At 42.4% G+C, this 144,179-nt stretch overlaps 1 protein-coding gene across 1 annotated transcript; it reads left to right on the top strand.

The window, feature by feature from the left end:
• The first annotated feature begins 65,048 nt into the window (after window positions 1–65,048).
• LOC133000357 (cadherin-4-like) lies at window positions 65,049–141,879 on the top strand. Its single transcript, XM_061070273.1, has 15 exons — window positions 65,049–65,068; window positions 66,583–66,805; window positions 74,938–75,114; window positions 94,856–95,011; window positions 100,010–100,154; window positions 110,192–110,364; window positions 120,103–120,240; window positions 125,867–126,052; window positions 126,333–126,586; window positions 130,888–131,030; window positions 135,482–135,718; window positions 136,442–136,675; window positions 137,708–137,847; window positions 140,084–140,248; window positions 141,673–141,879. The coding sequence occupies exons 2-15, from the start codon at window positions 66,710–66,712 to the stop codon at window positions 141,877–141,879; spliced, it is 2,451 nt and encodes an 816-aa protein (XP_060926256.1). The 5' UTR covers window positions 65,049–65,068; window positions 66,583–66,709.
• Window positions 141,880–144,179: the final 2,300 nt, after the last annotated feature.

Below are 144,179 nucleotides of genomic sequence, written 5' to 3'. Positions count from 1 at the left end.
GATCCAATTTGGGATTGCAGTAAATGAAGCAAAGTATTCTCTCCTGTGTGTGTGTGTGTGTGTGTGTGTGTGAGAGAGAGAGAGAGAGGGGGCGTGGGCTCGTGTGTGTATCTAACTGTGGCAGGCTCAATTCAGTGTGTTACCCCTGTCATCCCCAATCAGTGGAATTGAAACACCTAATTGCCGAGCTCCCACTCGTTTGCCTTCTAAAACATTCCTTTGTTTGTCTAATCAGACTCTACCACACTCACCCTCAAACTCACACAGAGCTTGATACTGTGACACACCGGGTCCTCCTCGTGGATGCACACAAACATATCCCCGCACACGACTGCTCCACTCTCTGAGATGTACTCTGACTTCAGAGGCATGCATCTACTCTAGTGGGAGGTGGAGTAATTGATGGAGAGCATTTTGTTTTACAGCTGCTGTCGTCTGTAGATATGCTGACACATGCTTTAATTAATAAGGGGGCATTAGAGAGCCTCTCCACTCCGAGCCTCCGCTGCCTCCAAGCTTCCCTCAGTGTCCCTGGCAAGATTAGATACACCTCTCCATCCAAATACATTTTTTATATTTCGTTTTAAATGTGCACCTCCAACTCTTTTTCTCACTTTCTCGTTTTCTTGTGAAAAATGTTTTAAAGAAATAAACAAAAGTGACTTGAATTTGAACGCCTATTGATCCTCCTCATCTTCTCTACCTGTAAACCACCCAAACTGTAATGAACCATGAGAAGATTAGGCTAATTGGACCGTGGCAGGTGAAGAGATCAGCCTACCTCGATCCTCTCTAATGCACATCCTCTCCCATCTTGGCAGGACACACACACACACACACACACACACACACACACACACACACACACACACACACACACACACACATACACACACACACACACACACACACACACACACACACTGCTTGTCAAGCATAATAACCTGGCTGGTTTATAAGATGTCTCATTATACCTGCAATTGACTTGTTGGAGACATAACCGTTGATGCATTCAGGGGTGTTGTGTCCATTTTTGATAGAGTTGCCGACTGATTTATTTTCTCAAGGAAAGTGAATCGATGGAAATCTCATTAAGGTAGAAGGTAAAGGTCGCGGCATGCGTGTGAATGAACGCTCCGGTGGTTCTTAACACAGTGTCAGTTTTTAAATGTGCGTAGGTGACTTGTGCATAGAGCAATGATGCAAAGCAAACTTTAGTTTCCGGAGAGAGTTTTTTTTAAATATATTCACAGCAATAATGGCAGAATTATTCCTGGTATAGAAAAATATAAAATATGATTTCTATTTTCGGTAGAAACAATTCAGCTAACATAGGAGAAGGTTTATCAGCCAGATGTTTTCAGCTGTTGGTGGAGCACAGCAAGCTGGCAAACCTGTTCAGACTGTTTTCCTGTCTCATCTCCAGTGCATGCTGAGAGACACTCTTGTGACAATTAGAGCAGTATAGACAAAAACAAGTCAGACTGATTGCCCCGAAGCTACATTTGCCAAGAAACAATATTGCGTGTGCATCACGCACGTTTCTTAACCGTTCCATCAGCTGTCCGGATCCTGCAGGGCCGCTGCAACACGTGAGCAAATAGCAGGAGCTGCAACTTAAATGCGGCTGCTTCGCTTCAAGGCAAGACTGCTTTTCATTTTTTGAAGTGTGTGGCTATCTGTACTGTATTGATATTATGTCTTAGTTTTTTATTTCTGCTGGAAAATGTGCTCGGGTCTCTTGGGGAGTTCAGCGTGTTCTCAACTGTTAAAAGACCCCAGACCTCGATAAGTCCCAGTGAACTCGGTGACTGGCTGCCCGGGGGGACGGATATTTTCCCAGACTCAACCCATCCAGAGGAAGAGTTTTTTGGTCAGGAGCTGTTACTCATTTAATTCCCCTACCTCCTCGCCTCTACTCATTTCCTCTCCTCTTTGGTGTCTCTGTCAGCCTCCCGCTCCAGTGGCAAAGTGACAAGTGAACAATGATTCATATGTATCGAGGACAGAATGGAGTCTATTTCAAATGTCTTGCTAGCCCCACTGAAGTCACCCAGTGCCACCACACATCCCATTCCACATCGTACTCCTGCACACCCTCACACGTACACACGCGCAGACACACACTGCTGTGGGTTTAGTTGTGAATTGTATCTCAGTGGTGTGAAGCCGGCAGCGTATGAGGAGACAGTAGGGGGAGAGAGAGCTGTGATGTTTACACACCTCAGATAAATGACCGTGCTGTTTGCTTTAATAACCACGCTGAATGCAGAGACACATGTAATTGCTTTGATGTTGCACTGATGGCTACAAATAATGACACTCGCCCTGATTATGGAGTCAGTGAGGTGCTGGAGGCGCACACACGGGCCCGCGTGCACAGACCTCGGCGCCTGTGCACGCGGCAGGACGTGAGAATCCCCCCCCATCCCTCATCTCCTTTAGTTTTTGTCTGGGTCCCCACCCCAAGGGCTTGATTTAGATGAAATGTCACTTTTAATGGAAAACTTGATGGAAGCAAAACAACAACTTGGAATATTGCCTGTGTAAGTAGCAGGAATGGCGGCAAGTGCCAGGGCGATGTTAGTGGCAGGGGTTGTTTCTCCCTTGATTGTACTCTTTTGGAATTCATTGGTTGCCTGTGTGACATTACTGTTGTAGGAAATGTAGCCCTCAGGCAGGCAGGGCGGCCGACACATCGCTACTCTTTATAGATGAGTGTGCCGGGAGGAAACGCGTTTGCGGCCGGGGCCCTGCTGTGGACTGGATGTGGAGCCAGCTGAAGGGGGAGTGGACGGCGGTGCCACAGCGTCTCATCATATCTGCCCTTTCTTCTTTTGTTTTCATCTCACTAACTTCCAGTTCTAATTTTCTTTCATGTCATGAATTGCACGAGTTACACTGACACTAATAGGACACAAACCTCCCTGGCAAGGCGTCATTAGTTTTTGCTTGATTAGCTTCAGTATCTGAGCATTGCTTCTGAAACACTTCACTAAATGTCTCCCATGCGACCAGCTGCTCCTCTGCGTCAGACCAGTGGGCATTTCTTAATGTTATTGGTGCAGCAAATGATCACGGCATGCCACGGGCGACTCGGAGACCTCCCCTGGACCTAGTTTGAAGCAGTGCAGATATAAGCTTCAATATCATTTACGTAGCCTGCCGTGCAGTTTTGTGTTTCTATGGTAACTCTGGTTACACAGAATTCCCATTTGGCAGTGTAGTAATTAATTTATCTCCATTGATCTCTTGTATCCCTCAAGCCCTTCAGCTGGGTGGCCTGAAAGCTGAAAGCTGCATTGTTGATTGAATGTGCTTTCTATCTTCAGATGCAATCGCAAATCAGTCCCCGCGGGGGAACAGCTGGGAGAGGGCCAGATTATGCACTTTCATGCTGCAGCGGTAATGATTCATTTCATCATACAAGACACAAGTGACTGTAATTGCAGGTCTGGTAGTGGGCAGCAGCCTGTGCCCTGCTCCTGGTCACATAGCCTGTCGTGGCAGGGACTTAACTGCTGCAATAGGCGCTCAAGCCACAGCATTGATAACCAACTCCGGCTTATTCCCCATGATCTGCTCGTTTTGCATTTTTGACCTAACAGGGCGATATGCTTCATGTTCAGATTTTTATAATAACTTGTTCCTGCCAGCTCCCACTACTGTGACATTCACCCGGAGCAGGGCAAATAAGGATTGAGAATAAAATATGAAAAGAATAAATATATCGCCGAAAGGACCTTCATCTTTCTTGCCCCCTGCCTCTCCTCCTTCCTTACACCTTTTCACACTTCAACTTTTCATCTCCAGGTATCATGTTTTTCTACGTAGCTTTGACGAGTAGGAGGCCCCACCTGGCAAACAGATGAAAAATAATGATCTTATAGACCTCTTCACAACATGTCAGGGATGCAGAGTCCAGAGCAGAAAAAGAAGACGGAAAAATGTTTGCATAACAGCCGGAGCATTCGGCGTCGCAGAGGGAAAGATCTCAAGTCACGAAAACTGCTTTTTCACTTTTGGGTGGATAGAGATTTAACTCACAGTCATTTGGAAGTTAGTGCCTCTAATTCTTCTCTCGTTCCTCTCTTAACCCAGGGGTGCAGCTTTGAGAAATAAATAGCTATCAATGAAATGAAAATGAGAGAGAGGAGGAGTCACATCTGGAGAAGATAGATAGGGGCAGTAATAGCAGCAGACAACTCAACGGGAGGCAAAACAAGTGGAACTAAAAAGCAGCAGAAGTAAGGTGGAGATGGGAAAAAAAGTAATGATAGCTCACCTGATGTCAGCCTGTGTGACAGAAACGACTTGGAAGTTTGGATACCGGCATTGTCATGGAAACAGATTTTTGTGCCGCTGACAGGCAGAGGGATGGGGGGTTGGGGTCTTTGTGTTCTTCCAGTGGATGACAATGCCTGCCGATAAAGATGTCACCCTGAGAATAATAGGTGTTGTGTCGTCAATGGCCCCGAATGTTGACATTGCCCCTCGCCGTGGCCGTGTTGTCCTGCCCGGTCCACCGAGGATTCTACAGGCTGTGCTGGTGCATCTCTCTTTTATTGGAAATTGGAAGAGCGCTTCCCACAGGGCCTGTTTAAGGCAACGCACTGCAAGACCAAGAGATGTGACATGCTATGAACTGTGGCGAAAAGATACAGTTCTGCCTTTCATATTTGATGAGGAGTGTGGGATGCGGAACGAGCGAGTGGTGTGAAAGCGAAAAAGAAAGAAAAGCCTAGAGTCCTCTTCATCATGGATCCTGTTCCTTTTACCCACTAACTAATATACCCGTGGAGGAGGATAATAAACTCATTACTATTAGATCAGGATTAGGCGAAGGCTTGCTCTGTAATCCTTCTACCAACACTCACATCATGAATCTTCCAGAATATTCCGCTTCCTTGTTAATGATCATCAATGGCAGTAATGTCCTGCATCTTGGATCCCACTGTGCCCCGGCAGCCTCGCATGCATTCGTGCGCTGGAGGCTAAAGTCCTGTTTATCATGTCCGGGCTGCTGTGCATGGGGCCAGTGTTTTTAATTAAAAGTTGTCATATCTCTCTCTCTCCAACATTGGGAGGTGTGATCACTGCCTGTCACTTCGGCTCAACACAAACATGTTTATTTTTGGTCCCAGATTCATTTAATGGGCTTGTCAAAACTGATGGAAATTAGAGGAGGCAGAGGCGGCTGATAAGCCCCACTGTTATTAGATGGGCTGGAGCTGTTGTTTGTCTGCCTGGGTTTGTCCTGTGTTGATGCATAAATGCCCGTGCACGGCCAGGCAGCAGTCTAAAGAAAAAAACACCAACCTGCACAAATGCTAATTCATTCCAAGACCCAGAATCAGAGGATTCTAGTTTTCTCTCCTCAAATTTTAAGAATAAATAAAAGATTTGACACTTGGAGCTGCTGAAAAAGCCCCAAAGTATTAAGCAGTACCTCTACACTGAAGTCTGCTCACTGTTTTATTGAAATGTAGAACAGCCGAAGTAAATAGGCATGGGAACAGACAAACTCTGTTCTTATTCACAGGGGTGCTTTCTATCTTTGTTGTCCCTCCTGAACACACAAAAGTTGGATTTTTCCAACAAGTCCTCTTAGGGCCAGAATAACAGTGCACCACTGCTGCGTGGTGTGCATCAAATAAATATGTGTATCAAATAAAAAGTTAGGAGTTTTATATCTGTATCCAAGTCTATGGAAGCGTCACCTCACAGCTGCAAGAATACAGTATTTCCTCTAATGGCAAATATATTTATTCAGTTTCTGCAGTGGTATTGGAACAGATCACATTGTAGTTTATTGATGCTATACAAGACTCAAATGGGGAGATGATGGAATTTCACTGCTTTCCTCTCACCCATAATACAGCACAGTGATATCTGCTCCACAAAGGGTGCTTTTATTGAATAGCTCCTCTCACCAAGGTTATAAAGAAAGACCCATGACAGCACAACATGCATACGCAGTTATCTGCTTCCAAGGTGGCTTTAGTAGACGCTGTTTGTTGTCATCTGATGAAAAAGCGAGAACTGAACACGTGAAGTGGGGCCTAGTCGCTAGAGAGCAAAGCCTGAACAGAAGACTAGAACATGGAAGAAAAGGAGCGTTTGAGAACAAAAAATGGAAGAAGAAATGAGAGCTTAAATAACATGATGTGATTTGTGGTTGTCTGTGATCTGTCGGGCTCCGATTGGAGGATGGAACTCAGCATTAGAGATTGCGATTTGCTTGAAATCCAAACTGATACAAATTGTCGCTTCCCTAATATGATTAGTTCTGCATGGGTAGAAAGAGCCTAACAGGATTTGCAGGTCTGGTCATCGGCCTAATAGGCAACGCACATCATAAAAAAGACAAGCATGATATCTCTTAACTGGATTAAGGTTTGATTGTTTTGTTTAATTGATTTGGTTTTCCTTTTAAATACAGTCCCTGTTTAGGACATTAGCACCAAGGACTTGTAATGTCAGTGAGAGGTTGTGTTACTTCAGTGAAAGCCCCAGGGAGCCATGACTTACTGTCTGACACACTGACAAACTCTTAATGCTGATGTTTGTCTGTTTCTATGAGTAATGTCTTACTTCTTACTTCTTGTAGTTCAGCTACAAAAACATCACCTCAATTCAAATGATTTGGCTTCAGACATATCAGTACTGTGATGTTATGTTGTGTTTGACTTTGTCATGTTATGTCATGGTGCATCAAGTCGTTTTATTTTGTGTTGTTTTGTCTTAGGATATGTCATGTTTTGTCGTGCGATATTGCATGTTATATTATGTTGTGTTATGTAATGTTATGTGATTTTGTGTTACGTTACAGAAGGTTACGTCTCGTCATGAGTTGTTACCTTGCGTTGTGTTGCGATACGTTATGTTACTTAGTATTTTATTCTGTTATGTAATTTAATGTCATGTCCCGTTACATTACGTCATGTTGTGTTACTTTATGACACGTCAAGTTGTGTTACGTTATGTTATTTACTCTTATGTTATATTTTACTGTATTAGAGTAGTTTATATCATTTTGTCTTGTCACCAAAATGGTCACTGGCATCCAGCACTTGGTTTCTGGTACAAGGCGGCAGCACGTAGAGAGATATTAAGACTGAAATATTCCATCAACATCACCATGCTACATTTTATTGTACAGCAACTGTGAGCAAAAAAGTATAAATAATTCAGATGTGCTGGCATGATATACCAGAGATACAGCAAATCAAGGGCGACTCCTTACCTTTGAAGCAGTCGTGAAGTCCAATTGTCCGTCTGTTCTTTAACAATAATAGTAAGAAATGGGTCTGTGTGTGTGTGTGTGTGTGTGTGCACACCTTTGAGCCAAAGTCTGTGTTGATGCCTCATTTTTATGCTGCGGAGACACAGCAGACGCACAACTCGCAGCAGGACGCACACAAAGAAAGAACAAAGAGCAGGATTTACAGTTTCACAGGTGTCTTGTGGCTGACAAGATTGAGAAGGTACACTGTGATTTTCATAGTAAATATGTCCCAGTTATTGTTATTCAAACAAAAAACAACAACTTTTGAGCCATGCAGAAACTGAAGTAGCTTGTGTTTCAGTCCCATACTAAACTAGCATAATCTTTTCCATGCATCTTGGTCACAGTTATAATCTTTCTATATCATTTGGACGTGCAAAATGAATGAACATTTAAAAGCTTTGATGAACAGGTAGTCATGCGCACACACACACACACACACACACACACACACACACACACACACACACACACACACACACACACACACACACAAACACACACACACACACACGCGTCGGGTGGCAGAAAGTGCTAAAAAGCAATGCCCCTAAGTGCTACCTTAGCCCCTCACAAGAGGGGTTTCAAGTGTGTTCTCGGTCCACTTAGTGCACTTAGTGCTTTCACATAACTAAATGCTCAGTTTGACCTTCTCACCGTCTCAGTGCTCAGAACTTAGCTCATGCTTTTAGGTGACCCACTCGCCCAGGTTTGCTTGCCACCATTTCCCTTGAAGTACAACTAAAGACGGTGGAGCAAAACACAGAAACCTTTGCAGAGCCACTTCAAACTCATAGGTGCAAAAACACCAAACTGAAGCTATATTTCTGTTGGTTACATGTGTTGGTCCAGACTTTTTACGAGTTGTAAACTGCATGAATGAGTATCACCCAGTCCTGAAGAATCCTTTAAATTTTTAAATATTCAGGGTTTGGGAACAAAGGTAATAATACAAATATATTAGATGCCTTTAATCCATGTTTGTTGTTTAGCTTTACAATTTCAAAAATTCTGACCTACTTGAATTAATTCTGGATTTTCATTGCCAAAAAACTGTCTTTAGTTCCATAAATACATCACGGATATTAATGGTTTATTTATAGAACCATGACATTTATAAACCATTGACATTTAAGAAGCTTAGAGGGGTCAGCATGAAACAGTGTGGTTGATGTGATGGTGCACTTCAAAGCCTGGCCGGGTTTTCTCCAGAAAAAAGGCTTGAGGACAGATGATTTGTGCCTCCACTTGTCAAATGCTCTCATAGGTCCTTTCAGAGGACGTTTGTATGGACCAGTTGCTGCAATTCTCCCAGTTTGTCAAGTACATTTGACATCTCCAGGGAGCAAATCAGCACGCAGGGTCAGTTGGAGGGTTTTGTGGCCTTGGTCTGCTAAAAAGAGCCTCTAAATCAAAGCCGTAAGACGTGAAAAAGGGATGCTGAATTCCAGTTAAAAGACTTTGAACCTCTCCATACATCACCGAAACGCCACGTCCACTTAAAGACATATCTCCTTGCAGTAAGCAGTGTGTGCTTTGTTCTCTTGGATGGAGATCAAACACCCTCTGCAGTCATAAAGTGGGTTCCAGCACTCAGATTCTGACCTCACAAACTCACCTGTTCTTGCGTTTCAATGCAGTGCTTCCTGTTTTGGTAAAAAGCTGTTTTTACTTGGTAGCCACAGCTAAATAACCAGCAGCAGAACACGGTACAGGGAGTCTGAGGAAGGAGCGACTATGTGCCGGCATGCATCTCATCATGTCCTGCACAGCTCCTCCAGCAGGCATATAATAGACCCCATAACGGACCCAAGGGAGATTGTTAAAATAATGCAGCAGGTTAGCTAAGACGAGCAATGAAGTATATCCATGTGGGGATCATCAAATAGACACCAAAGGGATTGATGGCAGCCTTTAGTCGCCTCCTAATAGTCCCACGCTGGACAGATTTGACTGCGAGGATGAGTCCCAGGTGGATGGGAAATACTTCACAGTGCCCGTTAGCTGCTGCCTGTCAATAGAATCCAGTGGGTATATGACAGAGCTGAGGTGGGTTGGTTGCTTAGTGAGCTGAAGTGTCCTTTTTGTTGGCTTAATGTGGAAATGGGTTTGCAGGGAGGGGTTGTGAGAGGGTGATGAGCTGACACAGTGCCGAATGGTTCTGACAAAAACCAGAAGTATAGCCATATATGGAGGCATGGGCGGTGGAGCCTGACCATTCCCACCTGCACCTAAGACCTGCTCTCTAGCTGTCAATCACACAATATCAACACCCTAATGCGTGCCCTGCTTGATCGTCTATTTTACTATAAATGGAACCATACATTACAAAATAAACATCATGCTGTATTTTTGCAACCACTGGAGTCGCCCACTGCTGGTCATTCCAGAGAATACCGTTTCAGGGAAATTCGGCATTGGCTTCACTTTTTTTCGGCGTCGAAGTCTACGTACATTTTTATGTGCAGATTATGGGCACTTCACAAAAGTGGAGTGAGGAGATAGGAAGCTGTGAAGCCCCATTCTCTGAGCCCACTTCTCCTATCGCATCCTCTGTGGAAGGTCTTAACTAAGCACCTCCTGTCCTCTCCCGACCTATCCAACTCTGGATCTCTCCAGGCCCGCCGCCATCCTTCACTGGTCTTAATGGCAGACATTTATTTAATTCGAGTCACTGGGAAACAAGATTAGTTTGGATAGTGGAGGACATGATGGCAGAGTGTGGAGGCAGAGAAAAAGAGAGGGGAAAAAGACAGTGCAAAATGCGTGGGTGTCAATAGACCATCGTCCGCCACCTGCCTGCCTATAAACACCTGTTTATATTTAATGTCCGCATTATCCGACACTTGACATTCTGTCACTCGCACCATCATGGCTCAGCATTCCACCAAAACCCTCGACGTAGATGGCGTTGATGACGATGATGATAGCGATCATGACGATGATGATGACTGGCTGTTGATGCTGTCAGTTGGTAATGTGATCTCATCCACAAGACATGGATGATTGCTTCTTCAATGCCACATCTAACTCCATCATATTTGCAGAATCTCCGCCATGGGGATATTGCTCTACCCCAAAAAAGCAGTGTCAGGCTGTGCATGCGTGTGGGGGCTTGGAGTCAGCAGTGTGTTGGGTGTGTGTGTGTGTGTGTAAGAGAGAGAGATCCTTGCTTCACCCTGTGTGAGCTTGTGCAGTCTGTCGCCCTCCAGCTCTGACACAGTCCACAGAGAGGAAACGGCAACACGAGACCTCAGCTCAGACATAATGTATATTCAGCGTATCACTCTTCACATACACAGACATGCATAGACACAGGGTTGTTCTTACATTTACTGTAAATTGCCAGATAATTGCACACACACACACACACACACACACACACACACACACACACACAAACACGCACACACACATACACACACACACACGCAAAGGCGCACACTCAGCCGAATGCAAATCATTCGAGATAAAGCATTCACACTCTGCCTACAGAGATACAAGACGACTACAGAGGAGCACTTGGCTGCCTAAAGCCCCCAAAGCACATGTCAACTCCTCCCTCCATCCCACATCGGGGCTCTGCATTTTAACTAAACATCTGGCTGTGTCAGCACCAGTTCATCACAGCAGGGACCCCACACCCACCCCACCCCCCCTTTTTTGCCTCTTGTACGTTGGGAGGCTGCATTCAGAGACAGCGTGTGCCTTATGCACTGTGATTCATGGCGGTTTCTGGGTCTATGAGTGAGCTTTGTGCATGTATATTCATCTGGATTTAATCCTCAGACAGAAGCTGAAATTGCTTGTTTTGACTCGAGGAACATGTATGGATGTTGAGAATGAGTGGCTGCCAGTGTGCACACACACAAATGCGAAAAAGTTCACATGCTGAAAAGAAACTACCTACCGGGCTGCAACAATTAATCGGTCACTCCATACAGCGCATAAACATTAAGGTTGAGTCACCCCAGTAAATGTGTTTAGCCTCCAGGGAGGGTGCTTTAACGTTAGCAGAGGGAAGGTACAAATAGCTCAGTACAAGCCAGATCCATTTTATATTTAGGGTCTAGTAGCAAACAGCCTGCATTAAAGCAGACACACTGTAGAACAGGACTGATATGGCTATAGAGGTTATGAACAATGAAGCCCAAGACAATTACGACTGTGACTTTGATGGCTGGTGCACATGTGTTCTGCCGGTGGTCAGAATGAATAACAATTGGTGCTAAATCAACATTTCTCACTCTTTCTTTCTCTCTTCACTGTGATACTCCATTTCAGTGGCAGATATAGGATTTTTCTAAGTTAGGGTCTTTATGGAGCCACAATTTCAACAGAAGGGCCAATTATATGTTCAACGATCCCTGCACAATTTTCAAGTTAGTAAGGTGCACATTTAAGTCATTCCTTTACTTTTAGCTCTTTAACAAAGCCCCACTTCACTGAATATATTTAGAAACCTGTCCCACATCCCATTGCGTACTTAAAAAAACATTATCATATTTATTACTATTAAAAAATGTACGGAGAGAACAGAGTCACATCAGGTGCCAATCGGATTTCAGCGAGGGCAATTGTCCCCCCTGGATCCGCCCCTGCTCCACTGCCTGTCCCATTGTTTTAAGTTAAAAGTTCACTGCAGAGTGGGAAGTCTGTGACCTCAGGACATTAGGGCATTGCAAATTTGATCTACCAAATTACCATATTAATTATTGTCACTATAAACAAAATTTTGTAATTTAAAATTCTAATCAAAAGCACTTAAAAAATGCTTGATCTAACCCTGTGATTGAGAGGGTCGTCACGTCTGCCTCACCTTTTAGAGAGACTTGGATAAGCAGCTAAGTTTCCACTTCCTGTTCAAACACACAGTACTTTGTTGTAAACAAGGTAACCAGTGGATTTATTGATACCTCTATCTAACACACTGCAGCTTATTTGTCTAAACTCGTGCCCAGCTAGGGTAATTATTGGATCAACTCCTGACAGGCTCCCTGATGGAGAAGATTTTAATTGACATCTCATGAGGAAACTGCATTCAAATCAGAAACTTTCTCTACCAGACAATAGGGAGAAGATCTGTTTAGACAGTTGTACTGTGAGGAAACAGGAGGTGTGAGAAAGAGCTATATGTGAAGCAGAGTGAAATCTCACCCAGCTGCTTGTCAGTAACACGCGAAATCACAAAGTTCTGTTCAACTTCATCATCCTCAATATGTCCTTATTGTTTGGATTGCTGGGCACGTAATCAACACTTCACTCTGAAGAAAGGAAGCAGTGATTACGTGTGTTGTTAGGTGTGTGTAACAGCAGTCTCCTGAAGTGCACCATTACCTCTAATTTCAAGGGTGTACATGGCAACAGTTCAAGTAATACAGTCCCTTCTCAGTTACACTCCCTGAGAAGGGCTGCTGAGAGAGAGAGAGAGAGAGAGAGAAAGAGAGAGAGAGAGAGAGAGAGAGAGAGAGAGAGAGAGAGAGAGAGAGAGAGGAAGATAAAGGGAGAGTAAATTGGTCTTATTCCCAAGCACAGGCTCAAATTTTATAACATTAATAACAGTTTACGTTAATATTTTTTTTTTACCTTATTTGGTTAAATGGAAATCTACATTTTTCAAGATGTGCATTAAAGGCGTAACACTAACAAGCCCTTTTACTCCGACTGTATTAATGCAACATTAGTAATTACAGATCTCATGTTTACAGCAAAACCTGCTTCAAAGCATGTGATCCATACTAAACTTTACTAATCAGATATTTCCTTTGAAGTAGAAACATGTTGATCAAAGTGAATATTTATGACCAAAAGACCTACAAATGTGCAGTCAAACATTTTACTTTAACTAAACCTTTTTAGTCATCAGAACGAGTCACGAGAGGAAGTCATGTGTCCCCCAGTGTGCTGCCTGGTATCATTAATCGACCCAGATTCTGCAGCAAAACACACTCAGATATACAGGAGCACGCCTGCCAAATATCAGAGGAGTGAAAGACGCGCGGTCGCCAAAGAAGCTGTTTGAATCACAAACAATGGCCCTCCACAGACCCTGGGAGTCGGGGATGCCAGCTGAAACTCTTGACATGTTGTCGACACAACGTCCAAGAGGGGGGGGGGGGGTCATGACTCACAGCAGAACAGACGGGTGTTTGTGCATCGGATGCTCCACTGCTCACACCTTTTTAAACTGTGTTTTTCTTCACTCACAATCGATACTTCTCTTTTGCAAGTTGAGTTTTGACTTTTGGCAGCGGTAGAAAAAGTCCGACTTTTCTCTGCACTTTAATTTACATTCAGTCGGCCGTTTATTAAGTACACCTTACTTGATCTCATGGATCCCTGCAGTGGATCCCTGCTTCCTGAAAGGTATATCAGTTTTAGAGGGGTGTCGATTTGACTGCATGGTCATTTTGGAGGCTGCATGTCCTGGTGCTGTTGAACAGGGGATTCCGTTATTTTCTGAACACCATTTATATCAATGAAGGTAAGCTGAATAATATAATGCAATACACGGCTAACTACATCATCCAAAATTATCATCGTATTTTGGTGGAGATGATGGTGGTGAGAGCAGTCTAAGTGAAATAAAACAGTAAATTTACAGCCCATAAAACTGAGACAATGAGCTGAAAATGCTGAAATGCTTCATAAAGCTTTAAAACTGCCAGAAACTGCAGAGTCAGCTGATAATTCTGTCTGGGTTTGTCACTGCAAGCAAATCCCTGGACGTCACACGATTCCTAGTGGATATAAAATTATTGATGTGTGCAGCTGCAAATACAGAATGTATAGGTTTGTATCATTTTCTGCTTAGTAAAGGATCTTCCACCACTGTCCTCCTTCATACTTCATGAATCCCCATATTGATTTATAGGTAAGCTTTGATATGGCTCTTGGTATTATAGAGAAAAATATTACAAATGAAAGAATTGCAATTTCCTCAATCATAATCATACAGAGTTCCAGGTTGAATTACATGTCGGGAGCCAAACATAAAAAAAACACGCGTCAAGAATAGAGCCTCTTCTGGTGGTGAGCATGCATTGAGGCTTAAGGCCGATTTATACTTCTCCGTTTTTTATGACACGGACAGAAACGGACAGAGAAACGCCCTAAGCTGGGGGGGAAGCTAGCTAGCTCCGGGTAGCTTCAAGGCACATGTAGCCTCAAGCAGATTCAAGCTGTGGAATCAGCAACACAGTTCGGAAACAAGACCGGGGAACCGCTGCGCTAAGAAACGATAACATCAGCATTTTGACCCGCTGGGTGTCACTTTATTTAGTTCTGTTAGTTGCCCATGGTTCAGTGTGTGGGAGGCAAGCTAACAGAGGTAAATAAACACACGTGGACTTCTTCTTCCCAGAAATGGGGTAGGCTTCTCTGAGCTCGTCATCCGTAGCGCCACCTACTGTTTGGCGGTGAATTGTTTTCAGACGGATTGTCGTCGGAAAGGCATAAATCAAAAAGACTCTCTGGTCTCCGTGCGTCCCTCTCCGTGAAACGGATACGTAGAAGCATAAAGGAGCCTTTACATGTATACGATTGCTACCTCCACAGGGGTCCTGTTACCAAACACAATGAAACGCCTAGGTCATTGTGCTTTTATTCAGTCACGTTATTATAATAATTAATCAAAATAAACATACAGCGCTCCACAATAAGGCTTTTGTATTCGGCACTAATCAGACAACTCATTAGGCAGTAATGAGCCGACTCTGCCTGTTCTTGTCGTGTTTGGGGGAAGTTTGGCGCATGGGGAGAAGTGTGTGTGTGTGTTTCTGTGTGTGTGTGTGTGAGCACACAGATACACATTGGCACACATGCAGTCACACTTACACACTTGTAAACACACACACACACACACCAGCCGGCACTCCTGTAGTCCCACTGCAATTATGGCAGCATCTCACCCGGGAAGAAGCCCACTTACCCAGCATTCACTTTATGAATAATTGATTGTTTGTGCCAGCGTTATATTTGTAAATACACGTTTGCTCTCTGATTAATAGTTTTCCAGACATACTCATTTGTTTAATTTGATTAGATTGTTAAATGTATTATTCATTAGCTGAAAATGCTCTCCAGTTATTAGTCATTATATGGGCAACAGGAAGAGTTGGCGTGAGGACGCATCTGTATACAAGCAAACAAGCTCTCACATCAATCAACGCTCACTCACGTGGCAGGTGGCAGTTTGCGTGTGTCTATGTGTGATATCACACATTGCTTGTGTGTTGCAGATATTTTTCCTGCCTTTCACTATGTGTTTGGTCAAAACCTTTCTCTTTGAGAGGCGCGGCTGTGGCTCAGGAGGTAGAGAGAGTTTTCGTTTCCTCCAGCCTACAGGTGTGAATGGGATGTGTTTGTGTGTGTGTGTGTGTGTGATAGAGACAGTGATATTAAACACCCCTACAATATGTGATTTAAAGGTTGAATTAGAAATTGATGTATTGGATGTTGAGGAGAAAACAAAGGACATTGCGTTTCATAGGCTGGTCTGGGAGGATGCACTGGTGACTGGGTGCAGGGAGGGGTTCCATCTCAGGCTTCTGTCCACCTGAGGGTTGGATAAGGGTTGTCGGATGAAGAAAGGAGGATGACGGAATGAGGGAAATGGACGGACAATTGTGGGTATAGGGATGAGTGAAGAAGGATAAAAAGATAATGGTAGAGATGAGGAAGGGAGTATGCTATAAAACGAATGGCGTGTTAAAGAATCTGAGATAGATAGAAAGTTGACAGGAGATAAGAAAAGTTAATTTTATTATATATAAAAGTGCGTAAGAATTCTTTAGTTAATTAAATCCATATGCACAGGAATTGTGGCCGTTTTAATGTAGCGGCATCAGGCACATTTTCGATTGTCAGCCATGAGAAGAGTGAGGATTGCTGAGCGCAGAGAAAGGTTAGCAAACAGACAATGCAGATGTAATTCGGTGGTTTTTGAGAGCTTGAAATGTTCTCTTTATATTGCTGATGAAGGAAATAAGTAACTGTGACCTCCAGGATGAGTTTGTAATGCGTGGGAGTCTGCATCATCACTTGCTTTCACTTATTCTTTTCACAGCAGCGCAGAGCTTCATAAAAGAGGCAGGTCAAATGTGCTGGATGAAATTAAAAGACAACGAATAGTGTGGTCCACGCAAGAATGCCGGGCGTTTGTCTGAAAATGTAATTTATTCATTGGAGAGAGCAGAGACGAGACAAGCGGCTCAGGATTGTCACAGGGCACGTACCTGTTTCTGTGCTGCTGAGTTTTCTTTAATTTTAAAAAGAACATTGATAAAGTTAAAAGTATTTGGAGGCTTTATGTGGTATTGATCTATCGCAAAAAATGTTTAACTCCTGCCTATATTGTAAAATGTCATGAAAATTAATACTTTTGTAAATTATCTTCAATGCAACAACCAAATTTGCCTCATATCAGCTGAGCTGGCTGCAGTAATGGTAAATGGTTTGTATTTATATAGCACTTTTCTAGTCTTGATGACCACTCAAAGCGCTTTACAGTACAGTTTGCAATTCACCCATTCACACACACATTCACAGAGTGCATCTATGGACAGCACTTTACGTGATAATGGTGTTTTCCTACATTAGAATGGTATACAAACTATATCTGTTGTGTGCAGAGGTCGATGTCAGAGGATAAAAGCCACATTTCAGATCGTAAAAATGACACTGGGTATGCACAGTGGAAAATAAATATTACTGTACAATCCATATCACGTTTATTTTTATTTTTATGTATTTTATTCATACTGCCAGGACCGAGAGTCATTGTGTCAGTAAACAGGGATTCTAATCTATCTACTAACTCCTTAAATCTCTTATCAGTCTGTGTAAAACAAATCTTGAGAACGGTTCAGCTAATGATCAATCAACTGTAACCGCAATTAATTAGCTCTTGTTTCCTGTGACCTGTTGCTTCTGATGATGGTTTTAAAGTAAAACCGGCTGTGTGACATTAGAACAAAGCCTCTGCTCTTTTCGGGAGTAAATCTTCTCTTTCTTCTCTTTGTGGTAGTGTTAATGGAACTCCGGGTGTGCAGTTGATGGTATAACCTAATATTCCTTAATTTTGTGTTTGAAAATCTGAAAGTTATGTACAACAATAAATGATGTACCCTTTGTTATGATTGTGCATGCTAGAGTTTTTGTTTCTGCAAACAGAAATCCAGGGTCAGGGTTTGGTTTCAGCGAGAGGAGAACAACGACATATTTGAACAAGTCTATCCACAAGGTCAGAAGTGCAGGTGTCAGTGTACCATACCAGCCTCATCTCTGTTAACAGGTCTTTTTCCACAGCAGACATTTTGACTTGTCATTACCAATGGCTCTAAGCTATAATTCAGCAGAAAGCAAAATTAAATTCAGACATCAATGTCATTTACGCCCATGCTTCTCTTATCGTGACAAGTTAAAAAGCTTTCTGTGAAAAAAGCCTGTAAATGACAGTGAAGATGTGGATTTACTGAGGCCTCCAAACATTTGATTGTGCACCTACGCAGGTCTTTGGTGTTTATCTGCCTTCGTTGCCCTTTACTCAGGAATGTGTGGATGTAAGCGTGGTGGCTGAGTGTCTGTGATGATACAGTTAGATTTGTTGCATCTGTAAATTCAGAAAAACAGACAACTTTGTGTTCTCACAGTTGCGCTGTCAACAAATTGTATATCTGTGTCCAACTTCAAACAGGAAAGATGTCAAATGAGCATGGGTTGATCAAAAGACCTGTTTACTCTCTGAAGTCACTGTGTTTATACTTGATGTTCACATAGAGGCAACAAGAAAAATTTATTTTTGAGTATTGCCTTGTTTGTTAATAGGAGGCTGTCGCTAATTTGGCTGTTACAGCATGTAAAGTGCTACTGTTGAAAAACTTAAAACCTGTTGCGAAGAGGTTGTGGACAAAATCCCAGAATCTCAGTTGGGGGATCTCACTAACAAAACTGATGGACATGGTGCATCATCGTTGGCGCCTGTACAAGCATTTTTGATTGTGTATGTGTGTGTGTGTGTGTTTGAGTTTGCATGCAAGTGTGTTGCTGTGCTCCTCGGGAGTGCTAGCAGGCCAACCGAAGACAGAAGGAGAAGCAGCACAGCTCTGCACCATATGCCAAATATGAGCCCTTCTGCCAATTTGTGGGGGATACTGGCAAGTGCTAGCAAAGCTGAATTCTTGACAGAGGGAGATGAATAATTGAACATGTGCGGAGCGAAGTTCTGTTGGGATAGAGCGGGGTGCCTTTAGACATGGAGAGATTGAATGGAGACCGTCGGGCTGTCTACAAGCAAAACACTCATTTAGATAGTGATGTGTTTGCTTTTTTGTAAACAAGTCAAAAAGTTGCAGAGATTTTAAGTTGAACTTGAATGGATTTATGGTGAAAATAAACAAAAATCATTGGTATTCATGCATTTTGATCTCTAACTGCATAAAGTCTGACCAAAGGGGCCAAACGTTGTCATCGACCCTGCAAAGTGTGCATCACAACCAAAAAGAAAACAGAGATTAGTATACATGTTGAGAAATGAGGAATGCTGGGAGAGAAATCTGTGTAAATTAATACGTTTGGCGAAGACGTTTTTTTCAGACGGGGAATGCATTTTATATACACATTTTAATAATTTAGCAACAATCCAAATCCGTATGCAGTAAACGCAATAGTAGAAGAACGCTACAGGCTCTTAATCCTTCAGAATATTCAACTACACTGACCAGTCATCCAGCCCTGGCTCCTGACACATATCGTTCATTATTTAAAATGTTGACCTGGAAATATCTCACCAATATGTTTTTAATCCATATGTTTTAGGGAGGCATGTGCAGAAGAGGCACATTTTAAGTTGTACATTATATCAAGATTTCAACTATGCAGCAGAGACAGAAGCACATCTAATTACCACTGATGAGAAAAAGGACAATGCTGTTTAGTGCAGCTCCGTCAAATATATTTGGTTCAGGACTAAATAATATCAGAGACATTCAGGCATCAAATTCACAGGCCGCCTTGTGCGCGTAACTCTTAATGACAGCTTCCAAGTGTGGAAGAATTTCTTCCCTTCTTAGAGTATACATTTTTTATTGGATTTTTTATGTTGTCTTTGGCATTATAGGCTGTAGTGGTGGGAAATCTCTCCTAAAAAACCCAACACACTGTCATGATCCATGATCTGAATAGCAAGCTTTCTTCCCGATTGTAAAACGTGCTGTTGAGAGTATCCAGACTGGAACCAGCCTACGGACGTATTGATTTGCACCATTTAAGACACGATTTGAGGATATGATAAGTTAAGCACCCGCTGAGGGGGTAAACATCCGTAACAAGCAGTGTGTGTCTCCGGGTCTCAGGGTCAACAAGTCACTCAAGTCTTTGTTTGTCTGGAGGGAAAAATGTTCCAGCTCAGGTTCTCAAAAGTCTTCCTACCTGTTTGGAGGTGATGTGGCTTCATAAAGAATGACAGGTATCAGTAAATGGTTCTGCCTTAGATATTTCGATCTTCTAAACATCCTTCATCATTTCAAAGTGATGATGAATTGTAGGATAAGAGTATTGTCCCATTTGTGTCATATGTGACATGTTCCCATTACTTTGGTGTCAACATTGACACATTTTGTCATCAATAAAAACTTTGAATTCTCCAGCAAATCTAGGAAACATTATCTTACAACATTCAGTAGAATTATGCTTTTCAACTAGGTTAAGACTTTTATCATGCTGGCAAATGTTTGAGGCTGTGCTAAGGAACAAGAGCACTGAATACTACAATCAGCATCCTCACAATGACACAATGCTGACAAGCTTATGCCTACAAGGTAACATTACTGAAATGTCAATCCACGCAACAGTTGTAAGAATTGGAAAGGTCAGAAAGATTCATACTCCTGGGACCATGAATGTTAGCACACAATTTAAAGGCATTTGCAAACAACATTTCTTGAGATAGTATAGGTATAGTATAGTGCAGTGTGATTCAAAATTGGGGCAGTTGAAATCCTTTCATTGTATTTCACCGAGCATTTGTGAGGAAGCAAAGTTCAAGTTACTAATAAACAGCATTTATCCTAGTATACAGGCCTGGGCATAACAGGAAGCCTTAGCCTTTAGTTGTTCCCTTTGCTTTTCATATCTGCAATGCTTGAATGCAGGATAAATAAATAGGATTAATGAAACCCAAGCTTCAGACACCGTATTATCATAGTTGGTATGTTTGTAAGTTTTGTTAGCTGTAAGCTTTGTAGATTTAAAATAAACAGAGACAATGCTGTAGCAAATGCCGCCAACAATGATACACTTAAGTGTATGCAATGTGCATATGCAATATACCGCAATTCTCTTGTGTTTCAGTGAGTGAGCACAAGAGCAACATAGACATCACACAAAGCGTTTGGAGATAATGACGAATCCAACTGCTTGAGGCAATGACAAGAAGTATAAGAGAGAAAACAAACTGTATTGTGGTTAAATGGTGTAGCCTGAATAATAGACAGAGACAAATGCGAGCAACTACTTGGTTTTGACAGCACATTTTCTCCAATAACTGCCCTGCGTTCTTTGTATGTCCCTGTCTGGCTATTGGCTTTGACTTTCCATTAATCCTGAATAATTGATCTGTTTTATACTTTTGTTTTACGGCGACTTTAGTATTGCAATGCCACTTATACTAAAACCTATTATGTTCTAATCATTGTCTCCTCTCCTCTGTCCCCTTGCCCCCTGTCTCCCTCTCTCTTTCTCTCTCGCTGACAGACACCACCCTTTCCAGTGAACGGGGTAAGTACCGCTGCCGCACACTCTACCGTGATTTAGAGCCATCCATGCGTGTACTCTGTCAGCAAACAGCGGATTGGCCGTTTGTGTTGATGTGGAAGGAACCATTGTCCGATGCTAGTCTCTGTGGGGGAGCACCGAGCAATCACCAGAAAGCTTTTTTCCCCTCGTTCACATTGCATGTCATAGCAAATGTTGAAATGGAGAAAAACATCAAGCGCAGGCAATTATGAAAGCAGCATCCACAGACCCCTGTGGCCAATCAGAGTTTGAATTTAGCATATTTTGCATGCACCCGTTTTGCCTCGACCTACTTAGTCAATTTACCCCCTTTTGACTCCAATAGTGTACAGTGAGGAGCCGATAAGGAGTATCTATTACAGTCTGTCTCATTCCAGCTTTTGTAGGATGTGTTTCCATGTAGTCTAAGCAGACAGTGGATGGATTCGCCCACTGTGACAGCCCCTCTTTTCATTCTAGTTTCAAATTTCACCCCCCCATGTTGTGCTCTTATTAATGACTTCCTGCTCTTGGAGGAGCAGTTTAATCACTTCATCAAACAGGCTGAACGAGACTCCATTTGCAGCACTGCAGCACTTTGTCTATGTCCTTAGTTTGCATGTGTGCCTGTGTGTGTGTGTGTGTGTGTGTGTGTGTGTGTGTGTGTGTGTGTGTGTGTGCTCACTATGGCCAGACATCTGGTTTGCCCTGTAAGCAGCATGAAAGCACCTGTGTCAGCCACTCTGCCTCTATAGCACTACTTAATGTGCATATAGATGTACATTTTATCATCAGAGTTTCACTGTGGCTCTGAGACAAGAAGTGATCTTGCTGAAGTTGCTCTCTGCCCCGTGAAGGGTGATGGTTTGGGGCAAAATGTCGATATAATTGGCGTGGTTGTATCACAAGTCGTATACAAAACACCACATGCTGTGTGTCAAAGGGATGGCAGGGAAGAGAAGTGTAAAGTTGTGGTTGAGATGAAGCACTTGAGGTTTATGTAGCTGGTTAACCTCCATCTGCTGGTGGAGGAGATGGTGACACACAACACATGGAAGCTTGTGTGATCAATTTTTCATTGCCAAGCGAGCAACAGTATGGCACTCCCCCAGCCCCCAATCCAGTTAGGATTCAACAGAGAGTGGGAATTTACAGCAGGCAAAGATTTCTATTCATTCTGAGAGTTATCCTTGATGTTGACCTCATCTCTGCCCTTCCCTGCTCGGACATTAAAACACCTGCACAAGCTCTCTCCTCCACCACAAATTTCCTTTTCCTTACTACTCAGTCATTACACAATGTGAATTATATTCCTCAGCGAAAGGCGGAAGAGAAGAGGGTATGAATGGATTAAATGAGATGAGAAAGTGAGGCAAGCGAGAGCAAGGTCTGTGTGTCCTTGGTCCATTCAGGATGCGCTGCAAGCAGCCATCCATCCAGTAGACTGAATATAGACTCAGCAGAGCAAACATCATTCACTCCATTCTATCTGTTTTCCTATGCATGTGTTTTTTTTTTTGGAAAAGCATAAACATACAGTATATACCTGCAGTGCAAAACAGTACACGCTGCTCCCTCCCTGCATATTCCTGTGCTTAACCAGCTTCTCTCTGCCCCCCCCCAGCAGCAGGGTTGTGTTTGGAGTCTTCTGATAGGCCTCCTCAATGTGAAGTGACTGCTGGCGCATCCTCTCCCAGCTTAATTGGCTGTACCTGATGCAGGAGGGCAAGGTGTAATGGTGATAAGGGAAAATGCTGTGCTTGGCTGGTTTTAGTGCCCTTATCTATAATCTCTGGATTGATTATGGTGTTTCTGCCAGCCGTGCAAATTGTTTAACTCCATCACCTCCACTGGAAACCTCTGTCTTGTCTAAACTACCGTGACAACTGTAAACTGGATGGTGCATGTATCTGCTGGTTAGCCTAAATAATCCAATCTGCTACTGGTATCTGCTTTTTGTTTGTGCTGACAAAGGGCTTCTTGCTCTCTTACAGATTTGCATAAAGGCAGCAGGGTTTATATTAGAGACTGCACAGTTTAGCTGTTGTAGCATTCTTTATGTCTTTTTTATGGTCAACTTAACAAGCCTATCTACCCACAGTTACTTCCATGTCACTACCTAATTTTTCAAATCAGTATTCCTCTAAAAGAGAAAATATATCACAGGTTGAGTTCGATATGTAGGCGAATACACTCAATGGCTTTCTTAATGAGAATAAGATGACTCTCATATGTTAGCATGCTAACTGTATAGTTTAGCCAGCAGCCAGTGGATTTAATTCCCTTTTCTACAGGTCAAAAAAACCTCAGTAGCAGTAGCTAACATCTGGCTTTTGTCTCTATTGGGAATGAATGCTGAAACAATCAGCATTCAGTCTCGGTGCAAATGACGCCAGTGGACACGTGATTTATTCAGCTGCGACTCCGATCGCCAGTGATGGACACTGTGCAAATGTGAATATGCAAATTTTGACAGAAAGGTGAGCGATCGCTTTGTCTTCGGTGCATTTCTGACATTGAACATGACGATCCTGGAAAAAAGAGAAGGCCAAACTCCTCTTTGGGAGATAATTGCTTTTTTTAAAAACTTTGGTGAATGTTTTTTGAAAAAAATCTCTTTTACTTGTACTTTTATCAACTAGTGGTTTTGGATGACCTCCGCCCAAAGATATTTTGTTAAATTGGATTGTTTTTTTGTTTTATTGTGGGCAAAATAACTCAAAAACCACTGAAGACATTTCCATTTAAGGCGGTGAAAGAATGTTACAACGGCCAAGAAAGAAACCCTGATAAATTTAATTTTTCTATTCCTTTATTTTATATTGCAAGATTTTCTGACATTTTCACAAGCGAAAAAGGCGTGATCTTGATAAAAAAACAGAAGTCAAACATGTTTAAGGAATTTTTTTTTGGTGTGTTAAATTTGGTGCAGATTCAAATAAAAATGGGGGTCGAGCAGATTTGAAAATGGTTTCCGAAGGCGACTGTCGGGCCTGTATGAGCTCCACCGAGTGCCATTCATCTTCTATTTTAAATCCTTTGTACCTTCTATCTAAATCTTGCCAAAAAAGTAAATAAGCATTTGTCCCAGAATGCTGAGCTATTTATCAATACATAAACTCTGTACCGCTACACCAGATGCTTTGAGTCTGTCCCTCACACTGTTGGCACCCCCGACCCCCACCCCCACCCACTCCTCCCTTTCATTGGTTCTGAGTAGCGGTTGGGGCTGAGAGAGCAGCTAATGGGCTGCAAAATGTCTCCGAAGCTGGAGCTGCAACAGAAGCTGATGTTTTGAAAACCCCTCAGAAACAACACAATCTCAGACAGTGCAAAGAGAAGCAAAAGGGGGGGGGGGGGGGGGGGTGAGGTGGGGAATCCCTGGTTTCCTCTAACGTGTCAGTGAGGCCATTTCTGTCAGCCTAATTGTAGTAAAGCTTTCCTTGTGGCCTTGGTGAAATGGTGTAATTGCCAGCTTGTTGGGCTGCAATCTGTAGTGTTCCCTTTTGTCATGTAGCGAAAAAATCCTGAACGCAGCTCACTGGCGTCCTGGCATTTGCTGGTTCGATCTAAAGTCTGGCTGCAGAGCACTGTGCTTAGTTGGTGCAAATTCAAGGCTCAGGGATATTGACAGGGCAATGTGAAATATTACAGTCGGCAATTTTCTCTAGACAAGTTGATTTACCTGCATGAAACCTGAGATTAATAGCGTCCAGGGAAACAGGGGATGGAGTTTCACAGCAGCCCTAATAAAAGAGTGTTAATTCGAAGGGCATTCCTCTTAATAATCTTATCGTTATGTGTTTTATTTGCGATATTGTCAAAATGAAATGCCTTTCCCAATGTGTGGCTGTGTTGAATGCAATTCTTGATAATACGTGAGCATTTGTCTCTGCTCGGCTGCTTCTCTTCCCCCTCAGTACCAATTAAAGCTGTTTTTCTGCAGCAGATCTTGAGCTGATGAAGACAGCCACTAAGAGCTCTTGAAGTAAAGTCACACAGGACCTGTATGGCAGATGGTTTGAGCAAGAGTGTGTGCGAAGAGAGAAAGCAGCTCGAAGGGAACAAACAAGCATAAAAATGGCAGCCTGCCTCCAGCGAGACGCGCCTGTTTTCTACCCAATTTAAGACTTTCCATTTCCAAATTTTCAAACTTTTCCTCAAAAATGCTGTCAAACCTGCCGGAGACCAGGGGAAAACATAAGATCTCGTTCTGCGGAGAGTTTTTGCCCAACATCTTCCAAAAACTATCCAGACAAGTCAAATATTGCTCAGTGAATAAAAGGAAAAAGGGTTGGGAGCTGCTCTGTCTCACGGCTTTGACCAGCTCTCCCAGCTGAATGGAAACAAGCTTTACCGCAGCCTTTAGCTACAAAGGCTGAGGCAGCAGCGAGCTGAGGCACAGAGGACACTGCCTAATGGCTACAAGTCCAGCTTCTCCCAGTGGATTACATGTTTTTAAAAGATAAGGTTTGATGAGGCTTTTTATAGAGGAAAAAAGCCTCTTTTCATGATGCAGATGAGAGCAGACGGGAAACTCACTGGAACCAGGCTTTGTGCTGAGGCTCAAATGAGGAAGATCACATTCAATACAAGCTTTTCTTCTTGCTCACACCACTGCACTGTGTCTCACCTGGGTCTCAATTTTCTTTCAGCACTGCTTATTTCTTTCGTAGGAACACACGTCATCTGTGATGTCAAGCATGTGGGGATATTTCTGTTTTAATCTCAATACTGTGCCTTTATTATCTCAGCTATGGTTTATACTTGACCAATTAGTTTGCATCTGTACTGGGACTAATGAAGCCACATTTCCTGGGGTTAATTACACCAGCATTATGGGATATAATGAGGAACAGGAAATGGTAAAGTGCACTTTATTATCACTCTGTTTCATCATCACCTCCTGCTGGGTGAGGCTTTCTCCTCTCCAGTGCTCCCTACATCCCTTTATATAGCACTCCTCTCTCCTCTGCTCAGTACTTCCAGGCACATCCTCCCCTTCTCTCAGCGACGACGCTGGATAGTCGCATTAATGGCTTGCAAGGCAAAGCTGTTTTTGGGTGAATTTCCAAACAATTAAAGTGCAGAAACCATTATTAAGGCCAACTGCTACCGCCTGCAGTTCAGTTACAATGTTTCCTGAAAAAACCCAAGCAGATTTTAGACCCCCTTTCTCCCCTCAATGGTAGAGCTCTGGAACAGTGTCAATCTTTAAGATCAGGGTAGGAATTATAATGTTCTACAGAGCTGACATCCGCATGAGGCCCTCAAAGAGGCATGTTCGTGATTGGCACCCAGGTTTGCACAAAAAACATTAATTACCCTCATTAAAAAACACAAGTGTGATATTTCTCCACATTTCACCTCAGACACTCTCAAAGTCTCACAGAACATTCAAGTTTGCCTTAATATGAAGTATTCTGAGGCCATTTCTGTGGCTGGCTCTCAACTCTGCATTTGTTGCTTTTCTCTGTCAAATGGGTATTTCAGTGGGAACGATTTGCCTGTCAATCACATCTACCTCTCAGCGTTCCTTACCCGCACAGCTTACTCTGCTTCTGTGTGTCAAGTGTGTGTGTGTGTGTGTGTGTGTGTGTGTGTGTGTGTGTGTGTGTGTGTGTGTGTGTGTGTGTGTGTGTGTGTGTGTGTGTGTGTGTGTGTGTGTGCCCAATGAATGTGCCAATGACTGTGCTTGCTGCTAACCTGTTGTGTGCGTGTAGCTGGTTTCACACGTGTTCATGCATGCTCAGTATTTTATGTTATAAGTATTATCTGTCACTTCTATAAGATTACTGCTGGAGCTGACTTCATGTGGCGCATGTCAACCTTCCAACTGACAGAACCTGCTGAGTTCCTGACGTTTATTCTAGCTGCACTTCCCTCTGGGTTATCAAATTAGTTTAATCGACCATAACTTGACAAATTAATACCATTTAAGCTCCCTCTGACTCATTTCTACACAGCCGTATGGCATTTCTCCCCCATTTAGTTGCAAATTTGGTATTTAGAGCACATCTAGTCTCACTGGGCCCTTTTCCATTAACGACACAACACTGTTGTGTAATTATTGCTCATCTGCACTAGAAAGCAGATACCACTAGCTGCTGAGGAACTCACTAATGATAACGCTCCAGTACAGCCCAGACATTTCGATAACACAAGCATGTTAAAGTTTCAGTTTGCAAGGTTAAGTTACCTCTTGTGTTATATTGCAACCAGCACCGCCCACCTGACCCTCCCATTCTAAGTGTCTAGCTGTTTTCAGACAATAACTCTGGAGAATGGAAACGCTCTTTTGACATCTTTGTTGCTTTTTTTGCTGAGATATTTTATTTATTTATTTATTTTCCTTCAGTTTTGTATCTGTTCTGGTTTACACACTTCATCAATTATACTCTCGCTTGTGTCTTCCGGAGAATCTCCTGCAGGCATCTCACATGGGCTCATTGTCCAGAGGTTTTATTACTGGGCTAGCATGAAAAAACTTCTGACGCAGACATTTTCAGATTACCCAATGTTCAGTGCAGGTCTGAAAGCAGCTATAAAAATGTGAAAGGACCACTCTAGTGTTTAGATGTCCACTCTGGGCTACTGTAGAAACGTGTCGCTGCAACGTGATGGACTTTGTGTAAGAGGATCAGCTCCCTGTGTAGATAAACTGTAGATACACAAGGAGGCTGACTGTACCCTTTTGGTTCGCACTTATAATACAAGTTAGTCAGTAGTTTGTCAGACTTTTCGATCCAACTTACATATTTTTTATTTTCCAAATTCCCAAAACTTTTCACATTAGAAGTACTGTTTCTATCCAAATCCGATTTAGTCAGGGTTCTTATAATTAGTCTTGTTTTAAAAACTTAAAAGCCTCCGGCACAAGGTTGACTTCTCCCGATTTATTCAGATAACAAATAATATCCAGCACCAGTTTTGTGCGTTCCAGAGGAGTGAGTAACTAAAACACAATATTTTTTAGTTTCTAGTGATTATCCAATAAAAACATAATTGATAATTCATCCTACACACTTGACCATTAACATGAACAATTATTTTGTAAGGTTATCAACATTGCAATGAACTCTGTGGTTTTTCTTTTACACAATATTCTTAACTGTACCCAGACTTACAGAAAATTGCTAAAGTGCTAGAGGGACTTAATGTCTCTGAACATATCTCTTTAGAGTCCTTATTAATTGCTTAACCAATGTACATAAACTCCCATTTGTTAAAGTAGTAAGGTCACCGAAGAAGACTAGACGTTCCATTTTTAATCTTGAGGGCGTAGACACTGAAATAGCTCCAGGACTAAAAAGTAATGCAATGCAAAGTATTACCACTCATTTTCGCGAGACACGGGGAGAGCTGTAAAACACGCTGTTAAGTATTCTCCCTGGAAAAGAAAAATGAAACCTGTGTTTTCTGTGAAGTATGAAGAGGCGTATTTTTCTCACCTGTGACAAACTCTGCTTCCTAGTCACGCAACTGTCAGAATCACTTTGCTGCTACAATTTTATCCTTCATCATCCAAAAAAGCACATTCACCATCGAACTCTGAGTCAGGCAATGAGGACGGCATATGGCTGTTTAAATTTTATGAAAAGGAGTTTTAAACACAAAGCTCTGTTATTGTGAATCCTTTGAAATTCAATTTTATTTTTACTGAATCAGACTGTATGTTCGGGTGTTTGCACAGTACAGTGTTTTATTTTACCCATCAGCCATCTGTCTCTTCTACAGCTACTTCTGTATGTGGTTTCAAGCATGATTCAAAATGGCTTTGCAATGCTGTTTCATTCAGCTGTTGTTCTTATTCAATATGAAGTGTTGTTATGGTGGTGCTATACAAAAATGCTTATGGCCTGCTGTAGAGATGGAGATGTTGACCAGTTTGTCATGTGTCCAATCCAGAGTCCTGCACACATACAGTTTTGCAAAACCCACTCCTGCAAAGCTCCATACCTGATCAGAACCATTACCCGCAACCATCTCCAAGTCAAATCTGGACCCACCCATACCCATTGACATGTCGCGTGACCTGACCCGTCACACATTCTGCACACACACAGAGTCACTCTCATCATATGGGTTATGGGCTTCTTGTTCTGTATTGGTGGTTTTGTAGTTATGTTCTTGGTAAAGAAACTGTTAATCCTAGCTTATTTAGAAAATCAATTTATATATTGCTTTATCCACAAAAAAAATTGCCAGAATTTATATAAATATATTTTTACCCATCACACACCCATCAGTGTGAAAGTGATGGATAGGTTGAATTTTTTTAATCGATGAATTTCCACGTTGTTACTAAAATGGTGAACATTTTACTTTATAAACATAACCATGGTCGTTGTTGGCATGTCGATATTTAGCTCAAAGCTGCCTTAGAATAGTATTACTATAATCTGCTGTAGGTGTAATATTTGAGATTCAAACAAAGTGACCCTGTTGTTTCTCCATCCTCCATCATCGCATCCATGGCCTAACATATCAATACCTCAATTCATTCTGAATTGATAGAAGTGTTCTACACCCTGATATTTTAGGTCCAGAGGAAAGAAAGAAAGCGTACTGCTGCTTCAACCTTTCCAAACAGCACCTGTACAAACAGTTTTTTCTTCAGCCGACTCTTACAGCTCCATCACTCTCACTTTTACCTATACTCTGTAGATTAGCTCTGTGCAGCGCTGGTGGAAGAATGAGGCCAGCTCAAATCAAACATTAATCAGCTTCTGTTTTATAAGATAGAGGAAGCACCTGCACTCCCTGGGTCCCTCTCCTTCTTGCCCTTAGCTCGCCCTACCAACGAATGTTAATGTGACTCCCATTACTCATTTATGAGCTGCCCGCTTCAGACTGCCCAGAGCCTGGGGTCCAGGCCTCGACTGGCATGGGCCGGCACATTGGAGGTGGACGGCTGTGCCAGGGCGCTCAGCAGTGGCAGGTTCAGGTCTGTTTTAAAAGGAGCACGTGGTCTAGAGGGAAGCGCTGTTAAATGGATTTTCTGAAACAGGATGTTTTTGTAAAGGTAGGCAGTTTTGAATATGGTGTAATATGTACAGTAGGGGATGTATGGAGTGAGAAAAACAACACTGTCATCGAAACTGAGAGGATCACTCACTCACATAAGACCAAAGGCAAGCTGTCTTATTTTTATTCAGTGAATAGGCAGCGCGATATGATGTATTCACATTTGGACTGTGGTAATTGGACATAAATCTCGCTAAATTGCCTCCACGGTGAGACTAAGTACCTGGGTATGTGCAGACAGGCAGCTTTAAAGAGTTAGAGCTGAGTGGCTGTTCTCTGTATCCGGGACACAGAGTGCAGCAGGAGTCATTCTTATTCTTAGTAGTGACATCAATAAAGGAGCGAGCCTGCGCAAGGTGAAGCGCAATCTCTCCTGACAGTGTGTGTGTCTGTGAAGAGTTGCCATCAGTGTGGTGTAGAAATGAATGAATCAGGATGGGTGGGGACTCATGTGCCTGTGGCTGCTGCAGTATATGTGTGTGTAAAAAGAGCGGAGATAGAGTGAGGGAAGAGAATAAAGAGGAGGGAGAAGTGTGGCCGTTTTACTCCAAGCCGCTCTGAGCTCATGTGCAGCAGCGGCAGTGATGGTGATGCATGGTGTGAAGTGGCTGATGATCCCGGATCCCACAGATTGTCACGCAATCCTGTTTCCCACACGGCTTTGCTCTTTGCCTCACCTTTCTCCCTCGTGGCACAGCTGCTTCGATAGAAGTGTCCATGCAGCCGGGTGAGGCCTTCCCTGTTTCCATGCATGTTTAATGCCTGTACTAGAATTACCAGAAATGGCACTCTCCAGAACATGTCGACATTTTTCCTGCTACTTTTCAATGCGTCATACAAATGGCTTCGCTCTAGAACATTATGGGGAGAGCTGTGTTTTTACACACTGAATATTTTAAAAGATGATCAACCGACAGCGGCGGTGTCATTGTTTCACATGAGGAAAGAAAGCACAAATACAGTTTCATGTTTATTTTAAGAGAACTCGCCCAAGGAGGTTGTCTTCTCCTTCATCCAGCTCTTTCCTATGGAGCCTCATATATTTGTGGCCTTGGGGGGATTCCCAGCATGCAGCAGAATCAGAAAGTGTGTAGCCCGTGGCTATAAGGCAGAAACTTCTCCTAGAGTGTTACACAGGACAAATACACACATGTATACTTATCTCCTCTGGGAGTGCTAATCCCCAAGAGATGAAAGAAGACTCCCACTGGTCTCTGATCCCTGTGTCCTGCTGCGACGGATCATTTGGTGCCTGGCGGAGAGAGACAGGTCCAGTTGATGCTCCCACACATGGTGTCCTTGACCAAAGCACAGATGTGACTAAGGCCAAGCCCCCTGCTGATCCAGAAAGTTCCCTATTAGAAATCGATGTCCGTTTGACGCCCCTTCCATTCAAGCGCTCTTTGTGCTGTGTCTGCATCACCATGGAGAGATAAAAAAGAGGAGCAGAGAGATAGAGAGGGAGAGGGAGAGCTAGAGGGAGAGAAAGAGAGAGAGAGAGAGAGAGAGAGAGAGAGAGAGAGAGAGAGAGAGAATGTCTGTATGCATACTGACGGCTGCTTTACACTTCCCTGAATCGTGGTGTTTCCTCATGGGAAGCCAGGCGTTAACGCCAGATAAACTATCTCCCCTTCATTATAGGAAACAGAGAGTCCTCTGCTCAACCTTGATGCTTTGAAGTGGTGCAGAAGTTCACTCAGAGTCCACTGACCATGTCTGCTTGTACTGAATAGTGGATTAAGGCTGGGTACCGAAATCTGGTGCCAGTGAGGCACCGTTTCCTACATGGCAGGTACCAGCTGGACAAACTACCATACAGATCGCGATGCCTAATTTAGATGCCTGAGCTCGGTGCTGAAATAGTTGTCCTGTTTAAAGACACATAAAAACATCACCTCACATGTCTAGTATTCATTACACTGAACTTTGGAGGCAACACACTCTCTACACGGCTCCAGCAGTTAGTACTTACCTCAACCATGAGTTGACACCACAACAAAATGCCTAAAGCTAAATGGTTGACAGTATGGCTGTATGTCATGTAAATGGTCTGAGACACGGGGATGTGCAACAATTGTTTGAAAACAATTCAGTGTAATGGGAATAACCCGATAAACTTAATGAAGCATCTGGTGCTGCACAGTGAACATTTGAAAGCAGAGAGTTTCTCCCTGTTTGACTGGTTGGTCCATAGCCCCGGCAGTGGGGAGACAATTCAAAATTGTATTTGTATAGCCCATATTCAAAAATTCACAATTTTTCTCATAGGGCTTAGAATGGTGCGGCATCCTCTTCCCATAACCCTTAACAAGACTAAGAAAAAACCACCTCCAAAACAACTCATTACCGGGGGAAAGAAACATAGAAAACTCTGGGAGTCACATGTGAGGGATCCCTTTCCCAGGACAGAACTCCAATAGATGCCACAGTGATGAGAAAAGACATGTCTAACATAAATGAGGTGTATCAATGTCTACAGTATTTATATAAAAGAAAAAGTCAGATAGAGGTGAAGGGAAAAGTAATGGCTGTTTTATTGATAGAGGTGTTGCCAATAATAGTTGTATATTTTAGTATATGTTGTATTGTATATCTAAGCAATTGATGACGATAGGGAGCCGGATTATTTTGCTTTAAACCTGAAATAGTTATTTAGTGTTAAATTATTGTAGTTGGGTTTTATTTATTATGTGATTTTGTTGCAACTTTGTTCAGAGCTTGTACTGATCTATATTTGTATATTTAAGTTAATTATCCCTTTTGACAGTTCATATGTGTAATTATAACTTTTAATTAGCCTCAGTAAAAAAAAAAGGTTTTCCTTCCACTGACTGCTTTACATCTTTTATAAAAAGAAAAAAAAGTATTGATTCTGGAACCATTTAGGAACCAGAACCATTTTAAAAGTGCATGCGCTCATGCACCTGCATTGGGATGCACGTGTGTATTCATTTGTATCGCTGTTAAAGGCATGTACCTTCTGCTCTACAAGAACATCAACGTGGATGCTGAAACGAATACACCAGCATTAAATGTGGAGGAGGGATAAAGAACATGTCTTAGCAGAAAGCTTTTATCCCATTCACAAGGACAGACTCAGTCATACTAACACCCTGGTGCATCCATAAGGCCATGCCGAGAGCTTCTGCTGCTGCTGACTGATGTCGCTCTTTGTGTGAGTTCTCCTCAATGTCATGAATTTTAAAGAACAGATAATAAACCCCAAGGGCCCTTATTCAGCACAACAGCACTTAATAAGGAAATTGCCAACCTACGTCCTCCACCCTCACCCACAGATACAGTGCAGATGACTATCTTCAGTTCTGACTTCATTCTTAATTCTCTGCTTGACTGCTGGCCTAAATTTGAGCCTTGCTTCAGAGAAAGAAAATAAAAGAATCAGCAGTGAGGGATTGCTCAAGGTGTCTCTGCAGAGGTTTCTGTTCTCTTCCCTGAGTCCCACACTAAAGCCGGGCCGGTTTTATGAAGCCAGAGGTGCATAAAATCATATGGCACGGTATTTTATATGTGCGCTCTTTAAAGGAGCAAGCGTGGAATGTTGTCAGGAGTGTGTGTAGACTTTATGGATATGCGCTACCACTTTGCAAAACTGCAAATGCATGCCAAAAATGATGCCTCATTGTAATGCTGGTGTGCGTTTAAACACCCTTAGCCTAATGCCTGACACTTAACGAGGCATAACACATTAAATGTTAAGGTAAAACCGTAGTTACAGTGAAGGAACAAGAAGCTCTGCTCCCTCTGGTGTAGTCAACACGTTTTCAGACTCTTGAGTGTAGATCTGTGGGCAGTCTGCTGGATAGTTTCATGTCAGGTTCATATTACGGGCTCTTTTCTCTGCACAAGTAAAAGTTAACTGTGAGTAATAGTTCAACTTTGGGTTATATTCTCTTGTTCGCTTTCATGCCAAGAGTTCGATGAGAGGACTGAGGCCAATCTGCAGTGCAGTGAATCTGGAGCCAGAGGTTGGAGCGTCTTACAGCTAGCAGCTACCTTGAAAGCTCGTAGCCTAGTTTAAAACTTGTCTCTTGTTTAGCCGAGTGGGCTGGCTCCACCCGGGCATGTCCAGTTTCACTTTTGCAGAACACACTGCGCTGGGCTTGAACCTGTGCTGCTAAAACAGGTGGTCCCTGTAAAAGGACACCTTTGCGAGCTCATAAATAACAATGGTGAATGTTAGGGCCGCGTAGAACACATGGGGGTCACCTCCGCACAAGTAGGGCAGCGGTGTCCATGGAGGATTGGGGGCGCATCCTCCCTGCGTCTATCCAGAAGTGGCTTCATCAGCAGGTTTAGAGCAGGAAGCGTCTGGTTAATATTTAGGGCGAAGCGCAGCGAACATTAGTTTTCCCTCAGGCTCTCATTTCCCCCCCCCCCCCCTCTCTCTCTGGTGCCAGCTCCGCGACAGGTGTCTGTTCGGCTCGGGGTGTGATAAATGAAAGGCTGTTTGTCTAAAGCAGGAAATAAAATGCACCCTGCAGGGCAACAAATAAAAACAGGGCTCCCGAACATCTTGAACTGGATTAATCACACAATAAGAGTTGCCCTCCTGAGACCCAGTCTGTAGCCATTTATGAAAACAACTCCTCTATTAGTCACTCATTAACAACATGATTAAGAGCCACTATAACCTACTTCCAGGATGTGTGCAGTTTGTTTCACTTTCACTCCGGTGCACATTCATTAACACTTTGTACGAACGATGATGACAAAGTCTTTCTTTAAACAAACAAGTACCATCATGAGTTTTCTCAACTAATAAACTTTATTATGATGAATTTCTGTGTTGACACACTATGTAGCTCCACAGTTATTGTAGTCACATTAAAATGTCACTTAACCTCACTGCACGAGTGTGTGTGTGTGTGTGTGTGTGTGTGTGTGTGTGTGTGTGTGTGTGTGTGTGTGTGTGTGTGTGTGTGTGTGTGTGTGTGTGTGTGTGTGTGTGTGTGTGTGTGTTCTGGTTGTCATTACAGCAGGAGTTAATGATGCTGAGAGAGAGGGGCACCGCTCTAGGGGGGCTGGAGGGGCAGAAGACATGTACCTGCCTTCTCTTAAAACATTCATTAAGCAGCACAGTGTTCACATCACATCACATCACTGCCTGAGTCCAGGGAGTTCTACATTAGCTGCTTATTTATATTTCATTGCATGCACATGCAATGATTTGCCTTGTGGGGCTTTAAAAGCAGTTGCCTGTAGTCTAAAGAGATAAAATGAGCAAAGGGGGTTATACTGGTTCTGAGCTGGTGCAGCTTTAAAAAGTAACCAATATTTTATCTTGAAGCAGCTGCAGCTCCCGGGCTCTCACAGTTCCACCTGCCGCTGGAAGCAGGAGAACCAAACGGGAGCTGTCGTGACACCGTGTCAGCTCATCACATCGCCGTGAAAAACACCCCTGAGTGTTCCAATTGGACCCATGATATATTTATCCCTTTGCTGGAGAAGGGCTCTTGATGCTGAAGTTGATGACGTGTTATTAGCATTGTGCACTTTGAGTGCATAATTGCAGAAATTTCATGAAATGGAACGCTGGCTCTATAAAGAATAGTCCACTCTCGGCATGTTCTTTCTTATAAAAATTTTAAAACGACAATCATGAAAATATATTTTGGCAGCGCACTTTCACAGTACATGCATTACAGTGCAGTCAAACACACACACACAAACACGCACACACACACACACACGCACACACACACACACATACACTTAACAAATATACCTCCTTATCCTGTCCACCCCCACACAAATTCACCTGGTAGCACAGAGTGACCTCGTTCTGCCAAAACCCTTCAGTCATCCTCAGTGCTCACACACGCACACACACACACACACACACACACACACACACACACACACACACACACACACACACACACACACACACACACACACACACACGCACACGCACACGCACACACACACACACACCAGCCATGTTGAGCGCCAGCTCCCAGCGAGCCCCCCCCCCCCCCCCCAGCGGACCTGTTAAGTGATTAGCTCACCACTGCACACAGCCGCGTCCACAGTTCATGCACGAGAAAGCCCAGTTGGGATCACACAACCTATAGAGTCCTATAGCGCTCTAATGAGAGAGAGATTAGCCAGAGACGGCAGCAGCTGATGATCCCATCACTGAGAAGTTCAATTAGGGTCTTTTCAGTCACCCAGAGTTTGCTGAGAGCTCTGTCAGCCTGCAGGGACCCAGCAGGCACTGAGATATTTGCCTGACTGATAATGGTTCACTGAGCAGGTCACGTTTTTGAGATGAATTTATGATTATAACATGATGACTGAAATTGCATGATTCATTATTTTTTACCACTATACAGTGTTTTCCCACCGACCGCAGGGGAACTAAGGCAAGCGTAGGAGAGAGAGAGATGGGAAAGAGGAAAAGAAAGAAAAGAGAGAAAGGTAGATTTCAGCAGCTAACATTGAGTCAGATAGATTTTTATTGCCTGTTGATATTGACTCCGACCACCGGTGTATAGCCCATTTGGTTTAACTGCACAAGCATGTTTGTGCAAGCCTGGGCACATCAGGACAGGAGAGATGAAGACAGTGAAGTGGGGATCCATGTCTTTGAATTAAACCCAATAAAATGTCTGTGTACGTTTCCAACCTCATGAATTTGTCTCTGTGTTCCTGGTGTAGGCGGTGTGTGTGTGTGTGTGTGTGTGCATATACAACTCCCTGATGAAAAAATCAAAATCAAACGTAATATCCAAATAAACTCTACATATTACCATACCATACATTATTTAGAAACATATTATTTAATAAGGCATACATTATTTAATAGAGCATGCTATATTAAACCCAGCATCTATGGAAATTTGCATATACCATCTTAAACCTACTGCATGAGAGTTAGAGTCTGAAGTGGTTGATACTGCAGATACAGATTCAGGTGTTTACTAGTTGTTGGTTTCCAACCAGCTGCCTCTGTCTCCTACTCCAGGGACGCTGTTATTGTGAAGAGTGTGTATCACCCAATGATGATTATTTGCACTACAACCATGACAGTTTACATCTTTTAATGATAAACAACTTTGAGCTTTGACATATCTATTGCAGTGTTATAAAATCATAGGATGCATAGTTTCCATGGTGGCATTTACACTTGTAAATTATTAATTAATAGACCATGTATTTGCATGTAGGTTGTTGCAACTGATTCTCAGAGTTGTTAATGTGTTTCCTTTTCTAATCGAATCTATATTAATATTCAGTGCAGTGTCACTTCACTTTATACATTAAAGTGTTAATGTCTCATTCTTACCAAACCAAGCACAAGTTGATATTGTGGGATACATTTATGAGCCAGTTCATTTATTTAGTGTAAAAATAGTTGTACAGTATAATCTCTGTTTTAGATAATTACTATTATTATGTTATGATACAGAATCACGGTCTTTGTTTTTTATGCACGTGAGCTTTTAAGTTTATTTCAGCTCATTGTCAAATTTGATTTTTGTTTAAAAAAAGGAGATGGTAAATATATTTGTGTTGATATGAGAGGTCGAGGCAAGATTGGTGCTACTGGTAAGTGCCTGCATCACCCATCTCTTTTTAATCTTCAGTAATTTATCTGCCTGACCTACTAGTATAAAATCCGTAGAAATCCAGAAGTTGATGTGTGAATCCACATCGGGAATCCCCCCCATGGATTTTACCTCCTTTATCTCCCGGTGAAAAAGTTGTGTGATACATGTAGAAGACACCGATGAAGAGGTCATGACAGTTTGTGGTGATAAGACCTGACGACGGTGTTGAGGTGCTGAAAACAAAATCACGTGATCTGTGCAGCTGAGTTAATACGTCACTTCCTGTCTGTGTCCACCTCTCGCCTGAATAATGGGGAGGATTTGATGCTGTTGTGAACATGTCTGTGCAGAAAACCTCCCGCTGTGTTGTGCATGTGTGAAGAACAGACTCTGGGTAACCTGTGGCCAATTCTTTGGCTACAGGTTACACAGAGGTCATGTCAGAAAGCTGCTTAAGATTCGGAGAGTTTGACCTTTGACATGAATTTGACATGCTTTCTTATTTGTGTCGTGTTGAAGGTCCTGCCTGTCACACACCATCTTGTCATTTCCTGGTGGTTAAAAGGCAGTTGAGAAGGATGAGTTAAATTCACAAGGAGCAAAGTGAATATTTCATCTACGTGATGAAAGAATGAAACTTCTGAATTGCTCCACTGTTAAGAGAAACAAATACAAGAACCGATGATGATGGTGACATCGCTTCTTCTTCCTTCGAGCCTTTACAGATGCATGACATTTTCATTGTGATAGGACTCACACAACTAAAGCCCAATGCTCAAGGCAACAGCTTCTTATTGTTGTCTTGCCGTTTGAGCATTAAAGCAACAAAATATAACCCTTGTACAAAGATATCCGGCTTTGGTGTGTTAACAATTTCAGATTGTTTTTTTCTTTTGTGAGGCGCTCTTCCAAGCTCTCCGCTGTCTGTGCTCCTCTGAAACGATGTTCCATAATGTTTCCTTCAGTGTCTATGAGGCAGAATTCCCTCGAGGCACTCAGAGCCTGAGCTGCGTGGTTACACACAAAAGTCTTGCAGGAACGAATCAGCTGTTCATTTCAGAGGTTGAGAGGTTTATCAAACACTCAAAAACAGGTTAGTAGAAATCTCTCAAGTAAAATTCGATGAATGAAAATTGAGATTATGCAAGGAGTACAAAGTGTGTATTTATGCTAATAAAATAATGGCATTTTATCCAGCAGTACCTCGGTGCATTAGCAGCTTCTCAGAGAATTATTTAGGTCCTGATGTGAAAATGTAACTGTGAACGTGATAGGCCTCTGTATCTGGTTTTATCTGATCACAACTTCCCCAGTGTTCTTTCTAATTATCATGCTTCCCCCTCTGCTTTCTCTCTCCGCTGATTCTTTTTTTTTATCTCCCCCTCACATCTCTTTTATTAATCCTCTAAGTCTTTCTTTTTCCCCCTTCATTGTTACCTCCAAAATGCTGTGACTTTTAATGCTCAGGCTGCAACATTTTTTCTTGTGTTAATATCTGTGACCTATTAATTGACAGCTTTGTCTCAGGGGAGACCCACCTTAAATTTTACAAGATCGCTCTCTCAGCTTGTTGTCTCTCTCACACTCTCATCATGGTGTGGGTCTCTTTATTCCTCTCACACATCCGACTATATAAACCCATCAAATATATTTTCAGAAGGTTATATGGAAGATGAAACAATGGCAGGAAAGAAAAGAATGGAAAAACATTGTATTTTCATGATTTGTCATAAAAAAGACTTGTTTTTATTCTGCTGTTATTTCCTTCTCTGAGAAATGCATTGATTAACCATACCTAGAGACATATTATTGAAAGGCACATTCCTTTATCCCTTCACTAAAGGGGGTGGTATGGTCATACAATTACACTCACAATACAATTGCAAGACATTTATGATTAAACATTAACATAGACCAATGACAGACTTATTTCGTATTATGATATTGCTTCAGATTTAATTAAATGTTAAAACATTCAACATTAAAATGTTAAAATCATACACTCTCAAAGTCAAGAAAGACAACGCCTCCCCAGTTACACTCCTTTCACTCAGACACAAAACACTGTAAACTTGTTTTACACAGACTGTAATTTTTGTTAAGGTTTATTTTCTTCCAAGCCACTGTTTTGTTCCCCTCTTTTGTAAACTTTTGAGTTTACTGGTGGTTTGCATGCAGACCCATCACCAGTGATTGTTGTAAAACAAATGGCCGACCATTGCCAGCAATTTTGTATTTTTCCCTGGTGCTTCACATTCAACGTCACCAATGCACTGAAAACTGACTCACTCTTCTGTCTTGCCGAATTAGGGCGTTTGCCTGAACATCTTGTTTCCATCGCTGCCGATAGGAGCTGGAGCCGATAAAAACCTGTGTCTACTGCTGTGTCATTTGACCCAGGAGTGAATGCTGATTGTATCCAGTCGGGTAGTTTGCTAGTGGGAGTTTTTATTTTTTTTACACATTCAACCTCAGCTCCAGCTCTTCCAACACATCGTTACTTTGAAAATATTGAAAAAGTCACCCTACCAGTGGTTTATTGAACATCAGTGCTACAGTCCCAAGCATATTCAATATGGATGGGATTTTCAAAGATTGTATATAAATATGCTGCTCCCTTGCATATGTGAAGGACATTATAGCTCGCATAACAGGATTGCTTCGAGCATTATGAGAGAACTCTGAAAGCAAATCAATAACACAGTTTTAACGTGGTGTATCTCATTGGCACAGAGGCATGGTCTTAGATGTTGCAATTTGTGTGGGCGTGTCTGTGCGCAGAGTAGAGAGGAGCAGCGGTGGTGGCAAACATCACAAACATCACCGCAGATATATCTGGAGCACAGGAATCTTCACGTTTATTTGATGCACATTTATGCCACACATAGCGCACGATCAAACTCCACCGCTCAAAGCCTTTTACAAAAATAATAGATGAAATGCAATTCATGTAAAAGCATATTTTACCAGTTTATTTGTCATACAAGGGTGTGTGAAGAAATATTTATGGGTATTGTATTTGACTCTCCCCTCGTATTTAATTATCTACATCAACCTGTGAGTCCTTTGAATGTGCTTCAACCAAGTCGTCCTAAAGAAGTAACGATGCAAGTCTTTTCTTGAGAGCACAGGACAATGACTTACAACCAGGCACCATTGGAAAAAGTGTTTAAAGTGAGTTTCCTTCACAGGGTTGTGGGCTTAGCGTCTCAGATATCTAAAGTCAGCTGACTACATTGACCATGCTGAGGTAATAGTGGGTATCTAATGAGGACATCTTCCATATGCCTCTCTCTGGCGCTATTCCGGGCACAACCAACCGGGACGAGACCCCGGGGCAGACCCAGAACATGCTGTAGGGGTTTTACATCCCATCTGGTCTGGGAACTCCTCAGGTTCCCCAAGGAAGAGCCGGGGGTTGTGGCCGGGTGGAAGGATCTCTGCACCACTTTGCCTGGTTTGCTGCCACCATGTCCCACTCTCAGATAAGCTGCAGAAGATGGATGGTTGGACATTAGGTTGGAGCGACAGTTTTAAACTGCACTCAACTAAAAGCATTTTAACTTAATAATTGGGATTTAAGTTGAGGCTAGAAGTGGAAAATAAAAGTAGACCATATGACCATCATCCACTAATAGCTGTAGAAATAGTCAAAAGACCTTTGTTGAAAAGAAATTGGAATAAACGATCACACAGCTGTCACACAACACATTCAACAGCCAGACCTCGGATTAAAGTTGCATTAATCAATATTTAATCAATAAGGATATGTAGCTGTTTGCTTACATCCTCCATTTCCCCAAGTGGCCAAGTAAATCAATTAATCAAAAAATGTAAGCAAGCACTTGCATGTGACAATGAAAATCTGAATAAATAATTCGGATTTTGCAACAGTTTGTTAGGTTCCAGTTCTCTGTGTCATTTAAACATAGGCACCGGACAGTGACAGGGAAGCTCACCATAAAATCCGATTCTCTTATTCACATAAAACTGTTTCTTTAAAACATTTAAGAGAAATTAGACATGAGCAACTAGGGTTTTGGTTTAGTCTTAATCTGTGCGGTTTTCTAAGTAGACAGTTAGTACAAATCATCACATAGTTAAAATTCACTGAATTACACTGTTGCTATAGGATGATTTGTACATCCTGTACAGACTGTGGATGTATAAGATGACCTTATTGTTAAATCCTTGCCCTTCGTATTAGTGCTTATCAGTGCACCACTCGCCCACTTCACCGGAACAACAAGAAGAGAAAAGACTGCTGATAACCGCAGACAAGTTGAACATTACGTGCAGACAAACCATATTTGAAAGACATGCCATTTGGCTATATTCCTCCATGGGTTTATAGAGATGTCCTTGTGTATTCATATTCATATTCCTTTCTTTGCTTTTCATCATCTAGAGAAAAAGGCTTTGTGAGGAACATCATGGGCCACATCTTTCAGGCTCCGGTATTTTTGAAGCAAAAAATGTTATGGTATTCAAAGATGAACTGTGGGCAGCGGATGGCTCTTCTAATTTACATTTCTCTACCATGTGTTTACCTGCTATTTAACATGCACACTAGAGAGCTCTGCACTTGCTAAGCGTTTTGTTTGAGTACATTATTTTCCACTCACAGCAACCACTTGTAGCAGTACAGCACCAAAATACATATGGACATTACAGGGTTATAATGTGAGACACAATGTTTTGTGACAGTGTTTGTAACATTTGATCCAAAAGAAGTCCTGACTATTATTGGATACAAATCTGCTGTATTTAGGTATTTGGATCTCTGATGCCACTCAATGACGAAAGACTTTGCCACAGCTATCACTACTTAGCTCTTGAGTCTTGAGCATACACGTCATTTACTGTTGCATAGCAGTTAACCTTGATCACAGTATGTGAATAGTAAACAATGGTAACATGAAATGAATAAGAAATGGCTCCTCTGCTCTGAACAGTGGCAACAGTGAAGGAAACATCGTCTTCTGCTGAAAAGTGATTATCCAGTTTACATTCTGACAGTGGGAGAAGGAATGTCTGTCTGTTTCTCTTTATCTATCTTACCTCTGCCATTTTTAGCCTCGTCTAGACTTACCTTTATCTGCAACTATCGGCCGGATTCAATGATATTTGCTTCAGACATTCATCTTGTCCCTCAGGGAGTATTTTAACCATCATGGTGATACTTTTATTGTTCACCTTTAGCGCCATCATCAGGTCAAAGTTTCAACATGTTTAAGACCAAGCACAAGCGCAAGAAACCATCAGTCTTAAGGCACATTTATGCTGCCGTTACATATGAAAAGGCATCAGTTTCAAACTATGTAACCGTCACTGCCAACATACTTTCTTGCGTTCTTTATTTTGGCATGGTTGTTAAGCAGTGAATACACTAGAGGGCAGTGCAGAGGGGAGAGTTTCTGACAACATTGAACATGGCGTTAGCGGAGGAGATTGTACGTCTTCTTACCAAACAGACATTGCTCTGTTTCGTCCGTTTCGTTTGTATCCCTAAGATCTCAGAAGAACTTTACATACACGGACAATAGAATGCACAGAAGTCTTTTTCCGTGTACATAGCGAATGTTCAGCATTCAGCAGGATTATTTTAGCATGCCGGCAATAGATCAACACACTTCTCCACACAGCTGCTGGTATGGCTGTAGACTCATTGCTATGTTGCTACAACTTTTTGTGCTTCCGCGGCGTTGAATAATACAGTAACCCTCTCGTTGCTGTTGTTTTTGTCCAGACCTAATGATTAATCCCAAATGTGAGTCTTTGCAGAACCAGACATAATAATTTACACTGCGACCACAGACAGTCCAGAAATGGCTGGCTGTCTCTCTGTCTGGCCAAACTGCAGACGTCCACGCTTTTCTCAGTACAATGATGCATTTTTAATGAGCCTGTATCACCATTCAGTAGAGGAGCAGCAGAGAAAGTGCTAGAGCTGCTCAAGTCAATTTCAATATTCCTGGATCGCTCCCTGCCATGTCCTTATTATCTCCCTTTCCTTCAATTTATTTCTATCTGTGAAGAACAAAAAGACCAGTAAATGTGGGGGAAAGGAGAGGGGGAAATAATTCCTTCCTGCCTGTGCGTGCGTGGAGCAGAGAAGTTTGACAGGGCATGCCGACGGGAGGCAGAGAAAACTCACACGCCACGAAGAGTGTTCTTTTTTGTTTACAGCAGCCAAAGATGGACTCATTCCTCCCTTTGCTCTCTGCGTCAAGCTTAAGGCAGGAGAGGATGGAGAGTTTGAAGAGCTGACACAATGAGTCAGAGCGAGGTGAGAGTGAATATGAGGGTGAGGGAAGGGCCGTAAAGGTTCAGGCGTCGGCACTGACAGCTTTCTCCTGCAGTTTGACGGAGCTCTGTTGAGGACCCAGGGTCTCACTGCTGCTGCCGCTCCAGGGTCTCACTGATGTTGCCGCCGCAGTAAGCACCCGACCCTGACCTTTTCATGCCCACGGTACAAATATCCATCCTTGACACTGCGACTGCTTTTCCGCATCTTGCCCCGACATGTCCGTATCCACGTTTATGGGAGATAAAAGGAAGTTGAAAACAGGCTGTCGTGTGTTGACAGATGGCCCCCCGCTGTCAGTAAAACAGACCACGTCTCCCACGAGGCGGTAGCTTGGTGGAGCCATGGCGAGGATGGCCATTGCCATCTGTGCCAGTGCAACAGATGCTGCAGACAATACAGAGGCCACATGTGTCACACTGTGTTTCCTACACGCGGCTGACTGCGATGCCCCATGCAGGGTATTAGTTCGGGTGTGTCAGCGCGATGGAAATTGGCAGATTTTCTTTGTTTTCTTTTTGCTTCATCCTGCAAACCAACTCTGACATATTGAAGCAGTAAACCTCATTCTGTCTCACGCATCTCTCTTCCCTTCTGCCTGACTTTTGGGCCGTCTGTTACTCCATCATATCTGTGTCTTTATCTATTGCCATCTCTCCTCCGCTCCATTATACTGTCTTTCTCATTCTGCCACTCACCGACTGTAGTTGCGAGACAGCATGAAAAAAGATGAGCAAACGTATGGGCTGCCCCAAAATTCATTTCCGAGCCGAATGCTGTCGCGCCTTCTTCCCCATCTTTGCCTTCCCTCCACCTGCAATATTCCTCCTCTGCTGCTCCCACACAGGATTAGGCTTAAATAAGAAATGTATTGTTTCCTTCATTCACTCAAGTCAAAGAGTTATTGAGTTAATCTGTCTGGCTTCTGTCTGTCGGGGAGCAGCCGAGATTAGGGCCTCTGTTGACAGAGATGGAATCGCAGCTTTAAAAGATGGAATAAAAATGTCACAGTGTCTTTAATGACAGTCGGCTTGACATTTCCCAGTAAGCTTTTCTTAGGAACTACTCATTCAGGATATTAGTTTTTTTCCCCAGTACAATAGAAGGAAATGCCATGTCATTCCAATAATTCACCATGGGATGTCTATGAACGTTTCCCAAAATCATTATCTTTACAAATAGAGCTTATCTAGTTATTATCTTGAAGGTATCAAACATTTTAGGTATTAGTTATTGACAGCAACTCAAAACATTTGAGCAAACAACCTGTAATTATCAATCCGTTCATTTAAAGCAGATGTACTTGCAGACACAAGGACTTTCATCATTATGTGCTGTACTTAGGAAAACAAAACTTCTCTGCAGCCTAAAACTAACTAGATTGATTTTGTTGATGCATAACCAGAGGAAAATGCACACTTGCTTTCCATGACGACTGACAACCATACCAATTTTCCTGTGTGAGCAAGAATTTGCTTATCCAACCTTAACAGTAACCATGCCGACATAGCAATTGTGCCTAATGGATTTCACTGCATCATTATTGCTGAACACATAAATAGTTATGGGGTTAATGAATGCTTCATTATTTGCTCCTGAAAGACAGAAAGACCAAGTTCAGTTTTGCAAGTGCTGGCAGAACAGAGTCATGGCTGAAAGCATCGGGATTGCCTGTCCATGTATTTATGTGTCGCTATTACATTTCATTTAGCTGACGCTTTTATCCAAAGCGATTTACAATAAGTGCATTCAACCATGAGGATACAAGCCCAGAACAACAAGAATCAAGAAAGTACAATTTCTTCTCTCTTGAGAACATGCTGTCTTAGGAGTAATAAGTTAGTGTTGGCTGCTAAAACATCGAGGACTGTTTTCACTCACTTGACCTAAAAGAATTCTGGTTTCGCTCTCTCTCCAAACATGTTTTTTTGGCTTACGCACACTTCTTGGTGCTGTGACTTAATGCCTGTAACGCCTTATTTTGAAGGTCATGTATGAACAGTATTTAACAGATTTTGGTCACTGACCTCGCGTCTGTCACATTGTGGTGAAAGTTATATATGAGGAATATGGTTGGTCATCGAGAAAATCTTCTAAATTGAAACCCATTCCAAAGGACTCTTAAAAAAAATTGAAATTACTGTCTGTACTGCGCTAGGTTCAGTACCAGGACTCCACTCTCCCAAGCTACACTGACACTGGGGCTCTTTCTGGACTGGCCGATGCTACCCAAAGAGTTTGTTTTATTTTTCTCTGGGTAGAACTTTGGGAGGATAAATATTAGTTGGGAGCACACAAGTCTGGGTAGATCCGCCCATGCAAGGGAGGAGGCACAACTAACATGACTAAACACCTTTGCCTGCAAGGTATACAAATTAACGAGTATAAAGTATTTGACGTGTTGCACAAGCATCACACGCAAACTTTCCTACTTCCTTCTCATCAACACCCACCCTGCAGCTCTCTTAACTGTAAATACTTTCAGTGTTACTGTGTTGTTTGTTCAGCGGGTTTCGTTATTACAGTTACACGGCGTTGAATAAAAAAATGAATTATTGAATCATTTAATTTAATAACAGCAACTGCTTGAAATTAATTCCCAGGTTCCTTGAACCTAAGTCAGTTGTGACTATAAGGATGACTTGTGTAAAGTTATGTTAAAGTAAAAGTTTTTGTAAAATAAGCATGTGAAATATTTTGACCCCGCACTAAAGAATCGGAATCGTTAAGAATCGGAATTGATATGCAGATTCGGAATCAGACTCGGAATCGTTAAAAGTGAAACGATACCCAACCGTAATCAGCAGGGATTTCCATGGCTGACACAATCATTCACTTGGATTCTGGGTGAAACTAATTACAATTCGGTGGTCACAGCTCAAGATCACCATCACCTCACAAAACATATTTTTGGGCCATAAATCAAGAATTCAAGGAATAAATACTATATAAAATACACGCTTTAAAATTCTTTACTACATCTTACACAAATCTGTACAGACATGGATGACTGCCTTTGACAATTTGAGGCAAAGCAGTAATTAAATAGTTTTTCAGATGAAAGGTTTCTATGTGTGTTTGTAAAAGAATAAATGCTTCATGTTTGAATATTCAAATCGAATTCTCCTTTAATGCTGGCTTGCTGAGAGTTAGTGCAGAATACAATGTTTCCTTATCTATGTACACTGAATTTAAAGCTAGAGACAGCTTTCTGAGATGAAGTCCACCAACACTAATAATTTGCGTCATCCTCTTAACCACAATTAGAACCACATTCCTTGAGCCTTTTTCCAAAGTTGGCTGCTGAAGATGCTCCAGTCTGAACAGGATAAAGAACTGCTACTTTTTCACAGGTAGACGAAGGAGGTGTTGCTCCCAAGGCCTCCTAGGTCTCATGGCATTCTCACTGTCGGACAATTAATATTAATTTGCCTGAATATGAAAACAGCCAGAAGTGCTTGGTGAATAGTTGGCTGCTACTCTGCCAATCCCGCTCCACCTGTCTGGCTACAGATACATCAGCATTTCCTCTTCCTATTCTCTGGGCCTTTTTCTCGTGGGTTTGTGACACTGATCAGGGGGGTTGGAGCACTGCTGAGCTGAACAGTGCTGACAAAGCCAAAAGGCTCTGCACTTCAGGCTCCGGAGTGGCTGGATCGATGTAGCACCATCACCGTGGCCTGGGGGAACGGCTGCCACCATCCCTCATACTGCACTGGATGTCCTCATCTACCTCTCTGTCACCCCTCTGCCCGCGGCGCGGCACCAAATTTATGCACAGCAGACAGCCCGAGTCCAGGCATACGTTGTAGGTTAGCAAGCCACAGTGCATGGCATTAGCATTGCTGTTGGATAGCTTGGTTAGGCTCAGTGTCTGACGCTGTCATCGTTTGGAGAGCTTAACACCTACAACGCCTTGAAGCTGCCAAGACACTCAAATTCAGACGTAGATTTGGCATGAAAAGGAAACCCCAGCAATTAATGTGATATTTGAAGGCCTGGAGCTGTGATCACTGCACGGCTGACTCTGTTGAACACATTCCTTCACCACAAACTTTGTTTACATGGTGATATGTGGGTTTAAATATACTTTGCACACTTGCATCCATTGCTTGATATTTTCATACAAGCACACACATTGTGTTCTGTTTATAAAAAAGAATAGAGAAGTCTGCGTGAATGAGACAAGGCCAAACACCAGGCGAGTTCTTCCAGGTGGTGGGAACATCACTCCCTGCTAAGTGCTAAGAACATTATCATGCGATGAAAAACGACATATTTTAACACTGACATTTTATTTATCCTGGCACACACACATCCTGCAGCATTTACATATATATGTGATTTGTCAACATTTCCTCATATTTGCAGATGCTGTTAAACTGCTAATTTAATAATCCCGCTTTGGGAAACAGGCCCTTGGTGTGCATTTGTGTTGTGTTTTCAGTTCTGCTATTTCTGGCTGGGTCTTAGAAAGCTCCCAAAGCTTTTGCTCAAGTGAAAACAAATTTACGCCAATCTCTCCAGGGCCCCAGACTAGATTTTAGAAGCGGTTTGCCAGTCTGGCAACGAGCCCTCAGCTTTTGGGTGCCAAATAGACAGAATGGATGGTGTATTTTAATTGTTTGTATTTGGAGTGGGAGATAATGGTTCAGTGTAATTATAGCCTATATTAAAGTCATGAAAACTGACACCAAGAACGATTAGACATATTTGACTTAATACTAATTACTTTTTGCTTCTTTTGCTGTTGTTTGTGTTGCAGACAAATACAAAGATAGCTCATGGTTTCAAGCCCAAATATTCTGCAGCCTAACATTCAAAACTGGTGACAATCTGTTGACTTGAATTATCGCAGGAAACAAATTATGTTTCAGTCAGCGTAGCATTTGCATACTGCTGTAATTAACCCTCTGAACATTGACATGTGTGCTTACTGTGATCTCCTTTCTAGGAATATCTTCAAATTATAAATCTGTAAGTGTGTTATGAATGAGTTTTCACCAAATACTTAACAACACATAAAACATACTGATTCAAGCATTTTTAAACATAGAAAAAGATTTATCTTAACACTGCGTTATTGAGCTTTGTTCATTCTTCAGCTTTTGAGATTTAACAGGATCATGCAAATAACAATCTCCCATGGACAGACAAGGGAAATCCCCTGGCACTACCACTTGTTATCTCATTTTGCACCACACTAATTAATGCAACATAATCGTTATTTCTAGCTAATAATGTGATGAGGAGTTAGACAGACGCCTTAGCTTTCTGGCATGAAAATAATGAATGTTCTATAGCCATTAATGTTTTTTATTTAAGTTAGATTTAAACAGGATCAAAGATATAAAAAAAAGATGGGGGCTGCCCGTGGGACGTCAAAGTTAATCAAAAATGTGTCTGTAAAACAAAAGATTGGGGTATTTTTTTGACAAGATATCAGTTTGAAAGATTGCCTGAAAGGAAGAGGAGCATAAGCACTGAGCTCTTAGATGAAGATGTGGATGGTGCCAGGCCGCAAAGAATAACTTCAAAAGCGCTTTCTTCATGCAATAAACTGATAACAAAACACGCACAGACAAGTAAAGAATTACACAATCAGCCAAAAGAAAATATACAAAGAAAGAACCACAAAAACTAATTAAAAATCACATGTTATGAACTGGTGGGTGTTCAGTGAACGAGAGACATAAACACAGATCCAGCTAAACTGAAATGTGTGTGTGTGTGTGTTTGTGTGTGTGGCAGATGACAGCTGATCACACGAGTGGGCCCGAAGCATAGAGAGTCAGAAATGCCCTGTATAATAGCTTTCATAGTAACAAAGTTTACAATAATGATTATGATACAATATAGAAAATAATATTATACTCATTCCTCAAAACATGCCATATGAATGTGCAGCATGGAAGAGTTATCTTAGACTATTTGATCCCAATATATCAAAAAAGAATAATTTTAATTGTAATTTGTAATTGTATAGCAATGCTAATAGTTTAACACATTTTATCCTAAATTGATGATAAATGAAAACAACAAATACACAGTAATAATTAATCATAAATAGTCACCGCTTCAACAACTGCACTAATTACAGCAGTTAATAAAATGTGACACCAGGGGAAAGCTTAATTTTTGCGGGGGAGTCCCTTGATTAAAGCGACCAAATTAAAAAACCAAAGCAAAAACATATCCAACGTAGCTACAGTTATTCCGTGGCTCTGTAAGAAGATGATGAGAAAATGAAAAAGAAATGAAAAAGGAAGTAATATTGGAAATAGTGGAAAGAAAAAAGTAAACAATGTAATATAAAGGATGGTTTACGGGAGCAAAGCGGAGGAAAAGAAAGTGAGGAGATGGGAGGGGGGGGGGTGTGTCTTAATGTGTATGTTGGTTGTGTTTGTACGTTTTTATGCCAGATTAAAAATCTGTTGGTAAATGTGTCTGTGTGTGAAGTAGACTGGTAAAAAGAGGCATTCAATGAAATTAATCCACAAATTATTAATTCAGGGTATGGATGACTATTAAAGCCGATCATTTTAACATTGATATGTATTCGATCAATACATGTTTTCAGAGTGTTATATTGAATATGTTTTCTAAACGATGACCATATGAAAGGAGAGCATTCTACTGGATGTGATGTGTGGGTTTATGTTGGATTTGTCTCCCAGTGAGTAGAGTAGAGGAGATTTAGTGGGATATATGCTGTAATATGACCAGTTCTCTCTTATCTCTCTAACAAGCACTCATGGTGGAGCCATTCATCCTGCACCACGTTCATTTTCATCCCTGATCAATCAGCTGTCAACACGTCCCGCTGCAATCCCAAATGCACGGCAGCGCCAACATTCAACTTTGCCCTAAAAGACAACACGTAAACCGCTTCCATTACAGTATAAGCCAGCTGCTTAAGAAGGGACATTAAGTCCATTCCCATTATTTGTAGCAGTTACTCGTCACACCCGTTCTCGCCTGATAACCCAAACAGCCCGATTCCTTATAGATTAATGACTTGTCTCAAGCTAATGTATTTTTATCACAAGGTCATGAGTGATGTATTATCAGTTAATGAGAAATACAGAAATGTGTGGTGTGAGCGAGGGAGGGCAGGAGGTAAACACACACTGAGAGACACACTCATTTGACCTTTCAGAAGGGTTTTGTCTGGCCTGCGGTGAGTTGTCCTGCAGTGATAAGAATAATGGTTTCGGCAGCATCGGCCCGCAGAGACTGACCTCCCATTCCCTCCTGGTAGATAGTTGAGCAGAGAGGTCCAGCCGCTCCTATTGTGCCTCCTACATCTCCAGCAGACAATGAGGCTTAGTGCCGCCCACTTAAGGGAGAGGCATATGCTCGTATCAAGGACCACTGCAGATGTCTCTGATAACTGTCACTAGGGAGCTTGGATAGCAAATGCTAGGAGGCACACAGTGATGGAGGGACCATGACACTCTGTATTACATTATTTATAAATCATACAACATGGAAAATGTCTTTGGTGGCTGGAAATACTTAACAGCATGTTCATGGAGTGATGTATTGTACCATTCGGCTGATGGGCTTTTGAGGCGTGTTGGATTTCTCCATTGAGTGTTGTGCAAAAAAAGCACAGTAGGAGCCCGCTGATATTTTTCATTATTTCATTTCACTTGAGGTCTGAGCTTCACTTGAAGCAGCGAATGAATGTGAAAGGGTCCTTGTTGAAATATTCCTGTCCCTATCTCTGTGATCGCAGCGTTTACACAGTGTTAGGCAATGGAGGACATCAAACGTGCTAAAAAGGAAAAGTGTAAAAATGTTAGGTGCACATGTATTAGTCATGTTTTAATTGATTTTCTGGAACAGGCCAGGGCGGCTTCAAAGCAAATAGCTGTTGAAAGAAACTCAGATTTGTTTTTTTAAGCGAGGGCTGCACTCTCAAAAGCAGTTTTTGTACTTTCAAGTACCTGCACATAGACAAGCTCAAACTGGGATTTAAACTGTTATGTACTGTACAGTGATAATAAATAATAAATAAAGCACGTGAGGCACTGTTCTGACCTGGTGTTCACATCTGTCCTGAGGGATCTGATGACAAGTTCACAGCTCCTAGTTTATCTGTTCACACCTGGCATTAAAATGTGTCCTGAATATGCCTCTTGTTACCTTTTGTTATCTGATCTCGCTTCCCTGCCCTATATGCAAATAAACATGCATGCCATTTCTGTTTTAGAGAGAGAGAGAGAGAGAGAGAGAGAGAGAGAGAGAGAGAGAGAGAGAGAGAGAGAGAGAGAGAGAGAGAGAGAGAGAGAGAGAGGAGTCAAGCGGTTCTGAAAGAATCAATGAGTTGTGTGCAGTTCTGTAGTGTGATCAGAGACTTAGAACGAGTGTTGATATTGTGCCCACAAACAAATCAATGAATGTGTGCTGAGAAGCATAAAAATAGGTTTGATTCGTTGATAAACTGTAGAGGTCAGCTGAGTAGGCGGCTCTTCAAATGAAGAATGTGGCCCACCTCCGAATGTGATCTGACCGAACACATCTCAGGATTCATTCAGGACGGATGTTAATATCAGGTATGAACAGGGTCTTAAAGCTGCACTACTCTATTCTTTATATTGATTTACATTTTGTGTCATTCACCTCACTGTTTGGTTGCATGACCCAAGTCCTTACTATTGGGTTTCAGTCTTAATGCCCCCTCCAATCTCCCAAAAAAACACATCTGACAAAGTCACAGCACACCACCTTTTCAACACCAAACAACAGAGGGATAATAGTGACTAACTCGTGAACATAGTGGAACATTTAGCAGCTAAGACACTGGATATTTCCTAGGAGTTAAGACTAAAACGGATCTAAAAAAATAAGATTAGTAGCTCTACTTCAAACTGCAGTTGTTGCTTCATCTCTGCTGGATGTGTGCATTAGCAACACTTGCTTGTATTGTTGTTATGTAGGCCCAGCCCCCTACTCCAAGTGACCATAAATTATACAAGGATTACTAATTATTTCACATATGTGATTGTTTAGTCCTTTCTATTTTCATTTAATTCCTTTTAGCTTTGTCTTATGAAATCTGGTCGTACTTCCACCATTCCTCTAACTGTCTTTTTATTGGTTTGACACTAAATGTATAATGTTTTCTGCTACAGCCTGAAGCACAAATGCATCGATTGCTGTTTTACTGTCTTTAGCTGAAGAACCAATTACCTTCATAGTGACGGCATCAGCACCCGGCTCACAACAGTTTGTCCCTGCACTCCATGTACCCGTGCTCCTCAGAAGAATCTCATATACTCTCCAGCAACCAACCTAGAAACACTTTCTTGTGCTGCGTGATAATAATGTCACCAATTACTCCATAGTTTCAGATGGCAGGAATTTGACTTATCAATCACTTCAACACCACTCCCATTACATTTTCCCATCTCAGAGTTTCCCTCCTTTCATCAGGTGAGTGGTAAGGCAAAGATCACTCATTAAACAGGATGAAGATGCCCAAATAAAGAGTAAGCAAAAGGACGCAGTGAAGCAGGTGTGTGATGGAAGTCGGTGTAGCTGACCTCTGAGATGGCCTTGATCTCCTCCTAGAGAAAATATGGACCAGTGTTGTCCCTGGTCTCGCGGCCTGGAGACTAATGGCTGGCCGTGGCCTATCACTTGCCCCAGGGGGCTTTGGAGTAGAGACAGGATTAGAGGGAAATGGATGAGAGCAGCGGATAATGAAGGAGATCCGTCTTAAGTCTAATCATTGGCTTTAGAAGACATGATCTGGGCAGGAGAGCGGGAGAAGATAAGGGCTGCGTTTCTTGTTGTGATTACACCTTTTATCGGGATTGAAAGTCCAATATGTTTCCATTGTCAGAGGCTCAACGCGCTGTTTTATTCAGTCAAAGAAAACAAGCCGCTCATCGATTTACATAAATGTAATGAAAGTGTAGTTCCACTAGACTCGGATAAGACACCTCATTATTGATACAAAGTGATATCGTACAAATTCAGCATTGCGGTTCTGTCCGGCCTCTGTTGGCCTAAATTAATCTGTCAGGCATAACAGATATTTCTGTTCCTGTCTAAGTGTATATTTGTAATCCTAATTAGAGCAACTGTGGTGGAATCAAATCAAGATGCTGAACACAGCGGCTAAACAATCATCGGGGAAGGATGCAAACACTTTTATGCTAATGACGGAAGGAGCGGAGAAAAAGGATGGAGAGGAGAGAAAAATAGAGAGAGAAGAAAGGACTGCTGGTCAGCTCCGTCGGTGATGGAGAGTGACAGTCGAGAGAGAGAGAGAGAGAGATAAAATGAGACAACAGAAGAGGAGGAGGGGGAGAAAATTAAAAGCTGATTACCTTGTGAGTGAGTCTTTGGTGTCTCTGAGGAGCGCGGGGGGGAGGAAGCCTGTTTTTAGTTTTAAAGTATTTATTAAGGCCACTTCCCAGGGTAATCAAGCCAGGCTAAATATAACCGGCTACAGTCATAAACACTGGACACAGGCTGAAGACTGCCTCATGTACTGGAACTGGGCTCATTTAGTCACTCAGCCAAAATGTCTCTCCCATTATACTCAGGTTGTTTCTGCACCAGAACACTTACTGTAATAAAAAAAGTGTTATTTTAGACATTGAGAGATTAAATGGTCTCAAATTGTAATTTTGCTCATAAAATCTGAAGTTTTCTCTCCACATTGTGCGATATGCGATATATATGGAGCAATGGGATTCATCGCAGAAAAAATAAAAAAAACTTACTTGTGGAATAATGGGTTTTCATTACAGTCATTATACGGTTGAGTGAGCGTCACAGATATTTCCCAGAAGCCGCTTTTGTCCCTTGATCCTTGCCCCTAGTTTGCTCACATTCCCCTATTTGTCACTTGGCCCAGCTGAGGTCCCATCATCTCGCTTTCGGCTATGTGAAATTATTATATTGTACTGGGAGATAACAGACAGCGTGTAGCCTTGAGGCAGTCTCTCCGCTTCACCTCCTTAAAAAAGACATTGCTGTGATAAAGCGTGGCTTCTTCTCTGCTCGCGCTCAATCGAAGGGAAAGCCTTGAAGGCAAGGTCTGGTGAGTGGGAGCCAGATGAAGGAAATAAAAGAAAGAATCGGTTGATATGTTTGTTTACTTGCTGTGTCTCTAAAAGGAACATTTCTCATTACCGTTCAGAGAAGGGCCACCAGTTAAATCGGGGGGGGATTGGAGGTGTTGCTGACATGATGTGATTTTCTGCAGAGGACGGATATTGATTAGGAGCCAGATATCACTGACTCGGCGTTGTCTGGAATTAGTGGGTGGCTGCTGCTGGGGCGGTCAGCCAAAAGGCATGCAAGAAAAAGGAAAGAAAAACAGGGACAGTGTATATTCATTGAAGTTCACCACACAGCACACATGAAATGAATACATATTGAGTTGTAAATAACTAGTTGTAAATAACTCTTCCTTTAAAAGTTTTGGTCATTGTGCCACTGTAGATGAAACAGTGTGACATTTTCATATCAAAATTATAGTGACCATTTGTATCAGTATTATCATGGTACTGTGAACATTTATTTATAGTGTTTTCTATATTTTATTTTATGAAAATTAATCATTACTTTTATATTTAAAAAAACACAATATCAAATATTTAACTGTAATAATATGGGAAACAGGATTTTTTAACACTGAATACATCTCCTAATGTAGGTTTGAATTAACACAACCTGAAATAAGTAAACTGAATCTCCAAAGTTGTGCATATTGTTTTCTCAGAAGTCTTTGTATTTTTCTTGATGTTGAAGCAAATGTTTCTCAACCAGGATATTCAGGTACATACCAGAGACACATCATTTCAGTCATAGAACCAGCTTGCCCAGGTCACTCCTGATGTGACCTTAAAGTTACAGCCAGTGTGGCTAGGGTAGAAATATGTTTTTGTTACAGTATAAACCTGAAACTAAGAATCAGTGTGTATTTGTGACCTTGGAGGTGACAAAGTCCTTGTTTCTACATAGGGAGCAGTTCCTTATGAACGGAACCTTTCATAGTATACCTCTTTCAAACAAATTACCGTATTTGTGCTGAGGGACAGAGTGATTGTCCTCCAACCAGAAGTTTGGCTGTTCAATTCTCAGTCTAACCCATCTGCATGCCGAAGTGCCCTTGGGCAAGATACTGAACCCCTAAATGGCTCTTAGATGTTGAATGCACTAATTGTAAATTACTTTGGATAAAAGCGTCTTGACAAATTACATGTAATTTTTTTAAATGCAGGTAAACCCTCTAAAAAAGGGCCCCCTGGTCTGGAAATGGATCTGAATAGAATATATGGAGACAATCTTACCAAAGTAGAGTCAGTCAAGCATCTCGTAAAACAAAGTTACATATATCTTACACAGCTTTTTTAGAGGCCAACATTCTCTGATCACACACGAATAGTTTAAAATACATCATGTATTTGACACAGAGGCCCATTACTGTAGTTTCAGGTTGGTGCTCTGTGCCCCAACACCAGAGAGAGAGGATCTGTATCCAAAGATCATTGTGAGATACACATGGTAAAATGATAACTTCCACTTCCAACTAGTTTACCATTTCCAGGAGAAGAGTTGGCCTCTCAGACTTCCCCCCCGGTGCGTCATGAGAAACTCTCTCACCTCGCAGTCTTGCCACATTAGCGTGTTCACCTGGCTGTCTCCTTTCCTTCACAGCCAATTGGAGTCAGAGGCGATAAAAACCTGTGTCTCCTGTGGAGTCATTTGACCAGGAGGTGAATGTTGATTAAATCCATTCCCATTAGAGACAAAAAACAGATGTTTGTGGGTTTTTTTCACCAGTGGAAAAGGGTTTTAAGATCGCCATGTTTCTACAATTGCCAAAATGAGACAAACCCAGCTCAGGCTCTAGGGAGGGCCTTACATGCATTTTGTGTTACCTGAAGATGACTGTGTGTTAACCTACACACTTGGACTGTAAGGGGTGAGGCGAGGGGAGACAGTTGGTCGTTGTCTGCAACCTCACTGCAAGATGATGCTAAATTCTACACACTGGGCATTTAAAAAGAATTGATCCTGATAGCACGTATCGAGACCCACTTGTGCCCCCTAGCTGTGGTACTCTTAGGAGATAACAAATTCATAAACAAGAACCACAAACACACACACACACACACACACACATACACACACACACACACACACACAGGCACTCACAGTACACACGTCCACACAGAGGGGAGAAAAGCTCCTGGGCTGAATGGTGGTGTATTAATCACACTGACGCCTGGCACTGCGATCTGTGACCCAGTCTTTTAATTGCATCCGCTCTGCTTTGCTCCCTCTCTCCCTCTTTATCTTGCCTCTTTCCCCTTTCTCATTCCTCAAGCTTCCTCATGCCTGCGCCCATGAGAGCGGGCTAATGCAGAGATAAGAGCAAGGGGCCGGGGATGTGCAGAACCCGAGTGCTCCGCCAATAAGTGGCCCGGCCAAAACTCACAGGACAGCAAATGCAGCACATTAACACAGTGAGGATCAAGCTTTAAAGTGGAGCCGCGCTTCCTGTGCAATGGGGTTGAAGTGTGAGTGATGTGTTGTGCACAGACAAACAAATGTCTGCGGAGACATTTTTTATAAACTATTGAAATACCATGACAACCTTTGAACAGCCCACACAGCATCATGTATTCATCCGGTTTACAAACATCTGCAGTGTAAAGACTCTCTGCGTCCTGACAGGCTCTAACGCGGGAGCTCTTCCTCTGTACTCTACCTGCACAGGAAGGGCGGGGGGGTGAGAGAGGGAAAACAGAGGTGTGATGGCGGAGGGAGAACGGTGGCCACATGGTTTTGACAGAGCACTAACAATGTGACAAGTTTCCATTCAGCCCAGTAAGTGAAGCGGCCCCGGGTAACAAGCGTGTGGTGTAGAGAACGTGGAACATGAGCGCTGACACACACACGATGCAGGTTGACAGCACCTTGTCTTCCCACGCACACGCACACGCTGCTCGGAGGGCGCAGGGAGTCCATGACACCCATTCCCATTTATACATCAGCTGTAATAATTGTATATGCAAAGAGCTCGTGTCACACACTCCCACTCCAATGTCCCCATCCTCTCTCACGTTGTCTCTTTATCTCTCGTACTCGGGCTGCCTTGCATACATGAGCACACACAGCGACACACACGAACACACACAAACACACACACACACACACACACACACACACACACACACACACACACACACACTTGAGTCGCAGTGGTTTCCCTTTTTGTGGGGCCGAGCTGTCAGAGGAAACTGTGTGGGCTTTTGTTAAAACAGAGAACTGCAGAGGCAGAGAAATCATTTCCGACTGCGGCAAAAAAAAAAAAAAAAAACCTTTTTAGGAAAGTCACATTGTACCTGCAGTTTTTTAAAAACAGCAGCATGTAAATTGAATTAGTTATAAGCATTCCTGTGGGGGCACAGTGGGCTGGATTTCAGAGGACTTTCAAGGGTTTGGGATGTACTGCATGGGGGGGCCCCCAGGTTCGACTACAGATTCACAAGATGCTGCACTTCATAGTTATGATAAGTGAGGATGTCAGAAAATGGATTTTACATCCTCACTTGCCAGCCGCCCATTCCACTGTAGCTATACTTCACCACCTACTGTGTAAAGTGTAAACTTTTCCCATTTCTTTTGCCTCTCCTTAGTGAAAATATTATGAAAGCTCAAATGTCTCCTTGAAGCGATCTTGGTTTTTGCTAGAATGTCCCTGTCAGGTGAAGACTTTCCACTCTGAGTCTTTTTTCACATTAGTACTTACAGTAGAGTATTACACCCACTGGTTTGAATCCTTGTAAGTGTTTGGCATCCAATCTGAAAACTGTTTCTCTAGGTCTTAAAAACCTGGCATTATGGGGATGGAACTCTGGTGTTTTGTTTCATGTGGGATTTAATTCCCTTAGTTTGCAAATTATACTTCACTATCTCATTTCTCTGAGCTACTTCTGATGTAGTTTATCTGTGAAAAAAGATTCAGCCTATTGCAAGTGATATTGTTATCATTGTACTCAAAAACAAATGCTTGAGCTTCTCAGCATTTTAGCTTTCCTTCTTAATGGTTAAACCACTGCTGCAGTTTATAATAAAACACAATTTATCTGGGTGATAACCAGAACTTTAACGAATCCCACAATTCAAAGTCATATTATTATATGTCAGTGCTTCTTTAACTGGGCATCGTGGAAAAAAACAGAAAAATAATACAAATATCTCAAGACGAAAAAGAGGTGCCACTTGTAGAAGATGCAGACGAAGATGTCAGCTTGGAAAGAAGATGAGATTTAGGGCAGACGCCAGTGTTTAGTGCTGTATGCAAAGATGTGGTTTACCAGAGGAATTTACCTTTGTGTCCTGCCATGTTCTACCCAAGGAGTCACCCCAGGCCTGAATGTTCTGAACACTTTCCTGTGGCTGTGACCGTGTCTGACCTTGACAATCTCCTGCTGGGTTCCTCATGATCTCTGAAAACAGCTCAAGTTAAATATACATGACTTATGTTGGGTAAATGAACACAGAGCGAGCTGCTGGTGCTGGTGCTTTGACTTTATGAAGGCTGAGGAACATTGCTGCATACGCACATATCAGTCCAAAGTAAAGTCAGTCCCGGTCGTGTTGCTGCTGAGACATTTCACGGCTCTTCACAGCCTCTTACATATGTTCTGTATCTGAGCGGTGCATGTTTACTTGTCAGTGGGCTCCATGCTGCTGTCTGTCACATCCTCAGCCTGGCACAAATACTGTTATTTGCAAATTGTGTGGGTGGCGTTGATTTTTCTGTTGGCTTGAGGGAAGCAGGGGGGGGGGGGGGGGCGGGGAGGGGATGTTTATTTAGCACCGTGCCACAAGTGCGATGAATGGCACTAAAACAAAAGGAGCTCCCTACATGTGCTCAGTCTCATCTATTTACCAGCTCCACTAATTTTAAACCCACTGACACTTAACTTAAACTTTTCTTCACAACTGTGTCAGCTCTTTAGCTACGGATTGTTCGCGGTCTATATTTAGCTGCCGTAGCTTTATTTATAAACCCTCCAAATCACAGAAACCAAGCATTTTGCAACTCATTAAAAACAGAGCAGATCAGGAGGAGAAGCGATGAACACAAGATGAGAAAATGCAGAATAAAAGCATGAATCATAAAAGAGAGGTCTCAGTTAGAATAGTAAAAAACGGTTGTTACATGAAAGCACATCTAAATAAAAACATCAGCTAAATCATAGAATCACTTCTAGCTATAAAGTGTAACTGACGTGATCCTGACCTCTGTTGCGATCTCTTCTTTTTTTTGTCCTCTTGTCGCTATACTGTGCCATTTTCTCAGCTCACTTTTACAGCTTATCTGGCTTGGCCATCGGCTCAGACTGGCTGTCCTAGTTTGCATGGGGGACAAAGTGCCTCAGTCTGCAGGGATTAGGAGGAGGAGAAGGAGGAGGAGGATAGATGAGGACAGGTGCATGGGGAGGGTTAAACAGGGAGGAAATAAGGACAGAAAGAAACGGAGGAGCTGAAGCCGAGAGAAGCCGGTCAGGGAGACGGGGCGGTGACAGGAGGAGGAGAGGGGAGGTGTGCCCGGTCGACAGGTGAACACGGCATGGGCGGATGCAGCGGGATGAGGGAGGCCGGCTCCATGAGGCTGCACAAAGCAGACAGTTACAACCTGCCATCTGCATTATGCCCATGTAATATTTCCATACAAGAGCTGCTTTGGCTTCCTCCAGGGTATTGTTGTGGATCTACAAGCAGGATGAGACAAAAGGCAGAAGCGTGTCAGTGTATAAGTGTTTGTGTGTGTGCATCTGTGTGTGTGTGTGTGTGTGTGTGTGTGGAGGACTCGGTGGTCGGCGGTCACGGCTGCTTGCCTGCTCTGTTGTAGCCGTGTCGGTGCTGCACTGTAGCCTATCTGTTGGACAGCATGTTCTCTGCCGTATGAGTCCAGAGAAGAGCAGCCGAGCAGAATGACACCAGCCTCAGCAGTCTGCCAAGCACCGCTGTGGATGGCAGGACACACTCTGGCACACAGAGACACAACACACACACACACACACACACACACACACACACACACACACACACACACACACACACACACACACACACACACACAGGAGCATTCACACTCATATTCACTCAGATAATCTTATCAAGGAACACACATAGTCAGAGTCTCACACAAACGCACATTTTCGCATATCTAGACTACACAATAGAAGAACAGAATGCATATGCATTAAACATAGAAGCACACACACACACACCCTCATGTATACATGCCTTCAGAGGGCATAACATTGACTTAGATTAACCATAGTAATTCACCATGGTTACTACTTGCCCAAACACTCCCCCTAACGTTAACCTAACATTAAAACATGTCTTCACCTTAAAATACAATGATTTATATTATGGAGACCTGCTTTTGTCTCCATAATTTGAAAATAATTTTAAAACAGATTTGATGTCCCCAAAACATGAGTATTTCCTGGACCACAAACATGTGCGTGCACACACACATACACACACTGTGTGGTGGTTGAATATCCCTGATATTTTGCGCATCAAGGTAAAGCTTAGGGGCACACGCACACTTTCAGACATCCATATAGGAAGTAGGAAAAAGAAGGAAATTCACCTTTGATTCAGAAGGTTGTTCTCATTACCAGCAAGGCACAACATCTCATTATTTTTACACACATGTTAGCTTAAGGCTTCAAGGTCATGTAAACTTGAGCAGCGCAGCAGAAATATCAACCCAAGCTTGTTATTATCAATTAAGAAACACTTCTAAGATCAGACACCTGCTAATTTAAAAAAAGCTTTTATATCATCATGCCTGGAAAACTGCAGGTAACTCTCTTTTTATCTGCTTAAATTCCTCCTCAGCCACTCAACTGCAACTTATCCAGATCTCTGCAGCCAGATTATTAACTAAATCTAGGAGATTTACATCACCTCGGTTTTGGCTTCACTGCACTGGCACCCCATTCAATTAGATTCGATTTTAAAGTTGTAATAATCACCTTCGTGGCCATCCATACTCTTGCCCCAGAATATGATAAAAAGCTTTAGACTCTGTACAACCCAACCAGGCCCCTAAAATCAGCTGATCAAGATGTATTTAGCTGTCCCATCGACCTAACGGAGGTCCCTCTTCTCTGGAACAGCCTCGGCTCAGAGTGAGATCTGCAGACTCCACTCTCTGATGACTCACCTCTACTAGATGACCCACACTTAAGAATGTTTTTGTTTATTTGTTTATTTAGAAGGATCCCCATTAGCTCTACCCTAAGACAGAGCTACTTTTAGTGGGGTCCACATTTAAGATATACATACAGATATCAAACATTTGAAACATACATTACAATACCAATATCAAACATTTAAAACATACGTTAAATTACAAATATCAAGAGTTAAAATACATTAAAATAATGATCATACAATTTTATATTACAGATATCAAAAATTAACCTAGTGGTTATGCAATTTTACCTTTGTCATGATATAAAACACTGATTTATCCAATTCCATAGAATGTCTTATCTCTATTATTAGATATTGTCTATTTTTTATGTGTTTGACTTTTTATCGTTACGTTTTTTTGTCTTCATAAATCAAGATGTTACCTGTGATCAAATCATTTCTGTACTTAAATGAGCTTTTATATAAATACAGAATATATTCGCTTCATATTATATTATCTTTTCTAATTGCAGTGCACCTTACTATTTCCTTCTTTTTAACTCAGTTCTTGAAACACATTTAATATGTTTATTTATATTCATTTTTTGGCCAAAAATCTCTTATTTCATCCTTTTTTATTTATGACTTTATGTACTTGTGTATTTGTCCAAAATGCTTATTTTGTATATCTTATACGGAGGTTTCATAGGTTGCTGATTTGTACTCTCCTTTTACTTGGAAAGTTTGTTTTCAGTTAGAAACTTGTTGAAAGAAGCTAACTTTGACTAACAGTCTATGGAGAGGCCTAACCATAGCTTTGGTTATGACTTAAGGCTCAGTGGGTCTATTGGCTTTGAGGTGTTCAAATAAAAAATATGTTCAAAGCTTTTTTTTGACAAATAAGATATAGTTATAAAAGATGGCTGGTGAATGAAGCTGCCTGTAGATGTCTGTCAGCAGACTGAGATGTCCTTGTGTCAGTGTCAGACTTTATCATTGAATCTGAGCAGCTATAAATACCGTCTGTAATAAGATGTGCACCGACAAATGAATACAGACGCTATACCATGTGTCGGGTTGTGAAATTATTATATGTAGAACCCTGGCTTGCCCTCCGTCTGAAGAGCTGACCAGGAGGTTAAGTCCAGTGGCAGCATTGATTTGAAGCTGCGGTAAAATATGGATGTGATTTTCTTGATTATGACATAGTTGAAGGACTGTGGGTTTACTGACCTTCAGGGCCGTCAGCTCAGAAAATGCCCGAGAGCCTCGTCTTTGTTTATTCATTTCGAGATCAATTTTTCATACAAAGGGGAGCTGCAGTTTGCCAAGCGTAAGATGACAAAATAAATGACATGCAGTGCAGAACAATAACAGGAAATAAACTCAGATTAGTTATGAACGGTGTCACTGTTTCAATCTCTGTGATGCGACAGCAGTGAATAAACTCCACGACATTGTTTTACATTATCTCTCCTTGTCTTATAACTCTGGGTTTTTTAAGGAAGTTAAAATTGTTCCAATTAGTGTTAAGTCTTATAAATCAATTTTTTTTTGCATACCACAGTATCTGCTGCTTATCTGCCGCATTCGTTTATCCCACCATCTCCCTCTCCCAGACACACGCGCATCTCTTTCAGTATCTAGTCCCAGCGTCTCCTTCTCCTGCTTTCATCTCCGTTTAGCAGCGTGTCAGATGAGATCCCAGCACCTGATTTGAATGTGCTTTGTTAACAGGATTTTTAATGAATAGCAGAGCCCTTTATGAATACTTCAGCACTAAATATGTGTGTCAGGAATCGGGGTCAGGGTCCCAGACTCTTGTGGGTGCTATTGGTAAACGGAGAGCCGTCCTCTTACAAAGACTTTGCACAGCGGCGTGCAGACCACCTCAGTTCCCATGCCAACTGGCAGCTCCGCAGCACGCCAGGCAGCAGACAGTCCCACGGAGACCTCGCCGGTTTTTATAGCAGAATTACCATCAGACCTGCTTATTCTAAAATGTTTAGTGCGGTCATCCCTCCAAGCCCATTATGTGCCATTTTTGGTTTCACTGACGAAACACGTCCTCTTAAAGGCAGGGCCCATATTGTCATAGCTTTCACCTCTCTGCTTGCCAGACGTCTGATACTACTCTTATGGAAGGAGCAAACACCCCCCACATTCAGTAGATGGATTAGAGACATCATGTATTTCTTGAAACTGGAGAAAATCAGATATACTCTGAAAGGTTCCATACAGAGCTTTGAGAGAACCTGGACCCCCTTTTTGTCGTACTATGAGAGCATACAAAGCCCACTACAAGAGGAAGATTAGATGGCAACCCCCCCCCCCCCCTCCTTTTATTTTTTATTTCTTTTAAAATTATATTTACCTATTTACTGATTTATTCTGTTTAATTATTTTATTTTATTTTATTTTTTCGTCTCTTTAATTAATTTCCCTCTTTCTTTCTTTTCTTTTCTTTGTCTTGCAGCAGTGATGTATGCAATTGTATTGTATTGTATTATAATAATTTAATATGCCTATATACATATATATATATATACATTCTATGTACTTCTGCTGCATGGGGTAGGCTGGCCGGGGGTGGGTGGGTAGTATTGTGGGTAGGGGTATATCCATTAGATTTGTGTTTATAATTGTATAATTGTACTGTGTACCCAAAGAAAACCAATAAAAAAAAAATGTTAAACATAGAATTACCATCAGACCTAATAGATGTGAGGAAGACACTTTCCCAAACTGGTTGTACTTTGACCTCAGTCCTACACGTATGTGCACGCAGGCAGGAGCACGCACACGCATGCGCACACGCCCTGTTTCTCCAGCTGCGCCACAAGAGAGCTCTCTCTAAGTGACAACAATTAGCCTGCTCAGTTCAGGCTAATTGAAGTCATTTGCATAATACATGCCTGCCATCACAATTCATCTGTGGACAATTCAAGCAGGTCTGTGTCATGCTGTCTCAACCCTAATGTTAACCCCCCCCCCCTCCTCCTCCCCCACGCCTGGATAAATGATCCCCAAAGGAAGAACCATAATGTGGCACAAGGCTTATCACTCACATGAGGACGTCCTCCGCAGGGCTGCGGTTTATTTTTTTTTTTTGAAAATGAAAATATGGATTGCGTTTGCCAACACAGGCAGATGCGCACATTGTCAAAACTGTGTTTACCATCCATCCCATTACGCACGCAATTACTCAGAGGTTGAAAACAAGTGGCCTCATTTGTGCGACGCTAAGCTGCACTGGCTGAGGAGATCTAATTCTTTATTAGCCCGTTGTTTGGGACCGTCTCTTGACAGGATGGTGGGCCATGAATTAAATAGATGGCTTGATAAAAAGCTGGCTTTGCAGAATTTCGTCATGCTGGATTTTTGGGAGAGAATCATCATAAGAGGAGATCTGCTGCTTCTGTGTGTCTTTTTTTTTGGCATCAGCCAGAGTTTGTGAGATGAGATCAGAGCACATGTAGAGAGAGACAAGGGGTGGCGTGTTGTGATGTCATTGCATCATGCTTTGACTCATAAGATAATGATTCATTGAGTGTTGATCAAATTTGGCAAGGGGATGAAAGGATTTTCCAAACGATCGTGTCTGAGAGTCTGTTTTGTTTGGTGTAATGGTGCATTCATGTCAGCTGTCACTGGAGGATCTGCACTGATGCACTCAGAAGTCTCTCTCTCTCTCTCTCTCTCTCTCTCTCTCTCTCTCTCTCTCTCTCTCTCTCTCTCTCTCTCTATCTCTCTCTCTCGTCCAAACCCTTCAGTGTAAAGACATCAGACATCCCATGCCCCCTGTACCCAAACCGCCCTCCCACACTTTTAATACAGACACATGTGTGACTTCACTCTGGAATCAGGAATAGCAGTTTGTGTGTGTGTGTGCACGAGCAAACATGAGATTCCTCACACCCCTCTCTCTCTTTTGTCTCAGTCAACCAGAAATTTTCAAATGTCATTCAACACTGTGCTCCATGTGCTTGGCAGCAAAGCATGGAAGCGCCACTGGCCCAGTCAGCCTAACATGCTTTAGACCTTCTTTTCATGGTTTTGCCTGGAGAAGCCAAGGGAAATTCTGTTTTGACATCGCTATCCGTCTAGTTTGGGGGAAAGAATGATTTGAGAAAGAAGTAGCACCACCCACCCACCCACCCCCCCTCCTCCCTCGCATGTATCCTGGTTCAGGAACAGATAAGTAGTTTGTTTTGCCAAAGACGTCAAAGCGGGGAATCACAGCTGACAGACGAGGGGATGAGATATTTCGAGATACGTCTTGATGGATGCGGGTTAATCTTAAGCCTGCCAGATGTGTCAAGGATTTGCGAATACCTCATGGAGTAAATCTCACTGTGCTGCTCTCTGATTTTGTCCCCCCCCCCCTTGCCCTTTTTCTCTGCAGTGAGGTTCGAGGATTGCCAGCGCAGCAGAGAGGTGGGCTTTGTCAGCAGCGACCCCAACTTCAGTGTGAGACCTGACGGGGAGGTGTATGCAGAGCAGGAAGTGGCCAACCTGTCAGAGCCCGTCCAGTTCATGGTGACGGCCCGGGGGCTCCATGACCCACACATCTGGGAGACCACCGTTAAGCTGGCCTTGGCTGGACACCCCCATTCCCTACCACTTTCAAAGGTAATTAGACTTGATGTAACTCAATGAATACTGCTGTACATCACAGGGGTAAAGTGACGGAAGTTATTTATTCATGATCAAATAACTCAATTTTATTAAGTAGGTGTCTACCCTTAAAATGTCTGTTTTACCATCATTGGAAATTATCTTAACTCATCTGGCCTTTGTCTCAAAAAACATTCCAGTTAAAGGTGACAGCAGTATTTCGCTTTAATTATCCAGGCAGCAGCGACCCGCTATATTCTATAATTTGTCCTGCCATGATTTCACGATGAACCAAATTATTTGTGACACTTCTCATATAAACGTAATAGATCTCTAACCTGCCGTTTTGCTGGAATGCTGCATTGTATCGCAGTGTGCAGCGCCACCGCCTGCAGGCTCGAGCGGCCGTCCGTAAAGTTTTTATTGTCCAAACAGTCAGACTTCATAGTTTCAGCTGCAGTTTGTGAGTGAACCCGCAAGTGGCAGCGATGCAGTTCTCTCTCTCACAGGAGAACATAGCTAATTTTGGATCTGGTTCCTGATTGGCTAAGTACCGCATTTATAAAGCTCTGGCATCTTATTATTCTTCTTGCTCATTTTTTGTAAGCAAAGGACAAACTAGAAGACATTAAGGCAGCAGGCAGCTCATTTTTAGTGAGCGCTGATTGCTGGTTAAAATGACAAACACCAGCATAAAAGGCTTCTGTCAGCTGTAGCAAATTAGTATTTACTCCACAATGGCTAAAATAATGTTTTTTTGCTGTTGTCTGGTTAATGTGCTCTCTGCGTGGCTACTCAGCCACAGATCATCTTACTAATTGCATCGTGTCCAGATGCATATTATATCAATATTTAAAGATGATCAGCTTAATAATTCTGCATCAGGACGTCAGTGTTTGGATCAGTTAGTAATACGTAGGTAACACCTGTTACTTTAGTGTGTGATATACAACATTAACACAGTATCATCTGCTGTATCATCACATTATTTGTAGATTTAAATATTTAAAAACTTGGTGGCCAATTAAAAGTGTTTCTGCCTAATCAGCCAACAAATGATGATCACAGATCCTTGCTTTTGACTTTTTTCTACTTGTAAATGTTGAAAGTGAAAACTAATTATGTTTGATAAGAAATTATTCAAAGAGGATTTAGATTTGATGAGAAGAGTTTGAAACTGGATTTGGCTTCAGTACACAGCTATTAAAACCCATTTTTTTCCTTCTGATTAGACATGCTTCAATTTTTGGTGCGAAAAAAAGAGATCTTCATAAACAAATTAAATATGAAGTGGGTGAAATGTAATGAAGCAAAATCATCTGAACAGTAACACTGACTATTCTCAGAGTCCTTCCTTTCATATAACAGTAAGGACACTTTTCCCTGTGTCTCCCTGATGTACATACAGCACATGGACAGTAGTTACAGTCTGTCTTTACACCTGAGAGCGTCTCTCCCTGGAAATTGCTAAGACAAGTTACAAACGTTACATGTTTCCAAACAATCGACTCCATGTAAGCAGGTCTAAGGTCCAAGAAAATTTTAAAACACTGGGGTTGTTATGTGAAATCAGTATTTCTATAGTCTTTTGATATAGTTACGTTCAAACAACACATTTAAGTGCTAAGCATCACTATAAGATGCATTGTTTCTTTGCATGTTACGAGAGAGACATGAAATATATGACATATGAGACATAACATTGTTTCTCTACCAAGGCTCTATTAGCTAACAGGCTACAAAAGTACACAAGGTGAACAGTATATAACCACTGTTAGTGACTACACTACCAGGCTGCACTTTGTTGAGGGACAAACCCATTACCAGTTTTCCTGCACTACTTGTTGAACACCACTGGGCTTAATGTTCACTCACGTTTATAGTCATGACAAAAAAAACAGGACTTGTGTAGCTAAAGCAATTGCAGCGTAGGGATTGAAATTCTGCTCACTCCTCGCAGTGCAATAATGGAGACTGGGAAATAATTGACATTGATTGAGCTAATGTTCCACTCCGACGGAGTCTGCGAGGACCAGGTGATGTAGTTTGGGCGTATAATTATGTTCCTCCACATTGTGGAGAGAGAAAGATTCAATAATCGAACAAGAAATAAATGTGTTTTTTTCTAATCACATGGAAATTTGAAAACCAGCTTTAACACGTACAGTAGAGTATGCCATTTTTCAAGAACACTGTGTTCCTGTCATCTTTCTCTGCCCTCAGATAAATAGGTACGGCTGTAGAATTTACAGTTCCAGTCTCCTGAGTGGAAAATTGCTAATACTCCCTGAGGAGGAAATTATAATAAATACTTGTTTCATTAAGAGCAGAGTCATTAAGGATGTAATGATTGGAATTTATTGTAAAGACAACAGGAAAATGGAACATCTATTTAAAGGACCAAATAAAAACCACTTTGATTGTGATTGATTCAATTTATATATTGATTATATCTGGTGATTGGATCATATTGTACAGTCCACCATTGAAAGTATTAAAACTACATGAAATAAAGGATATTTTCTGTGACAGCCTCCACAGACTAATTAAATTACCAGTTTTGTCATTACTGACATCAACGAGGCATGACTGGGAGTGGGAAGGGTGACATTTATAAGTGATTATAGTTATATTGTAGACTTCTTATTTAGTTTATTTATAGTTTAACATGTTCTACTCTGCAGAGTTGAATTTAATCAAAATTCAAATAACAAGCCTCAACATTGAAGGAATAAAATGACTCCAAACAGAGCTGCAGATAGAGAAGTTCCGATAAACACTTCTCTTTTACGCGTCGCCATTTTACTTATGAAACTTTCCAGTGTGAAATACTGCCAAACTGCCAATACTTAACCTAGCTCTAGCCAACGGCAAAAATCATTTATTCTTTGACGATCTGAAAACAATACTTGCCAGTGGCAGAACAGCGAAACTGTACTTGGAGAGTTGAAGAATAAATTATTTCTTGTAAAAATTATTTGCCGTTTTATCTGGAAACTAAGAAACTTTAAAAACATCGGATCGGTAAAGACTCGTGCACTCATCGATGCCTGAACTGGCATTTTCAGATGCAGGTATCGAAACATCTCTTGTAGCAGAGTCTCTGTCCTGCTGTCAAACTCTCCTACAGACAAAGCTTTGTTGGTTCTGTTCCCGGCAGCCGCCCCTGTTTTACTCCTTCAGTGTGAATGTTTGTTGATCGATAAAACACATATATAACAACATATTTTCCCTCTAAAGCTTGAAGGTTATTTGTATAATTGCCCATACGTGTCACACGAGCACCAACATATTGGTCCAAAGCATAATGCTTCATTGGTCACAATTTAGGAGAGACAGCAAAGCAGCTAGTTAGCTTCCCTACAGTCTGCAGGTTGGTACTCTCTCTCCTCCTTTCCTGCTTAATGCTTCTGTCATGTAAATATATCGTATAACGGCTAGAACAAATGTCTAATAAGGTAAAATGGTAAAATTATGACTTAAATATAAAAGGTCACAGATAAACTTTATTAAACGTCTGCCCTACATGCAGTACATTTATTATATGATCCTGGACAGACTGGTAGGTAAAGGATTATAGCTGCAAGGCAGTAATTCTAGTTCGTCTTTGATATATAGTTTAACATAATAACCTGTTAATGTGCTGGTTAATCCAATGATGTTGCTTGATTCCTGGGAATTCAAATGAAAACAGTGTTATCAGTGAAGTGCAGTGTTTTTAAACAGTCTGGCCCATTTTCCTTCTCCAGTGCGATGAACGTAAACAGAGATGGGTCGTTGTTATCTAAGCTCATCTCTTTGTTCTGAAAGGCAGAAGTTATTTCAGAGAGGAGGTTATCATAATCGCATCACCTAGCCGCAACGTATCTCTGCGTAATCAGCAGGGCAACAGCAGCGGAGAATATAAACAGCAAAGGATTTCCCCTTCTTCCCAATGGCGATTAAAAGAATAGCAACTCATTTTACTCACTGGCTCTGTGCAGCGACGGATAATGTGAACAGAGAGACGCTGCACTGTAACACTTTCTGTGCTCGGCTCAAATCTGCTCGGATAAACTGTCAGCAACACAGTTTCTACTGCTTTGTTGTACAGCACCAGTGAGAGTGCACTGATTAGCTTTTAATAACTGGCTTACTTTCTCACATTTCTGCTTTAGTAGCAGAAATTAGCATACTTGGCATGTGCTCCGTGGACGGCCGGCTCATTTTACTATTTAATTTTCCAGGGTACGATACCGCATCAATTATAGTGTAAAGCATCTCTGGCCTGAGAGCCCTTTTCCGCTGTGTTTATGTACTCATGCTATCACGTCGCACACAGGTAGCGCCGCTCGTTGAGTGCTCTCCAACTTGTGCTGATTTCATGGTACATTGGTCTGCCTTCTCCACCACTGTAGGGCCATCAGTTACGCATCGGTGGATTTGGAGTCGACTTCTTGTCAGAGCGGATTTTAGTGTTCATTTGATTTTTAAAAATTTACATTGCTCTTACCAGACTGCCTCACCTGTTCAAGGTAGATTACAGCAAAGGCCAGTAGCAAGGTTGGAACTGGTACCCTTGGGTCTGATGGTTATTGAAAAGCCACACAGGCAGAATTTGAACGTTGCACTTTTGTTCTGTGCTTATCTTTGTGTTTATAGCGATATTATGTTGAAAATCCACAAAAGACAACTGCAGCAGCCAGACGGCAAATCCTTTTTAAATACAAAGTTAGATTAAAATGTTATATTCCTTCACTTTAGTGTTGAAAAAAGATCTCCTTAGAGAACATTCTTCTCACTGAAGAACGACTGGTGTCTTTTTTATCACAGACATCCTGCACAATAAAGACTGAGAAAAGTACCATTAGAAAAAACAAAATCAAATGATTTCAGAGCCCTGCAGAACGGAGACTTGGCAATGAGCACACGCTCTTATTGTATTGTTCTGCCTGTTTGTCCGAACGATAACCTCCAGATGTCAGCTCCAGGGCTCGCGGCGTCGCAGGCCTGAAGAATGCCCCAGCAATGCGCGGTTTGCTGGGGAGCGCCGCGCTGCCAGCTGGCCCCGGCTGCCTCTGGGTTCCAGGAGCCCCCGGCGCGTCAGGGCCACACTAACCGATTTCCTGTCATGTGCGCATGCACATACACACACACTGGGAATCGCACATGCACAGTCAAATACACCAGCACATATGTTCATGCATTATTTTGACACATTTGCATGCATGTGCACATGCTTGCATCAATGCCAGGGCACAGCATATGTGCACACAAGCATGCACCTCGCCTCCTGGTTGCCCATAGAAAGCAGGTTCCAGTTTCTCCTCCTTTCCTTTGTAATTCTCGTGTTGTCACAAAGCCAGCAGCCTGTCATCTGCCTCGCTGTTTGAAAAGTGACAGTCCGCATTGAGCCACTATGTCGATATCATCCACATGCAGACTTACAATGAAAGATGTCTCCCTTTCTTTGTCTGTCTCCGTGTCTCTCTCTGCCTGGCCGTGTCTCGGCTTGGTTTCTGTTTTGGCGACATTTCTAAAGGCATGTCGGGAACGAAAACAGCGAACGCTTCAACCTTGTTATCGTCAGACCTGATGGACGCCTTCTTCGGCAGGCTGATTGGTGTATTGAGACACTATTCGGCCATTGTGTTTTTCTGCCGATGGCCAGTAAGGCAGATAGAGACGTTATTATGGTAACAGCACAGCATAGATGAGGAAGACCGTGCTCATGGAGTCATACATGTTTTCTGTATTTGTAACTGTCAAACAGACAGTCCTGATGATCAGTCATCTGCCAGAGAGTGGCGTGTATCCCTTCATTCTTGTTTGTTTTAAAAGTAGCATCTGCCGGCACACCCACTCACACACAGAAACGTCAACAAACACACTCACACACACATATTCACAGACAGAGACTAATTCCACCTGCTGCCCACGGAGGAGACTGGCACGCTCCCCGTCTCCCTCATGCCAGTTGGTACCTGTGAGTGTTTTGGATGAGCGGAGCTGGAACAAACGTTATCTTATCTGGGAAACACATCTGGTCCCCTCGTTCCTCTCTCTGTCCTCTGACCATCCACTCCGGTCGCCCCACTCCCCCTCATCGTGCTCCTGCCAAGATAAACCAGCAGCGCTGCCTGTCCAGAGACCCGCACCCGGCTCGTGGTCCAATCCTCTGAGCTGTGAATGTGCAAAGGCTTAGAACAAAAGATAGAAACATATACACTGTGTTTGCTCAGGTGTGGCTTACCGTTTGCCTCTCTCACAGGCAAAGCAGGTGTATGTTGATAGGATGAACCGCCGGCCTGTGTTTGGCATGGCGACGTGTCCTTGGTGGCTCGTGTGCACGCCTGTGTGACTTTGCCTGTATGACGTCGTCCAGGTGGGATAAGCGGGAGGATTTCCTCTGAGCTTCAGGTGACAGCAGCACGCTGCCAGTGAATGTGTGTGTGTGTACGCTGGGTGCAGAGACCACAATAGGATTAGGTGGATTACAGCAATAGAACAATCTTACGCAGGAGAACACCGCAGAGGATTGGGGGGAAAACACATGTCTTTTAGACAACCTTCTAACCCTAATTTCACCTGTCAACATGAGTAAGAAGACAAACTTCTCTCTGCAGCTGCTGTTCATTCCTTCCAACAGAACAGTTACCCATAATACAATGCATCCCTATGATGTTCACAGGTACTTTACCATCAACACTAACAAGTGACACACATGCAAACAAATCAGGGACACATTCTGGACTGAGGAATAGTACAGTAGTCCAGAGAGTCCACATTTAAGTAAATGTAACCAGGGGCTGACTAGAGCAATAATTCAGGCCAGGAATGTTGAATCCTAGCTGTTCTAATAAACCACCATAATGCTAATTTTGTAAGCTAACCTTTTTTGTTGATGTTATGGGTTTCAGAGTCGTCGTTAATTCGGCCACTATGTTCATGATGGTAGAAGATTATTCAGATTACAGATTTTTTGGGACTCACCCACAAAAGTGTCACTACTTATCTCCAGATGTGGTGCAGTGATGAGTGAACCATCAAAAACTCATTAGGAATGAACCAATCACAGCACATATAAATGTAGCAAGTCGGACCGTAGACTCCATAGAGTGATAAGATGGATGACTTTTCCCCAAAGGTAAAGCCAGAGCATCTTGATTGCCCCCCTGGTGGCTGTCTTCAGTATAGGTTATAAATCCCACCTCCATCCATGTTAGCCGTTGGGACATGGACCACTCTAAAAAGTTTAAATACATGTCAAATACATTATTCTCAATAATGGTTTCTGTAATTGTAGATAGTTCTTATCACACTGTTGTTTGTCCAAATGCGCTTAATTATCGTTTTAATGAGTAATTTGATGCTATAACATGGCTGACAGTGATTGGTCGGGGTTATGTGACCTCACTGCTGTAGCTCCATCCCCATATCGCCACCATGCAGACTCCAAATGCTCAAGATGGCAGAGTTATGGATCGGGGGAGGAAGTGGAGACGCGTCGTCCATCTTTATAAAGAGTCTGTGGGATAAACCAAAAAAAAAGAGCACAGGATACAGAGTCAGCTCAAATATTCAAATGTGTTGAGAATGAGAATCTGAGGGTCGTCATTGGTCAAGGTTACATTTCCCTGTTGTCTCCCACTGCTTTCATCAATACCAGGTAATCTGATGATAGGCCTCTATCAGTGTCACCTTGTTTTTTTCTATTCAGTCTGGACCGAGAGGATGGAAAATCCGTTGTCTGCCTTAAAAATCTATTTAGAGATGCAGACACAACAAAACACCTCTGTGGACAGAACCCAGCCATGTAGCCTAGGGGAAGTCTCACTTTCTTAGACAGGAGCCAAGGGCAGGCTCACATAACTTGCCAAGGGCCTCATGAAATGTGATGCAGCAGCTTTCAGAAAAATGTTTATCTGTGCTTCCTTGTGTTTGCGTCTCTGTCACTCTCCCAAAATGGGTTTTACTGTCAGCATGCCACCCAGTATTTCAGTTTCATTTTGAGCCAAGAAAACGTGTCATTTTACAGCACTTTATAGATTCATCTTCCAGCCTGTCACGGCCAAATTGCATTCTTCAAATGATAAGATGCGCAAGTAATTCAATGCGAAATGTAGGATGAAATGATATATATACGTGTGTGCCTTTTTTCTTTTCAGGTTGGCATCGAAGAAATGTTGTCAAGAATGTGGGAATCCCAACCCAGAGTTATCAGGTTTTCTCGGAGACATCAGAGAGGCTCCTCTGGGCTGAGGCGACAGAAGAGAGACTGGGTCATCCCGCCTATCAACGTGCCTGAGAACTCCAGAGGCCCCTTCCCTCACATGCTTGTCAGAGTAAGTGACTGCTTATTGTTTGTCTTTCGATGCAAAGCAAAACTTTCACATAACTTGTGTTTGCAGAGAAAAAAAATTGAGATTCATAGAAAGACTAGGTAGGCCACCTCAGCTATTTGTTCTTTCCAAGTACTTAGTCGGACCAGGAGAGACCGAGGAATATACTGTAATACTGCTTACTTTCACCATGAGGCCAAGAGACTCAATATTCAGGTATTTGATATCAGGCACACTCGGCAGATGATAAGCTCTGCTCTTGTCTCCAATTTAAGTCATGATGCCCCGAGGTTTGCCTGCTGACCTCAGGGAACCACAGACAGGCAGCAGGTTGAAAAATAATTATTACTTAGAAAACACAGAATACACATTTCATGCTTGGCTTCAGAAGGATTACTTTGGATTTTTCCTCTTTCAGTGCTGTTTGTTTACTGGTTTATATACCTGCAAGACTCCATATATCTTTGTTGTTTACAGCTCATTGGCACTGTTGAGTGTTCATGACATCAGTACTGAGTCTAAACCAGCTTAAAAGGAATGTTATGAAAGCAGGTAATTTGATTGAGCTGGTATTCTGCAACAAAGAAAGAATATGTTACTTTGTCTAAGGAGTTTATGTTTTTTCTCTTTTCTTTGTCTGGCACTTAGATATTTTATTTAAACTTTGAAGAAGGGTGGGTCCTTCAGCATATTCATTAAGTTGACAGATATTTGATTTTTTTTTTCACTGTCTTTAACATTATGGGGACATTTTTTGACATCTGTGAGTTTCTCAAGTAATAATGCAGAAATTGCATGAAAAAATCTGACATGGTTCGGATCCGGATAATGATTCAGATTTATCGTATATGCAAAATGGTGATAAAGCAGAGAGTCTGAGAATGCACCCTCCAAGTCCCCTTATAGTTTAATATGAGTGTTTATTTACAAACAGCTGTCACTCATGAAGTGCAACTTTGAACAGAGATGAGAAGGAATTGAGATGGCTCACTCCCCATTATTTTCATTAAATACGTTTTTTGTATTCTAACTTAGGAAGTTATATGATGATTATGTTTCTGTTTTTTTCCCGGGGCTGATGGTGGAGGTAGCAAATGGGTGAGGCATCTTGCTTGTCTTCTCATTTCTGACGACAGTTGCACATGCGCAACATGGATTAAACATCACAATGGCTGCATCGTGGGCTTCGGGGGTCTGGGACTTTTACCAGGTGTCTGATCACTGTTTATGCTCTTGTAAGCATCAGATGTTTGGGTTCCATAATATCCCCAGACTCCCATTAAAATCATGCACTTTTGAGAGTTGTTGAGTGAAAGGAAAATTTATAAACTTTTGAAGTGCTACGACTTATTCTTAATTATTTCAGCCTTCTTGTAAATTTGTTTGTGTGTGTGTATCCCAGTGTGTTAGCACAGTAGTGTTGCAGACTGTTAAAACGCAGTGCATCTTGTATTTTCTTTTCTTTTTTAAAACACATTTCATCATTGCAAACAGGATGACGTTCATGTTTATTTGCATATAGAGCGTGGGGATTCTATCGTGATTGGTCTTTCTGATCAGGTTCACTGTGTGGGATTCCCAGGCGAGAGCCTGTCACAGCCCGGCAGTACAGAACATGTATGTAGCCACTTTGCAATTACAACCAGTAACTATCCAAAATACAGACAACCAAAAGAAAGTTTGACATGGAGGCATTATGCTCCCAGCTCTGTGCTGCTTCTCTGAACTCCCTCCGTCGCTGCCTCTTATCAGTCTCCCAGACAGACGTGCAGCTTTCTGCTGGCATTTCTCTCACACACACACACACACACACACACTCACACGCGCACGTATATACTCACACAAAGTCCCTTACGCCCATTTGTACAGCAAGGCTTATACTCTCGGATTACGGCAATCGCCTTTTACCAATGTGTTGGCGAGAGAACCGATTTTCCACCAAAGCATGGAAACACTCACCCCCCCCCACAAACACACAGCGGGTCTGTGGAGTGTCAGGGGAGCCACTAAATTGTGTTACGCTGCTGGAGGAATGGACCCCTTCTATCCCTTTTTTCACCAGTAAGATGTTAGATGGTCAGATTCAACCTCAGGGGCTTCCTTTGTGTGTGTGGTTAGGTTAGTGTGTGTGTGTGTGTGTGTGAATGTGGGACCATCTCCCAGCTTTTATACCGTATGCTATATCGTATTGGAGCACAGTATAGGTGTGTCACAGCCCTCAGCTATATCTGAAAGCAGTACACCATAGGGGATGTGAGTCTGTGAGTTCATCTGTCCCCAGCTCTCTCAGCTACACAACTCTCCATTCTGACAGGCAGCCGTGCAGAGGAGCAGTGGGGATTTCGTGCTTTATCTCGCAGGTCTCAGAAGAGGCCAAGAACAACCTTTAAAGCTGACACACTTGATTCCAGGACACAGCAGCTCTCTGGTGCTGTGCGGGAAACTCTTTGAGTCTTTGCTTTTGTTTCTATACTCCAGGCTTCACATGGGGGGGGGGGGGTTCAGCAGGTTTAAAAAGACCAATTAACCCCAAGAGCGTAATTACCACTTTGAAACCGTGAAATGATGCAAATGACACGCCCAGAGAGGTGTGTGATGGACCGCTGCTTGTTCTCTGCTGGACTCAGTGAGAGGCTAATGTACAGTGAGCCTGCTGCTGTGGGACGTTTGATTAATCCCAGTTATGCTGACAGAGCCTGTCACTCATACAGGATAAAAAGTCTTGCTGCAGATTTATCTGTATGAAATAGCCAGAGACTGTATGTAAAGATGGTCGCCCCCTGGTGGTGGGTGGCAGTATTGGTCATAAACCCTGCCTCGCTTATGTTAGTGGATGGGACACGGGCCAAACAAGATAGTCACGTTAAATGTAAAATACATGGGTGGTTATTATCGAATCTGTTGAAGGGTACATTTTTCTGGTAAGGTTAGTTTTTCATTAGTTATTAAAGGCTATAAAAACTGGGTGAAACATCATGATAGAAAACTGAGACTAAGTTATGATTAGTGGAGTATGTGTATCTGGGTAAAAACCATGACACCATGGCTCCATCCGCTGATCGCTACTATGCAGTCTCTGACTCAAAATGTGTAAAATGGTGGCATTCATATCCCGGATATTTTGGCTTCATTGGAAAGTGGGAGGAAGTGGAGGTACATCGTCCATTGTTCAATATATGGTAAAAATGTGTGTGGTATTTTGAATAATGAATGAATGTATTTATCAATTCCGGTATTTATTGTGACTTTATTGTATACATGATGCTGTTTGTTACATGTTCTGTTGGATTCTGACATTCACACCACCCTTGTCATCACAGACTTCTGGCTCAGATAGTAATATTCTTATACACCTACTGAAAGCTACTTTCTCTCTCTCTCTCTCTCTCTCTCTCTCTCTCTCTCTCTCTATCTCTCTCTCTCTCTCTCTCTCTCTCTCTCTCTCTCTCTCTCTCTCTCTCTCTCTCTCTCTCTCTCTCTCTCTCTCAAACCCACACATACAGACAAAGAAACCCATTGCGTGCAAGAGCTCCATTCCTCTGCTGGCCATTTTTACCTTGACATGTGCAATTCACTCTTGGAGAACCACAAGTAATGCAGCGTGATGGCATTGATTTACCTTTGTGCTCAAATGGAATATTCTTTTGCCGTCAAGTGATTTGACATGACAGATGTAAGTGCAGTGGAAATGGAGAGGTTAAAAAACAGCATGGACAATGGACACTGAGGTAGATGGCAATAGCGGCTCCTTTTGAGAAAGCAGCGAGGGCGGGAGATGGAAAAGGGAGAGACCAGGATGGACTGAAATTGAAAAAAAAAACGAAAAGAAAAAAAATACAGAGTCTTTGGAGAGCACTGTAAATCTAGAGGGTGAGGGAGGCCAACATTAGTTTCAGGCCATTTGTGGCACTCTCATCTCAACCGTCTCCTGCAGCACCTACACTCAGACCAATGAGGCAAAACTGATGGAAAGCAGTCCGAATATGGGAGAGAAAAGATTCTCCCTTCATTCAACCAGGCCTCAAAACACTGGCTCCCTCTTTGACCCGCAGTCAGGACAAGGAATGGAACAATAGGAGCTGGACATAACTAAGTGCATTGCAAATGGGTATTTTAATATGCAGCCAAGGGACAGACTAAAGAAACATATCTGCTTTCACTGTTTCTTTTTGGCGTGACTTTGTGCCCTTTTTCACGCAGCAAAAGGAAATGGTAATGATATCTCTGTCTGTAATGATGGTTTTATCACACATCCACATTCTTGAAGAAAAATGAAGGACTCAAGGTGAGTAGGTGATCTGGCTTATTAGCGTGCATCTCAGTGTGATTTGGTTCACCTCATTATTTTGGATAGGCCATTACTCACGGCTAGTATAATGCGATACAGTTTTGTGTTGAATGAGTCGCAGTCGGAGGATCTGCGGGCCCCTCATCTCGATGTTTTTATCAGAACCAGACAAAAGCAAACAAAGAAAAACAAATGGTTGAGTTCTCCACCACTCAGGTAAACTAGTGTAGATGAAAACTTTACTTTTACTTCAGAGAAACAAAGAATGTGGGTGGCGTTTTGTGGCTTTTCTAATTTCCTTTACTTACAGCTAAACTATATATAATGTAATATATGTAATATACACCATATATGTGTGTGTGTGTGTGTGACATTGTAATGACTGAAGTGCTATTTGCTACCTAAAATGAAAACACGCTGGTTTATTTACAACCTCATATTGCACAGTGTATTTCATTACAGGCCATAATGAGTTTGTGATTTGCTCTTTGGATCCGCTTGTTTTGCTGCAGTTTTATTGCATCCCAGTGCATTCAAATTCTTTGTGTCTAGTTTGTATGTGTGAATATGAACGTGTGCATGGGTACATAAAGCATAGAGCAGGACTTACACCGTAAGTATCCCAAGTATCCGTCTCTCAACAGGATTATTTAAAATTTAGTGGTGCATGATGCAAGACAGGACCTGTAACATTTTGAAGGGGATCCAGATAAATTGCCAGATCTAGGAATCTTATTTCTCTTTTTTAAACATGGTGTTTTACATTTCCTCCATGAAATAGTAACGTATGAAGAACAACAGCAAAATAAACCTTTATTTAACGCTCGTACAATCAACTTCTTCCCCAAATTGTATTATATCCAGGACCACCTGAATTATTCCTCTATTACTACTCTAAGCTGCAGTTGTAGCCTGGGGCTTTATTTAAGTTTATCTCTCTAACTTTAAGCAGTACACCAAAACAATGTGGTTTATGTACATTGCATGTTAAGACTGTAAGCAATCTCTAAACGGAGTAAAAGTGTCTGTCAGCTTATATCCTGACCAAGGGTGTCAGGATAAAGGGCAAAGTTGCAAAAAAAGCGAAACATTTGCTCCTTCATTCCAGAGCTAACTTGGTATTTGTGTGTTGTGTCGCATGTTAGCAGTGTGAAAATCTGAAAACAAAAGCATTTTGACTGCACACCAGTGAAGATGTGATGCTTATTAGGTTTAAAGTCGTGCTTCTGTTGCTGGGGCTGCTGTACAAAGCACTGCCCCCTAATCAATATGTTGTCCATTTAATTGATAGTTGAAGCAAACACAGAAACGTTATAGGTGATACAATGAGGTCAACGCTTTTATAGCTTCTCTACTGAACCACATCAAATGTCTTGAGCAATGTAATCCCCTCTTGTTATCGACAGCAGGTAAAGATTATCATTTAATCAGCCCCAGCCATTCCAGTACCTTGAAAATGAACCTAATAACTCTTAACAGTTCATATCAATAGAGCCATTAAGTATCAGTTCATTCTCATAATAACTCAATGCTCAGTCTAAATAGTCGTCATAATACTCAGCTCCATTCCTCAAATCTATGTGCAACATCTGTCTGTGATAGAAATTCAGTCTAGTCTATAGCTTCAAGGTGCAGACAGGGTTTGTTGAAGTCTCGTTGGGGTTTAAAGGTTTCTAGGTCACGCTGCGCTCCCTTTCATCCTGACACCACCCTTGGAGAGCGTCCTAGAATCCAGGAGTTTCTCGGTGCGGAATCATTAACAATAACAACAAGGTCTCCAGGAATAAAACTCTTTTTCTAATCTTGTTCCACATGTTTTACTTTTTCATGATGAGAATGTACAGTCTAACCCAGCTCCTCCTGGCAGAATAACTCTCCTGCCTCAGGTTCTTCTAGGTCATACCTATGAAGCAGTCCAGACAGTGCGCTTTTTGCAACAAAAATGTGTTATCGTAATTATTATTATCATTCTACCATCATTCTAATCATCATCAAGGCCTCTTCTAACACGCTTCTTTCAAAACCTTTCGTATGTCTTTGGTTTATTATTTTACTTCTGGAAATTGGTTAGGACATAAAGGTGATTTTAACAGTTAAGAGAAAGTCGTCACCTATTGTCATTTAAATCTAGAAAAAAGATGTAGTTGTTAACACAAATTGTTTAATTTAAGCTACTTTATTTGATAATAGCAAATGTTTAATTTCGTACAACAAATTTTTTTTTCAAAAAGGTGATGGAGAGTCCTGCATTCGATGTGAGTTCCTACTACATGACTGCCTTGTGATAGGGTCACACATCTACATGATCTTTCACCAGGAGAAGCCTCCGACTCCAAAATGTGTTAAGTCGCTGAAATACGCTTAATAAGAGACAATCCACTGATCCTCCTGCTCTTCTGTGTCATCCTGCTAAGGATGATGATAAAGAAACGCTTCAATGAACATTACTGTTGTTATAATGGCTCGGCTGCATTTTCTGTCTGAACCCGAACTGAGCCAGACCCGAAACCTGACTGGATTTCAGTCTTTTTCTTTCCAAACCCTGACCCCAGCCCAATGGATTTAACGTGAATATAAAGGCTCTGTGTCACTCTGTTCATGACACACCTGCTTATTGTTTGATCACAAATAAATACAGACATGTGCAGTGTAAAATTCAGGGGGCAACTCGCAACTAAATGTACCTTTACCCCTTTTGCCTACGCTTTCACTCCGTCCTACCCTCTAATTAGCTGGAGTTGTTGCCGAGTCTATGAGCCTCTTTATTTGTGTCTTTACGAGTTCACACAGGAATTGGCAACATCCGATTGAACGCTGATTGCTGGCTGTTGTCGACGACTGGCAAAACTTGTTGGCGACTGGCAAATCAGGATGAAAATCGTCTATAGTGTGAACTAGCTTAACACAAATTCTGCAGTATTTGGTGTAATATTCTGTATCAATGAGCCCTCAGCCTTTGCTGAGAGTGTGTGTGCAGGACATTAAAGACAACCTGTTCCTGCCTTTGTGAGAATTTTCTAAGAAACACAAATCTTCTGCAGCACAAAAGGAGTATTTCTGCGCACTGTGTTTTGGTTCCCGGTTCATATCTGTGGTGGTATGTTTGTGCAAGTCAGTGTTTTTATATGTCTTTGTGTATCTCTGCACATTTGTGTCTGTTTGCTACTCTACCATCCCCAGTTGGACAATTAGAAGGTGACAGTCCCATTAGAGCCGACCCAGTAGTACAAAGCCTGATCGCTGTTGTGAGTGACACAGGGCTCAGCCTCTTACTAAATAACTGTCAGTCCGCCCTCGTCCACACTGACCCCTCTGGCAGCCTCCGTCTGAGCCACTCAAACTCCCCTCTGGACTCTCATTGGCAGCCTTAGCAGCTCCCTGAGCCAAACTTGGTCCTTCTTTCAAGCCCCGGCTCAAACTGATTGGTTGAACCGCGCTTGCCTTAGGCATGCCAGGGGGGCTTTCAACTGGCCTCAGGGTGCAGCTGATTGGCCAGGCAGTCAGGGTCGCATGCCTCCTATGGGAGCGTGTGGCAGAAGCTTGGGTTGAGGGATGCAATTTGAGAATCGCAGAAGGTTGAGTGGAAATGTGCAAGAGCAGCAGAAAGCTCGGCACTGCCCCCTCCCTCCATCCATAACTCCATTCATATCTCTGTAAGTCTTTGGGTCTCGTTATTTCCCTTAAGTCAGCTTTCCTGCAGCCAACCATGTCTTCACAATAATTATCTGTAGATAGTAGACCTGTAGTATGGTTTACCTATTGTCCTTGTTGGGGAGAGGAGGAGAATGGAGCTATTTAACAAGCTGAATCTCCCCAGGGGTCTGGGGTCTGTTTGGGGGGGGGGGGGTAAGAACAAGAGCGTCAGCCTCTACTTCCTCCATCCCATTCCCCGGAATCAGGTAATGTGGCTCTCCCCTCTCTTTATAAGGGAGACAGAATGGCTGTATTGGCTCTATTCTTCTCCTGCACTGTGAATCAGGGGAATTAATGCCATTGTTAATGCAGAGAGACCGCTGGTACATTTCAACAGGATTCTCCACTCTCGCAGAGCTCGTCTAAATTGCCTGGCTAATGCCGTAATTGGGTTTGTGAGTCACTTCTTAACTTCCATTAATATTTGTTCTCCTGCTAATTGCCTCCTTTTTTTCAATCCTACATTTCATTCCTCTGTCTGGTTAATGGTCTGAGGTGGAGGCAATGACGTGCAAGTACACGTGCCAGCTTGAGAAAGCTTATAATCTATTTTTGAGCAGATACAAAATGTTAAAGCTGCAGGACCCTTTCCTCTCTCGTGAGTAATGATGAATGGCTTACAGGATGGAGATGGAGGATATTTGAGTGTAAGATAAAAATGTCAAAAAAGGTTTTTTGGTCCAAAATTTGAGAAGCAACCTCAGGATATCTGTGAGCCTTATGAGCTTAGGATAAAAGAAAACTCTCCTCCAAGACCAGACTTTATATCTACTTTTTAAAAGAGCCAAAAGCTTTCATCTGAAGCTTATTTATCGGATGCTGCCGGCATTCAGAATGCTTCCTGCTCTTCATTAAAAGACATACTGCTTGACAATGCCTCTGCTTTCTCAGATGTTTTCTTCCATGTGTCTTCCCTATTTTTCACACTCACCTTTAACTGGATTGTCTTTTTCTCTTATACATCATATTAAAACGGGTCCTCTAGAGGGAGAAAAAACATCAGCCCCAAAAAGGTTTCAGCTTTGTTTCTCTAAATTGTCAAGAAAAAAAAAAATCTTACTTTATTATCTCTAGATCCAAATCCACTTTGCAGAAACATTACCTCGGGAGGCCTCAGGAAATGAAAGGATTTAATTAAATTGACCGTGTTAGAAAGTGGAGGAGAACGGCTGAATAACAGTGTCTGAAGCAAAGCAGACAAACCTTCCTCAGGTGGGGACTATTGGACGTTAAATTGATGGTACGCTCAGTGTCTCCTTCCCACGACAGGAGAGAGTGCAGGAGAGGGAGAGATAGAAGGAGGTGGGCAAACTGATATGGCAGCACAAACACAGACAGAGAAACCCAAATGAAAAGTAGGGTGCATAAGGTAGAGGGGGAAAAAATATACTTCAGAGCTGCATGGAGCTTGGTTCATTCCCCATTTAGTTCCCGATCCATATTGGAGTAGCCTGCCTGCCGCAGACGCAGCTGTTCTTTATGAGTATCAGGGATAACAGCGTGCGACAGTGGCTGTCAGTGGCTCTCACTTGAGAGATATTAAACCTGAGCTCTCTGCAGCTTCTCTCTCACAAACCTCCTATGTGACTATTTTTAAAACCATCCGCACCATTCCCTTCTCATGATGTCGCTAAACTGACAGGTTTTACTGCTCTTTATCGCTACACTATCTCGTCGGAGGTTGTTATTATGCCTCTGCGCTGTTGTTCGTACATCCATTCCATTCATGTGAACATGATACATCAGGAACACCTGCTAGGAATTTCATTACAACCCACACAAACCTCCATTTAGAATAAAAGATGGACTGATTAGAAGTTCATCCGGAGGATGTCCGCACAGATGGGTTTGGACTTTCTCTTTCACACATGAACAATACAGCGTGGAGATTTTCCGCTCAGACACATTCACAACACAGAAATCTCTGCAGGTTTCAGGTGAGAGCTGGTGCAGCAAGCAGAGGCAGGATGTACGTATTAATTCCACTGCAGAGATCACATGTTTTCTGTTTATAACACATCGACACCGGCGTTAAGCTTTATCCCCAAAAACTCTCTTGACGTCTTCGTCTGCGTCGTTTTTCTCTCACCACTTTTTCATCCCTAGATATTTGTATTCCCTTTGTTTCTCTCATTCACGCCCACTCGCTCGAGGTGAATCCTGCCGAGGATCTCCTGCTGTCTTCTCACTCGGCTCACTCAGACATTCTTCTGAGTTTTTACCCGGGGGCTGGCCGACGAAACTCGTGAGCCTCTCACTCGAGAACTCGGGCCCTCCGGAGAATGTCAGGAGATTATCTGGAGTTCAGTGCATGTCTTTAAGCAGCTTAAGATTGGTGGGGGCATCAAACCAAATGGAGGTAATTCTAGATGTATTTTACAGGAAGGAAAGATTGAAGGTTGGCAAAAGAAACATATTTTCCCTAATTGGAAAAATGTCTCTCTTTTTCTTCCATCCTCTGCTTCCTATTTCCTCCTGTGTCATTTTGTCTGAGGTTTGTGTGGATGGCCTATCAGACTATTTGAATTCCTCTCCCTATCAAAAGTAGGGCACATCAGCTTTGAAGAGTGACAAGCGCACAGCAGGAGGGATCAAAGAAATGCAAAACTGAAATTTAAGAGGAAGTTAAAAAGCATGTAGTTTTGCCATTTCCCTCATGTTCAACAAAGAGAAAACAGATAGTGTGGAACAGCAGGGAAAGATGAGACGTTATCAAACTAAGCAATTTTCAAGGATGCATGTGTCGCTCTCAGATGCACAGATTCTTTTGATAATGCTGTTTAACATAGCAACTCCCCCATTCACAGTGACTTATGTTTAGCAGCCATTTCAGCATCCCCATGAGGTTTATTGTTAGATCGGAGTATTTTAACCCCAACAGCAATACTAAAGTCAAACCATTACATATAGTAGATTTAGTCTATTCCAGCATGATGGTGTCATTTTCTTTCTCTAAATCTAAAACGAAGTTGCCAGACCTGCTTTGAATCTGCTATGAAAATCTACAAAAAGCTGAGGCCGTGTTTGAAAAATAGTGAATAGCTTGCCAGCAATTCCCCAAGTCGACAAGCAGCAGCATAAAAATGATAGTAGTCTAATGCAGAGTAAAAATAGAGCACATGAGCTTGCAGCTGAAATGACTAGACCTTAAACCTTATTTTCAAAAAGTCAGAGAATTACTGATTGCTCGCCGCTTAAAGTGGTTCTACACGAAGAGACGGCCATCAGATGTGTAAAGAGAAACCTGAAACTAATCCTGACTCAGAACTGTTTCTCTCATTATTCAAATTTTGTAGAATGACGTTTTCAACACCACTTTTGTGTTATATGGGCTCAGAGTGGGAGACTGTCTCCCACTCCGGGAGAAAAACAGGCCTCTAAGTGTGTGAGGCATCCAGTCAGTAGGTAGTTTCTATTAAAGGCATCCAGATATTTGGCAGACGCTCTCTTAATTATGTTTGACAGCTATGACAGCTTAAGCGTGACTGAGAGGCTGCCAGAAGGGTTCAGTCATAGTCAGTCTTTGCCCTGAGTGGTTGGCATCCCTTCCTTCCCTTATTCATCTCAGTTTGCCTTTACTGCTTTTATCTACTGCATATTAACCATCCTTGAAACGTAGGAAATGATATCCCTTGCACCAGACTGCCATGTGTTGTTGTTTTTTTCCATATTTTGCATGTGACTTGGTTTTTTAATATATGCCTCGAATTTGACCAATCTCAAGGTACCAAAATGTATTAGCAGCACAGTATTTAAAGGCAATTTAAATGATTGTGTAGAGCAGAACAGAAAAAAGTGGCAGATTTTGTGGAGATTTGTGATAGCTGTGTTTTTAAGCATGAAGCATCAAGAATTTTAAATGCGAATAATGTATGAACATGACTTCTTACTTGTTGTCAAACAAAACACATTTGTTGATAAATTCAAAAACATCATGCATGAAATAGACCAATAATGAAAATATAGAATGGTGAATAATATTTTCTTGTTGATATATAAATACATTTTAACAAAATAAGGAAATAGTTAAGAGCTGAATAGTTTTGTCAGTATCAAGTTATTAAATTTTTTTAAATACCGAAGTAAGCCATGTTTTTTTCTTCACAAAATAATAAAACAATGCTAATCACAGTGAAGGCCTCTAATTAATTCCGTTCGCTCGTCACTGGAAGCACTGCAGGTTTATGTTGCCTCAGGTTGTTTTTTTAGTTCAGGAAACTTCCATTTGAGTAAAAGAACTTAACTTAAATACTTAAATAAAACATACCCAAGTGTAACAAATATAAAAGATTATTTTTACAAAAAATGTTCACACAAAGAACTAAAGGAGTCAGTTAAAATATACATCAATACATTACATTTGTAAAAGGGCGATGTGTGGTGATATTAATGTAGCATGATAACAATATGAAGGCTACCAGGTATTTCAAAGCACATATTTGTTTTCAGGTGAGAACAGCATCAACAACAACCTATAAATTCCAGTCTGGCACTTTGCAGCCTGTGTGTACAACTGATAATTCCAGATATATATTCTTTTTTCATACGGCACACCAAGCTATAACTAATACAATCCTAATACAACAGTCCTGCAATAAATCCTTCACCTTGTGAAGGTTATAATGATTAGTCTTTATTGGAGTTGTTCCAGAGAGTTGCTGATTCAACTGTTTGGTCATTCTGCAGGATGTAGTTTGTGGAGGTGTTGAGCTGCACTGCATTATAGTGAAGTGTTCCTGTTATCTAACCTGCTTTGATTGATATCCAAATGGGGTGGACAGAATAATAGAAACACTTTTCATGTATATATTCAGCTACATTTATCAAATAGCCTGTCACTTCTTATAATATTAACAGCAGAATAAAGCAGCAGGAAAGGCAGAGATATAAAAGCAACATTAATCTCCACAGCAGCTGCAGTTGACTAAATGCTGTTGCATAACACAGTTCTTGATGCACAACAATCAGTCATTGGTTGCACTCACCTCTCTGAACATCACTCTGTGAGGTCCAATCTGCTATAAATCCAACTTCTCTGCTCGTTCATCCTCTGCTCGTGTAAAATACACCCAGGCCACTCAGCCTCTCTGTCTCACTGTAGAGCTCACTCAGTTCTCAAACACTGAGCCAAGTGAACTCTGCAATCTCAACACTGATAGTCAAAAACAACAAAAAGTCGATGCACACCTCACTGATATCAGAAGAAGCCACAGGTGATGGGTCCACCTTTAATATTTTAGCAGATAGCCAGTACCCAGCATGCACCTGTTGGTCAGGCAACATGGTACTGACGCTCGCAATGTTTACCTGGTGTTGCATGAAACCAGTGATCAAGATAGATGCAACCTTATTTGTATGCCTTCATTTAACTGAACCTCTCTGTTGTTTTCTATTCTGTAACAAATGTTCTATTTTTTATTAAAATGAAACTTATTCTTTGCAAATTGGATTTAACTTGATTTTAAATATTAAAGAAAAAAATAGTCCAAAAAAATCTATTTTATGTGCAATGAACTTAAATTATTATGTTTGTGCTCCAAGGAATGTGTATTGTAATCATTACCTCTCATGAACTAATTATTTTTTTCTCAATAAGCTTAACGCAAACTGTAATATTATTGTTGATTTGGGTCAAAAGTCAGAGTCAGAGTATTTTCCCTGAAGCCTTTTCAAGTGGTTCCTATCGATCAGACTCTAAAGTTGATATGTAAAGACTTGACCTTTACATAGCAGGTTAAATGGACATGATTTAGTTGAACTGGCTGTATTTGTAGTAATGAATCTTCTTATTTCCAGACAGTAGGAGACTTATTCACCTGCACTTTACATCCATGTGTGATATTTTCATACATTGACATCCGGTCCCCTTGGGCTTTAGATCAATTTAAAGACGTGATCATCAGTGGTAAAGAATAAGGAGCATTGTCCTCTGATAGTGTAGGTGAGTGTTCACAGATTGCGTTGAATGAATAAGCGGGTCTGCTGAATGAACCCCTGGTTTACTGCTGTAGCCATAACCAGTGGGAGTTGTGTGATGTGTCTTCAAGGCAAAGAGAGGTGACAGAGCCCATAAAAAGTTATAAAATAAAGAGTGAGAGAGAGATCTGTCAAAGGCCAACACCATAGAGACAAGACAAGAGGCTATCAAAGAGTGTAGTACACAGAGTACTCATTTATTGTGTGACATTAGCCCATTGCAGACAGTAACCCTTAATGATCCCATGGGTGCCTGCAGCACATTGTCCTTTAATGACTTCCTGCTGGTTGAATGATTGTTGTTGGCTGGAAGCAGAACACAGCCGGGGAACCACAGCTTCGAACGTGATCGTTCTTTGCTTCTCTGAATGCTGTTTTGTTCATTTTTGCTCCAAAACAAGTCCAACATGTAAATGGATGAAAAGAGTCCTATCAAATAAGCGGCAGATTTTTCCCTGTTTATGTCGGCATCAAGCTATCAATGCAAATAGGGTGATCATAGAGGGTTGGATCAATTTAATGAGATGTGGACCGAGTAAAACTTCACAGTGCGCTAATTAGGCAGCCGGCTACTACGCTCAATAAATGGAAATGTATTCCTTTCCGTTCCGTTCCTTCTATCAGTTTTTGTGCCGTGCGTCACCCTGAGGAGTTTTAATAGAACGCTAATTCTTCATCTAATTTTCCCCCAACTCCCCATTGTTTTCTCTCCCCGCGTCTCCTTCCCTCCATCCTTCTCCATCTTTTCGTCTCACGCTGATAGCTTGTCCCACAGGATCCCAGCAGTTGTCAGTAATCAAGGAAATCATAGTCAAAGAGCTACAAATAGGTCACTTATCTGATGTCTGGTCGGATCTGACGAAGAGAGACAGCTAGTTAAGTCCTTTGCATCTGAGTCTCTCTGCTATTCTTGGTGTGATTTGTAGCCATTCTATCTGCCAGGAGATACTAAAGTGAGCGACAGAATGAAAGATGGCAATAGATAGAGAGAAAGAGAGGGAGAGAAAGGAGAGAGAGAGAGAAAAAAAGACCAAGCTTTCATCATAAGCATTCAATTCAAATGGCTCAATTGAGCAGTTGTCACTCATGGGATTCCCTGGACTCCCAGCAGCGTCTCTTCTTCATTTATTCAATTTATTGATATGAAGACTCTTCATTAAGAGACACTGGTGAATGTGACATCAGGTCTCAGGTGGCCTTGATGTGGAATTTTAAGCAGTTGTGGAAGCACAGACCGTATGACATGTAAAAGCTCCTTTGTCTCCTCTCGGGGCTATTACACCAACTCCACTTGGCTGGCTTTGAAGTTCCAGTTCAAGAGACAAATCTCACTCAACACACACACACACACTCAGACACGCAACCGCGCACATGTCCGGACGCTCCAGCAGAAACCCGTGGCAGGTGAAAATTTCATGTGTGTTTTTGCCGCATGACGGCCCTGTGAATTATTGAACTGAGCTGGTCCTTTTGATCCGCGCTTTGGTCTGCACATAGAGAATCTCTTACCTGTCAAACATTTCACCACACACACACACACACATGGTCACAGGCCAACTGTTATGCACTCAAGAAATCCTTAAATGCAGAAATAGCAGATGCAGGGTGGCGGAGCTTTTTTTATTTTTTTTTTTATTTTGCATGTCTCTGCAACTGGAGCAGATGGATCTCTTCATGGTGAGCCTCACTTCATTTCCTGTTGTTTTGAACAGTGAAGCCTAACAATGTTTGTCTCCTTCACCCAGGGCCGGCCCTGGCAATGTTGGCGCCCTAGGCGGGGTTTCAGAATGGCGCCCCCCCCAACATACACACGCAAATTGTCATGCATCCCCAAGAACTTTTGGACTGTATACAGATGCACACACAGGCAGACAAAATTGTAAGCTATAAAAAATAATAAAAATATATAATAAAAATATAAAAAGTCTGAACTCAGCTGTACTGACAGCATATCATGTCATGTCGACAAAAATAAACATTAATGATGAATTGGGGTGATTCTACCTCTATATTGTTCTTTCTTCTCCTCCCCTACTTTGCTGCGCTTTCTGAATCGTGCACCTGATAATTTAATCCTTTTTTGACTCATCTTCAACTCTTACCACAGTCTAACACGCCCCCCCACACACACACACAAGAGAGTATGTGCTTGTGTGTTTCTGTCTGTTTAGACACAACTGACAAATGTGTGGATTAAGCAGTGTTTGGCAAGTTACTGAAAATTAGTAATTAGTTACAGTTACTAGTCACTTCTTTTAAAAGTAATTGATTTACCCCACCATTTACTGTATATCAAAAGTAATTAGTTACTAGGGAAAGTAACTTTTAAGTTACCTTTATGTCTGCTTTTTAAATGTAATGAATATGAACAGTACTGGACAGTCAAACACAATACATATATTTTTTAGACCTATTTATTGTAATCAACAGCGCTTCTATCTCCGGTGCGTCCCCGGGTTTAGAAGATGATGTTGTGATGTGAATGTTTTGGTTTATATTGCATGTGTCACGTCATGATAAATCAGTCCCTTGTGCCGCCCTCTCGGCATTTTGCGCCCTAGGCAACCGCCTACTTCGCCTATGCCAGGAGCCGCCCCTGCCTTCACCGATAAGACAGAGGATTTCTCAGGCATACTCTTGTTACTGAAATGCATGATCCATCTGTTCTGCTCCACATTATCTATCTGTTATCCAAACAGATGATACCGATGATGAGGGTGAATGGTCAAATTATGTTATTATTTATAATATAACTTCATCCCCCTTTGATTGGCAGATGGTGGGCGCTGTGAATAATACATGCAATTAGTCGTGCAGTATCATTGTCATGCTACAGTGATTAGATGTATACCAAGTACAGCAGTGCATTGAAAGATTGGATTACACAATACTGTACATTACACCTTAGCCAGCAGGATCCACCGGATCTGGTGTGAAATATAAATTGCGGGTATGAACGCTCACAGTGGAGTGCTACAGCGTGGGTGTGAGGAGGCTGTGGTGTAAATTAAGAGGGAGGGTATCATGTTCAAACAGAGAGATGTTTTATGCAGAAGCCACGTCATTGCTGAACGGATGAAGTAATTTCATTTTCATGCATGATCTGCAGCCCCACAGACCAGGACAATTGCATAGGAAGGCAAGAGAAAGAAGAAAAAGACCTGTTCTGTTTTTTTCTCCATTTCACTGTGTGATCATTACCTCTGACTTGTAGCCATAGTGATGATGCGGTCCCAACTAAAAAAACAACAACACTCAACTCAGTGTCTTCCAGAAGCTGAAGGTGAAATCGGAGAAAAGACGAGGATATGAGGATACAAGACATGACATGAGGATATTTGGAACTGAAAGAGACAATAAACTGGTCCAGGATCCAAAAATCGTTTTTTTTAAACACTAGTGACAGCTTAAGCTTAATCAGCTGCAATTTTAATAATTTATCTCAAATTTTTCAAAAGAAAAACAGCCATTTAGTCATATCCTAAATATGTTTGTGTTAGGCAACTTAACATGAGCCCTAAAATACTGGGTTTAGTGACTCATTAAGTGCTACTATTTGAAAAAGATTCGTGTAATTTCAGTGATTAAATAAAAACACAGTAATCGCATCATAGTTAAAAATTTATACCAAAGCTGTATTGTACTGGACCAATCTTCAGTGTAGCCATGGGGTGATTTCTGGGGTTTGAAATGAGAAAACAGCAAAGTTCCGCCTCCCATAAATGATCCTCAGTTATCAGACCTATTCATTATGAAATAATTTGTAGTTTTACAACTTCACAATCCCGAAGAAGGAGCTGCAGCATTGTTTGATTAATAAGGCATCTCAGCCAAAATAGCTAAAGAAATAAAAAAGTCAAATTTTCTATACAATTCATTTTATTCGGTATCTTATTCAGATCCTGTTCTTAAGCTTAGGGGACATTATAATAATTGAATTCACCAGCAGTGGTGTGCTTTAATTAAACAGTCAAATTAAAATGAAAGTGCAATTTGTCTTGAAGTGTGTGTTCATGGTTTGTGAGTCACAAGCTCTTGCATTTCTGTCGATGATGAAAACAACACATTCAAATGAAAATTGGGATAGAAATATATAATCATTTCCTTTGGTGGACTGAAGGATCATATTTTGCTTAATTACTGTTTGTCTTTAAGACGACTATGTGATTTTACTCCCTTCCACTGATGTGTATTGTTTGAAAGAGGTAAACAGTGGTGGGATTTGACAAAATGCATTTACTTTATTACTGTATTCCAGTACAGTTTCACAAATCTGTACCTAAGCAACATTTATTTTCAGTTTGTTTCCCTTTTACTCCATTACATATATCAGCAAAAACTGTACCTCCTACTCCACTACATTTTTACAATGCATTGGGTTGCATGTTTATTTTGTTTTTATGTATTTTTCAAAAGTAATCAAAAGAGAGAGGGGAATTAATCCACTTGTCCAATCAGAGCGGACAGGTAACATTAGACCCCGCCTCTTTCAATGAGCGCAAAGTGCACCTGCAGCAGCATCACTGGTGTGTAGTAGTATAGTAGATTGTTGCATTGGGTACTAGGCTCACTCAGCAAGTACTTTCACTTGTAATACTTGAAGTAGATTCAAAAGCAAGTACTTACGACTAAGTATTCAAGCCACCTAAAGGGGAAATAATCAGAAATTTGGAGAAGAATGTCTGTAATAATATTACTTTATTCCAATTTTCTTCACAATTAGGAATTTGTTCTGGTTTTACTTGAGTACATTTTGATCTAGTTATTTGTACATTTGTTAGCTGTTTGAAGGTTCTGGCTATTCTAAGTTGAGGTACCCAGCTGCCAATCGTTGCTCCATGTTTACTGTAGAGACATGAGAGTGTAACAATCTCCTCACCCAACATGTCCCACAATCTCAAACCATGGCATTCAACACCTATACAGACACTTCAATTATTAATGAAATGAATATATGAGTAAAATCTACCTCCAAGCACCTATTTTATCCAGGTGATTTATTCGAAGCTTGGTGCAGAGGTGAGATTCTGTGTGTGTCTGCTTTATAATGGTAACACTCTCAGTCCCATCATCTGGGAAACAGTACGGTGTCACAGTCGATTCTTTGCAGCCCATTGAAAATCATTAACGCTGTCTCAAATACAACAGTTCTTTATCCTTTCGTGTTCTTTAAAGTCGGCAAGGTGCTGAGCTCAAGTGTTAATGATTTCACAGCTGTGGCAGAGGAGGCATTCAAATAGAAACGTGTAAAATATAACAGTCTTTCTTAGTTTCATTCATTGTGTGTGATATAAGTTGAAGGTGTAGCAGGAACATTTAGATATACAAGTCAAGTCAGACACTTTGTAGTTGAGAATCACATCAGTTTCACATCATCCAGACAGAGACTTTCATAGCTGCAATCATGTCTTTTCACACTTAGTCAAGGTCTGCTGAGAAACTGCCCTGAAAGTAAACCAAAAAACTCAACAGGTCAGATAAAATCCTCTGACAGTGGAATCTATTTGCCTCGCTGCACATTGTGCAATTTTCTATTTTCTTCCTCAGCCTTTGGGTTCAACGTGTCAAAGAAAGCTTACAATGGAAATGTTATCATCAACGTGTCTTTCAAAAATCCAATGTACTCTCTGTGCGTTCTCAAACTTTTTATTTCACACAATTCTTTTTGACAATTTATGTCCCTTCAACTGCTCCGAACAATTTGTGCCCTTTGTTGAAAACCTGTAAAACCGCGAGTGAAAACTTTCTTATCTTTTTCAACGTGTTTCTCTGTTTCTGTGTCTTCAGATCCGCTCCGATCAGGATAAAGATTCCGGCATCCGCTACAGCATCACAGGAGCAGGAGCCGATCAGCCCCCGAGTGGCATCTACAACATAGATCCCATCAGCGGCAACATGTTTGTCACACAACCCCTGGACAGAGAGGAGAGAGCCTCCTTCCATGTAAGCACGAAATCACTGTTTGTCTTGTTTCCTGTTTCCCTCCAGATCCATTTATGCTTATCCCTGATACCTGATGCTGTCCGTGGAAACACACTACAGCCAAATCCGATCTACTTATCTGGGGGTGGTTATCTGACTTCAGTCGGACACAAGAAATCTAGATTTGTGGAGTTACATGAAATGGATCTTCGATTGAAACCCGACAACGCCAGAAATCGGGTTTCAATCGGACACATGTAACCGCAGTCTTACTTCTCCGTTAGCCTCTACACGGCGCCAGTGTCTCGCCAGGCTCTGACTGATACCACAGCCAGACAGGAGTTAAGGAAAACCTTGAGAAAACACACGACGGCTTCGGCTGCCGTTTACAGTAGATGGAGATTTAACTGCACAGTTTAGCACAGGAGCGATAGAACAGAGACACAAAGAGAGAGAGAGAGCCAAGGTGGAGTGCAAGAAATCTGTTCCCTTTGTTCTTTCCGTCAGAGCTAATGAGCAGGTGCAGCTTCCTGTGTGTGTCTGTGTCTGTGTGTGTGTGTGCATTGAAAGCTGATTGATATATGATGTGTGTTTGTGTCCCTTCTTCCGTGTGTGTGCATGTCTCTCACTTTTCCTTTGTGTACTGCTGCACTGTTTTACTTTGCCACCCCCTGCACACATTGTAGAGTGCTCACCTTGTGCACTCTGCAGCTGTTGTGTTCAAAGGTGTAGGCTGACAGCTGTATGGTTAGCCTGCTTATGGCCCATTCCCCACCACACACACACACACACACACACACACACACACACACACACACACACACACACACACACACACATACAGGAAGCTTGGGAGTTGAGTTGAGGTCTGGCCCCTCTGGAGCCTTGGGTTAAACAGCCCTGTGGCAGCGTGAATTCAATATGCAGACCACATGAGACTCGTGTTAACGCCAGGCCATTGGTTAATATATACACATTATAGTTTTCAGTGTATATCAGCAGAGACACCTCCACTCGCACTGAGTGCTGGTGTCAACGCCCCGTGTGACTGTCAGCATGATAGATGGCTGCGCTGCTGATAGAGCTAATTCAGAAGTGTGCTCCTGTCTCGGAGGAAGGATAGAATAAAGGAAAGTGGATCTTCAGTGTCTGTCAGCGCACACTCTCAGGAGTCTGCACACATTCTAAACGCCACCATGTTTGCACACACACATACGCACACACAAAACCTACGTGCAGTGACTATAAAAAAACACCAAGCTCTGTATGATTGCCTCTCTTCCTTGGTTGGTCTTGTACTCTTCTGTGGGTTTGCATGTGTGTGTGTGTGTGTGTGTGTTGTATTTAGTGTCATATGAGCCTCTGGTTACCTCACTTGCTTCGTTCAGGCTCTGGACTCTGCTGTGAGTGTTTGTTACCGTACCTGCTCTTTACTCTCAACCAGCAAATTGGGATCAATAAAGCTGGTAGGATGTTGGTCCCTGGGAAAGGACAGCCGCTCGGTAAACAGTTCTTATTTGACACTGCCTGTAGTAAAAACAGCACGTTGGGTTGAGGGCACTTCAAGTGTAATGTGGCTAATGTTTAGGCTCCCGCGGACCCGTGTTGCTTGTGATGTGATGTATGATTTAGTGTGGGAGAATGTAGGCAGTGTTTGACCCAGGGGAAATTTAGTCCAGTGCTTACTTTCTTTCAACTTGACAAGAAGTTCCCATCCACTGCTGCGCTCTGGCAGGCCAAACTTTGCTTGTTAGTTTTTGGTTCTATTGAAAAGAGAGACGAGGCTGCTGTTTCTGTCAGACAAGCACCGGGGGGAAGTGATCTGCGAGGTGAGGAGAGTGGGTGTTAGCCTCAGCTTCTCTTTTGTCAGACGGAGTCAGCGGGGCACGTGGAGAATTGAGCAAGATGAGAGCGTCTGTGAAACATATTTTTATTTATTTTTTCGTCTATGTTTGCATAAATCCTTGAACCTCCGAGTTACTTGAGTGTTTGTATGTTTTACACTGATGCACTGATCACAAACACCTCGGACATTTGTGTTGAATTTCTTGCAAATGAACATTGTTAAAACTAAAATATAAAAAATTTGGAAATAGAGAATAATTATCACATTCCTTATTTCTCTTGGACTAAGAGATCGTTAGTTGGGGCCATCTGGTTCAGCAGGCATGTGAACTGAACAAATTTAGCCTGCGGACCTTAATTTGAAACTCTGCATCAAGAATGGAGTGCAAAGCCAACTCACTATGGTATTTAAGCAGCCTCTTGTTAACACCAAAGCAATAACAAATGTCATGGGTGGTTTCTTTTGCAGCGGGTATGCGGTATAAGTATCATTATAAGAGACTCGGGTACATTTATATGAACCATTGTGCTCATATTAATTAATGTAGCCTACACTGTCCCTTTTTAATATGTACAAGTTCAATAAAAGTAAAAGTCTACTAGAGCTTTAAATTATATCATGTTTTAAAGTAAAGTTTACAAACAGTTTGTTGTTTTACACTTGAATGGATATTTATTTTTAATCCGTTATGTATTTGAGGGAATATTGATATTGATTCACTTTTGTAATTGTACTTTTCTATTAGTAGGTTGCAGCAGTATTACAGACTCTAAGAATGACTCTCATAGTCTGTTCAAGTAAAAGAAGCAGTTTAATTCTTTTGCACCTAAAACTAAGCCGAGGTACCCAACCGTAATCCTTAGTTGATTATGTCCGTATGCTCACATTTGCTAATTGGCATTGAAGACAAATGATGGTAATGCTTTGTGATCATTTGTTCATAAACCAAAGGTTTGCACAATTCAAATTTTTGAGCTGGTAATGGGTCTTGTTAAAACGTCAGAAAATGATTAAAGCCATTAGAGTGTGTTATCTGGAGATGAAGTTTTTATTCAATAACATCCAGCAGCTGTTGACAACCTACAGAGAAAACTTTGACCTGCTGGTTGCGCTAAGCAAAAGGAAAATCTGAGCATCATAAGAGTGAATGGAATTAATATCCTAAAAACCTTGAATATCTTTATCAAGTTTTTAAAAGAAATCCTTCTAATTCTCTAGGTATATAGAAGGGTCGGCTGGTTGACATCCGCCTGTGCTATCACTAGAGTGGCTAAAAGATACTAAATATTACAGCAGTATTTCTGATAGGAAAGTACTGGAAAATACTTGATGAATCCATTAGAGGTGTTAAGTAACAGTAACAGTAATTTGAAAATCATCTCTACTTTTAGATTCAGTAGGTAGGTTTTTAGCAACAGCAGCAAGAGCCAGGCACATTATAGCAGTAGAGAGGGAACGATGTACAAAATGCTGCTCAGTATTTCCTCAGTTCTCCTCAAGGTTCTCCTGAAGGTTCCCCTGGAAGATGCCAGTTGAGGTGTATGTTGGTGAAAGACACCTAATGGGTCAAATAAAAACTCTATTCCTACTCAGTTGTTGGTCAAGCCTTAATAAACTAACCTGGCAGAATACCAATGCCTGCTCACACATATACATTTGACTGCAACGCACATACACTCTTCCAGGTCCTCAGGTCATATTTCCAATTCCTCCATGGAGCACACAAACACACACAAACACAGGAGTACAGAGACACACACACACACACACACATAGAAATATGATAAAGTATTCAGGCCCGTGCACATACAAATCCACAGATAGAAAGGACACACATGAATAAACACAGCTTGAAAAAAACTAAAATGCACATTCATATTTAACTCACACACACACACACACTCACATACACACACACACACTCACACCTCCGTGAACTGAAGCGGCCCCCCCCCCCTTAGCATGCAGCGCTCACAGCTGAGAAAACAGATTGGGCTCGTTTGTTGTGTATCCTCTCGATGTTTGTTTGCTGTGCTTCAGCCAATCGAAAACTAGCATCTTGAGGATCATTGAGTGGCTGAAGAGGGCTCTTTTGATTGGCTATGTGTGTGTCTGTCTGTATGTGTGTGTCTCCCAAGTGTGTGTGTGTGTCCGCTTGTGTCAGCGTCCATGTTAAACATGTGTTGGGATGCGCGTGTGAATGGTGGAGCGGGCGTGTGTTTGGGTATGTTGTGATACGTCCTTGACAGCTGACACAAAAGCCGACATGATTAGTTTGGTAGCGGCAGAGGCAGGTGCCGCCATTCAATCGTTCATGTCGCTCCACAATACATCACGACTCGCTGTAAATAGGCTGGCAGGCAGCAACTCCTTGACTGTGTTGTGGCAAAACATTTTGCCGCCAGCATGTGGGTTTTTTCGCCAGGACGAGAGCCCTTCTCCTTTTACCAAGCCAAGCTGTGATTGAATAACATTTCTGCAGAGGATATGATTTTCTAGGCAATTGAATGAGAGTAATGTAAGTCACGGTGAACAGTGCCGGTTTGGTTCCAGGCTATTACAAAGCTTTGCGTTATGTTAGATGTCATTAGTGGGGATTGGTGGGGAGTAGAGGGTGTGTAGCAGCAGCACTGGAGATTAAGACATCCCAGTGTAGATGATGATTGCTTTTGTCAGTCCTCCCTGTTCGAGCCCCCACACCCCCACACTGCCTCTTTGTATTTTCATCTCTCATTTACTTGCACAAGTCTCAGTCACACTCCTCCTCTCCTCTTCCCATCTCCTCTCGCCTGTTCCCCGTCCTGCTTTTTTTCCCCGAACTCAAAAAGAAGCCACAGCTTGAGCAGCGACACCTCTCGGATATTTTTTTAGGACTCTGGCTGTGCTAACAGTAAAATAGGTGTTGTTTGTGTCTCGAGCATTTCACTACTTTGCCCCTGTCTGTGTTATTGTGGTCCTCTGCCAGGATACCATCAGGATACTGGTGCCCTGCTGACAGACAAGAAATAGAAAATTGTGCCTTGTTCCAGTCCAGACCGGATCTCACACTTTTATATCAATCGAGCCAGCGGCCTGTTATCAGTCAAGCTACTACATTCATCAGTTCAAGCCAATATACGATATTCAACTCTAATGATCCCTTCCTTGTTTGTGCTTATTTTGTATGTTCACAGCTGCGAGCGCATGCAGTGGACATGAACGGGAACCAGGTGGAGAATCCAATCGATCTGTACATCTATGTGATCGACATGAACGACAACAGGCCTGAGTTTCACAACCAGGTGTACAATGGCTCTGTGGCTGAAGGCTCCAAACCAGGTATGAGTTTCTTCTAGATAAATAAATAAATGTTTATTTGGTCCTTCATCATGTGCCCCACAGCATGCGCCCAGACAGACAATCACGTGACAACAACGTCACACAGCATTGAACATTGCACATAACACGCTGTGAACGCTATATGATGCTGAATCGTGTATTATCACACACTGAGTTTCTCACTGAGCTTATTTATACGCAATACTGTCGGGGACAAATGTGTTCAGTATGTCACTCGACCACAATACAGGTAAAGTGTAGATCCTGACGTCCCTGTGTGGTTGGTTTTGATTTGTGTGAGGGCGGTTCCTATAATGTGAGACTTTAAAATCCCTGTTGCAGTGGAAGGAAAAATAATCTGTGATTTTGCTTACACAAACTCCCAAACTACATTTTACCCTTTTCAGCAGTTTATTCAAAAAGCAACTTCATCTTCCAGAACAACACTGTTTTGATATGTATTACATACATCTACAGCTTAAGAGTATTGATAATTCCAGATTCAATTCAGATGAGTCATAATTAAAGTTCATGATAACTATAACACCATTCTGACAAGTAAGAACTTGATGTAAGGTATCTTAAGTTGAGGTGAATTAATGATATATTTAACTAGATTTAAAGATTATAATATCCTATTATAATCCAACTGAATTGTTAATATCCATAATGAGAAACCACACACACGAAAGACAAAAATTAGTTTGAATCTTACTATATAATTAGAGATTACTGGATAGTGAAACTTGGTTAAGAAAAGTTAAAATGGCTTCCTTTCCTGAATGTGTCTGTGTGATGGGAGGTGTTTCTCTCACTCACAGGTGACAAGCTGCACTGAGCTGAGTTCATGTCTGTGTTTACATAAAACTTTGCAGTGCAACATCTTCCAGCAGGTTGTTTTCGGCGCTGGATTGGTTGGTTTACCACCTCAGAAGATATTGACACTGTGCCTGATATAATGACAGACCCGGACGATTATATCGATTAGTTGTTGCAGCCCTAATATAGACTTCTATTTGTTGACTTTTGTCATTAAGCTTTTAGACACAAAATGAACAGGATACTGTTCCTGTAAATTTAGTTTTTATGAAAGTAAAGGGAAAAAAACATCCTGGATTCTTGGACAGTATATGGACAAAATACAAAATGACTAAGCTTCAGTTGTTAAATAAAGTGTCCACCTTCGACCTCAGTCACCACAGTGGTAATTGTCTGTTAGCAGTTGTAGTGGAGCAGATGTCCATACTTATGTTATCATTTTAATATTTGTATAGTCCTGAAGAAGTACAACTATTACATATTTAACAAGAAAAAAAAACCAGACAGCGCAAAACAGAAATAGTTGTTGGGATTTACATGTAATCGTTTGTAAAATGCAAAAGATTTGCATTAGGATTCATTGTCATCTAATGCATCTGCACACAGGAGGATTTTCATATCCTCCTTGGTCGGTTCACTTTTATTGTCTATTGTTCCTTTCATATGACACGACTCCCTGATTTCAAATAGTAAATACCAAAATATTTACAATATTTACAATTCGAAATGCTCTAATTCTGTTGCTGCAGGAATAATATACAAGCTCAGAAGTTGTTTTGTGAACAGGAAGTGCAATCACCTTGTGTTATAGGGAAAAGATTTGAGCTCAAACTTAACGCTTTGTTCAGTTCTGATTATCTCAGTCATATTGAAAGTCTTAAAATACCTCTGTATCGGGTACAGGTAATCTGTGATGATTGTATAGTTTAGATTGTAGAACCTGGCAATTTAATGCCCAGAAAATTACCACGTATACTGGTAGCTTTTATACTATACGCTGTAGGGAATAATGAAAGCAATTATCCCTTTATGGATATATAACATGTTTTATGTTTAAACATTTCTAGACAAAAAGATGATTGTACTTTATAATCTCTTGTGTGAGGATCCTGTTTCCTGTTAATGTCCTTTTATATGGTGTGAGCTTGTGCGTCACCTTATTCGAATCTCAAATCAACCAACTTTTTCCATCACACATACAGTCTTACAGCTTATGGTCTCACTTCCAGTGGTTTTGAATAAATCTTGGGATTGAACAACGCAAACAACACCTCGAGGTGTGAATTTTCCGCGATTTGAAGTTTTTGGTTGGTTCAGACGAGGGCACGCTCATGAGATATTTGTGTTACTGTATCTTGGCTGGATGCATCATTATCAAATTCTAGCCAGAACGGAAAGATGTAGACCTTCCCTCTGAAATCGTGAAACAGAGTTGGTCAGTGCCAAGCGAGAGACAAGAGCAGAATATACAAGTAGCTCTCTTGTCTCAACTGGAAGAACTCTTGCTCTAACAATCAGACCCTGAGGACCCGTGTGTGTCTTCACAGTGTTCAGATACTGTTCGTCTGCAGTTTAATCTCAGGGGGATTTGTAAACAATATAGGAAAGCATGTTGTGCGTGCGTACGCGTGTGTATGGATCAGTGAGTATGTGTGTGTGTCTTTGTGTCTTTGTGCGTGCATGTGTGTGTGTGTGAGTACCGGTTACTCCTCAGTGGAGCACGGGTCTGCAGCATATACAGCTCTCCTAATTAGCGAGGGCAACCAGACATTCCCACTGCTACTTTCTTCCTTTTTTCACTCTGATACTCTCTGCTTAGTTTAAACTGGGAGCGTGCGACGACAAAAGTCTTTGAGTCGAATTTTTGTTTTGAACGGAATGCAATCTGTTCTACCAATTAAGAAGAAACATATTACAGCATGTACGGCATAATTGCTCTGCTCGTCATTAAAAAAATCACCGCCGAGCAGCATTTGTTTGTGGAGCGTCAGGTGTGGAGAGTTTGGTGTCAACAAGGCAAACTGTGTGTAAAGCTCAGTCACTGGTCTCTGAATTGATTCATTTTAATTAGGCAATATGCTACAAAGCCACGTTTGCCTAATTGCCTGTTTAGTTAGAGAAAGCACAAATGAGTGTGATTCATCTTCAGTTTGGGTTCAAGGAGACATTTTATACTTCTCTGGCCCATTTTATCCTTTAATATGTCCTCCGCCTCTTAAACCTTTGACGCGCTATTAATGAACCCACAGTTTTGCTGAAGTTGATTTTCATCCCCAGGTGAAGCGATTCCAACTCTGCACACAAACAAGAAACACAGCCAACTGTGAGACGTACGCTTGATGTAGCGGGCATTGATTTATATCCATTCTGACTGAAAAAACTCTGTTGTATACACCTCTGTTTAGACAGGATTAGAAAAACTAATGCAACCTCCAAAACATTCACATTTAGTACATGACTCATCTGAACCTAAGACCATATATAAAGATGGATGACACATCACTACAGGCTCCCACTATCCAGAAATGAAACTGCAGTATGTCAGTTATGAGTTTGCGCAGTAGATTTAGTCAGTCTCACCTGTCAATTATAACATTTCCCTTAGTTTGTATAATAAAATAACGAATTAAAACCAAACTTGCTGGAAACTTGTACACTTATATATATACATTGGTGTGATAAGATCTTCCCATAATGAACGAAACCATCTTTTAAAAACATTTAGTTCACATTTATTTAGACTTTTCATGTTGGTTCATCTTCCATCCATTAACATGAGGTTTATGATCCGAAATGCAGCCAGTCAAAAAAAACAAAAACAAGCAGCAGTAAAACTTTCCCGTTGTGTCCAACTGGAGCTCTGTTGCCAGACAACATCAATAAGGGCGGAATGAGCTTGTGATGCTGATCAAGGAAATCCTCTCTACGCAGCCCAAGAAGCCCGCCTCCTTCCTGGGACACATCAGTGTTTCCACCAACTTTTCTTTTAGCAGCAGCGGCGGGGGGGCCATTGTAGGGGAAACCCGGCACCGATCCTTCAAAGGTTTTGGGACACATTTAATGATCAGAATTTAAATGGACAAATACACCATCTAAAATAATTATCTTACATTATTATTGTGGATATTTCTTCAATAACTGATGTAATATGCGTTCATGGAAACTTCATATCACCACTGACATTTTCAGTGATTATTAAAAGGGCCGCGAGATCACAGCCGAGCTTCACGGATCCTCTGGTGTGCATCCTGCATTTGCATTTGGCTTAAATTATTCAGTGGCATAAAAAGATGACCATGGAAATCCCTCAGGTGGAACCTCAGGCGACAGACTTTTTCCGTCCTATCACAGCCTGGCAGGTGACATGGCAGAGATGCTGCTGGAATACCTCCGTTTTCCGTTTCGCCCTGCCCACAGGTCTGATCAGAGCTAGCACATCAAAAACTATTGATATCTACTTCTACAAGTAGTTATTTGCATGACTAGATACCACTGCTGTTTAGTGCAATTTCTTTAAAGGTCCCATTTTTTGAAAGTGGGATTGCCTCACTCTTTTTTGCTGCTTCTTTTGATTCTAAAGCAGCTCTGGGTGCCATATAAATAGTGTGAAAATGCCAAAATGTTAAATTCACAGAGAAGGGCACACATTCCATATTCAGAGACAGTGTTTTAAAACTAGCTGTCAGGACTTATGTGTCTTTGTGATGTCAGAACTCTACAGTCACAGCTTTAGGCCTCGACCTCTTCCTGACCCACTGTTCTGTCTTTCTCAAAGGTTTCTCCTGGAATCTGCTTTTTTACTCTATCTCTTTTGAGGACTGAGTGTTTTGCTCCACCTCTTCAACAATCTTTTCTACTTTTAATCCTTTTAACACTATACTTCTGCCGATCGTTTGATTCAATGTCTTGGTTTTTTTGGTAGTTTTATCAGTCGTGACAGTTGGACTGAAATCCAGGTATTATATGCTGCGTGGACTGAAAACCACCTGGAGTCGGAGATCTGAAAAAAGGATAAGTAGCTGTATCCATAGCTGCTGCCCTGGCTCATCATATTTCCACCATAAGTTCCCAGTACATGCCACCTCTGGTCAACGTTTCTTCCATGCACTTGCTGTAGCATTTCACTCTCGCCTGCAATCCCAGTCAATCCCATACACACTAGACACTGTCTGGCAGTGACAGAAAGGATGACTGCTCCTTCTCCTCCTCTTATTCCACTCGCCACAGTCCACTCTCTGCTGTCCCAGCTGCCCATCACCCACCTACTGGGTATCCCCAATGGTCACAGATTCCCTCTCCCCTGGCTGGAGGCAGAGGCATTGGGCTAACTCACTCCTACATTGTCCCTCGATGCCACAAGATGATCCAGACAAATCCATCAGGAGCATTTTAGTCCTAATTTGACTTTGTCTGCCGGGCTCATTTTCATGACCATCGCCAATGGCATTTACCATGCTACATTTGCAGGCTACACCTGTAATTGGCCTGGTCTTGCATCACTCAAAAAAACCTGTTATGATCAGCGCTCCAGGGAGAAGCATGAGCGAGGAGATGTAAAACTACACTGAGGTGTTCTTTTGCACTTAAAAGCACAAATATATATTTTCTCCTAATTATCAAACCTTCAAATAAAACAATGGAAATGTGTAAAATATAGAACCCTTAAATAAAAAGGTAAAACAATTCAGTGATTTGCTTGATACAATTTAAAGTATTTCCCTGTAACAGATTGGATGCATGGCATGCAGCCAACTCAGTGCTCACACTCCATTGTTTCAACAGTTAGCCGAAGGTATTTTTATCCACCAGCGTCTTAACAGAAAGATGAACTGTGATGTATGAAAAGTAGAAAAGTTCAATTCCAAGTTTTCACCCACACCAGTAAGAAAGATACTGAATAAACCTCTGAAAAAAGGCCTTTAATCTTTGGTGTGCTGCCTGAGCGTCTGAATAAACAGAAGCAGTTCAAATGTTTAATATTTGTTATATTTGAAAAGTGTGCACAAACCCTTGTATTTTTTTCTTAATTCCATGTAAAGGGGAGATATGTGTTTCAAGTTGCAGCAGTATCACATCATGTATCTACAGACCCAGATATCTGAGGTTTCTCTGAAGCATTTCGACACATCGTCACATCTTGCACTGTGGGGGAGCCATCAAAGACAGAGACCTACAGGGAACCAGTCTTATCATCGTCACCAGATGTTACGCAGGGCGAGATCGGATCAGACTGTCAGTCAGGATCCGTTTGAAACGGCCCCGGCTCAGACAAACCTGTGACTAATGGAATTTAATTTGCACTGGCAAGCAAACCTAACAGAACGGTACATGGCAAAGTGAGCAGGCTGATCACACTTACTTGTCGTTAATGAGGAGTAAATGAGATTGATCGTGAAAACTCGGAGGCTAATCCTGTGAAACCTGCTAAACCAGTGAGGTGCAATAAGTAATATGCGAGTTAGCTTAGGCTAATATGGAGTGCACACATTAAATAAAATAAAAAACACATGAAACACCACTGCCTTTACAAGCTCACTAAAATCATCTGAAAGTCTTCACGCCTGCAGATAAGAAATTTGTCGACATGGCGTGACTCCTTCAGAAAGCTCTCGTGTTCAGAGGCTGTCGTGTACTCAGAACATCTGCCTTGTGATGTTCAGTCCTTTCTCCCGCCCTCCCCCTCCTCCCCAACTCTGACAGCAAGTTGTTCCCTTTTATGGATCGTCTTTCTCCCAAAAAAAAAAGGCCATCTGAAATGAGAGAGTGAGATCAAAACCAGCAGCTGAGTGCCTTTTCTTACAGTCGATTTGCCCTCCCATGGGGGGGGGGGGAGGGCAGGGGTGCTGCGTGTTTTTTTCTATCTCCCTCTCACGGTACTCTCTCTCTCTCTCTCTCTCTCGAACAGTTTGCCATCAGTTGCGGAGAGATTTAAAAGCATCGCTCCATCCAGCCTTTTGATGGAGCGTTGACGTACGCATCAGAGTTAATACGTCACTTCCTGTCTCGTCCTGCTGCACCCGGATGCTCCACCTATCGCCTGAATAATGCGGAGGATCGGATGATGTTGTTAGCGCGTCTGTGTAGAGAACCTCCCGCTGCGTGAGAAAGGCAGTCTCTGGGTAAACTCCGTAGCTAATTCTCCGGATTTTTACCCGGAGGCCATGTCTGAAAACGGCTTATATAAGTCTTAGTGCCAATGCAGAAAACACGTCATGAACTGGTTTTATTGACACGTTTTGAACACAAAGAACAATACACAAAAAACTTATAACACACAAGAGGAAAGAGGAAAACTGAAAAGGAATGATATGTCTCCTTTAATGGGTTCTTCTAAGGCTCCATTCCTCCTCCTAGTTTATATGGTGCCAAGAAATAAACCAACAGACAAACAGACGCGGGTGAAAACTTAAAGCTTGACCTCTGTGGAAGTAATGAAAAGGAATGGTCAAATTCAGTGCAGCAGAGGCATAGATATCTCAACTATAATTCCATGTAATGGATCAGAAACATTGAATAATGCATTAACGATATTTGCAGCACAACCCTGATGACATGATCCTGACCAAGCATCAGAGCCACAGAAGACTCGATTCAGATGTTTGTTTCTGCTGGTTAAGTAGTTTCGTGTGAAATAGGTGAAATGCTGCTGTAAAAAACCAACAAATACAATATGCTAATGCAACTGCTTATCGATTTTGTACTGATACTATGACCCCGGATAGAAGCGAGTAGATACAGATCAGCAAGAATGTCCATCATGCAATAAGAGAGATCAAGTTTCCATGAAGGTTCCTGTGCGTTTGCCCTTTTTCTCTGCTCGGTAGTCATTCAATACCGGAATGCTTGTGAATGGTCTGAATGGTGCGACTGTGTCCTTGTGTCCTATGAGAGCTGTGATCTCCATTAGTAGGTCTCCTTCCCTTCCACCAAGATTCACCGGGCTTCCACCTTTTCTCTTTCAACCTCTCCTCTCTCGTGCTTAAAACCTCTCAACCCTTGATTCTCCTTCTCTCTCCCTGCTGTACTGTGGCCACTCTTTCCTTCAAACCAGGCAACCTCTATCTTCTCTCCACGGAGTTATTATCCTCTTATACCGTCCATCCCCTGCCCTCTCACCCCCAGACTTCCCCTTGCACCTTTGCCTTTAATGGATTTTAAAAACCGTCGCAGCTTTATTCTTATCTTAATCTTTTTCTCTGCTTTGCAATTTCCTCCGCTGCTTTCTATCTCTGCATCTGTGTTTCTCCCTGTTTCTGCTCAGTCCGTCATCTCCTACTTTCTTCCTCTTCTCTCTTATTGAGAGTCAGACGTTGACTCTGGTCGACTTATGTTTAGGTAGCGGCTAGTCCTCACCAGTGATCTGCGGTCATGAGAGTAAAATGGTCGACCACTGGAATTTTCAGCTCCAGCGATTTTTGCGGAAAAGCAATTAGGATTTGGAATTAGCTTTCAAATTAAAGAGGAATTAAACAGGCTCGGAGATTAACCGTTTCAGGCATGGCCATCCCTCTTTGAATCTAAAAGCGCATCATCATCATAGAACCGAATCCTCCTCATTGATATGAAAGGCCAACGTGTGACTCCCTATCACATCTCCTCCCTTTCCTGCGGGACTGGAGAGGTTGATTATAAATCGTGGCTGTCCTTGGTGGAGCTGCAGTACTTGTTTTTCTTCTGCCTGTCTTCTCCTGGACTCTCTTTCTGTTCTTCGCCGGACAAAGTGACAAATCCTGCTTTGAAACTTAATGAAGTTTGAAATAGAAATTCGAGGCTACAATTATCCTGTCCATGGAGGCTGTCACAGGAATGATAGTGCCATCTACACCCAATTATGGGAATGGAGACACCTGTAACTGCTGAGACCCACGGGGGACTGTCAGGCCTGCCATGGATCCAGCCGCTCTCCTGCTTCCACTATGCTTTCTTTTATTTACATTAATTGGCGATTAGAAAGGTGCTGAGGCAAAAACTTATTTCCGCTGTTCCCCAAAAGACGTCTTTTGTCGACCTTTTTTTATTGATGATACTGGTTTTGTTTCTCCTCAGCATGGTATCCACCCCCCACCATCGAGTGCTTATGCATTAGTTTGCTGAGACACTTTCCGGTGCCCACTCTCATGAAAACAGTGCTACATTTGAAAAAAATCCATCAGAAATGTTTTATTTTAATTAATTTAGAGAAGGCAATCTAACATGTAGGCGTTTTAATTAGCACTTTCTCCTTTTCAAGCATGTTTGTGCTTCAGCTGACTCTTCTCTCTGTCTTCCTCCTCCTGTGAGCTGACACTCCTTTTCTCCCAGCCCCGGTGGTGGCAGTCTGTAAATGGCTGCCTGATGGAAAGTGACATTTTCACAGAACACTGCGAGAGAGGCGAGGTGATCTCTCCTCTTTCCAGCACAAAGTGCTCCTAATTGCCTGATCGCATTTGTGAGCCTAGCTGACAAACTCGTGCAAATCAATAATTCTGCTCAGGGAAGATGTGGGGACACAGGCCCCTTGTCACCATGGCACATGCATACAGATGCACAGACGTATGTGTGAGTAAACGCTGGGGAACGCGTGCACTTTTTACCCACACACACACTCCTGCCACCTCACCACCTCTGCGCTGTCTGCCTTAAATGGCAGTGTTTATCTGTGATTCCAAGACAAATAGGGAGAGAGCATGGGAGCATTAAGGGCAGCCACAGTTCCGCTGAAGGCTGAAATAATGGATGGTGGAAATGGCAGACGACCCAGCGCTGCTCATTACTAAATGGACTCTGCAGAGATGGAAAACTTTGCCTTGGCTATACGGAGAGAACAAAACAGCACAAGTTAAAATTGGGGCTCATTTAACAGGTTTTGTTAGTGATTGTGTGCTGTGCTCTGAAAGAGCTCTCACTAAAAGTTGCTTCCGAAAGAACAGAGAATGTCACAGCAATTTGCTAAGTCTGAATGACTTCTTTCCTGTTTATAAATGGGGTTGTTCTCTTCTGAGTTTTCTTTCTTCTCTTTGATATTTGCCGCAAATTGATTAAAAGTAATGGGCTTCCAAGAAACCTTCTGTGCACTGAATGTATTTTCAAAATGTATGTGGGTAGAAGACCTTAAAAAGCACATTGTTGTAATTTAATAAAGGCTTGTTTTTCTTCTTTACCTTTTTCCAGCTTGACCTTTTCTGACCTTTGACCTTGCTTTTTCCGGTCTTCCCAGCTAACCAACTCTCTCTCCACAGGCTCGTCTGTGATGCAGGTGACAGCCACTGACGCGGACGACTCCACCACAGCGAACGGCATGGTCCGCTACCGAATCCTCTCTCAGTCACCCCACAGCCCCATCCCCAACATGTTCACCATCAACAGTGAGACCGGAGATATCGTGACAGTGGCAGCCGGCCTGGACAGAGAGGTTGGTGTCCACCCTCATGTGCTGTGTATCCCTGTTACTGCCATCGCATGGTTGGGTTTCTTCATTATATTGTGAGGTCTCAAATTGATTAAGCAATGTGCCTAATGGAAATATGTGTCCACGCAGCAATAACATAAAACCCGGGCTGATATTCAATGGTTTCGCACCACCTATTTAATTAGGCCGGAATAGTTTTAACAATTTTTGAAAGTATTTTTTCTAGTCTTCTACACTGGCATTGCAGATACTTTGCGGTTCCCCCCTGTTTCTGGTTTTTATTTAAGCTAAGACTAAATAACACTATTTTCCAAACTGCTCAGCTACACTTTGGCTCTTCCCATACTGACTGTGTACTTGACTTCCCTTCACTCTGGTAACTAGCTACCGACTCGCTCCCCCTTGTCCCATCCGCTCAAGAACAAAGTTGAAAACAACACAGCAGTTCCACTCAGTCATTTATTATTTCACAAAGCTGCTCTGCTGGGAGAATACCTTGCACCATATCCAGACACAGACACAAACACACACACACACACACACACACACACACACACACACACACACACACACACACACACACACACAGACACACACACACACACACACACACACACACAGACACACACAGTCAGGTAGAGCTTCACTTCCAGCTTTTGTCTCCTATGGTCAAAGAAATGTTGAATCAGTCAAATGCAAGTTAGTCGCAATACTGGTAAGCTATTGTAGCATTGTTTATAAATATTGTATCTTAAAGTTTTGCTATCATTTAACCCAGAAAATAATTTCAATCCAAAATTGTATTACAATCCCTGAAACCATGTGTCTTTCAACCGGAACTATCAGCATTTAAAATTAGATTTCACTGGCTATTATGTCATTTGTTTTGCACATGAATACATTGTATAAACTAGGGCTGGGCGATCATTATACCTCCTTTATAGCATTATATTGATATATATTGAAACTTTGTTACATTGCTTTTTGATGAAACTTTTATTGTGATCAAATATGTCCTGTTTTCTCATCGGGTAGCAAAACAAATGACAGGAAAATATCTAATGTTTTGGTCCCTACATGGAGCAGATCACATATAATGATCCACCACTGGTTTGTGTGTGGCCATTGCTTGCTGTGGTTGTTCCCCATCCCACACACCACCAACAGTACCTCAAACACACTGTCCCTGCTGCATCTTCTGTCTTATTCCACTAATGGTGGAGGTCATGCAGGGTATACGTCTGTTTATCCCAAACTGGGATCAGGTGACTGTTGGCATTAACCATGGCAGATTGTCCAGCCTGCAGCCTTTAACTGTCATACTGTGTACACACACACACACACACACACACACACACACACACACACACAGAGACACATACACGCCTTCCCTATGGTTCAAATTTTAAGAATATACAACTGGCGAAAATGGGGAAACGTTCAGACCCATGTGCTGTCATTATTTGGATCATTCTCATAACTTTGTAGGGTGATTTTATCAGCGACATAAGAGCACAGACGAAAGTGTGTCATTACGTTTATATTCTGGGAAGTCCCGCTGGTCCATCTCGGCGCTAGAGATCACTTTGGACATTAAAACAGGACTTCACTAACAGTAAGGCGAGCGTATTTGGAGAATGATTACAGTTATAATCTCAAGAACAGAAACAGGGTTTGAAAACAGAGGAAAACAATACATCAATGCTCGTTCCTGATCCAAATTTTATAGAGAGCTGGCATGGCATGATAGCCTGATACATTTGTGTGACAATATAAATGAGTTTAGTGAACGTGGGCCAGCTCTGTGTCCCTGTTTCCAGCTTGGCCCGGGCGGCGGCAGTAGCAAGTGATGTGAGTGAGAGAGAGCTCATTAATCTGGACACATCAAGCCCGGCTCGGTCCCACCTGCCTCTGATCCTCCCACTAAAACTGGGACACACCTGGGAGTTCACCCACCTGCTGTCAAGGTCGTCAGCTTAAACATAGAAACATGCTCAGACACATGGGCTCGTGTTCACACACACACTCCCGTGCAGCTATGGTTGTGGTGGTAGATGCAGTGAAGCTCACACGGTTTAATGTCTCATCTTACTGAAGAATGATAAACCTGATCCCAGAAGTCACAATAGCGTAAGACATGCATCTACACAAATATATGAATATGAATTGTCACTCTAGAGACAATGAATTTCCAATAAACACCTTTGTTGCACGCGCTGTATATTCTCTGTTTCCTCTCACTCTCTCTCACACCTCAACTCCACATGCACCATGCTGCTGTGTAACTTGAATATTCATGTGCTGATTAAGGGGGTGAAACAGGTTGTCTCGTGTTGAGGAGCCAGAGAGGTACATGGAGGTTAGCTCAGTGTCACTTCCCTTTGACACCAGTGAATACCAATGACCCGCCGCCACTGTACAGACGCGGCGGCCGTGTGGTTAAGGTGATGGACTGTTAATCAATTGTGCTATGCATGCATGGGTTCGAATTCCATCCTCGTCATATGGCTATAATCATGGGACTAACTGTGAGAGCAGGTTCTGCTTGGAAAGAACAGTGTCCTAAGCTGTGAAGCAGTCATTCTGATTGAGGTGTGTTCTTGTGCTCAGAAGTCAGAATGTGAGAAACATGGACGCTGTAAATAAAAAGTGTTGTATTCATGCAATTAAAGGTATAACAAAGTTCCACAGACTCTCTGAGTTGTTCCGACTTGAGATGGCGTTCATGTGAATTTTCCCGGTAAGGAATTATTAGTGATTGTTCGGACATCACTCAATTTTAATTTGTATAGCACCTTTCATTAAGGGGAAGACTCAATGTGAGATTATCGCACAATAATTCAAGATGGTCTCATGTTATCCCACAGCCCGAAAAGCTGGTCATATGTGTGTATAAGTATAACACGGCTACTTGTGTGTGGTTCTGGTGCTCAGCATTTAAGAGATATAGAGATGTACGGTAGTTATTGTAAATGGTCCGTATTTATATACCACTTTCGTCTTCAGGACCACTTAAAGCAATTTACAGCACCGTTTTGCCGTCCAGCCATTCATTCATTCAGTGCTTCTACGTGCAGCACTTTCTTTATGACACATCATTCATACACTGCCAGTGCTGCCGTCAGGGGCAATTTGAAGTTCATTCAGAATGGAGAGACGGGGATGACCCGCTGATCTTCTGGTGAGAAGACGACCCGCTCTACCTCTTGAGCCACAGTGAAGATACCATTCAAAATTACGATTGCAGGAAGTGAAGGTGAATGTTTATATTTTTGTTATGTTGATTTATAGATTCAACCAGTATCTTTTTGACTGATTGAGTTGTATTCAGTCCTCATCACACATTGTAGGAGAGGTATAAAGGATATGGACAGTGTAAGCAATCTTTGTGTTGGTGAAGATGTTTATATATGCCTCCCTATATTCGTATCAAATTGAGCTGCTCCCCAGAAATGATCAAAGAGAAATATGTTGTATTTTGTAGAAATAGATGAAACCAGCAGGCTTCCAACGGAGAAGTACAGTTGTAATGAAGAGCGACTGTGATGCAGCAGGTAGCATAGAGGGAGATGTCAGGGTGCCACAGCTGGCGCAGATGTTCCCCCCTGGTGCCCTCCCTCCATGGCACCAGCTCCACTGGCAGGCAGAGCTGTTGTCTTTCATTACCCCAGGCTGTCTAAATCTCCCATGAGCCCTGGGTTGGAACGCTCTGGTGTGGCATGGTGTGGTGTGGGCTGGCGCCTGGCTGTCCGTCGGACTGATGCCAGCTTAGCGTTGGACTGTCTCGCCCTCGATTAGGACATCGCCTGGACTCCCTGAAGGACACGAGAGCCCACAGCCTGGCTCTATTAAGTTCTCCAGAGCCTAACTGAGGATAGAGGCTGAGAGCAGGCATCGGAAATGGGCCTGGGGCTTTATTGTCTGTGAGACGGCGAGTTCACATAACTCGCCGCCTCACATCCGAGCTCCAGGAGCAAGACAACACATCCTTCAGAGGATTGTGAGCGTGTGGCTGAATGAAGCATGTGGCTGTATGTAGGTGGATGCCGACTGCTTGCAGCCAACATTCCGTCGAGAAAAAGTTCAACTCAATATCCACCTTGTTATGTGAACACAGCGAGTATTGAATTTGACCTTTTTATCTTCAGAAAATAGTGAATTATTTCACTTATGCCACTTTAGTTTATGCCACTTTCCACTTTCTCTTGTAGATGATTTTCTACCTTGGACTTAGGTCAAATATGTTCTTCTTTTCAGCAGCTCTTAGAAAAATACTCATTTACAGTTATTTCCTTGGATCAGCCGATAAGATGAAAGAATAATTTGTTCATAATATTGTGTCTACAGAATTCAGTCATCTCATGTCCTATTTAATTTGATTTAATAATTGCCGACTCTGGCACAGCCAAGAATAACTACAATTTAGAGACATCTCAGTGGCGATAGATTATAGCTAAATATAAACAAGCCACATAATAATCAAAAGTTGGATCTGATATGATGAAAGTTTATTTTGTTCATATTTTGCCAAATGGCTCAGGCAGTTACCCGACCGAGGCCCTTGAGAAGATTGGCCGAGCCCGACCTGCACTTGAGAGGCTTTCTGTTTTTGTATCCAGCCCGATGTTTTAATTCAGCAGGTAGAGAGCCCAGCCAATGTGACAGAGCCCAAATATTATTTCAAAATATTGTGTTAAGACAAGATTACCTTTGGTGAAATAATTTTACATCATGTGGCCAAATTCCCTCTCAGTGTAAGGCCTATTGAATGTTAAATCATGTGTCATTTCAGTGAAAGTTTATCTAAAAGCTAGAACAAACTTTCCCCCTCTTTTGATTAAATGTGAACATTCCTCTTGAACCACAAATAGCGTGTCCTTAAATAACCACAGCACAGAGATCTTAACATGGTATCAGATAGTACTGGTAAAGTGTCTGCTACAAAACCATTGGCAGCTTTATTTTATTCAGGATCTCTCCTATTTCCTCTCTTTCTGTTTCTACAGTTAAGCTTCTGACAGCTGGATAGCACTATGACTACTATTGATTAATTCAATCCAAATACTGCCCGTCTCATCTCTTTTTGCTTCCTCAGATTAGATGAGTTGGACTTCGCTGCTCCTTTGTTCCTCTCTTCAGCATGTTATCTGAGCGACTGTACAATATTGCTTGCACAGTGCTCTGCTGGCTGACATTTTTGTATAATGTCATTTGGATTGTTATTCTGTTTAAGTCCGAGAGACCTTTCTCCTCTTGTAGCTCTTTGAAGAGAGAGGTCACACCTGACATGATCTCCTGCTAAAGAAAGAACCTTTTGTTTTATCTGCTTTCGTCTGTTTGTGACATTCTGGAGCCAATAAGTCTGTCCATCCCTCTGCATTGTAATGCTCAGTTGAACAATTTACTGAATGCCTCACCCAGTCTGTGTGTTTTATTCTAGCAGCTTTATTATTATGTGACTCACAGCCTTCATTTATCCCATATAGGACTCTGAGCTGTTTGCGCAAATGTGGAGGCTTATATAACCAAGTGGATTCAGAGTTTATATCTCAGATTTACCTACGTAGTGAATATTTCTACAATGGGATTCAGACAAAAGCTTTCAGAGACCTGCGTGTTGCTTGCAATAAGTTTCTTGTGCTGTCTTCAAACTAGTCTGGAGCCGCTTGTGTCCTCAACCCAACATGGGAGACATCTGTGCGAGGGATGAAGAGAGGAATGGGTGATGAAGATGGAAATGAAACAAGCTTCTCTGCAATATTTTGGGACTAACTAGAAAAAGATGTACTGTATGACAGAACAGAAGTCCCACAGCGACCGGTGCTTTACTTGTAACTAGAAAGGCACTCAGTCGAACGCACAAGGTCGATCAACATGGTTCTTTAGCTCTTATGATAGAAACATAAACAAGGAAGTGGTCTTATAACCTTAATGATTTATATGTCATAACAATATGAAAAGAAAGTAAAACAAATCCTGCATCTTCTCCCAGACCCACATCTGCACTCAAATTGAAAGTGTTCTTCTCAGACTCAGTCCCCATCCCAGCACCAAGTTTAGTGGAAATATGTTCAGTAGATTCAACAAATAAATCAAAGACATTATCTCCACTGGTTATAGGTGGTAGTTGCAGTTTCCAGTCCTATTTGTGACCATATAACAGCTGGAGAAAGACTAGCCTCCCTATGAAAATGTTTTAATCCACCAGATCTGGATTTTCATTAGGATCCTCACCAGTATTTCATCAATACAAACCACTTAAATATGTCTGAATTTTCCTTCAAGATTTGTACAAAATTTCTGAGGAATCAACTGTCGAAATGCTTTATCTTGCAATTTTTAAGAAAGAGAAAAAAAACGGTCCATGATCTGGACCGCCCATGAAAATGTATGGGTTCTTCCCTCCACCAATGCCAATTATGCCCCCTTATTAAATCCCATTGGAATCTACTTGATCCAGAATTTAATTTTTATCTGCATTAACTTGCACCAGCTCATAAATATCAGTCTCTCAATAAAAAAATGTTTTAAACAAAAGAAAATGGGAAAACATTAACGGGGTCAGGGCTCACACCAAAATTGTATGGGTTCTTTCCTGACCCGTGCCACATCCGTCCACCAAGTTTCATGTTTATTCCATCCAGTAACGAGAACAAACAAACACATCAGACAAACAAACGGTGATGAAGACATAACATTCTAGGCGGAGGTGACTACATTTACTGAGCTAGAGAATCGAATGTGTAAATGAACTGGACTGAACTGAAATAAATTGAACTGATTCAAACTAAACTAAGATTTAATGAAATGAAATGGAATGGAGTCAAATCTAATCCAGTCAATGTATTGGAGGTGATCTCAGCTGAACTGAAACTGTTACAGGGGTCACTGACTCTGAGGGAGGGAGAGAGAGAGAGAGAGAGAGAGAGAGAGAGAGAGAGAGAGAGAGAGAGAGAGAGAGAGAGAGAGAGAGAGAGAGAGAGAGAGAGAGAGAGAGAGAGAGAGAGAGAGAGAGAGAGAGAGAGAGAGAGAGAGAGAGAGAGTGTCTCAGGGCATTTGAGACAGATTGTAAGTGACAAGCTAATGACTGTGACCAGTAGGAGCCCAGCAGCCGGAACACAATCCACAAACAATACAAATAAAGTGCAGAGGTAACTCTCTCTCTCTCTCTCTCTCTCTCTCTCTCTCTCTCTCTCTCTCTCTCTCTCTCTCCCTCTCTCTCTCTCTCCTGACCTCTCCCTCCTCACCTGGGTCTGTGAAAATGCACACCCAGCTTTATTAATTCACCACTGTACCTGTGTTGCCCAAAAAAAACTCTACTCCATTGTGTTGTCCGCTGTCTTCTTACCAACTGTTTTTCCTTTACTGTATTTTCGCTAATAAAGTCTCTCTGGAGCACGAGTCCATTTGCTTACAAACCCTGAACAGCCCGTGCTGCCTGCTGTTTGCCAAACATCAATAGGCTAAAGCTTTTTTCCCTGTTTTTTTTCTCCACGATGGTAAACTACCTCATTTGCACCGCTTGAAAAAAAGGAATGGCGTCTTTTGTTGGCGTAGCTCTGCGTGCAGGTGTTTCTGTGGCCTCCGATGGCTTCAGCTTCCGTGAGGCTCCAGGCCTGTGGGGGGGAGACTGGGCTGTCGGTGGTGGGACCAGAAGCTGTATTCGCTGCCAGCGCTGGGCTCTAATCTAACAGAGATTTTCTGTTTAGCACTTCCATAGGACTCATTAGAGAGCCCTTTACTGGCTTGTTCAAGCAGCTACTTTGGGACAGCGTAGTGTGTGTGTGTGTGTGTGTGTGTCTGTGTGTCTGTGTTTGGTGTGCCTGCTCATGCACATATACGCCCGGTGTGTATAAGTCTGAGTGTCCCACCTGTTCCCACTCGCTGGAGCAATAGCGGATGTGCATGTGAGCTAGAAAGGCCATAAACTCCCAACTGCCCTCACATGAGTGATACAACCTTGCAGGACAGGAGTCATCTGCCTTCTCCCCGGCTGTGTGAGAGCTCCACCTGCTGGCCATGCTACTGTCACTTCTCTACACCTGACCAAAGGAAAACAGCATCCATTAGCAACGTAGTCATCTGGTGCTATTTGTCCATTGATGTATGTGACCGAATGAGTGTGCAGAGAGACACATTCCTGGAAGGTTTTATTTACTGAAGCGCTCTTTGAGGAGAGATGGTATTGATATTTCATTACGAGTCTAATAAAGGGCAGCCAGTATTGAGTTTTCATTAATAGGATTGCCTCGGTGCAGATTAACTTGTCGACGCATTTCATGGCGACTTGGGGAGAAGCTAAATGACTCCAGATGCCTGTTTTAACTGGCTGCGGTGGTGTGACTGATCCAGCAATCAGCTGCATCCCTCACAAGTGGAAAAGAAATGTGAGATTTAAAGATAGACAGAGACTGGCGGAGAGATAGACGGATAGAGAGGAGACAGAGGTGTTAAGAGAAAGATAGCGAGAGATCAAAAGAAGCACAGAATGTGAGTTAACAAAGAGCACGCAACAAACCACGGGGGGGGAAGAAGGAAAACAGACAAAACTAGAAGAAATAAAAGCAAAAAAAAAAAAGCCGGTGCCTATCAGGAAGCAAAGACTGCCCCCTGTACCTCTGCGAGTCCCTTTGCTGGGTTTGCTCTTCTTCCTCCAGGCAGTCCCTGACACCTGCGCCACTGGCCACCAAGTTGCTCTGAAAGCGTGACCCAGTAGTGCAGTGAATTTGATGAAACTAGCCCAGCAGCAAACAAACATCAGGCTTTCGATGTTAAGGGATTTGGGATTTTAGGCAAAGCAGCCGGGGCCTGCGTGGCGAACGCTGGCCCGTCCTTGACGTCCACTCCGTCTTGCTCCCTCTCTTTTCTCTGGCACAATGGAGGCCTGAGCCAGATGGATTAATAGGAAGAGGAAAATACCACAAAGCAGAGAGGCTTATACTGTCAGGACGGACACACACACACACACACACACACACTCACTCACTCACACACACACACACTAACACACACACACTACTCCTCTCCAGGGATGGGACTGAACTTTCAGTGCCATTAATAGTGTCAGGATGTTTCTTTTTCATTCTCTTGTGTCTAAAGAAGGCCTGGTGTGTGACAGTGTCTCGTCATGGCATTGTTACTTTGCAGTGTGAGCTGTACTCCCCTCTGGGGGGGGTGAGATGAAGGGAGCACCTCCTTTCCTTCCAGTAATCGGACTAAATAAGGCCTGTTCACCTCCCGGTATTTCCTGAAGCTCCGTGGCACGTCTTGAAGTGGCGGGCCACCATTAAAATGACTGATGATGCAGGTTCATGTTCACACAGCACAAAGACTTTAAGGCAATAATGGATGAGCCTGTTACCAACACATTGCTCTGTGTGTGGTTGTTTGTGTGTTTGTGTGTTTGTGTGTTTGTGTGTGTGCGCTTGTGCTGTTTACCTAATCTGTTATTGAAGAAATCAGGTGCTCTAACAGACTCCAGTTGGTCTGTGGCTTAGCAAAAAGTGAAGATGTGCACATATCCAGACTGGGTTGACATTTCACTGGAAGCTAAGGAGGATTTTTTATTCATGCATTCACTCATTTATGACTTAATATATTTACTCATTTATAACGCACTGGGTCATTGTCAAATGGGAGAAATGTGTATTTATTGATTCAGTCCTGTGTGCATGTATTTTGCAGCATTTGATATATCTGCGTGTCTGAGTGTGTTTTTTCTTTCTCTGATTCTTTCTACAGAAAGTGTCTCAGTACACCATCATCGTCCAGGCCACAGACATGGAGGGCAACTTGAACTTTGGTTTGTCCAACACAGCCACAGCTCTAATCTCCATCACTGACATCAATGACAATCCTCCAGAACTGACAGTCAGGACGGTGAGTCCACAGCTTTACTCAGATGTTTTATTTTTCTGTGAAAGGAACTATATGAAAATTACTAGATGGGAGAAGGGAGAATTAGGTACATTTTCTATTTGCTGAAAGCTGAGGAGCCTGTTTTCCTTCTTTTGACATTAACTATGTAAAAACATTAAATGTTACTGAAAATCTGTAATTTTTAATCAATTTTTTCATAAAAATGCAGAGCCCCATCCATGCTCGGTTTTTAATATTAAAAAGTTCTTAAATAAGTTTTTGTGTATGACAGAAGAAAATACAGTACAAAAAAGCCCTCAGGCATTACATCCTCCATATCTGACAGATACATGATGAAATGTGGTCAAGGGGTCCAGCACATACATACATATACACAACTTTTGAAGGGTATGCTGTAAACAGAAGGCAAACTACATTTTTAACAGTAAAGATGAGGAGGGAGGTCACAGCCTTCAGTCCTATTCTGACAATGTAGTCTAATTTCTATATTTTAGAAGAAAAGTCAGTCTTTCCAGCGTATGAATCTCTGAATTTCAAGCCACGTATTAACTGTAGGTTTATATCCAATCAAGAGTAATTACTTTTTTGCTGCTTGAGTTAAAAAAAAAAACCCAGTCCAAATACAGTTAAAACGGGTATCTGTTATTCCCTCTTATACCTTTGTAGCAGGACAATGTGTTATATCTAAGTTGTAGCTGTATTTCATCATACTAGCTTTGCCATTAATATATCATTTTGTAGATACGGCTTTTCTTTCTTCTTGTTGTTTTTACCCATGTCAAGAGGAGCGTCTAAAAAAGGAATTAAGATTAATGCTGACAAGAGCCTTGGAAAGAGTCAGCTCCCCTCTCCATCCTGCTTCTTTTCGTACACTCCCTAAATATCCCTATAATGTTCTAAAGAGCCAGCATGCTATACATAGTATTGTATATACGGGTAGATATTCTTAGGCAGAGCAGGTTACACAAGCATCCAAGGTAAAGAAAGCTCTTCACCTGGCCTCCGTCAAACGAAACGTAAATATTACCGCTGATAAAGACGTGGAGTAAGGACAGATACATATCAAATATATGAAAACACAGTGCCAGGTATAAAAAAACAAATACAGAGAGAGACAGAAAAAGATAGTGTGCCTGAAAGTGAGATGGAAATCAGTTGTGTGGAGATGGGAAGTGTAATCCCACCTCACCCACTGTGTGTTCCCTGCCAGCGGGGGGGGGGGTCCTCTGGTGGCCAGGGTTTGTCTGTAGGCATCTGGCCCTGGTCCCTGATACCTCCACGCTGGGCTGACAGGAAGCCAGGCTGCAGCTGGCTCACTTCGCTATAGCAGAGTGTGGTTTGTCAGGAGTAGTTTTTTGAAGCTGAGTTTACTGTGAGAGGTTATTGGTGAAGAAACAGCAGAGACTCTTCTACGCAGAGTGTCAATGCTTGCGTGGGTAGATCAGGGGTGTCCAAACTACGGCCCGAGGGCTATCTGCGGCCGCCATCCGTTTTTAATTGGCCCGCATCAAAAAAAAGTAAAATACAAAATAATTTTAAAATTTAAAAAAATTTAAAATACTAAAAAAATACTAACATTTTTTGAAACTAACAATTTAGTAGAACTTAAATGATACTTACTTATAGCTCTTTGTAGTTTTGCTTTATTTTTGGAGAAATTGTACTTTCTTGATTCTTGTTGTTCTGGGTTTGTACCCTCAGGGTTGAATGCAATTATTGTGAGTCGCTTTGGATAAAAGCGTCAGCTAAATGGAATGGACTTTGGCCCACTGTATTGCACTTCTCAGTTTAGTGACTATGTGGCGCCCAACTCACCCCTGACCTGCCAGCTGTCCCTCAGAACACTACCACGCCCCCCCGCCCTCGGGATAAAAAGTTTGGTAACCCTGGTGTAGATGTATAGATGTGTAAGTTTCTGTATTTTTCTCCATGTTGTAGCTCGACTCTGCAAACTCAGCCTCATCGTATAGAATCAAAATGCTGACACGCCCAGCCTGGACTGTAGCTACTCTTTCATGTGAGCACTTGGGTTTCTGAGAGACCGATGCTGTCTGCAGCAGAGCTCAGACGCAGTGTGTCAGCGTCACACACTGTGATCCCTGTCTCCTCGGCAGGGCCGTCATCAGCGTACATTGCAAGTACAGTTCCAGCCGCGCTCTCTGATAAGAGCTCCCCAGCTGTCAGGGGTAGAGCTCAGTGAACAAGTGGGCTGCTCCTCTCAGAGCCGCTCGGCCCTCCGTCTGCGGCGCTGGCTCCGTCACCGCTCGTCACCGGGGACAGGCTCTGCACCAGAGTCCCCCTGACAAACAGACACGGACATGCCGTGCTTCACCGGACACGTCCTTCACACGCAGTGCACACAATGGAGAGACACGCACGCACATATGTGTGCAAGTCAAAAGTAAAAGAACGGCTGAACAAATCCTGATGTGTGACTCGAAAGTGGTAATAAGTAAAAGTGAATAAAAATGTGTTTTTGTTGTTTTTACGCCACTTGGACACAGACAATGACTCACTGTCATGTGAAAATCCGCGACAAAGAAATTGTTCTGCAGCAGATGCCTTTTCCGCAGCATTGTCAGTCTCCACTTTTTTTTTTGTTTCGCTTCCCACACAAACAAACTCGACTCGGAGTAGTTCAGTAATTATTTGTGTATAACAGACTGGAGAAGAATTCATTGCTCTCTACAGGAGGCACAGAGAAATCCTAAGCACACTAATTAGGTGAAATTGCTTGTGGGGGCGTAAACCAAGCTGATATGTTGCATCGAATTTGAAAAAAATAAATGCCCGATTTTTTATCCATTTCACCACATGGGTTTTGGAGGTGCTACGATGTTGCTATGTTCGCCAATGTGTGGGGGGGTAGGGACAGCGATTCTAGCTGCAATCGTGCTAATCAAATGATTTCCGACCACACCTTTGCTGGAGTGCACCCAGTGGTCGGTCACTTCCTGAACAAGGAGGAGCGGGAGAGCTGCTAGAAAAGTTGCTAGGAAAAAAGATGAGCTCTCAAACACACACAGGCTCCCAGATGTGTAATTGTAATTCACCTGTAGAGCTGCTCTTTGTAAATAGCAGAAAAAGCTGGAGCGCCAGAGATGATTAAATTCCATTCCTCTTCCTTTTGCTTCCCACACTTCAATTTAGATTTGTGTTAAAAGAGCAGACTGCAGGAAAAGCAGCGTGACGTCTGTGTAACATAAAAAGAAAGGTGGAGGATCGACGCTTGTTGCCAGCAGCTTTATCTTTATTACACTATAGTAAAGACATGAGAGCCATCTTAAGTGGACTAATGTCAGTCTGATATCAGTACCAGTCTGTTTTGGGGACATTTATTCTTCCTAATGCCGTCGTTTCCATTCGGTGCCGTTTTCTATTCCCCATGAAGGAAGAGAACAGCTCATTTAGTCTTGTTGAGCTCCAGCTCTGCCATGTGAAATGGGACATTTTCATTTGCTGAGTCTTCAGAAGTGAGTTTCAGGAAGGAGGCAGTAGATTTCCCCCGCTGTGCAGTGCACCTTGATGCAGATGTATTTTCTTTAAATGATTTAGCGTCTGTGCAGCGCTGTAGCCTCACTAATTTCCCATGGCTGGAAGTGGAGCTCCAATGTGTGAAGGCCAGACACGTCTACAGACAGTGTATAAGATAAGATGAGAAGATTTGAATGGTCGCTATCATGCAGATGTGACCCTGTATTAAATTGGTTTTATTTAATGCAGTCATTAATACATGTGGGATCTATTGACGTGTCACAGGCTCATTAAATAAGACCCTGATATAAAGTGGATTTGAATGGTGAGGTCACAGGACTCATATTATCTCCAAGGACTAGAACTGTTGACCAGAAAATCGGACCTATAACATCCATTCGGTATTTTTGTGTGCTTTCAAAATGAGAAAAAAATGATTAATTCTTTTACATATGAAAAACTTCACTGAAGCTATAAACACAACACAAACCTACACTGAGAGAGTTTTGTTGCCACAGCTTCACTAGACTGGTTTGACTTATGGCAGCCAGTGTTTGCAAATTTAAGATAGATATTACTTTGTAACGGACGGCCTCTAACTTTATGAGTCCTCTCTACTCCTACTTAAAGATCAGTGCTTAAAGGTGCACCAGTGCAGGCAGTGACTGTGACTTGACTCTACTGAATTACCACAGTCACTTTCAGTAGTGGAGCTCAACTTGCATTGTGGAGTGCAAGCACATGATACACAATAACTAAAAAGCCATAATTTACAATCCTGACGACACATTTTGGGACATTACAAGTCAATTTGCCCTGCCTCTCTCTCCACCCTCTTTGTAACGACCAAATCCTTCAGAGGACTTGAAGCCTGTGTCTCTCGTGGCTTATCAGTGGATCCACATTGCATCTTAAAAAGAGTGATCATTTTGGGAAGCGCCCCTTCTCTACAGTCAGCACCATTGTGAATGCCTCAGAGAGAGAGAGAGAGAGAGAGAGAGAGAGAGAGAGAGAGAGAGAGAGAGAGAGAGAGAGAGAGAGAGAGAGAGAGAGAGAGAGAGAGAGAGACTTGGACGGTTTGTGGTGGTGTTTTTGCTAAAGCTTGGGGTGAAAATGAAATGGAGGAGCCCACTCACCAGAGACTGGGAGAGTGCATATTTAATTTATTCTCTGCTTATCAGCCCGGTCGTACTGCGGGGGATAGGCAGGGAGGGAGGGAGAGAGAGGGAGGGAGAGAGAGGGAGGAAGAGAAGAATCGGGTGGTTTTTGGACACGGCTTCAAACCCCACGATGATGAAGCCATTAAAGTGAACAGCAGCTGGCAGACACACACAATAAACAAGTTAACGCTTCACAAGAGGAAACCCAGATTATCGTCTGACAATGAGAGCTTTTAGTGTGTGTGTGTGTGTGTCTGTGTGTGTGTGTGTTTGTGTGTGTGTGTGCGTGTGTGTACCTTTGAGTGTCCATCCCTCAGTAGTCAGATAAATCCCCACAGAGAGGGACATGTATCCAATTGCACTGTAAATTCTTCTGCGGGCTCTGCAGCTGTCACTAAGTTTCCTCCAGAGTTAGTTCAGAGGGGACTTGTTTCTCTTTGCGACATAACGAAGATCATTAGCCAAAGATTATTTCTACCGCTGCTTTAATTACAGTACTTATCTAATTGCGTATTAGGGACCCAGATTTGGTGAATTACCAGAACCTAAATTGCATGGGTAAACAAGTAATTGAGCAAATCCATTAGTTCAGATAAAGAGTTTCATATTAGAAGACGCGTTGTGGAATAAGAGACTGCATTAACATAATGGGAGCTATGATTCTCTATTATGCACATTTAAACAAACATGTCTGCCCTCTCTTTTGCATCCGCTCCTCTTTCTAATTTCTCCTCCATCTGTTTTGCCGCCGCTCGCTCTCATGTAGTTATGTAATCAGCGTTATTGGCTTGACCCTGAAAGCAGTTTGTTTTCATAAACACAATTATGGAAAAAGGCCCAACAGATTGATGACCATCAACGTATTAGCATGCAGTAGCCCACCGCTGGAGCAGCATCAGCATAACGCTGCCTCCCCCGTCCTCACCCCCTGTCACCTCTCCTCCATCCTCTCTCGTTCACCTCCCCCCCCTCCCTCCCTCCCACTCCTGTAGTTTTCTGGAGAGGTGGCGGAGAACAAGCTGAACGTGGTGGTGACCAACCTGACGGTGGTGGACAGGGATCAGCCCCACAGCCCCAACTGGAACGCTGTGTACCGCATCGTCAGCGGCGACCCCTCCGGGCACTTCACCATCCGCACCAACCCCATCACCAACGATGGCATGCTGACCGTGATCAAGGTAAAGCTGAAGCTGTTTGTTTGGATCCTCCACATCAGCTCTTTCAGCGGGAAAGTGAACAATTGCTTGCATTGTTATTCAACACTGCCTCCTCTATGTTTCCACCTGTTCTGAAGTGCCAGATGCTGATGACTGAGTGTGTAGGTCTCAATGACTTGTATGACATTTCTCAAATTGGAGTTAGAACTAATCTTGCAATCAGCCGCACTCATTTTTACTCCCATGGCTCACAGTTTTGTTCCCTCTCTCTCTTTCTCCTTCCTCCTCGATACGTCGGCAGCCGGTGGATTTCGAAATGAACCGTGCCTTCATGCTGACCGTGGTGGTGTCGAACCAGGCCCACCTGGCCACCGGCATCCAGTCCTCTCTGCAGTCCACTGCGGGAGTCACCATCTCTATTCAGGACGTGAACGAGCCGCCCGTCTTCCCTGTCAACCCCAAGATGATCCGCTTCGAGGAGGGCGTGCCCGCAGGGACCACGCTGACAGTGTTTGCTGCTCAAGACCCCGACCACTTCATCCACCAGATCGTTAGGTGAATAATTTATCTCAATCAAATTTATAGTATGCAATAATTCGTCATTAAAATGTCTAAAAAACGACCAGGTCTTTGTTACATATTTTGTAGACTTGTGTACGTCGATTATCCAATATTTTTTCATGGTAGCTAGACATTACATTTACATTTACATTTTTCCCATGTAGTTGCCTGTCTATGCTGTTATTTGCGGGAAAAACAACATATGACGAAAGATAACCGAGATGCTATCCAGTGGCTATTTTGACCTCTCACTGTTTGTATTAGTCACTCATAATGGATCACGAGTATTCTCTGCCGTTTTCTGCGTGATGTTAACAAAACTTTAATTACTTCATCGATGATCATGAGTTGCATCAAGTAGATTTTCATCGGCTTCGGTGGTGAAGACAACTCCCATGATCCCATGCTGCCCTCGACACGTCATCAAACTAAGTCTTTTGTTATCATTCTGATTGCTAAAAATGCCATAGAAAATATCTGCAACCACTCAATAATAAGTTGTGGAATGTTAAAACCGAAACAATCAGCTGAAAGAGGCTAAAATGCACCTTTGGCCAGTGAGTCTGTTAACTTTATGTTGGTTTGTTAATAAAACAACCTCTTTCTCTCACAAACTACAGTCATTTGGTGTATTGTTAATATGAAAATATTGATCATAGCATTTTCAAAGTGGTGATTTAACAAATAATTTAACCCTAAACCTTTGAAATATGCAGTATGCAATGTTATACAGTGTCACATGTACAGAACTGGCATAATAACAAAATGACTATAAGGAAGCTTTAATGATTTGCAATCATGTCAGATATTCAAAGTAGTAGACCACTTGTTATTAATTGTGTAAGTACTACTGCAAATACACAGCTATACAATGCAGCAATGGGCATAACACCAGCTCAGAGATCTCTTGTGTTATTATGAGAAATGTCGATCTTTATGGTTCATTTTAAAACTTTGGCAGGAAAAGTTTAATATGGCGGAACCCCACAGTCCAGATGATTAATGGGAAAAACTGGTTTTGACGTGGTGAGATAGGAAATTGGCCTTGGCAGAGGTTTTGCCCTCTCAGAGCACCCACCTAGTTCGAATGGAGGTTTTTAGATATATTCACAGTTAAGGACTCATGTATCAGTTGTCTGAAGGAGGACCGAAGCTCCTCTGAAAGCAAACAACTGCTTCATATACATTCAGAGTGACGTACTTCCAATATTTTGTCCACCCCTCCTGTATCTCTTTGAATCAGTGTGTTTGATCAGTGCTGGACAGTTTCTTCACAGTTTATCCCTCTTCTCTGACATTTCTCCACTGACCCCCCCACCCACATCCCAAGCTCCAGTTCCCTCCCTGTTGCCTGGCGACTGGTGTAAAGAGGTCCTCCTGTAATGAGCTGGACACCGTGCCCACCCTCCTTAGATCCCTTGTCTTCCTCGTCTCCTTCCTCCTCATTGATCACTCCCTTCCTAAAAGGGATAGCGGGCATCGTGCCATCCCGGCATCGACCTTGTGTGCTGCGGAAACTCCCACATGTCCACTGAGGTCCAGCGGCACCGTTCCGCTCCATCGGCAGCTCCAGCGAGAGAGATTGATTTTTCTTAATGTCAGGGAGACGGCCTCTTCCACTGAAGAACCCAGTGGTAATGTTAGTGGATTGTTTGGGAGTTAGTGGAAGAGTTACTGGTATATACACTGTGCAGAGGAACGAGCAGGAGCGACATCTCAGGTTGCTCCTGAAAAGACATGACATGCAAACTAAGTGGGTTGAGCTCTTCAGCCCTCAAAGAGACGTACCTCCGCTTTTACTCTATTTTCTCTCATCCCTCCCGCTCTCTCGCTCGCTCTGACCCTGTCACTTTCTTCCTTGTCAGTCTGTTATTGATGGGAGCTCAGAGCTGCTGTCTTCTCCAAAGCAGCTTGCCGGCAGAAGTTCAGTTCATGCTCAGACAGTCTCATCTTGCTCGCTGCTGCTGTATTCCCTCTAGGTGACCTCACTTGAACCCCCCCCCCCCCCCGCAAAATCTATACACAAAAGACACCGAAATGCACAAACGTAGACTCACAAACACACGCAGACATGCATGAGGATGAGTGAAAGGCCTGTGCATGAGCAGTAGATGGGAGAGGAGCCAGCTTGTATTTTTCAGTTTTTCAGTTTTTTTTCTCTCTCCCTGGAGGACAGGAAAGAAAAGATGATGTGAGGCTAGGCCTGTTTAGATGTGATTTAAGTGGCAGCGAGAGCAAATTAAGGAGCCGTTCAGATGTAGCGTCGAAAAATGCGTGGAAAGTGCCAGGCGTGCTTCTTTCATCCTTTATTCCTCTGCGCTCCGGAGGTTGCACTGCTGTTGCACCTGCCGTTACCAAGCAACCGAAACCTTTCATCGAATTAATAGACGGCCTCAATGATTAAATTAGCGTAGCTCAGAAAAAACTTTGAAAAAAAGATAACTGGAATTCCAGTCTATAAATCCTTATTTATTGTATTGCTCTCTGTGCATCCCTTTCCTCAAGCTAAAGACAAAATAAGGAATTTCCCAACTTGAGCCGGGAGCCTTGTCTGGACGGTGGGAGATTCAGAGTTTATTTCCGAGTAGTCAAAGACCAATTTGACCTTGTTCTGACAGTGAAACGTCAATGTTTATAGACAAACTAATAATCTCTAGCCAGTGGTTGTCAATAAATTGTTGCAAAAGTTGTTTTAAATGCTTTTGAATCTGATAAATGATAACGCCACTTTTGAATTGTATTTTTTTTTGCAGTAGATGTCTGTTTTATAAAGAAAAAAAAATGGATTTAGTCGTTTAACTCATTTTAATTAATAAATAAAACAGTCCCCTTATAAATCGACATTTACATTCCCTGGATCCAGATTTTTATGTTGTACTTTCATATTTATCTGCAAAAGGAGTGGATTCAAAATTATAACTCCAGTATATGATATCTTCCAGTAGAGGCTCCACATTGCATTTCATCACTCATTCTCTCCTTTTCTTCTGATCATATGAAAACCCAGTATATAGAAGATGGTTTATGTGGTTCACTTTGCCACAAACTGGGTTTAAACAAATTGATGAAAATATGATTTATGTTCCCTAGATAAAAAAATTAATTTAAACACTGAGACAAATACAGTTTGTTATAAAAAATAGTGTCAAATAGTCCTCACACTCTGATGTGTTCGCTGCAGCTGTAGAAAGCGGGAGGTGACATCTTGTTGGCACAGGAAGGAGATGAGAGTTCCTGACATGTCACACAAACACCAGAGTCAGGCCTGCAGGGCAACATCACATCCTGACTGACTCTGCGTGACAAGTTCTTTCACAAATAATAGCATGTATTGTCATGTATCTATGCTATTTTGTCAGGTAAAAACTGTGATAATATGATAGGTCCCGTCTGTCAGTGTGTTCCTCTCTCTTTGACTGTTCGCTAAGTGTGTAACAGTTGTGTGCGTCTTTAGCTGGAGATGGATAAATTAATTGGATTCACGCCCGTGAGGCTCCGGGAAACTAGTGTCAGCTTCCAACACACTGTTTTAACTTTTCCAATGATCACGTTTCCTTCTGACCACGATTATATTCAGAAACACGCCCATGCTCTCCCTCCCATCGCCGCACTCTCCACCTGCTTCTCCCCCCAATCATCCTGGTGACACCTTGTCCATTTACCTACCCCAGACACTTCCACGATTACCCTTTTTCTCACTAGGACCCGAGAGAGGAGCACTTCTTCCACTCAGTGGAATGTTAACACTCGTCATAGTTGTTAATGGGATTTATGGACTGTAATTGCAGCTGTCACACTTCCACTCCGGTGATGTATCGACCGGTGACAGTGATGAGAGTTGCCGTGGCGCCTGTGTGGGTAGAAAGATCGGCGAAGTTGTTAAGAGCGCTGCCTTGCTGTTCGGCATATGGGTTCAGGTTTTCATCGGGCTTCACGCTAATGAGCTGCTGCTATGATAAGCTCAGTAAACATATGTTCCACTCTCCACGTCACTGTAATATTTCAAAGGTGCTTGGCTGGTAGTTCTTATTATGGTAATGAACATTGAATCTGATAATGACTATTTTGGATTCACAAACAGGTTAAGGTTAAGAGCTGCTGGAGTTCAAATAACTGTTTGCTGCTAAAGTTCATTTCTGGAATCTATTTGTGCCTGCATTTGCTTTTGGATTAAATGAACCTTCTGCCTGTCTAACTGTCGGTTTGTCTGTGTGTGTGTGTGTGTGTGTGTGTGTTTGTGTGTGTGTGTGTGTGTGTGTGTGTGTGTGTGTGTGTGTGGTTGTGTGCGTGCACAGGTACTCCAAGCTGTCAGACCCAGCGAACTGGCTGAAGATCAACAGGACCAACGGTCAGATCACCACCATGGCGCTCCTGGACCGAGAGTCCATGTACGTCAAGAACAACGTGTACGAGGCCACGTTCCTGGCATTCGACAATGGTAAGTCTGGTAAGTCAGGATGCCTGTGTGTGTCGTGGTGATTCGAGCAGCTGTACAGTGACGGCAATATCCAAGCATCCCAGCAATGATTAGATGATGTCATATGAAATTTGGTGCAATCATGGTCTCCAGGAGACGTCCAATGACTGTATGGACATTAGTCCCCACCTCCTGCCACTGCACAAGAATGAAGTGAAAATAGGTGCTGCCGTCTAGTGGTGGTGACATCACTAGGGGTCAGACAAATCTCAGCTGTCGATCACGATGTCTTTCAGAGGCTCTAAATACCTAATAAAAAAATACACACAAAACTTTGGTGATACCTCAACATGTCATCATCAGGTTTTGTCCTTTACTTTGATTTAAATCTGTAAAACTAATGGCATTCTTAAATTGATTAGTTCAGTTAGCAGCTAAGCTTAAACTGTTCATTCACATGCTTGTTAGTTGTCAAGTCATTGTCCCATCTTCAGGATGTGGAGGAGAAGCATGGACGTCGTAGTAGACTAAACGTGTTCTATTTATGTGTTTAAAGCATTTGAACAACATCTTATCTCTTTCCAATATTTGCAAAATAATAAAAAGCAAAGAAAAGGGTCGGATTAGACAGGCATAGTTTAAAACGTGCATGTTAATCTTAAAAAACGTTATATTTAATTGAAAGTATGATGTTAGGCACCTGTGAGAAATGGACATGTGGTTTATGGGAGATTATTTTTTGTCAAATAATTGTAATATGATGTTAATCGATCTAAAAGGGATGATGTCAAGACTGTCCGAGATGTTGTTCGGACTTGAGAAATCGTTCGCTCGAATTTTCCAAGTCATAAATACATTATTAATATTATTTATCTGACACCACATGAACACACAAAAACATCATCATGTGAGCATCACTGTGCCTCACAGAGCTGCTAAAGCTTAATTTGATATTTTTAGTCGTGTTCATGTTTGAGGTCGTGTATTTTTTTTTGTTTGTTACTTTCATCCTCACCATGGCAGAAGTCATGAATACAGTGTGAGCTTACAGCAGAGAACATTTGTTTGTGTTCTGTGGAAAACTGTTTCATTGCTCCCAATGCACCTCACCTCAACAGTAGAGAAACTCGTTACAACTGTTGGAGGTGCTTTGAAACTGTCTCTTTTCAAAGGCTGATGCCATTCTACACAGGTCTAAAGGATGAGTCTATGTTGTGGCTGGAGTGTGAATGAGAGAAATATTTTGTTCACACACTGAACGTTCATTTCTCTGTCTCCCTGTAGGAAGCAGGCAGAGAATAATGTGTGTCAGTGCTGGTGTTGAGTAACAGAAAGAGCTACAGAACTAAAGCTCTGTGTGTGAGCAGGAGGGACTCAGGTGTTTTCACTCCAGTGAGAAATGAGGGATCAGTTGCCCTGAAGCAAACTAAGCTAAGCTCAAAGTGTTGACTGCCTATTGATTCTGGAGCCCAAAGTCAACAAGGGGATATATTCCACTTTGATTGAAATTCGCTTTGCTTATTCTACTCAAGCCGAGCGTAAGAGAAGCAGCGAAGCACCCCGGCCAATCAGAACAGACAAGGCGGTCGAAGGGGCCTTGGGGCGGCCGACATTTACATAGCTGATGCACCACTTTACTGTGTGATAGAGGGAAAACAGCTGAAACACAATCCTGATGCACTGCTGGGGTAAACTCCGTCCACGCTGCACTGCATCAGTAATCTCAGCCCGGCTCGCTGACAGTCTCTGAGCGGGGGGTTGTCAGCTGAATGTCGAGGCCACAACATGTCACCGCTGCAGAGTGTTCAGCAGAGCAGCACACTCCTCTCTTCATCGGTAGTTTGTCATCATTCACGATTAGCCTTGATCAAGTCCATCACACTGTGAGACTGAGCTACTGACTCTGAGTCGGTTCTAATCACATCAGGAGCCAAGCTGTGGATTTACTTGTGAAGAGCTTTGTCAGAATAATAAAACAGTTCGTAAAACTAGGATAGGTTTCACATGTGTTTGCTTTATTCTGACATATTAGTGATTTTAATCATATGATCCAACCTGACTGCTTGCACTTGTTGAGGTGTAGCGAATTCTTTGATTCTGTTTTGATTGTATTGGTTCACACATATATAAGAGATACAAGGGGCTTCATCAGGGCATTGTCCAATGGAACTGATAGTTGGGATCATGAAAATAAAAAGACAAAAGAAATCCACACCCAGGCAGATATGCAAGTACATAACATAAGTAGAACATGCAAACTCCAAACAGACCCTGGCAGCGCTGGGATTTGAACCGGGGACCTTCTAGCTGTTAGGCCACGGTGCTGACCACTGCAGTTGGTATTTGGTTTAGATACATGTAAGTGTCGTAGAGTAAATAGTGAAATATATACCTCTAAAAATGTAGATTTACAATATTAAAACTAGTGTAGAGTGCATACCTCCACCAAGGCTCAACAGTTGCCTTTAATTCAATCAACCTTCACCAAATGTCACATACTCAGAAGTATCAGTTCCATAACAAACTCAAATTTGTATGCCACCATGCCGTGGAGCCTGTGACAGAGGATTTATGTTTAGAGTTGTGAAGAATGTCGAGAGGGGACAAACATTCAATTGGACTCAACTGATAAAATTTTGGTTTCAATTTTCTTCAAGCTCCATTAATTACTTCCTGGGAAATCAGTGAAAATGTCAAAACAAATTGCATCCTATCTGAAAAGGTAAAGACACTGAAATCTGATCTTCACCAAAATGTAACTGGTTCATCCCTGATCCACATTCTCAAGTGTCATGGTAATCCATCCAGTACTGTTGATGTAATGTCGCTTACATCAAGCAAATACATAAACCAATAAACATAAACTCGAGGTAATAAAACACATCAACTTGCAAGCAAAGCAAATGCATTTGTGGTCACAATAATTATCTGGTCACATCCAGTGATTTTATTGGAGTAGTTTCCCTTTTATAATTAAAGTCCTAGTTAAATACATTTCAATTCAATTAATGAAAACTCCAATTATGTGCCTATTCTCTTAAAGTTTTCCCGGGATCTTTTCATCATTTACTCTGCTCATGTGTTTATGTCTCTTATTCAAATCACATCCCAGAGAAAACAAACACTTCCAAATCCGAGATGATCTTTTATGAGTTTCATTCTTGCTGATTCGCTCTGTGCAGAGAGCACGGAGCCAACACTTGTGTCAGCACTTTGACGACTTACAGTCCCTGAAAACTGCACATCTTCTATTTCTCTGTGAGATTAAATATTAATGAGTAAATAAGCAACAATCAAAGTTACATTTTGGAGGAAAACCACCATCTGTATTATTTATCATGAAACAGTTCAGCATTATAAAGGCTTTGCAAATGTCTTTTACTGGGATGTTTGTGTGAGGTGTCATCCCATTTCATTGTCGGTGGTCTGACAGTTTACTGACTTTTTATAAACAATCAGCAGTTGTCACATTTTTATCCAATATGCGCTTGTGTGCTCGGTGCATGTACATTCATTTTAAAACCACCAGAACAGGAGAGACTGTCTCACATATAAAATCACAATCATCTTCCGTTCTTCTTCAAGCTGGTGAGGAAAAAAACGCTTTCAGGACCTTTATTCAACAAAATCAATTAGATGCATCGATATGTGAAATTTATGAAGAGACGTTCTCGATCATTTTCAGTCGGGCAGAGACGTATCTCACCTCACGCCAGAGTTCAACCTCATTACAAATGTTTGTCACCGCTCTTGTGTCGAGACTCGAGACCGATCAGCAAAACAAGTTCACTTTGCATCGTGAAAGCAATGAGGCGCTCGCTCCCAGCAGCGTGTCGTACAGCGTCCAACGAGGCAGCGGCACCAAAAAAAAACACCCATTTGTCATTCAGTGCGAGTGCAGTTCACTTACAGTGCACGCTGTCATCAGAGCTGGTGCATTACACATCACAACCGTGTCTCCTGACCTGGTCCGGTTCTGTTCCGGTCTGGCAGACGATGTTAGGATGGGTCTGTGTTGGTGGACGCAGTAAATGGTTAGTGTTTGAGTCATTTCCCAGCACAGTGCAGATAACAGCAATCTTCGTGTGAGCGTCGTCGGAGCCTTTTCACACACTGAAACATTTATGTGTCCTTTCATTCGGTCCGGCTGTTTTGTTTCGGGTGCCCCACTACACATGTTGTCCCTGCACTTTCAGCCACTCGGTAAACAAAACATTTTTCTTCCCCAGTTGTTTCTGTGCCTCGCCGCCTCATTTTCTCACTTCAACACATGAATAGGCTGGAAAAATGGCCCTGGAATGAAATGAAAGGATTGTTTTTGCCGTCTTCTGTAGCTTTCTCCCCCCCCAATCATCCTGCTGCTTGCTGCATCTTCAATCATTTCGTCTACCCCTCTGCTCCTTCTCTAAATTACTAACCGGCTCCTCCTTGTGGTCTCTTTGCCTCCTCTTTCTCTCTCTCTCTCTCTCCAGGCTCGCCTCAAGCCAGCGGGACGGGAACCCTCCAGATCTACCTGATCGACGTCAACGACAACGCTCCGGTGCTGATTCCCCGGGAGGCCCAGGTGTGCGAGCGTGCGCGCCCCAACTCCAGGATCAACATCACGGCTTCCGACGCCGACGCCGACCCCAACGTGGGGCCCTTTGTCTTCGAGCTGCCTTCTTTTCCTGCCACCGTTCGCCGCAACTGGACCATTTCAAGGCTGAGTGGTAATTAAATGCTGTTCACTCTTCTCAGGACAGTTCGGAGTCAGGACAGGAAGTAGGAGAGGCAGTGTAGATGAATCACAGGGGACCTTTCTGCATCCTCAGCTGAATTCAACCATAAACTTAGCACAAGGGTTGCTGTAGAATAACTGTCGGGGGATCTAGTAGGGCTGTAAAGCTGTGGGAGAAGTTTAAGAAAATGTCCTAAACAGCTCCCAGTGAGAGATGCGGATTCCATCCAGCGCTGACGTACGATCCAGCGTTTGTGACAAATGAGATCCATTCATCTCTCTGTCCCCCGAGCAGCCGATCTGTCACCTAATCCACCCAGATGGATGGATCACAGCAGTTGTCTTGAGGACAAATCTGATCACATACCTGGATTCTTCTCCCACTGAGACTCTTGTCTGAGCTCGACTAAATGATAGATGCTGAAGGTTATACATCCTCACATCACGTCTTTATATCTTTATTGCCTCCTCGCGTACGTACACGCACGTCAGAACGATCGCTGACAGTTTGTCCGCCGCTGGCTGCTTTGATTCGGTTTGTCATTTCCTCGTGCCCGTGCACGTGACGACATGATACGCTGCAGTAAAGACAATGTACTTTCCCCCACACTTCACTCTCTAATCTTATTTCCGCCTTCATCATCTCCTCCTTTCTCCCTCTGATTTCGCTCGCCTCCCTCTCTTAATGTTTCTCCACTTTTTCCACTTTCCGCAGGCGACTACGCTCAGCTCAGGCTGAGGATTCCTTACCTGGAGGCAAGTGTGTACGAGATCCCCGTCATCGTGTCCGACTCGGGGAACCCTCCTCTGTCCAACCGCTCCGTGATCAGAGTCAAAGTGTGTCCCTGCGACGACAACGGAGACTGCAGCACCACAGGGGCCGTGGCCGCCGCTGGACTCGGCACCGGGGCCATCATCGCTATCCTCATGTGCATCATCATCCTGCTGAGTGAGTACGACGAAGAGGAACAATCAAACCCCAACGCAGCTGGTCTTTTTCTGCAGGGTCTTAACCCCTTGTAGACCAATGTCGCGAATTCGCCTCAAACCCCATTCCGGTCTTTTTATCAAACTAATGCCTGATGGTGCAAATACTACACATACCATGAAGGTGTTGGAAGTACTCTGCCGCCATCTAGTGGTCGGAGTGGAAAATACATACTAGCCCCTTGGTTCTGTGCAGCAAAGTTATTTTGAGGTATTAAACTGTATTTGAAATACTCTGACGGTGGAACAGCAATGATTGTACAGGAACATATGATGTTATTCGATTTCAATCAAAAGCAGCATCAATATAATAATCTACAGACAAGAGACTGGAAAATTTGTTAAATTACGATCATGCCCAAGTATGCCTAATGTCACTAATTTGCCTCATACCTAAATTTTATATCTATTGTATATGCTATATTGAAATTAAATTAAGGGTTAGGGTTAGGGTGGAGAATTAACCATCTCCACTTAATTTAGCATCTGTATGACATTTCCGGCAATAAGGGGTTCAATGTCTAACAATCTGAAATTTAATCAACTGCAATTTAGTTTGTTTGTCATCAACACACTAACTCACTCACGGTGAATCTCCTGCTGTGTTCTCACGTGGGCTCATTCAGACATTATCTTGACTCGGGGTCTGGCAGGACAAACTCAAGGAGAATGTCCGTAGCCTCTCACGCAGATATTTGCGTTCTCACATTCAGCCTCTCCAGATGATTTCAGGATATTATCTGCAAACAACACCCCAGTCAGAATTTATGTCAAACCACTCAACTTGTCTGTGAGAAAGACTTCGGATACTGTCTCTGTCTGTAGTTGGAGAGATAGTGTGGTGTTTTTAGGGCTTTTCTTCAATAATGGGGAAGTGTAAATAATTCTGGGACTCCTGAAACCCTGTGTTTGGATGTGATGTACCTGATGAAAATTGCAAAAGGTCCACATTCAGGGCTCCTATACCAAATATGTTCTTTACTTTTGACCACAGGCATGGTCCTGCTGTTTGTGGTGTGGATGAAGCGCAGAGAGAAGGAGCGTCAGGCAAAGCCCCTGTTGATCGACCCTGAGGATGATGTCAGAGACAACATCCTGAAGTACGATGAGGAGGGAGGAGGAGAGGAGGACCAGGTATGGATTCGAGCAAATACCCTTAAAAGCTGTAAAGAGATGTCTTTCTTTAAGATGTTTTTTTACTGTCTCTTCCAGATGGTTAGGAGTTGATTAAATAGATTAGATAATGGTTGATCAATTCCCATTAGGATCACCCATACACTGTGACAAGTCACTATGATGAATATATAGTTTTGTCTGAACCAACTCTGAAAAATGTTTCACGTTACTACACATGTCTGAGAAGCTGGAAATAGTACATTTTTGGCAAAGTTTGTTCAAAAAGAAAGATTCATTATTTGGCATTGCGTATTTTCTAATTAATACTGATTATATAGATTGCAGATATAGAGTTCTTAAATAAAAGCCAACCATAATCAGAAAACAGAACCAGTAGAAGAGGAAATGAGAATGAGGTAAAAACTCTTAAATAAACTGTTGTTGAAACAGGACCTTTTCAGTTTTGTCAAATATGCAACTATTGCTCAACACATACTCTCTTTTAATATTTATTATTCTCGCATGAATAGAAACCAACACAATTGCACATTTCCGCATCTTTGATTAGTTCAGAGATGTATTATTAATGAAGGCATTTATGTTGTTTTCCAAAACCCACACACCAGGTTTCTAGCACATTCACGCACACATGGATCAAATGGCAGCAGTGCACACAAACATATTTCTACTCTTAAGCACCTGTTTGAGGATTTAGTGGCTGCATTTATTTATCAGCTGCAGCAGAGCTGTTAAGATAAGTCGACAACCTGCTCCATTTACTCACAATACAAATTTACAACACGCGGTCGTAAAGAAAACCAACAATTGTATACAACTGATTGTACTAACAGCACTGTTCATTTCACTTTTATGTTCCTTTTAGTTTAGACAAACTGAAATCTGCACGGAATACTAAATGAAGGGGGAAACACACAGTGCAGTCAGAATGAATTACACATAAATATCCCTGTGTGTGTGTGTGTGTGTGTGTGTGTGTGTGTGTGTGTGTGTGTGTCACAATACAAGCCAATATGAGGCTTGTATTGTTTTGCACTTTTCTGAAATGTAGAGTAGTCTGTTTCTATCACGAATTTAATAATAACTAACAGTGTTCAATAAATGATCAGTACTATATTGTTATATTTAATCAAACTACAGCTGCTCTTTTCGAACACAAACACGTTCTCATGAGCTGCTCCACCTTCATTTAGAATCCCAGCACTATGACTTCTGGGTAATTCACTTGAGCATCACACTGCTCCACATCCTCACTGCATTCTAACTCTGAGCAGGATTTTATGAAGGAGCTATAGAGTTTTATAGTATTAAAGAGTTCACGCTGAGAAAGACGCAGATTTATTAATAAAAAATAAACAGAAAGCAGAGAGTATGCATGTGGAATGTACTCAATGTTTGAGTGGGCTTTTGATGGGCTCTGTTCTCCCACAATGCATTGCACAAAGGAAACGGAGGAGCTACTCCCAGGTGGAAAAAAATGAATACTTAAATAATCAATCTTAAAAAATTAACTCTTTCTTATATTTTAATGCCAGTTTGATTGACATGTGAGTCATTTATTTCCAAGTATGTCTGTTGAATCACTGGAACATTACACATTGATGGTCGGTGTACAATCTCAACTGTAGAGAGCAGGTTTATAAAGTGGATTCTGGGCACAGTGAAGTTGACAGCAGTGCACATGTCCCAAAAACACAAAACAATGAGAAAGACAATCCTGAGTCCTCGTTGTCTCAGAGAGAGAGAGAGAGAGAGAGAGAGAGAGAGAGGGAGAGGGAGAGGGAGAGAGAGATTCCTCTACCAGGACGGACAGATGGGCAATAGATGTCATTTTTAACAGTCCAGTAATGTCCGTTCATTACATTGTCTTAGGTTAAAACTGCAGGCAATTCTACGAGCCGCATCTTTTTCTTCTTCTATTGTTTGATAGCGTCTCTCTGCTTCCTGCAATTGGTCCAGCGATCTGAACCATGATTCATTTGATCCAGGCTGAGCTCTTCTGGTCAGACTAAAATCTAAAAGACTAAAAGGTCCGTTGGTCCAAGGCACCTTTCACACCTGTTCTGGTTCAGTCTGAAAGTCTGGACCGAACAAGGCCGATGTGAACGTGCTCTCAGTCTTGTGCTGATTGAGAAACTGGTTTGAAACGGCTGATATGTAGATAGTGAGGATGAAGATGGCGAAATAACCCTCATCATCAAACTGACGCAGCTTTCCCTCCCTGACCTTCATGCAGGACTACGACCTGAGCCAGCTGCAGCAGCCCGAGTCTCTGGACCACATCATCAACAAGCCGGCGGGGGTGCGCAGGGTGGACGAGAGGCCTGTGATCACTGAGTCCCAGTACCCGGTCCGACCCAGTCTGCCTCACCCCGGAGACATCGGGGACTTCATTAACGACGTGAGCTGGAGACCAGTGGATAAAGTGTATCGATGATGTGTTGTTCCTATAACTGTTTGGGTTTATGAGTCTCATGTTCACAGGGTGTTAATGGGACAGCATTAAGTTGAGTTTAAGAGTTATGTCTTGGGAAGTTTTTTCGGGGGGGGAACGTCACTCAAAAGAATTGATTCTCTTTAAAGAGCTCAAGAGAGACCAGCAGGGGTTTAGTTTTTTTGTCTAGAATTGTATTTCTGTCAGCAGGGGCGCTGCTGGAGACGCTTTATTTGGCCTCTGTTTACAGCTCGATGTCTGGCTCTGAAATAACATCAGACCATGATGGGACTTTTAAACTGTGACGGGGGGCTGAGAGAGATTAGACCCAGTTTATTGCACCTTTTACAGTCTGGCACCGTGAGCCTATTAGTACGTAAAAAAATCATCACCTCTTTATATTGTAGGTGAGCAGATCCTGATACAGTGTGTAGGAACTAGGGTTGCAAAATTCCGGGAATATTCAAAGTTGGAAACTTTCCATGGGAATTAACGATAATATACGGGAATTAACGGGAATAAACGGGAATATACGGGAATTAACGGGAATTAACGGGAATAAACTGGAACTGTTGTAGGTAATTTATACTAACTGTATTTACCTTGTCATATACATACATAAATATAAACATTTTGTTGTGTCATAGGCTGATTTGAGCCCTGAGGAAACTTTGGGCACTTGACTATATGCTTCTGCATCGTTGTGTCATTCTTAACGTAGGTCTTTGCACAGTATTTGCAAATGTACACAGCCTTTCCTTCTACATTGGATGGGGTGAAATGCCTCCACACATGAGATAGTGCACGTGGCATTGTTCTGTAGAAAAATATGAGAAAAAAGTTTGTAAAAAAACACTAATGCAATGCCGGAGATATACATAGTTAGCAAAACAATTGGAATCGTACTCATATTTGACAATTGATGGATAAATTAATGGAAATAGGCTATATGAACAGGTGAACAATCCTCAATCAGCATGCTAATATATTTTCGCCAGTAATATCATAGAATCTTACCTGATTAGTCCTGCACACTACAGCAGGCCTCAATAGCCCTGCTGTAGAGTGAAGGATGCTGGGAGTTATCTGTGCATGTGATGGAAGATTGCACAGTGGAGGGTTGAAACTCAACGTGCAGTGTGTGCTGCATTCCATACATCTTTAAAATAGAGTTTTGAATGATGTCTTTATTGCTCAGTGTTTAATATGCGTATTTTTATTTTTTTTCAAAATTCCCCAAATTCTCGAGCTTAACTTCCCATGGAAAGTTTCCAGAAAGTTTCCGAAAATGTACCGGACACTTTCCGCCCCTTTGCAACCCTAGTAGGAACAGGAAGTACTAACACCGTGAGGGTTGCAAATGGTTTACGTCCCGTCCTTCTTGTCTCCAGGGTCTGAGGGCGGCGGACAATGACCCCACGGCCCCCCCCTACGACTCCCTGCTGGTGTTCGACTACGAGGGCAGCGGCTCGACTGCCGGCTCCGTCAGCTCGCTCAACTCCATCAGCTCCGGGGACCAGGACTACGACTACCTCAACGACTGGGGGCCTCGCTTCAAGAAGCTGGCCGACCTGTACGGCGGGGGGGACGATGACTGAGAGCGGAGCAGGGGGCTGGGCGGGGGGGTCGGAGAGGCAGGGTCGGACGGACGGACGGACGGACGCTCCTGGGAAATGCGGGCAGGGGCCGGGGGAACATGAGGCCGGCTCCATGGCGGACATGTGAGGAACAGACCCTCACATGGGCTGTGTGTCAGTTCTCTCACAGCAGCCAGACCCGCAGACATGAATCCCCTCTGCAGCGCAACTGTATTCTGGCTTTATATTTTTTAGTGGCGAGTTTGTAGTGCGATGTTTTGTTTCGTTTGGTTTCTTTTCGGTTGCTCTCGCCGGACCCGGAGCTCTCTGGGGACAAATCAAGGGCCGGTCGTGAGAAACACCAGTAGTGAATTTTGTGCTTTGATTGATTGTTAAAACAAACAGAATCATCTCTTGCTTTAGTCTCACACTGAAGAGAATGTGTTCAGGAAGACGCTCTATGGCTCTCTCTCTCTCTCTTTCACTCTGTCGACTTGAATTTTCCTTAGAACAGAAGCACTGTCATTTTTTATAAAGTGCCTTTTGTGGTGTGTTTTTTGTATCAGACTCCTGCTATCTCAGGATCGGTTGCCAGTCGTGCAGTACGGTGGAGGCACGTTTCGCTCGTGGCCCACCTGCGCTCCTCGAACCAGCCCCCCGCCTGTCACTCTCTCTCCCCCCCGCCCCCCCCCTCACAGTGGTGCAGACGAACAACCCCAGCAGCCACGCCCAGGAGGGAAGGACACACAACCAGGGCGGACTCTCGTTCATCCAAACCCAATGAAAACGCGAAAAGAAGCCGATGAGAGTTGTGGTGGAGGCAACCCTCCTCTCCGCGGACCTGCTCAGTTTTTGACTTTCACAAGCATCACCTGTCGACACAACCACAGCAACACACTGACTGATTGGCGTGAGACCATTTTTTATACAGATGGGTTTTTTTTCTAATTTAGCGGAGAATGCCTGCCTTTCCTCTTGGGACTCATGACGTGAGGAGCCTTTGTTTTGAGATGCTTGCCTGCCCTGTATGGTTTTGTGTTGCTTTCTCCACAGTGTAAAGCTTATGTAGGCATGATCTGATTAGTCAGACAGTGTAAGAACGTGGAACTTGAAATGACTCGGAACACAAAGGCATCTGATAACGATTTACTTTTTGTTTTTTTTCTGTCGCCTTGAACATTCCTGTTTTTTATAGGCCAACAAAACTATTAAAAGGTGCATGATTTTTTTTTTTCCAAAATGTTTTGCTCAAAGCACTTGTTACTATGTGGTGAGAATGTGAAAATAGTCAGCAGAAACTATATGAATATACTCTGTATAAAGACACTGAGAAAATAAAAATACTGTAAGATACCTATTTTTGAAGTATTGATGACATTAAAGTTGCTGCTCTTTTTCTCCGGCTCTTCATCGGGCTGAGGGGATTTTTGGCCCGTTCATTATTGACATGTGAATATTTTGAGTTTTCTCGTCTGTTGAAGCGTCATTGCATTTTTTTAAGATGCCTGCTTATTTATTTTCTGTTTCCGTTTTGCTCTTTTTCTTTTCATTTTTACAAACGCTTTGTTACACTCCTTTTATACATGCGTCTATATATATATATATAAAACACAGCCTTCTCCTCTCACTCTGTATTGTCTCTGACAGACGTGCTCCTCCTGTCGCCCTCTGGCTTCAGGACAGTGGAAGGTTCATTAGCCATGCCTGCTGATAGCTGTTCTATTATTCAGTGTATTGGAATTCTTTTACTCATTCATCTAGATACTGGATGTGTGCTTTAGAAAATAAACAAGACATGTTTTGAAGATGTGCCTTCTTTTTCTCCATATTCCTTACTTCCATCACGCTATCATTTCAAATAGAATGACACTCCAAGCTCTGAAGGTCCAGTGTGGTTTGTAAAGTTGGTTTGTAATTACTCACTGAATCATTGCCCCTTGTTGTACTTTTTACAGGGTAATGATGTACTTTAAGTGTTAGAAAGAGTCATGAGGCGGAAGAGGCCGCTGCCTTTGGATTTACACAGTTAATCTTTGACCCTTTTGTTTGGATGTGGCTCCACTTTCTAATAAAACACCTGCTGTTCGTCCTCTCACTGCGTCTCAGACCAGGCAGCGTTACAGCAGCGGATGGGGGTCAGGAAGTATATTTGTGTCCAATCCTGTGATTTCAATTAGTCAGCTGAAGTGCCAAAAAGCCCACCGGGGATTTAAAGGGTTTTAATCCTCTCCGGCTGTGTGTCTATCAATTAGCCACACCATTAATCCCCACGGCGTAATCTCATTAGATAGAGCGCCTTTAATGAGACACCCAGAGAGAAA

This window comes from Limanda limanda, chromosome 4, assembly GCF_963576545.1.
Source record: "Limanda limanda chromosome 4, fLimLim1.1, whole genome shotgun sequence".
In the NCBI taxonomy this organism is placed as follows: domain Eukaryota; kingdom Metazoa; phylum Chordata; class Actinopteri; order Pleuronectiformes; family Pleuronectidae; genus Limanda; species Limanda limanda.
Note: the sequence above shows the minus strand (reverse complement) of the source record. Positions and strands in the feature narration are given on the sequence as shown.

Excerpts from the sequence above, each read along its gene's own strand:
- LOC133000357 (XM_061070273.1), top strand. The coding sequence starts at position 66,710 with ATGGTGACGGCCCGGGGGCTCCATGACCCACACATCTGGGAGACCACC. Across the intron at positions 135,719-136,441 it reads GACCATTTCAAGGCTGAGTG|GCGACTACGCTCAGCTCAGG; the intron begins GTAATTAAATGC and ends CACTTTCCGCAG. Across the intron at positions 136,676-137,707 it reads GTGCATCATCATCCTGCTGA|GCATGGTCCTGCTGTTTGTG; the intron begins GTGAGTACGACG and ends TTTTGACCACAG.